Source organism: Vulpes lagopus, chromosome 14 (assembly GCF_018345385.1).
Source record: "Vulpes lagopus strain Blue_001 chromosome 14, ASM1834538v1, whole genome shotgun sequence".
Taxonomy (NCBI): Eukaryota; Metazoa; Chordata; class Mammalia; order Carnivora; family Canidae; genus Vulpes; species Vulpes lagopus.
In genome coordinates, this window is record NC_054837.1 from 16,476,370 (window position 1) to 16,596,975 (window position 120,606).

A 120,606-nucleotide genomic window follows, 5' to 3' on the forward strand; every position below is an offset into this window, starting at 1 on the left:
ATTTATTTATTTGAGAAAGAAAGAGAGAGAACACAAGCTGGGGAAGAGGCTGAGGGAGAGGGAGAAGCAGGCTCCCCGCTGAGCAGGGAGTCCAAAGCAGGGCTCCATCCCAGGACCCTGAGATCATGACCCGAGCCAAAGGCAGACGCTTAACCGACTGAGCCACCCAGGCACCTCTAAAAGATTTTAAAGTCATCTCTACATCCAATATGGGACTCAAATTCATAACCCTGAGGTCGAGTCGCATGCTCTACTGACGGAGCCTGCCAGGCACCCCTAAACAATTCTTTTTAAAGCACCTCAGTTTCCGTTTCTAACATGGTAGACTTTTTTACAATGATTCTTCTTTCCTGTTACTCCTCGCTGCGAGAGCTGGGCACAGTTTGTGATTTCATATCTATGTGCTCATGTGCTGCCTCCCCTGGCCTCCTGCGACCTCCACAAGGGTGGGGATGATGCCTGCCTGCCTCATGGCTGTACCCTGGGCACCCGGGATCGTGCTTGGCACTGAGTCAGGGCATCAAGAACATATTTTGGAATGAATGAAACAGGAAGCCAGTTGAGCCTTTCGAGTAGGCGGTGCCCACCCTGACTCAGGAACAACCATTTACTGAAGGGTAAGAGTATAAAAGGGTCCCGAGAGCAGAATGTTTGAGAACTGAAGTGGTAGTGTGAGTACGGACGGAGTAGTCAGGGGGAGATTCCTCGGGGGGGGGGGCGGTGACATTCTGCTGAGACCCGAGGGCCACAGAGAAGTCGACCTATGAAAAGCAGACAGACATATGTGCCAGGTGAAGGGAACAGTCAATGCAGAGTGTCCTCGGGAGAACACAGTAGGTTGCTAGAGGGACAGATAGGCTGGTGGCCTGGCTTCGCAGAATCTAGGACAGTGCCCAGTATGTAGGGAGGACCCAGTGGATGGTTCCTGGAGGGAAGAGAGGAGGAAGAAGAAAAGAGAAAGAGCTGGGAAGACACCAGTGAGTGGCTGGAAGCTTCCAAAAGGGGTAGGAGGAAGTTGTCTTCTGGTTAGACATCTTCTAATCCTTGGAGGACAGCAGGGCCTGATAGGTCCCCTCAGTGGATTTGTTTCTTTATAGAAGACACTGAAGCCCAGAGAGAGAAAGCAACTCCTCAAGATCACCCAGACAGGACAGCCGTGGAACTAAAACTGGAAGCCAGGACTAGAGGCACAGGGACCGTGTCCTTTTGGGTCATATGAGGGGCTGGAGGTGTTGAGAACTCTGTGTAGGGGGTGTGGGGTCGGCGGGTGTGTGTGTGTGTGTGTGCAAGTTCAGCCCCCGAGTGCTGTCCTGGCCACTGAACCCCTTCGGCCTCCCCCTCATTTCAGGCTCCCCCCACCCCCAGCCCCGTGTCCAGAGCCTCTGCAAGACCACTGAGCTCTACCCCTCCTCCATCCCTCACAGAACAGGAGCGGCTCGCCTCTCCTGGGTCTCCGGTTCTGCCAACCCTGGGAGTCCCGGATTCCTCTTAACACACCGTGAGCATTACCGTGCAGGCCAGCCTTTACCTCGCGGCTCAGGCTGTAACCTCTTCTGGGCCTCCCACTCCGCCCTGCCCACCATCCATATCCCCGTCTCCGCTAGAACTGGTCTGTTGAATCTCGGAGGAGCCATTCTGAAATACTCTGCACTGCCATGGCTAGTTTATCCCAACTGATTGATTTTCCCCATCCTTCAGGGCTTCCCTCATGTGTCACCTTTTCCAGGAAGCCTCCCCCTACTGCCCATCCTTATCTCACCTCCCCGACCTCTTCTGTGACAGTTCCCCTGGTGTCTGTCCCAGCACCTGGTGCTAACTTAGATGTCAGGGGAACACTTATGAAGCACTGGGCTCCGTCTCAGGTCTGTGAGAACACTCCCTTCGGGCGTCCTATTAGGGGAGAGTACTGTCCCCTATTCTAAAGCGCAGGTGGAGGCTCAGAGAAGGTGAGTCACCTCCAAGGTCTCACAGCAGGTATACACAACGCTGGGATTCAGAAGGTTTGTCGTGAATCCCAATCCCAGGACCAACTCCTAGGATTAAAGATACCCCGATGGACTGGACCGACCTGCCTAGAAGACTGTTTCGATACAGATCCTGAAGGTGTGGCCAGATTCCCAAAGAGAGATAGGTGATCAACTACCAATGTCTGCCACGGTAGCTGCAGTGGAGAACAATATGTGTGCCACATATTTGCCAACCCTTTACCCGTACGCTAAACTCCTTCTTCCTTTTTCTGTCTCCAAGGAACTCTTTGCCTTCCCAATGAAATATAAGCACCTCAGCAATAAGAACTCAGATTTTCTAGGAAGCACTGTCCTGGGCAAAAATTAAGGCTATGCTTTAAAATATGGTCAGTGGTGATGGTAGCACAACAATGTGAATGTATTTAATGTCACTAAACTATAACACTCAAAAATGGTTACAATGAAAATTTTATGGTGTATTTTCCCACAATGGAAAACAAAGAGAAATGCCCCCACGTATGGACTTGTAAGGTCAGAGTCTTGAGAAAAGTTTGAGAACCCACTTTAGCCCCTCAGAAATGCAACTGGCTCCCCCTCCTCCCCAGAACTATATGGACATCCCTCCTGCCTCTTAAGCAACAGCCATCCTTCGGGTGTAAGTCAGTTTTTAATATCAAAATGGTATCTACAGGGAAGCTACATTCATCAGTAAAAGCAAAAGAGCCAAGTTCACGCTTCATGGCCGGATCCATGTAAAAATCTGTCTTTAACCTGTAGCCAAGTATCTATCCCACATTCAGCATCCCCACACAGGAAGCGTCTTCTCCGGTTAAAGTAAAACTATGGGTCCCTGGACAGACTCCCAAGAAGGGCCTTTGGGATCCTTTGTTGGGATGGGACAAGTCCCCCACCCCAGGCATCCCCTGAGCTCAGTATGCCACCAATCCCCCAGCTCATGAGGTCCTCCTCCTGATGAGCTTCATGTTCAGTAGACTTGGCACCAGAGTGAACGTCAAAAGCCTGGGTCGGGGGTGGGGGGTGGCGGGTGGCGGGCGGTAAACAGACTGCACCTACTTGGGATTGGCTTCCTTTGGTTTGAAGTCAAGGACACACATGCGTGCACACAAGCACTCACACGCACATTCGCATGCAGAACCCTGGACTCTCACCAGCGCCATCTCTCTAAGGGGGGCTAGTCCCTATCCTTCTGCCTCCAGAAGGGTTGTCACCCACCATGACCCCAGGATCAGCCTCTCAGAAGGTTACTTCACACACACATGTCCCCCTTGCAACCACACAGGACAAGTGGAATTCTCCTGCAGACTTTCAGCCCATGAGCACATCCCCTCAGAGCCTCTCCGGGAGCTGCATACCACCAGGGGCTGGGGTGACACATGTTCAGGGTTGCTCCTTCTCCAAGGCGTCCCTGTCACCCCAGCCTAGCACCTGCCTGACTTCCCAGTCACTGCAGCACTAGCTCTAGCTGGTCCAAAGGTTAAGGGACCCTGTTTATCTCACAGTGGATCTAAGGGTCCCCGAGCTAGAAGTTCTTATTATCTAAAATTGACCAGAACTCATTATAAGCTTTGAATTCCATCTGGGCTGAAATAGCCAAACTGTCCGTCTGAAACTCAAATCCAACGCCCCCCTCCTCAGGTTACATCTGTAGCTCCCCACTACCCTCAGACAAACCTCAAACTCCCTGGCAATGTGGCCTGGTGCTTGTCCATTTCCCATCTGTCTCCTGCTACATTCCCCGTGAACCTTCCAGAACCGCTTCAACCCTCTGATGCCCAGAGCCTGGTGTCTGCCGTTCCTACTACCCAGAACTCCTCCCTGCCACACCCGACCAGGGCTCATTGTAGGTGTCTCCCTCTTTAGAAAGCCTGCCCTGACTGCCCACACTCCACTCTACCCTGCACCCACCCGATACACCAGCCTGAAATACCCTGAAGAGTACTCCCCTGGCAGGGGAGCACCGCGCCTCGCGTGGACTCGGTGCGTAGCATCCTTGCCCACCTCCTGGGTGCTTCCACAGCCCTGCCCAGCCCTGGCACAGCATCCATCTCACTGCGTTACACGCCAACTTCTCCACCTCCCCCACTGAGCTAAACGAGCACCTGATGGAAGGGCCTGGAGGTGGGTCCCAGCACCCGGAGCAGGTCCTCAGCAACACCAGATCTTTGTAGTGAATAAAGAGAATTTCCAGAAATGCCAAGTGCCTGAGCTTCCCATTTCGAGTGAAATGGGTGAAGCGGCCACTAGAGAGCGGCAGGGAGCTCCCTCACCCCTCAACTGAGCTCCAACCACCTGTACCCTGGGTCACACCCAGGCGGCTCCCCTACCAGCCCCACTAGATTTGCTCCACGCCCATGGCTGCCAGAGAAGCTCTTGGCCCCAGACCAGCGCTCACCCACTCACCCAAGCAACCTGCCTGCCAGTCTCCAGGCCAGCCCTGACCCTGTCCCTGAGCGGATCCAATCCTCCAAGCCCTGCCACCAACCACCCTCTCCCACAGGACTACCAGACTGGGCCAGCAAAACGGTCCCTCTTGCCATCCCCGCCTCGACCTGACGGTACCTTTTATGCCCACCCAGGATCCCCTGGCCCCATGGCTCCCCTTGTCTGCTCCCAGAGGAGCCCCCCACCCCACCCAGGCCTGAAGCAATCCAAACTCCCTTCCGGCCACACTTGCATCTCGGTGCAGCTGCACTGCGTGATAGAAGGACGAGGAAGCTGAGCTAATTTGCACTACGATGTAAACGGGTGATGGCATCTGAGCCCTTGTGAACGTTCAGATCCAAAGCTCTCCGTCCTGGGGCTTCCCCAAATCAAGGACTCTAGGCCCTGGGCTGGTGACCAAGGACGCCATGCAGGAATGGCGTATCCACAAGGGGTGCATCCACCCGTCCGCTGGGTCTAGGTCGGAGCAGGAGGTTAAGAGAACCAAAGCCCAAATGCAGACTGCTGGAGGCTGACGGGCTGAGGCCAGGGGTCTCTGCTTCGACACCCCCCCCCCCCTGCCGCGGGAACCTCTCTGCCGGGCGCGCGGCCGCAGCCCAGCCCCCGCCCCGGCCCCAGCCCCCGCCCCGGCCCCGGCCCCGGCCCCGCCCCGCCCCGCGAGCCCTTGCACCCTTCCCGCCTAGACAGCTCTGCGGGAGCGGACGCCCAGGCAGCAGCACCGCGGCGCCCCTGCGCCTCCGCTGGGTCAGCCCCGGCCCAGCCATGCCGACATCCAAGCTGCTAACGTGACGGTAACGAGGAGCGTTAGACCTGGTGTTAGTAGAGAGAAACCCACAAGCCGTTAGTGTCCGCTGCGAGGAACAGACCGGGAGGGCAGGGGTTAGTCGAGGCGAAGCTGGACGGAGCCGGGCCGGGAGCCCGGAGCCCGGAGCCCGCGGCCCCCAGGCGGGCAGCCCCCCGAGGCAGCCGCGGGAGAGCAAGTTAGTGCAGAGGGGCCGGAGGGAGCCCACACACAGGCCCAGGTGCCTCCTGGAGGTGAGGCGTGACGTCACCCCCAGGTGTGGCCCCGGCTGGCTCAGCGACTGGCGGGCTCTGGGGAAGGCAAGCTGGGGCCGGCCTCCGTCCCTGCCCTGCCCGGCTGCCGGGGGCGGACCTGGGGCGCGAGGAGCGGCCCGCGTCCGCCGCGGCGGGGGAGCGCGGCTCTCGGGGAAGGGGCGCCCTGCGAACTCCCCCGCGGCCCGTCCCTCCGCCCGCCCCCTGACTTCCGGGACAAGAAACGCCCCTCTGGCCGACTTCCGGTGCTGCGCGCCCCACTCGGCGAATCCCCGGGCGGGAGATCCCCTTCCTACGCAGGAGGCCCCGCCCACCGACTTCCGGCGGGGGCCACGCCTCCTCGGCTGGCTTCCGGGGGCGTGTCCCTGCGGGGCCGTGCTTGCTGCACCTGCCGCTTTCAGGTGCAGGGAATTGCACCCTCGTCTCCCTCCAAATTAGGGCACCCAGGCGCCTTCTCTCTCTGCCCCGTGGCTGGGAGCCCAGGGCTCCCCGCCCTAGCCCCGCCGGCCTCCACACTCACCCCCCCACCCCCCACCCCCAGGGGCCACCGGACTTGCGCCAGAGGAGATGCTCGTGCTCCTGGGGGGGGGGGGCGGCCTCCTCCTCTGGGCCCCTGGTGTGGTCAGTAGGGCCGTCCCCCGCCTCAGACCCAGCCCTGGGCTCAACCCACAGCCAATCGGGGCAGCGAAGTGGGGGGAGGGGGGAGGGCCCCTGTGTGCAGGACCAGCCCCAGGAACTCTGCTTGCCAGGAGGGATGCCCAGAGCTCGGCAGGGCTGGGGTTAGTAGGAAGAGAAAACGAGGTTAGTAGGGGCGGGGTTAGTAAGTGAGAGCACAGCACCAGCGGACGGGGGCACCTCAGCGGACACACACAGAAGTCACTAGGAGAAAAGGAAGAACACACGCAGGTCCGTTAGTTGGTTAAGGGAGGGTCGGGGTGCGGCGGAGGCAGCCCCGGGTTAGACAGGTTAGTAATCGAACAAAAGAGCCGCCTACGGAAAAGAAAGCTGGGGACGAGGAAGAATGTGGGGGAGACACAGGGTTCAAAGCGAGTGTCTGGCCCCAGGCAGAAGGGTCTGTGTGCAGAACACCCCGAGGGACCAGGGCCCAGGCAGGGGCACGACCAATGGGTTTCCTGGGCTCCCCACCCCCGCTCCCACCCAGATATCTATAGGTTCTTTTTAAGGATCTGTCCTGTGTCAAGAACTGTACATTCAGGGGAAGCCTCGCTGCAGCCTGTGAGGTGAAGGTCACAGTCGCGTCCTGCGGCTCAGGAAACGGGTTCAGAGAGGTTGGGTGACCTGCTCAGAATCACTCAGCAGGAAGCGGCAGGGCTGGCGACAGTCCTAGTTGCGTGCCCTGTCCTGGAACGTGGGTCTGCACAGAGATCCCAGGCCACGGGCAGGGCCTTCTGGAGCGTTGTCGTCTGCCCCCACGTCCCAGCCCCTTGAAAGGCCCATGAGCTGCAAGGTTAGTAGGGTCTGGCTGCAAGGGGTTAGTAGGGCATGCTCGGGCCTGGTTAGTGGGTTAGTTGGTTGGCAGAAGGCCAGGCACCTCGTCACACGCCACAGCGTCCCGGCCGAGCCCTGGGTTAGTAGGTTAATCACACCATGCAACACTGCCCCGGGCCCCTCAGCTCAGCCCCAGAGGCCTCCCGCCCCGCCAGCCAGGGAGCCGGGCCTGACCAGGGCAGGGGCTCCGCCTCCACGCTTCTCAGCGCCCCCCCCTCCCCAATCGAGCCTGAGTCCCGAGGACCTCGCCCCAGGCCATTTTGTTTCCCAATTTCTCGGCTCTGGGCCTGAGGGGCCCTCCCGCCGGAACAGTTTGGTTAACCTGAAAATAGATCCTGCTGGTCCTGGCCGGAAACCCCTGCCTGGTTCTGGTCAGCCCCCTCCCAGAAGGCTGGATCCTGTCACACTCAGGCACGCGTGCGTGTACACGCACACACAACACACACACACAGCAGCGTCTTCCCAAAAAAGGTGTGATGCCCCAAGGGCATCAAGTCCAGAGGTACCATGTCCAGCGGACATCTCCTCCACCAGGTGCCAGGCTTCTGGCTACTCCAACCGCAGGCCTGCTCTCCTACCCTCCCCCCCCAAAAAAACTGCATAGAGCTCACCTGACTCCTAGAACCAAGTTCCAACACCCAGCCCCTCCTGGTCTGCTGCCTTTCCAGTCGGTGCTACAAAGCCCCTGAGAGTGCCCGGCTGGGTCATCTCCTATCCATGCTGTGTAGTTTCCCCACAGAAGCCCCACCCGATTGCCCCCTCAGTTCTAAATGATGCTCCATAAGAAAAGGGCTCTGTTGCCATAAAAGGGGAGAACACTGAATCCTGGCTGTCCTTGAGTACTCACAATTCCCCTTGGCACTTTAAAGGCTCTGATAAGTCCTGCATTTCAGGAACTGGTTGAATTTGAACTCCACCAATACCACCTCCCCAATGACATCTCCTAGGACTTACTTTGGGAAAATCTTCCAGGGCCCTGGAGGCTATCAGCTAAGCCACATCCTTCTTGTCCTTCAAGGCCCTGGCTGGTTCAGGCTTGCTGGAAGCCTACCCAGGTCATTCTGGAATCTAACTCCCACCCCACTAAGCACTCAGAACCTGTGCCTCAGTGGACTGTTCTCTGCCGCATTCTCCAATTCTCCAGTTCCAATTGCTCAGCTGTGCAATCCTGAAGGTTTCAATCACGGCCAGAGCTTCACCTATAGCCCCACTGCAAGTGACCGGCACAGGAAAGAGCCACAGTAGGTGCTCACTCCTCATGAGAGGGTGGCCCAGGAGGCCTTTGGAGCTACTCAGGAGGCAATAAAGTACGGCCACCTCCCCAAGCTGATGCGAGATGGATATTAAGAAAACAGGCAGGGGAAGGGCTAGTCGGAAATGCCTCTGGATCAGAAGATGCCAAGTTGGCAGTTCCAGAGCACAGAAAATAGATAAGCCCTAAATCTAAACTTCCGGTGGGATGGGAGTGTTAAGTGAGCAACCTGCTAGGGGCCCAGCACTGTGCAGGCATGTGCCCTCACTGACTCCTCCCCATGCCCCACCCCGGAAGGGAGCACATGGCTCCTGTTCCAAAGTTGACATCAGACTCACAGAGAAGATGTGACCTGCCCAAGGCTGCACAGCGGGGGACACACCCCCGGGCTCCAAGGCCCAGGCTCTTCCCAGGACATCCTTCTCCTGGGGCTCCTCCTCACTGCCCTGGTCCAGCCAGCTCCCTGAATCCATCCCTGAGGCTCTAGGACAAGACCATCCTAGCACAGTGCCTCCCACACTCTACCCTACTTCCCACACCTCTGCTCTGCCCTCCCCATGGCTGTGGGGCTGCTGAGGGGGAAGATGGCTCCAGCTTTCCATGCTTGTGGTGACCATCTGTATGGACTGGGTTGTGTGCCCCCACACACACACACAGATTCACAAGTTGCCACCATCACCCACGGGACATTTACGGAGGAAATTAAGGTTCAAAGAGGCCATAAGAGTGGGACCCTAATCCAACAGGACTGGCATCCTTAGAAAAAGAGGAAGAGACACCAGATCTGCCCCTCCTCCTCACCAACCACCCCCCCAAGCCCCGCACATGAGCACAGAGAAAAAGCTGTGTGAGGACACAGCCAAGAAGGTGGCCATCTGCAAGCTGAGGAGAGAGGCCTCGGGAGAAACCAGCCCCCACTCACACCTTGATCTTGGTCTCCCAGCCACCAGAACTATGAGAAAACACATTTCTGCTGTTTAAGCACACCACCACCACCACCACCCACCCGGGGCTGTAGTATGCTGTTAGGGCAGCTCGAACCAATGCAGGCTCTCTTTCCACCCCCAGGAAAGGAAAGCCCAGTTTTTAAACTTGCCTATGTTAGACCCTCATGGGCTGCTCTTGGACAAGCGCTGGACCACCCCCACCCCGCGCCCCGGAGAGGCTGGACTGGGTAGAGAATGGAGCCGTGCGCAGGGAAGTGAACCTGCAGCCGTGTAAGGAGGAGGCTGCCTATGCCTGGGGCCCGCCCTGGCTGCCTTGCCCCCCAAGGACAGAATCTAGGATCAGTGCAACACGGAGCAGGGGTCTGTGATCTGGCTGGGTGACCGACCCCTCGAGCCTGGGGAGGACAAGGCTGGATCTGTCTCCCTCTTGTGAGCTCCCCCAGCCTGGGCCACCTGGTCTGTGGCAAACCCTGCCCTTTCAGGATAGCGTACCTTCTGCCCCTCCAGGTGGGCCCCAGAACTCGACCACACTTGGGGAAGGGTCCTCCCGGACCCCAACTGCCTCTTCCCTCTGACCTTCAGGCACAGGAGGCACAGAGGCACAGGAAAGCCTCATCCAAAAAGCACCCACAAAAATGAGAATCACTCAAGAGCAGACGACGCAAGGCAGACTCTGAGCCGACGGAGGCCACGAAGCTGTGTCTCCCTCCTTCCCACTGGTAGCTCCCCCCTGACTCCCATCCCTGAGTTCCTGCCCCGTCCTGTAGGGTCCTTAGGGACCCCACCTTCGTAAGGGTAGGGCTGGCAGGGCCGTGGCCCAGGTGGACACGGACTGGCCACGAGCAGGGCTGTGGAGAGGGACCAAGTCGGCACAGGTCAAGAAGTGGCCTCCAGGTGCAGACGGTAAGGTCCAACAGGTGGGGTCCAGGTGGACACGGAGGGGCAGGGGGCTCCCAGCCTCCCTCACACCCCGCCCCCAAGCTCTCCTCCAGAGCCAGGGCATGTCCTCAGCTGAGCGCCAACCGGGAGGGTCCTTTATCCACGGGAGGCTCCGTCTTAGCAGTTGGGAAAGATGAGGTCTTCCCAGGGTTCCAGGAAACCACCAAAGGCTGCTCCCTTTGTCACCGTGGCCAGAGTCCCGAGTCACCCGGGCTCCAAAGAGATGATCAGGCCAGGCTGAGCCTCCTGGGGGGAGGTGCAGCGAGTTAGGACGAGGACACAGCCTCCATCCCCCAACCTAACCCCACCTCTGAGGGGGGAGACACCTTCAGAGACCCTCAGGCTCTCTAGACAGGGTGTGGGTAAGGGCTCTAGACACTAATGATTTTTAAAAGAAACTCAGGAACAGTTTCCCACCCTGGCAGGACTACAAGAGCAATAATAGGAGCCTGGTGCATGGGCAGACAAGGGGCAAGGGTTCAGGTGGGCAAAAAGAGGCTCCAGAGGCCCCAGGAGGCTTGGATTGCCTTTACAACATCCCTACCAAGGGAACTTCGGCACCACCTTCCCCCAGTACACACATATACACACACGCACACATGCACACCTCCCAGGACGGGGAGCTCATTCCCTCACTGAGACGGTGATAAATCATGTTCTCGTGTGAAGATCTGCAAGGGTGGGACGGTGTCTCTGGTGTTCACCTCTGGATCCCCAGGATCTAGCTCAGAGAAGGTGCTTGGTCCACGTTCATCCTGAGGAAAGGAACATACTGAAAGGTTTGCCATAACCCACCCACAGTGGTCTTGATTCGGTCCCCACACACCCCCCATAAGACTGCACAGAGCAAGCCTTCCAGCCACCTGGCTGGGCCTTCCTGCTGGGGGAACGATCATGCCCCCATAAAACTAAGCCCAGTGCAACTTCCTTCCCCACGCTTCCCCAGGCTTACCTGGCAGCTCCCGGCCAACACGTGGGCAGCCCCGGCCCAGCTCCCGGCCACTTTCCCAGGTAGATCCCATCCTAGAAGACAAAAGAGCCAACCACGCCGCAGGAGAAAACTGCACCTAGGCCCCCTCCCCAGGTGGGGGGCATGGCCAGAAGTCTCTGGTAACAAGAAGAAGGCCCCCCTGGAGCCAGAGAGGCTGGGCCCAGGCACACTGCCCACCACCTCCCTTCCTCCCACTCCCGAATGTCCTTGGGTTGAGGGGGGGTGCCCTCACCCACCTCTCTGTTCCCCAATAACAGCAGAAGGGGGCCCAGGACAAAGTAAAACAAATTCAGCTTGGCAATAGCTGAGTGGAAGCAGTGAACGGAGTCAGGAATCCAGAGTTCTGATCCAGCTCAGCCATCATCCTGTGTGGCCCTGGGAAGTCTGTCCCTCTCTCTCTTTCTCTCTCTGCGCCCTGGGATCCTTCCCGCCCTGCATTCACCCAGAGTGCACAGTACTAACCCACAGTTCGAGGCAGCGGAGAGGAGGAAATAGGGGGGGCCTTCGGCTCAGCCTCAGATACTCTTCTGCCCCCATTACACACCTGCTAATCCTGACCCAGAATCATCTCTCGGTTTTGCCTGTGGTGACAGCTAAGCTATCTTCATCAACCGGCAGACCTGTGCCAGGAGAGTCAGGGGGCCCCTTGGTGGGTGTTCAGAGTTTGCGATGGGCACCTGAGCCTCAAGGCACGGGTCCAGACCTGGAGGAAAGAATGTGGCCCTAGAGTCACAGTGCCAGTGTCCCCGCTCAACCGCCAGGTAAAGAGGAGCCCTGGCCAAGTTTCACGAATATGACGACAGAGGGTCAGAACTGAGAAGCGCTGCCAGGAGTCACCAGTCCCCTCCTGCCTCCTTCTGACACCACATCTACAGGTTCTTGAGGTGAGGTCACTTGACTCACGTCCACAGAAGTTCCCGATGGTGGGAGTTTACAAAATTCTAGCCTCCATGCCAAAAACAGGGGTGGGAAGATGACCCTCTCTGGGGCCCCATGAAACAGGGACAAGGTCTTTGTTTGTGACACAGAGGGGTAGAAAAGCTGATCCCCACCCCCCACCTCCACCTCCACCCCCACGTGGGATTCTGAGGTTCTACACTTTCCTGCACAGACCAAAAGAGGGCAGGCAGGTAGGCTGCGGGCAGGTAAGTTGGAATACTTATCTGCAAGGCTGCTTCCCCAGGGTGGTCACGAATGTTCAGGAAGATTCGGAAATCCCCTCCTCTCTCCTCTGTCCCAGGACCTTGCTGTACTCTGTAAATAGATCCTGGGCTGCTCAGAGGAGCCTTGCTTGACACAAAGGCCCTTCCCCCGACCCTGCGGACCCCAAAATCAATAAGGCAATGAAGGTTTCGAGGGAAACGCCAACCCCTGGGTGAAGCAGTGTACCCCTGTCTAGGAGGGTAGCAAGGAAGGCATGGGCGTTAAGGGCAGGTGAACAGATGAGAGTATTGCCTCCTTGAGACCACATATCCGACGTGCAACTCAATGTCCATTATTCTTCAAGGGTTACCTAGTGCCTGGCACACGGTGAGCATTCCCAAAATTGTTTTCACCGGCTGAGAAAATCTTTGTGCTATACTTGGTGATGTCCCAGAAAGTAGGATATGCCTCCTGGAGTGGGAGATGTATTTACCCCCAGTAACACAGATCAAATTAAAACCCTATGCTCATGGATGGATACACAAACGGTCGTACGTTTATATAATGAAAGCTACTCCTCAGTAAAAAGGAACGGTAGGGGCGGCTGGGTGGCTCTGTGGTTGAGGGTCTGCCTTTGGCTCAGGGTGTGATCCCCGGGGTTCCGGGGTCAAGTCCTGCATCGGCTCCCTGCGGGGAGCCTGATCCTCCCTCTGCCTGTGTCTCTGCCTTTCTGTGTGTGTGTGTGTGTGTGTGTGTGTGTCTCATGAATAAATAAATAAAATCTTCAAAAAAACAAAAAAAAGACAAGTGACCGTTCCATGCTACGACTTGGACAAACCTCGAAGAAGAAAGAAGCCAGGCACAAGAGACTGCGTGCTGTTTGACTCCACATATGTGAAAGGTCCAGAAAAGACAAACCTGCAGAGACGGAAAGTAGACTAGTGGTCATCTGGAATCAAGGGTGGGATGGTGGAGATTAGCAGTGAGTAGGTATGGGGGCGCATTTACCGAGGCAGTGGAAATATCCTAAAATGGATTTATGGCAACGGGTGCTGTACCTTAGTACATTTGCTACAAGTCATCAAACTGTGCACTTGAAATGGATGTTATAACATTTACACCATGCCTTCCATAAGGTTAGACCCAAAAAAGGACAGAATCACTGATCCATGCCGTAACAAGTATGAACCTCAAGACATTATCCTGAGCAAAAGAAGCCCAACACAAAAGATTCCATATTAATAGAATTTTAGAAAACACAAGTCTAGTTTCTAGGCAGAGGAAGCAGATCAGTGGTTCCCTGGGGCTGGAGCTGGGGCCGGGAGGGGACTGGCAGCGAAGGAACACAGGGGGATATTTTAGGGAGCTGAAAATGTTCTAGATGTGGATTGTGGTGATGGTTATGCAGGTGTCCACATTTAGCAAAACACAAAACATTTGATTAAAATGTATGCTTTGAATGGGTGCACTTTATTATAGGTAAATCATAACTTGTTATTTTTCAAAACTCCTTTAGACGTAGAGGATAAGAATGGAGAAGAGCTCGATCAAAGGCCAGGCAGAAACTTCCCTGTGGCCCCAGGGCCCTGGCATCTCAGCCCCCACCATCCCACACAGACCACCCCCCCCTGCAAGCCAAGGTCAGAGGCCCCAGCAGGCAGGCTCTGCTTGAGGGATCCAGAAGATTCTAGAGATCCCTCCTACCTCTGAGAGTCAGGAGGTTTCCACACCAATGGATTTCATAGCATGGGGCTGGTCTCTGTTATCCCAAGGGTGCACAGAAGGGTCACCTTGGTTACTCCTTCGATGCTGGTAGGATTGTGATGGTCATGTAGACATGTCTGGAATCCCATGGGTGGGCTAGGAGATGCATCCAGCTGCTACGGAGAGAAATAGAAATAAAGAAGAGGAGGGGAATAAACATGTACCCACGAGTACACTAGAGAGTAGATGCCAGGGTCAGGCCAAAACTGATTCCTTCAGATGCAGATCAGAAGAAAAAAACAGGAGGGGCAACTGGCTCAGGTCACGATCTCAGGGTCCTGGGATCCAGCCAGGTGTTCCTATAAATAAAATATTTTAAAAATACAAAAGAGGGATCCCTGGGTGGTGCAGCGGTTTAGCGCCTGCCTTTGGCCCAGGGCGCGATCCTGGAGACCCGGGATCAAATCCCACGTCGGGCTCCTGGTGCCTGGAGCCTGCTTCTCCCTCTGCCTATGTCTCTGCCCCTCTCTCTCTCTCTCTCTCTCTCTCTCTCTGTGTGTGTGACTATCATAAAAAAAATAAAATAAAATAAAAATAAAAATACAAAAGAAGGGACACCTGGGTGGCTCAGTGGTTGAGCGCCTGCTGTCGGCTCAGGGTGTGATCTCTGGGTCCCAGGATCGAGTCCCGCATCAGGCTCCCTGCATGGAGTCTGCTTCTCCCTCTCCCAGTGTCTCTGCCTCTCCCTCTGTGTCTCTCATGAATAAATAAATAAAAATTTTTTTAAAATAAAAATTTTAAAAAAAATACAAAAGAAGAAGGAAACCAGGAAAGCGATCTTGCTGGGGCTGGTGCCAGCCAAAACATCCCCCAGCATTGGACAGGACACAGACGGGCCTGACAGCACGGGGTCCATCCTACTGGGCCATGCTGTACAATCCCACTACTGCTCTGAGCCTGTCCCCTTATCCAGGAAATGGGATTATAATGGCACCCACGTCCCAAAGCTGCTCTGAGGATCACATGGGATAATAAATACTACCTATTAGCTCATATTCTATTATTTTCTTACACTGTTAATACTACCATCACACCCACGGCTCATTAACACCATTGTGGGATATTCATCCCCCCCCCCCCACAAACTCTGTGCCGTTCCTGGTAACGGAGGAACAGCTGCCAGGGAAATATGCATTCAGTTGCATTTTAGGGTCCCTCTGGGTTCTTGGTTTTTTTCCCTGACTCTGGAATAAAATAGCTACTCAGAGAGCTGGCATACGGGAGATGTTGGCCTAAATTGCTTTGGATGAGTGAGTGCTGAGAAATAAGGGGAGCCTCCTGGGAATAAGAGGCGCAGGAGCCCAGCTGAGGGAAACAGACCCATCTGCAGAGCTGCGGAAAACCCTGTTTCCGGACAAATTCAAACACGGCAGGCACAAAAGAGGAGCTTCGAAATGCAAGTCGCCCTCAAACAAGGGAAGGGAGTCCCTGAGCTGCAGGGGGAGGGAAGAGACTAAAAGGAGAATGAAGGGAAACCAACATGTATTGAGGACAGGTACTACCTGAGGGCACTTTCAACTACCTGACAAAAGAATAAACTGGGTTTTCTTGTCCCCATTTTACAGATGAACAAACAAGTTCAAAGTGTCTCACTACATCATCCATCGAGAAAGGGGTGCGACTGGATTCTAAGGCTTATTGAACCCCAAAAGGGTGGAAGACTTGTGTTCAAATTGGGGTTGAAGTTAAATGGGAGAAGCCTCCAGGAAGGGATGTGTACACTGAAAACAGAGTGGCCAGGAGCCTTAGTACCACCACCATTGGGGAAACTGGCCCACGATTGCTAAACCATATCGGGTCATTTGATTCCAGTTGCTTCCACAGTCTCGAGGCAATGGATCAAATTGACATTTAGGAGAGGAGGTGGTGTGGTGCTGTAGTCACAAACACACGTCTCAGGGCCAGACGAGACCCAGGGTGAAGTCCTGACTCTCCTTGCAACTGGCTGTGTGATCCTGAGCTAAGCACTCCACCTCTCTGAGCCTCAGTGTCTCAGTTGTAATGCCCAATTCCCAGCCTCTTCACGGGGTCTCCACGAGGCAGCACCCAGCAAGAAGCCTGGCAAACGGTCACTAAGCTGTAGAGGCGTTGTGTTTTACTCCATACCCTTGAGTACACAATTGGTTCAGTCTCTCCCTCCCTTCCATGGCTCATCCAGCTTCCACAGGGGCCCACCCAGACCACAAGGTGGGGAGGGGACCCCCGCCTCATCTGATCCGATCAGCCTGGTGAGGGACACAGAGACAGATGTCACTCTCAGCCAGCCTTTGCCTCTGCCCCAGTGTATCTCTGGCTATTGTTCCACATAGAGCTCCAGCTGACAGATGAGCCAAGCCTCAGAGACTAGAGGAAGGACCCCCTTGGAACAAAGGATAGCTTATAAGTTATTCACCAGCCCACTGAACTTGCACAATGGACCCAGTGCCCCAGAAACACCCCCCTGCTCAAACAGCCCAAGGGTCACCCAGAAGAGGAACCAACAGCCCCAATGCAAATAAAAGCAAATAACTCGAGATCATAAAGGACTTAGGGGCCATGTAAGTGGACTCAGCCAGTACACAGTGGGCACACTCAGCAGTTATATCTTTATCAGGCACCTACTGGCTGCAGGCACTTCATACGTACTGCTTCTTAGCCTCATGACAGCCTTCTAAGGCAGGGAGTATGATTCCCATTCTACAGATGAGGTGACTGAGGCTCAGAGGAGGGAAATTACCTCCTTACTGAAGCTGAGCTTAAGAGGTGACCTAGGTGGAAACACGGATCAGATCCAGAGAAGGGAGTTAGAAATGAAAATATTTTTAAAAAGAAGAAAGAAAGAGAAAGAAAGAAAGAAAGAAAGAAAGAAAGAAAGAAAGAAAGAAAGAAAGAAAGAAAGAAGAAAGAAAGAAAGAAAGGGAAAGAAAGAAGAATGAAAACAACTGGCAGGTCCAACCAAAGGGCATATGAGTATAGAGTACATCTGTCCTCTCCAACCTTTTATAATTATCCTCCATTGTATTAAACTGATAAGTTCATTCTTAAAAATCACCCCAAATGATAAAATTCTCATTTTTAATGCAAGCGTAGAGAATGGGTCTCCTAAAGCTGGCACAAGGGGTTTGATTCCTTATGGGGGGGGGGGGCGGCTCTGAAGACCAGCTCTCTCCTCCGTGAAGAGTTGGAGAGACAGAAAAAGCAGTAAGAGAGATGCAGGGTAGATCTAGAGCCCTTCTCAAATGGCAAGGGTCACCAAATAATCAAATGCAGGCGTGGAGGGGCGCCGGCGCTGCTACCCATAAATTCTTTCAACGTGAATTTAATCAGAGCCAGTGTGGGAGGGATTCAGTGCCACCCAAAGCCAGGCACTGGCCAAAGGGTCCCAGGGGATACCATTTTGCGCGGACTGCGACACGGTTCTGCGCTGGGGCGGGGGAGAGGCTGGGGTACCCTTCCCTCGACCAGCGGAAGGTCTGACCACCTGCTTGATGACGGGGAGGAGGGGGCTGAGTAAACACCCAGATGCCCAGCCCCACCCAGTCCTGCTGACTCATCCCCTGGCCACGTGGCACGGACATCTGCATATTTGAAGCAACGCCCCTAAAGTCTGAGAACCGCTGTCCTCAGGTCTCCCTGTCAAGTGGAATTACTCATCCCCGCCTCCCCCCCGCCCCCCACAGCCCCCACCAAACCCAGGCGATCGCTTAGCTCCCAGGTGCTCCCAGAAGGGGATGCGCTCTGGGAAAGTAAAGCACTGCGCCCAGAACCAGCGTTCTGCTCGGGGTGGGCGCTCGGTCTGGGGTCGGCACCGGCAAAAACAAAGCCTCTTCCCGCACATTCCGTCGCCTTTCTCTCGCGACCCCTCTCCCCGCACCAGTCTCCCTCCCCTCCCCCCTCCCCGCTTCCCCCAGCAGCAGGTGGGGGCGGACCTCCCCGCGGCGGCACTGCAGTGGGGTGTGCGCGCCAGCAATCCCCGCCGGTCTGGAGCCTGGGGTGGACAGGAGGGATTCCGGGTCCCCCAGGCCTCCCCCTGCAGAGTCCCAGAAGCAATTTCTCTGGCCCGGGACCCTCCGCTGGGGGCACAGGAGATCTGATAACCCCCTCTTCATTTCCAGCCTCTCTAGAGAGCGTCCTGGGGAGGAGGAGAGGTGGCAAGGGCTCTGAGGGCTCCCCAGACCTGTTTGGGGATATACACCGGGCTTTAGAATTGTACATATCTGGACACAGAATCTCTGGCATTGTGACCTTGGACACGTACCTAACCGTCTCCGGATCTCAGCGTCCTCATCTCTAAAATGGGGTTCTTAGCTCCTCGTGGGACTGGCGGTGATGCGTGCAAAGCACTAAACACGTTGCTGGCGTAAAGTAAGCTCTCTGTAAACTGACGGGTTATTTTTATCATCATCATTGCCATCATTCTTCTCAAGGAAGGTGGTTTTCCTGCCCTCCCCATCCGCGGGACCCACCCAGCGCGCCGCACGTCTAGAATCTGAGTCCCCCCGACCGAGCCCGAGCAGGCCCTGGGCGGTGGGCTCGGTAGGAGAGAAGCGGGGCTCAAGCACCCACCCCCACCCCAGTTCCCAGGCCACCGGGCTCCGTCCCGGGCTGGGCCACTTAGCGGCCGACCTGCTGGGCCGGCGAGGTCCAGGGTCCCCTCCTCCGGTCCGGCAGCGGGGGGTGGGGAAGGTCTTTGTTCGCCCTCGGATCCCGACTGAGGACAACTCGCCCCCCCGCCCCGCGCCCCCCGCACCCCGCACCCCGCACCCCGCACCGGGCTCCCAGCGCAGCCTCCCCCGCGGCCCCCAAGCCCCACCCAGGCCCCAGGCTTGGCCGCGCTGGACGAGTGCCGGCGGCAGGAGCTCTCCGTCCTGCAAATGAGGGCCACTCCGGGCAGCCCTTGCCATCCCCTGAACGCTGCCGGGGACCCCGGGACCCACCCTCGACCCCACCTCGGGGAGCGAGGCTGTCGGCCGCGCGCGGGGCGCCGGGCGCTCGGGGTGGGGGGGCCGCCAGCGCCCGGCGGCGCTCACCTCGGGTCCGCGGTCCTGCGGCGCCAGTGCAGAGGGCTCTTTGTGCCCGGGCTCACGGCGCAGAACTGGGGGAGCCCCTGCAAGCGCCTCCCTCCGCAAACTCCTCCCCGCACTCGTCCGCAGCCTCCCTCCCTCCGGCCCCCCGAGCGCAGCCGGCGTCGTCTTTGTAAGCTGCTGCAGCGCCCATGAAATTTTAATGCGGGAGCGGCTGGCGGGCGGAGGCGCCCCACCCCCGGCCGCGCCTCGGCGCCCCTCGGGCCGGCCCCCCCCCGCGAGCCCGCGGCCTCCCCTCGGCCCCCGCCCCCGCCCCCGGGGTCCAGGCCGCCAGCCGCGGCGGGCGGGGAGGATGGGGGGAGCGCGCCGCCGCCCCCGCGGCACAAAGGGGCGAGCCGGGCCTCCAGCATCCCCGCCCGCGGCGCTGCCATGGCAACGCTGGCCGGGCTGGACTCGGCCGGGAGCCCAAGCCGGGAGCTCTAGCCCGGAGCCCAAGCCCGGAGCCCAAGCCCGGAGCCCTAGCCCGGAGCCCTAGCCGGGAGCCCAAGCCGGGAGCCCAAGCCCGGAGCCCAAGCCCAAGCCCAAGCAGGGAGCCCAAGCCCGGAGCCCAAGCCCGGAGCCCTAGCCCGGAGCCCTAGCCCGGAGCCCTAGCCGGGAGCCCAAGCCCGGAGCCCAAGCCCGGAGCCCTGGCCCGGAGCCCAAGCAGGGAGCCCAAGCCCGGAGCCCAAGCCCAAGCCCAAGCCGGGAGCCCAAGCCCGGAGCCCAAGCCCAAGCCCAAGCAGGGAGCCCAAGCCCGGAGCCCAAGCCCGGAGCCCTAGCCCGGAGCCCTAGCCCGGAGCCCTAGCCGGGAGCCCAAGCCCGGAGCCCAAGCCCAGAGCCCAAGCCGGGAGCCCTAGCCGGGAGCCCAAGCCTGGAGCCTAAGCCCGGAGCCCTAGCCGGGAGCCCTAGCCGGGAGCCCTAGCCCAGAGCCCTAGCCCGGAGCCCTAGCCCGGAGCCCTAGCCGGGAGCCCTAGCCCGGAGCCCTAGCCCGGAGCCCAAGCCGGGAGCCCTAGCCCGGAGCCCTAGCCCGGAGCCCTAGCCAGGAGCCCTAGCCGGGAGCCCTAGCCCAGAGCCCTAGCCCGGAGCCCTAGCCCGGAGCCCAAGGGGAGTCCTAGCCCGGAGCCCAAGCTGGGAGCCCTAGCCCGGAGCCCAAGCCCGGAGCCCTAGCCCGGAGCCCAAGCCCGGAGCCCTAGCCGGGAGCCCTAGCCCAGAGCCCTAGCCCAGAGCCCTAGCCCGGAGCCCTAGCCAAGAGCCCAAGCCCGGAGCCCAAGCCGGGAGCCCTGGCCCGGAGCCCAAGCCGGGAGCCCTAGCCCGGAGCCCAAGCCGGGAGCCCTGGCCCGGAGCCCCAGCCCTGAGCCCCGCACAATCAGCGGACCCGGGACCCGGGCCCCGGAGCACCAGGCGCCTCACCTGCGGGGGGCTCTCGGTGTGCTTCTCGATGAATCCTGCCAGGTGGACACGCGCTTACGGTGGAGGGAAGATTCGAACCCCTGCCCGCGCCTTCAGCCCGCGTGCGTGCCACGACACCCCTCGGCCTGACCACTTTTATAGGTTTGGTCCTTTGTTTTTTGAACAGCCCTCTGCTTAGTACCCACCCTTCGGTAGAGCAGTAATGCCAGAAAGTGGTCCTAGACCAGGAGCATCAGCATCACTTGGGAACTTGCTAGAAATGCCCATTTCAGGTCTCAACGCCAGCACTACCGGGTGGAAAACTCTGGGGTGGGGCCCAGAGATCTGCATTTTAACAAGCCCTCCAGGGGATTCTGATGCACATTCAAGCTTGGGCACCAATGCTAGACGGTTCCGGTGGCCTCTATAACCAGCCTGTCCTGGGTTTTATTTAATTTCAGCTTTGTCCACGTCCCTTAGCCGATGACCTTGGACACACCATTCCTGAGACTCGGTTTCCTAGTCCATAAAGTAAAGATAATGATGGAATCCGCCTCATAGGGTTATGTGGGTTAAATGTGGAAATGCACGGCAGAGGGCAGCTTAGCACAGTGCCTGGCACATAAAGGCTCAAAACATAATTTTTATTATTATAATGCTATGACATCCATTTAGTTTTTACACTTCTCTGTCACTTATCATTTTCATTGCTCAGATAAGGACATTAAGACTCAGAGAGGCTGTGAGAGCTGCCCACAGCCACAGTAGGGGACCCAGGCAGGATTTGAACTGACCACTTCAGGTTCCACGTTTGCAGGCTGTCTTCCACATTGTCCATCTCCTCCTCGGATGCCACCCTCCACCCCTGCTTTGGTCTCCAGGAAATCCAAATCCCGCTCAACAGACCTATAGCATTTTGCCAATGTACCCAGCCCAAGGACATTGCGGGAACCCTGAAGATCCCAGAGGAGGTCCCAGATACTGCCCCTGCCCTGGCAGAGCTAGCAATCCTTGCAGAGAAGACTCATGTGGAACAGCTAGAGAAAAGGCAAGATGGGGTGTGGTCACAGCATTGCCCAGAGGACGCAGCCAAAATATTGCAGTTATCAGGTCTACTACTTTCCCCTGGATCCCCAGACCACAAACAAAAGGAAGACTTTTTTTTTTTTTTAAGGAAGATTTTTTTTAAAGTATTCCCAAGTCACTCGTTTTGTAATCTGTTCTCAAATTCTCCTGAGTATCAGCCTATCATTTCCAATATCCATTTGGATTAAAAAAAAAAAAAAATCAAGTCACTTGTCTGTTTCCAGATCTTCAACACTTCTCTTTTTCCCTGGGGCTTCTTAAAGATGAACAATAGGGGGATCCCTGGGTGGCGCAGCGGTTTGGCGCCTGCCTTTGGCCCAGGGCGCGATCCTGGAGACCCGGGATCGAATCCCACGTCGGGCTCCCGGTGCATGGAGCCTGCTTCTCCCTCTGCCTATGTCTCTGCCTCTCTCTCTCTCTCTCTGTATCATAAATAAATAATAAAAAAAAAATTTTTTTTTTTAAATAAATAAAGATGAACAATAATGTGGGATGCCTGGGTGGCTCAGCGGTTGAGCCTCTGCCTTCAGCTCAGGGCATGATCCTGGAGTCCCGGGATCGAGTCCCACATCGGGCTCCCTGCATTGGAGCCTGCTTCTCCCTCTGCCTGTGTCTCTCATAAATAAATAAAATCTTTAAAAAAAAAAAAAAAAAAGATGAACAACAATGAGCCTGTGGTCCTATTTCCAAGTACGTTTCTTTTTTTTTTTAATTCTTTTTTTGAATTTTATTTATTTATGATAGTCACACAGAGAGAGAAAGAGGCAGAGGGAGAAGCAGGCTCCATGCACCAGGAGCCTGACGTGAGACTCGACCCCGGGTCTCCAGGATCGCGCCCTGGGCCAAAGGCAGGTGCCAAACCGCTGTGCCACCCAGGGATCCCTCCAAGTATGTTTCATTCTAGGGATATCTTTTCAAGGAGAGCATTGAGAGAAGGGGTGCGGGTAGGGAGGGTGGCAGGCAAAAGAAATGATCATGAGAAGCTACTGGGGGCTCACTGTGAGGGGATCGTCTAACTCAGGTGGACTCAGGGTGAGCCATGAACTGAATAACACAAGGAGGGGTCAGAACCCATGTCCAGCAGACACCAAAGACAGCCTGAACCCGCCTGGCTGTCCTCTGCCCCAGTCCTATAACACAGCACATTTCCTTATCATGGGGAGCCCAAACTAGCTGTCCTGGGGGCTCCGCTGATCCTATGCCCTCTTTCTGTCTACCTGTTGAGTGCCTTTATGGTGAGCAAAAATCCTCCCTTTTCCTGGGGTGGGTTGGAAACCCACAGAGCCTTCTTCATCCTCCAGTCTCAGGGCACTGGTACCACCTCCTTTGGGATTCACATCCAGTTTGATAGCTAGAGCTGGCACCCTTCTTGCCTCCCCATCAATGTAACTCTGACTCTCACCTTATCCTGTGGGGAGGCCCGGGACCTTGCCGAGCACACCCCAAGATGGTAAATGTCATCCTCACCCCGTCTTGCCAGGAACTCCAGTCTTCCAGGTGACATTTACAGAGCTAACTCGGGCCCCAAGAACCCACAAGCCGATAAGAACACCAGATGGAACCCCAAAGAGAAGTGTCAATGTTCTCTCTTCTGCCTCTCTTGAAAATGGCCTGAGACTCATATGATGGAGTGTTGGTTGCCATGGCAATGGGAGGAGGTGCCATCATACATCTCAGAGGATCCACTTGAGAATCAACTTTGCTCCTTTAAACTGGACCAGGTAGTTCACCCATTCCCACAAGGATGCACAAGCAAGATTCTTTGGCTCATGACAGTGCCACTCAGCCCAAGCATTCCAGGGAATTCTGATAATGGTAACATGTCCAGAAGCGGGGGTAGAGACAGGGTTCTCTTTATCCCTAAAGCAGCTCCTGGAGAAACCAGGTGCCCCAGAGGCCAGGGTCCCAGCGTGAGTCCCATCTATACGCTGGGTACCGCTGAGCACTCATGTCCCTCCCCACACCTGTTGGGGACTTTTTAGTTGAAGTTCACATAGTATAAAACTAACCACTTTGTTTTCTTGTCTTGTAAATATTTTTTTTTTTACTCCTTTTTAAAGGAGTAACTTCTTTTTTTTTTAAGATTTTATTTATTCATGAGAGACACACAGAGAGAGAGGTAGAGACACAGAGTGAGAAATGCAGGGAGCCCGATGTGGGACTAGATTCCGGGTCTCCAGGGTCACACCCTGGGCCAAAGGCAGGCGCTAAACCGCTGAGCCACCCAGGGATCCCAATATTTTTTTTTCATCGTGATAAGTGTATGCTTTAATCCCATCCCCTATTTCCCCCATCCCCTCACCACCCCTCTCTGGTAACCAGCAGTTGTCTTCTGTAGTTAAGAATCTGTTTCTTGGCTTCTCTCTCTTTTTCCTTTGCTTGTTTTGTTTCTTAAATTCCACATATCAGTGAGATCATATGGTATTTGTCTTTCTCTGACTTATTTCACTCAGCCTAATACACTCTAGCTCTCTCCCTGTTGTTGCAAATAGCAGGATCTCATTCTTTTGATGGCCGAGTAATATTCCTCTGTGTTTATGTACCACATCTTCTTCATCCGTTCGTCAGTCAGTGGACAAGGGCTGTTTCCATAGTTGTGCTATTGTAAATAATGCCGGTATTAACACAGGAGTACATGTATCCCTTTGAATTTGAGTTTTTCTGTTTGGGGGGGTTAAATACCCAGGAATGCAATTCCTGGATCACAGGGTAGCTAGTCCTATTTTTAACTTTTTGAGGAGTCTCCATGTTGTTTTCCACAGTGGCTGTACCAGTTTGCATCCCCGCCGACAGTGCACGAGGATCCTCCTTTCCTCCACATCCCCGCCAACATCTGCTGTGTCCTGTGTTTCTGGTTTTAGCCATTCTGACAGGTGTGAGGTGATACCTCATTATGCTTTTGATTTGCACTTCCCTGGTGATGAGGGAATGGTGTGGAGCACCGTTTCATGTGTCTGTCGGCCACCTGGGTGTCTTCTTTGGAGAAATGTCTGTTCATGCCTTTTGCCCATTTTAATTGGATTACCTGTTTTTTGGGTATTGAGCTGCATCAGTTCTTTATGCATTTTGAAGACTAATCTGTTATTGGATATGTCATTTGTAAGTATCTTCACCCATTCATCAAGTTGCCTTTTAGTTGTGTTAATTGCTTCCTTCAGGGCACAGAAGCTGAGAATATTCACAGTGTGTGCCCACCACCTCTGTCTAGTTCCCAGACACAATCGTCACCCTAATATACCCCACACTCATTGACCAGTTACTCCCCATCGTCCCCTCCCCACAGCTGCTGGCAACCACTAATCTGCCTTCTTTCTATGGATTTACCTCTTTTTTAAAAATGTTGTTTATTTATTCATGACAGACAGAGAGAGAGAGAGAGAGAGAGGCAGAGACACAGGCAGAGGGAGAAGCAGGGTCCATGCAGGGAGCCAGACATGGAACTCGATCCAGGGTCCCCAAGATCACACCCCAGGCTGAAGGTGGTGCTAACCCGCTGGGCCACCGGGGCTGCCCTGGATTTACCTCTTTTGCTTACTTCCTATAAATGGGATCATACAACATTTGTCATTTGGGTTCCAGCTTCTTCCACTCAGTAGAATGCTTTTGCGGTTTATCCACGCTGTAGTAGGTGCCACTCAGTATTCCATTCCTTTCTACCCCTGAATACCATTCCAGCATATGAATATAGCACACTTTGCTTACCCATTCGTCCAGATTTGCGTGGTTTCCATCTTTTGATGGTTGTGAGTCATGCCACCATGAACATGAGTGAACAAGGATTTGTTAGAGTCTCTCTTTCCAATTTTTTGGGAAATATGACTCTCTGTGCCTCATTCCTTTTTATACTGTCCCAATGCATGCAGTCAGGGGGTTCTAGAGTTAGTGACAAGGTGAGTTTCTTTACCTTGTTACCTAAACTAATCACACAGACCCCAGCAGCAGCAGCAGCAGCAGCAGCAGCACTATCACCACCTTTCTGCTTGGCCACACCTGCTGTGCCCCCTGAGGAAGGGCTGCAGGGAAAATATTTAGTCTGCCCTCAAGCTATGTTATTGACCAAGACTGTGTGCATCCATCACAGCCTCAGGGGAGCTCTTCTCTGACAGCTGTTCCCTGAGCAAGCAGCTCTCTGTCCCACCCAGATAAAAAATTTTGTTCTGAGTCCTCAAAGCAGCCATCCTCATCCAGGATGAGGGTGGGGCTCCCTGAATGCAGGGGGAAGCACCTTATCGCAGAGGAGAGCTGCTGCGTTTGGCATGTCCTAGAAAGAATGTGCCTTTCAACAATTCCCCACAGCCATGGCATTCTCCTGCCCCCTGGAATCACCTTTAAATGCAATGAACTTGACCCCTTGTCCACTTTCTTGACACAGTTCCAAGTGCTTTATCTACATTCCAGCCTAACACCCTCTGAGGGAGTGTGGATATCATCTGATAAGGAAAGTGAGGCTCAGAGAGAGGAAGTGATCTACCCAAGGTCAGCCAGCTAGAAAGTGGCAGAGCTAAGACTCACACCCAGTCACTGTCTGATTCTAGAACCCTCACTCAGAATCTCGAAAAATCCATCTGCATTTATGCTCATCCCATCTTCTCCCTGGGAAGGACGTGCCTTCCCCACAGTCAGCTGAAGAACAATGACAACCCCCCCTCCCCCCGCCCCAGTCACCTTGCAGAGGTCCCTCTGGGGTCCGTTCACCTGCCCTGGCATGCACAGCAGCAGTTAATCCCTGCCTTAGTCGCAGAGGGACGTCGCTGGTTCAGGATCAGTTCCACAGAAGACTAGAGTTCAGTGTTCCTCAGGATCTTACCTCTGTCCTGCCTCCAGTGGCTCCCCTCATGTGTCCCCACTGGATAAGGCGTGGACAGGTGTATTAGTCTGGACTTTCCCAGACCCTGACACAGGGGTTCAAGTGCAAGTGGTTAATTTGGGAGATGATCCAAGGAAGCATTAGTTAGAGATAGTGAAGAGAAGAAAGCCAGAAGAGGTGCGTTAAGGCATGTCTTAGTCTGTTGTGGCTGCCATAACAAAATACCACAGACTAGGTGGTTTACAAACCAGATTTCATGATCTCACCATTTTGAAGGCTGAAAGTCCACGGTCAAGGTGCCTTCGGGATTGCTTTCTCCTGAGGCCTCTTTCCATGGTTGTCTTCCTGCTACATCCTCATATGGTCTTTCCTCTATGCATGGGAATCCCATTTCTTCTTCTTATAAGGACCTCAGTCCTGTTGGATTAAGACCCCACTCCTATGACCACATTCAATCGTAATGACCCCTATAAATGCTCCATCTCCAAATAGAGTCACCTTGGGGATTAGGGCTTCAACATATGAATTTGGGGTGGGGGCCACAATTCAGTCCATAGCAATTTGCTGGGTGTTGTGGGCAGCTAGGACCCCATCCTACCGAGGTCCTCTGGGAGCCTGGGTCCAAGTGGGACACACCTGAGTCATCCCACTTGAGGTCAAGGACGCCAGGGTAGTTAACCACCAGCTCTTCTTACCTGTCGTGATTAAAGGATGCTCCTTGTGCATCAACCCCTCACCACCTCCAGGCTGCCATCAGCAGGGAGTCTCAGGGACCACCAGGTGTCAGTCAAGGGGACATCTGTCACAGGGACAGTGGATCATTCGTTGCCCCATCACCCACTCACTGCACAATCTCACCCAGCAGAGCCCATGCCAAGCCTAACAAACCTCCCTGGTTTGAGAAGGTTCCACCCACTACGTGCCAACCGGGCCTAGCCTGGGACAGAGACAAGCTACTTTGCAAGTAGAAGTCACTATGACCAACGCTGTAAGGGAGGAAGACTGAGCAGCTAATGGGAGTAAATATGAGTGACCCAACTAGCCTTGGAGATCAAGAAAAGGCTGAGCAAATGCCAGATGCTGTACCTGGTATTGAGAGCTGAAAAATCACAAGAAAAGGAACATCACAAGAATAACTCTATCATCAGTATTCTTTTCAGGATCTTTTCAGTTTCAAGTAGCAGAAACGAGTCCAGAGCTACACTGGTTTCAGGCACAGCTGTATCTAGGTGTCCGAACAACACCAGCAAGCATCCCTACTTCCCCAGCTGTCTGCAGAAGCATGAAAGAGCCCACTAGGGACTGTCAGACCCCGCGCCGACTCACTCTTTGTCTTGCTGCCTTTCTCTGCCTTCCTGTCAGCAAAGACAAGGACATCCAACGGGCAGACCTGAGTTTGAATCTCGCTTCTACCTCTTACTCTCCACGTGACTCTGGGCAAGGGACTTTGCCCCTCTGGGCCTCGGTACATTCTGTAAAATGGAATAACCTCTTTGGAAGGCTTTTAGGAGACTTCAGTGACCAGAGTGTGGAAAACACATAGGCCACTCATGGCTTCAGTAAATTCTGGCTCTCTCTGTCTCTCTCTGTTGGACGGGCCACTAGAGATTCACAAAGGCCTGGAGCTTCATACTCTGGGGAAGTCATTGGAAGGGGCCTTAGGAACTCCACAGACCCCACTACTCTCTTCCCCATGTACGAAGATGCTGTTGAATTGACTAAACACAGGCCAGTGTCAACCCCGCCCCACGTTCATGGTCCCTTCCTTTATCATCCTCACGACCTGAAAGTGTACCCTTGAATTTGTGGAGTCCATGACCTGTTTTCCTTTAAGAAAGAGTCTGATGGGACTGGCAAAGTTGGGGCCCCCTGGTCTCCCCCAGCCTCCTCATACACAGGGCCCAGAGCAAGGCCCAGAAACAAGGAGGCCTTGCCCAAGGTCAAGGGAGACTTCCCTGCTTCTGCACCCCTTGTTCTGCGTGGGCCTGCCTCTGCCTCTGCCCGGGGGCCTCTCCTTTGTCTCCAGCATGTGTCTGCTCTATGGGCCTGCCTGTGTGCACTGTGTCCTGCGTCCCCAATGCTCCTTTGTCTTGGCTTTTGTGTCCAGACAACAGAGAAGGGGGGCAGAGTGTGTGTTGCTGTCATCCATCCCATCTCGTTATCCATCTGCAAACAGACCCCCTCCAGACGCCCCGCACCTGCTTCCCAGCCCTCCCAGACGCCCCAGCAGGTGCTGCAGCCGGCCAGCCGCTCACTGCTGCTGCCAGAAAAAGGCACAGACCTCATCCAGCCGCCAGCACCGCCGCCTCCCTATCCTCCCCGCCCTCCCCGCCCTCCCACCTCCTCTCTTCCCCTTTATGGGCAGATGCTGGCAGCCAGAGGAGCCCCGCGGAAGACTTTACAAGGACCCTCAACACTGGAGGGGAGCCATGCCCCCTCACCCCCAGATCCAAGGCACCCTCAGTCCTGTCAGCATATCCTCATGAACAATCCACCAAGTCATCCTCACTGCACCCCATGTCACTGCGGTCTCTGCCTCCACCATCCCCTTCTGGCATGTCCAGCTTCCGTTGCAGCCCACCCCCCCCCTCCAATCTGACCCCCTCACCCCAGCCAGAAGACTCTGGAACTGCAAAGCTGACTTCAAGGCACCCCCACACAGCCGGTGATGTCCCACAGGTCTCAGGAGGCAAAGCAAGATCCCCACCTTGGCCTGGCCCCTGTCGACTCTCTGCATTTGTCCCTCACCAGGCTCCTGCTCAGGCCTCACACCTCCCAGCCCAGCCCTGCCCTGCAGCCTCATCATCTCTGGGAAGCCTCCTCTGACCGCCAGGTGGAAGTCGAGCCCATTACTTACACACACTCCCTGGCTCACCCATGTCCCTCTCCTTTAGGGCTGATTTCAGTTTGGGATTGCACAGATCTGTTTGCTTGTCGGTGGGACCCATGCACATTCCCCAGCCAATCTATGAGATGCCCCGTGGGAAAAAACTGCTCTGTTTTGCCACTGCGGCATCACCGGGGCTTGGCAGAGGGTCCAACACATAGGAGGCCCGCAGTGTATGTTTGTCCAAAGAATAACTAAACTGCAGCTTAAAACACTGCAGTTCTGGATAACCATCTCATAGATGGGAAAACAGAGACGGGGCAAGAAAAGTGACTTACCCAAGGGCTCTATTCCAGGGTGGCCAAGCTGATGGTGTAATCATGGTGTCCCCATGGTCCCCAGCTCCTTCTGTCTTCCAAAGTTTACCTTCTCCTTCATAAACCAATCAGACACTTCAAGCTGACATGCTCGCAGAAACGCACCCCCCTTTCAGGCACTTGGTAACCTCCTGTGAGCGATGATTGTGTCTGTGCCTTCTTGCTCACCTGCACCTGCACCTGTTGCCCTGAGCACCTCCCCCTGTTTCCTTTGCATCCCTGTGGTCCTCATCCCACCCCACTCATTGCCCGTAGCAGAAGCCACACAAAAGTCTTGGGGAAGACACTAAGGAAGCTCGGAGCAAATAACACTGAACATTTGCCATGTTCTTGGTTCTGGCCTAACACTATAAAAGCAATAGTTATGGGGAGCCTGGGTGGCTCAGTCGGTTAAGTGTCTGCTGGTTTCGGCTCAGGTCATGAGATTGAGCCCTGCGTCTGGCTCCTCACTCAGTGGGGAGTCTGCTCGAGATTCTCCCTCTCTCCCTCTCCCCTTGCTCCTCCCCCTACTCTCTCTTATATAAATACATAGGTAGAAACTCTAAGAAAAAAAATTAAAAATAAAATAAAAGCAATAGTGATAATAGCCCGATGGTGCCACGGATTGATGTCATTGCCATTTTACAGACAAGGAAGACTGAGGCTAAAGAAACACAGCTAGAGGGTGTCTGAACCAAGATGCAGTCCCAACAATCCATGTCAGATCCTGGCCTCACGTAAAGCCGCCTCCCCACCCTGCTCCCAATATACCTCCCCGGGTTCTCATGGTCGCCCTGCCCTGACCAGCAGCCCCCATACGACCCTCCCTGTCTCCCATGGCTCCTGTCTATTCCAGACTTTCCCACCCCCACGTGCCCATGCCGCAGCCAGTCTGCAGAACAGTACATTCTTTATTTATGAGATGCATCTGGGTTCTCTGCAAATCAGCTGGGAATGCCACGGCGCCTGCAGGCAGGAGGTGGGAGATTCTGGAGGCCAAACGTCCTCCAGCAGGCAGCCAGGGGCTGAACCCCAGACACCAGGCTCCGGCTGGGGCACCCAGTTGGCCTGCTGATCACAGAGTGGGACTGGGGACAAAGTGATCTCTACTTGGGATCCCTTATGCATCCTGGCTTGCCGTAGGCAAGAGCAGAGGGCCCTGTGGGGTGGAGGGGTGGAAATAGGGTAGGCACTTATAGTAACTGAGTGAGCGTCTCCTCAAACCAAGCAAAACCCTTCAAGGCAGGGATACTTGGGCCCACTTTACAGGGGAAGGAACTGAGGCTTGCAAAAAGTAAGCAAGTTCTTTCTGAATGTATAACTTTGCTTTGTCCCCTTCCCCTCCCAAAAAAGAGGGAGTTAAAGTGGTTTATAATAAAGCTCAGCATAACCAGAAAACTAAATGTGAAATAAGATAGAAAAATGAGTCTCGGAGAAAGGAACATGGAACCAGGAATTGAGTTCCTCTTCCAAATGCCTGTCACACGGTTCTATCTAGTTGCTAATAATCCGGAGGACTGTACATTGGTTCTGAGCACCCTGGCCGCCTAGGCAAAAAGAGAATGTGATTCGTTTTGTGGGTGTCCAAGGTCTACAAGGAGAAAAATAACGTGGCAGAGAGACATGGCGGTGGCTGATACTGAAAGCAGAGAAGGAATATCAGGACCCCTAATCTAATATTGGCTCCATTTCGCAGAAAGCCCCCCCCCCCCCCCCCCCCCCCGCGCGCCCCTGTGTGTAACCAACCCACTGCCCCCCGCAGAGCAGCCTCCTTCGGACGGCGACTGGGAGGGTGTGCTTCTCGCCAGCCACCACCAGGTGGCAGTGCGGCGCAGGTCTCAGGAGGAGGGTCCCGGGATGGGAGACCCAGGTGTGCTCCCCAGCAGCCTGGGGGCGGAGGGGCCTGAGACCCCAGCCCCATGGGGCCGAGCTTTTTGGTTGAATCTCAGCGAAGAAATCAGTGTCATGCTTCTCCACAGGGGGAGAGAAGGAAGGACCCTGGACATTGAGTCAGGCGTCCCGGGTTGGAATTCCAGCCCTGCTTGCAGTTCCCTGCTCAAACTTGTGCATGTCAACGTGCCTCTCCCGGCCTCAGTCTTCTCATCTGAGCAAAGGGGTGAATCATGCCTGCTGTGGGGGGAGCGGGGCCTGAGACAGGGATCAAGACAGATGGTGGTCACCGAAGCCTTACAATAGCCGGTGGGTGAGGGGCCAGGAGCTTCTGAGCTACAGGGGAGGGGGGGGGAAAAGGAACCACCTTCCCGGAAAGAAAACCCAAGGCCCTAGCTGGCACTGAGCAGGGGATGTGGTGAGGTCCTCTTCCTTTCCGCCCCTGGGTTTGGAGAAGTAAAAGGGGGAGGAGGGGGGCTTTTCAAGTGTAAATGACAGAAACCCATCCTAGAATAACTTGGGCCAAAAAGAAAAAGAAAAGGCAGGGAGAGAGTGTTATTAGGTCCCTGTGATAAAAGGCACAGGGGACATCTGAGTCATAGGCCAGTGAGACTCACTCTGGCCATTTCTGACACCTGCTTTCCCCTCCATTGCTTCTGTTCTAAGACTGGCTTTGGTGGCAAGTTCCAACTTCGCATCTCAGATCTTAGCAAGCCCAGCACCAAGGGAACTTCTCCTTCCAGACGGTTCCAACCAAAATTCTAGAGCTGACTCTCCTGGCTCAAATTGGGTCATGTGCCCATCCTTGGCCCATCACGGTGACCATTTTTGACCAGGCGAGGGTCATGTTCTGGCCTCTGGGATCCGAGCCCCATTCAGTGCAGAAAGGAGAGGGAATGATTTTTCTCTCTCTTTTTTAGAGAGTTTATTTATTTATTCATGAGAGATACAGGGAGAGGCAGAGACATAGGCAGAGGGAGAAGCAGGCTCCCTAAGAGGGAGCCCGATGCAGGACTTGATCCCAGGACCGCAGGACCACAACCTGAGCTGAAGGCAGACTCTTAACCACTGAGCCACCCAGGCTCCCAGGGAATGATTTTTCTAAACTAGAAGCTCCTCCCAGAAACTGTTGAAGGTCCCCGGAGGGTAGAAAGAGCAGACTGCAGCCTCTGGGAGGCCACTGTGGGGACCCAAGGGCCTGCCACCTCTAGCTTTGCCCTCAGAAGATTCAGGAGCTTGCAATAGGGAAAGGAAGGGCCCCCCACCTGGTTGATATTTCCCCTCCTCTAATCCTGTAATGAAGGCCCCAGTAAACAGAGGCCCCAGGAAGTAGGAACAGGCAGGCGGTGCAAGGCTCCTCCCTGGGCCAGGTGGGGGAGGCGGGGCTGGCAGTCAGGGCCACCCCAGCGGATGGAGCTCTGCCCGGATGGATGTGTGAGGGCCTGGCTCTGTGCCCAGCAAGCTCGGTAGATGCTTTTCTTTCTCCTCTCCACAAAGACCGTGGCAGGGGCTGGGTCACTGTCATGGCACTGCTTTCGTCCTTGTTGGGGATGAATAGGTGTGCAGGGGAAAGCATGTCCCTCTGACCCCTCCCCTCCCTGCTTCCCTCCTTCAGGGCCTCCTCCCTCAAATACACCCAACAGGAGTGAGATCTTCCACTTCTCACCTTCTTCCATTCTAGGTGGCTTCTTTCCTTTCTGGTTGACAGTTTCCAGCGATGTGTTGTCACCTCATCACTCCCAGGGGAGTGGCTCAGTGAGACAGTAGAGAAAGGGGAGTGTGGACAAGAGAAGGAACTGGACAGAGAGGGCACTGAGTGAAGGATCAAAGAGCCTCACCTGCCAAGAGCCCTCCCCCAACCACCCCGAAGGTCACCTTGGCTGATAAACTTGGGATCCAAGACTCAGACCCAGGTGTGCATGACTCCAAATGTGTTGTCCCCCGCTGTGCCATGCCAGCTCCGGGAGTGGTAACGTGGAAAGTGCTTGCTGTGTGGTCTTGGACCAGTGTCCCCCACTCTCTGGGCCCAGAGGACGTGGGTTTGGGATCCACAGTTCTGGACACTGTGGTCAGTCCTGCTGGCTGGGTGCAGTGTTCTTGATGATGAGCGTTCTGTGCCTACCATCGCTGCTGGCCAAATCGCATCAATAATTCAAGTTCCCTTGCCTTTATTACCTAGGAGAATTGGTCTCCTGGCAAGATAGAGAAAATAATTTCATGCTCTTTCCTCCGCTCCCAAGATCACCCCTGACAAATTATCTCATTTATTGCCTGTCACTCCAGCTGCCATCTCACATCTGGGGTACCATTTTTTGTGGTTACCAGTCTCACTCTTGGCTTTGACTCCGGCTGGTTCTTAACAGGGACCGCCATCAAATTTTAATGAGCCTCCCCCATTCATTCATTCATTCATTCGCTCAGCAAATATTGCCTGCTTTGTCCCCCAGGAATTCAAGACTCTTCTCTGATAGACCAGAGGCTCCCCGGTTATTCACACTAAAGTGTGAGGGACTACTTCTGAAGTAGTAAGAGAGGACAGGAACCTAGCAACTTGCCATTTATAAATGCTTTTTGTGCCCAGGATCTCTTTAATTCTCCCTCCAAACCTTACACCATCCACAGTGAGCTCAATCCTCTTACAGGCTGGATGGCTTCAGGCAAGTTGCTTAACCTCCCTGAGCCTAGGGCCCTCAAGATTCTGATGGGTTTTATTTTATTTTTTTTAAAGATTTTATTTCTTTATTTATTCATGAGAGACAGAGAAAGAGAAGCAGAGACACAGGCAGAGGGAGAAGCAGGCTCCATGCAGGGAGCCCGACATGGGACTCGATCCCGGGTCTCCAGGATCCCACCCTGGGCCAAAGGTGGTGCTAAACCACTGAGCCACCTGGGCTGCCCATGGCAGACCCATCTTGCATAAGGAAGGAGTGACCTGAGAACACAAGAGGAAAATGTTAAGTTAGCCATGATAGCCAATTACAACCTAGTATGAATTAGTTTGCATGTTTGTGTCCTGCCGTTCACCGGGGCTTTAGGAAACAGACTATGGAAGAAGTGGGTGCTGCTGCGGGTGTAGGAGCCTGTCCAGGAAGTGCTCTCATGGTCAGTCCTAGGGAACAGGCATTAAGAAGATATAGAAGTGAGGAAATTTTACGGAGAGGACAATGAAATCAATCTCTGTGGATTCTGAGGTTTTGTTAGTACCAGGAACAAGCTCTCAGGAATGGTTGGTGGAAATTGTTGGCATTATTCTATGCCTCTGTCCTTGTGCTTTGGTACCCCCCATCTCTGCCCCCAGCCCCCTTACCTGGGGTAGTATGCCTTCCTCATGATAATGATGATAATGATCATATTAATGGTGCGTGTGATGTTGGTTCCTTCCTCATGTCATATAATTTAAACTTCATAGTAATTTCTTGACATCATTATTGTTCCTTTAAAACCCATCCGTTATACATTCCCCCTGGAAGCAAAAGTGCCCCCAGGAGGTAAAAATTGGTTCTTGGGGAGGGAAAAAAAAACTTAATTTTTTTTTTTTTAACTTAATTATTTTTATGTATAAAGCACAGATTCAGGCAGCCCCAGTGGCTCAGTGGTTTAGCGCTGCCTTTGGCTCAGGGGGTGATATCCTGGAGACGCAGGATGGAGTCCCAGGTCGGGCGGGCTTCCTGCATGGAGTCTGCTTCTCTCTCTGCCTGTGTCTCTGCCTCTCTCTCTCTGGTCGCTCATGCATAAATAAATAAAATCTTTTTTTTAATATTTTATTTATTTATTCATAGAGACACAGACTCTGGGTAGGACTGGGTGCTTACAAGCAAAGGAAGGGCCCCCAGGGGTGCACACACAGAGGAGTAGGTCGCATGGAGACAGAGAGGAGGAAGCCACCTGCAAGCCAAGGAGAGAAACCTCACCAGAAATGAAGTCTGATGGCACCTGGAACTTGGACTTTAGTCCCCAGGACTGTAACAAATCTGTATCTGTCGCTTAAGCTTCCCTAGTCTGTGTGGTGTTTTGTTTTGGCAAAGAGCAAGCCAATGCACTCGGCATGTTCGGTGAAGACTCCCCAGAGGGACATGAGGTTCAGGGAGGCCACGGGAGAGGCAGGTGATGGCCAGTCTCTCAGAGAGAACTACTAAAGTGTTGCTGTGTTCCGATCTGTTTTGTTTTGTTCTTAGGAGTGGGGTGGGAAGTGTGGGAGGGTTTGAGCAAGGGGGTGACAAGATCCGCCTTCCATTTTCAACAGGACTAACCACCTGGCTGCCAGGGCAGAGAACAGGTAGCTTGTGGGCAAAGGTGGGAGCAGTGGCACCACGAGGAGGAGAGGACAGAGTGGCTTGGACCAGTGGGGGTGGTAATTAGCGATTGGATTCTGGTACCTCCTGAAAGTCCAGCCTGTAGGATTTGCCGGTGGATGGGATTACAGAGTGAGAGAGAAAGAGAAATGTTATGGATTATTCCTCAGGTTTGGCCTGAACAGCTGGAAAAGTGTAGCTTCCGTGTTGATGGGTTCTGTTTGAGATGTGCATTAGACAGACATCCACAGGGAGGTGTAAGGGAGACAGTTGGACACTCAGGGATCAAGTTCAGAGAAGACGTGGTCATAGAGATAAGCACCAAGGACCGTCTGCCTCCCCCATCCCTCTCTTCTCATCTGCCCCCACCCCAGCCACACAGTCCTGGATGTTTCCCCCAGTATCACAGGATATTGGGACCCACCATAGACTTGCCCTACTTCCCCATCCAGCCTGGTGAGAGAAAGGACTTAAAGTGTCTTGTTTACTACTTCCCAGGGCCCGGTGCACAGGGGGTCCCAGGAAAGATCGTCTGAATGCATGGGATGCTAACCAATGAGAGGTTAAGGATTACTCAAGAGCAAACGTTCCAGATACATCCCTCCCCTTCCTGAGCCAGATAATGTTATCTTTTCCAGCAGCCAGCTCAGACCCCACCCTGTCCGGTCTCTGTCCCACTTACTTACAGCAGAGGAAGACAGTCTGGAAAAAGGGCCAGAAGCCTTATGAAGTTAAGGCAATCTACATAATAAAGAACCCTGGGGGTGGGGAGAGCGCGTGAGCTAGGCCGGATCTCCCCATTCCGGCTGCAAGTGGATTGGGAATTTGTTTATTTGTTTTAAAGACCTCCTTTAGAGGGTAGAAGATGTTAAATGAGACTCCACGGTAGTGTGTGAACCAAGCGGGTAAAGACAAAAGGAATGTGAGAAATTTTGCTAGGGGAGAGAACTGCTTCCTTTTGCACATGGCTTTTAAAAACACAAATTAGGAACAATTTTGCAGGAAGACAGCAATCAGCAATAGAAGTGCACCTAGGAGTGCCTGGCTGGCTCAGTCGGTAGAGGTAGAGCATGTGACTCTTGATCTCAGGGTCATGAGTTCAAGCCCATGTTGGGTGTAAGTGCACCTAATAATAGAGTATCAACATTCTGGAAGAAAGAAAAAAAATCAGGAAGCAAAAATGCTTAAAACTAAAAGGAGAAACAGATAAACCCAGGTTATATAGTAGGAGATACTAAGAACCCTCTCTCAGTGATTGGTTAAAAATTTAAGTTTAGGAGCACCTGGGTGGCTCAGTCGGTTAAGCATCTGCCTTCGGCTCAGGTCATGATCCAGGGGTTCTGGGATCAAGCTCTGCTCCTCCCTCTCCTTCCTGCTATCCCTCACTATCTCTGTGTGTGTGTGTGTGTCTTAAATAAATAATAAAATATTTTTTTTTTAAATTGAGGTTCAAAAAAAATCAGCAGAGCACCTGGGTGGCTCAGTGGTTGAGTGTCTACCTTCGGCTCAGGTCATGATCCTTGGGTCTGGGATTGAGTCCTGCATCGGGCTTCTCACGGGGAGCCTGCTTCTCCCTCTACCTATGTCTCTGCCTCTCTCTATGTGTCTCTCATGAATAAATAAATAAAATCTTTTTTTTTAAGTCAGCAAAAATGTAGAAAAATCTTACCCACACTTGCCAAAACCACTAACCAACCTCAACTTGGCCTAAGTGACATTGACAGAACACCACAACCGACAACTTCAAAATTTAAACACTTCTCAAGTGGGCAACCAAGTCTATCAAAAATAGCCCATCTGCTGAGCTATAAATTAAGTCTGGACTCCAGAGTATTAAAATCTTATATTGTTCCAATTTTAGTATAGGTGCTGCCGAAAGCGAGCGTGAGTATTGAAATCGGACAGAATGTGTTCTCTGTCCACAACGGACTAAGAACAAATCAATGACAATAAAATATCTCAAAAATCCCAAAAGATAACATACCATTAAAGAACCCATGGGCCAAAGAAGAATTCACAGGAGAAAACTGGGAAATATCAGACTGAACAATTCAAATGTGGGGGAAGCAGCTAAAGCTGTGCTCACAGGGAAATTAATAGCTCTACAATGACTCTACAGTCATTTAGAAGTGCAGCATCTAAAATGAATGACCCAAGGGTCTACCCTCCCAAACTAGAAAAATTAAGAATAAAGGAAACCCAGAGTACACAGAAGCAAGGAAATGGTGATGGTATGAGTACAATGGAGTGAACTGGACACAGACAAATGAGCGAGTAAAAATCAATAAAGTGGAAAAACCAAGGTTGCTTGAGCGGATGAATAAAATTGAAAAAACACAAACTAGCGCTAGATCTTCTTTTTTTTATTACTTTTTTTTTGTTTCGTGCTGACTGTGCATGAACTGGCTCACATGGGTGCTGGGCTCACAGGGGCCGCAGGGAGAGGCAGAGGAGGGTGCACAGAAGAACCGCCACAGGTCCTCCGTCCAGACAAGCACACGTCTGCTCCTCTTTGCCGCCGCCGCAGCCGGGCCGCCTGCTCACTGCTGGATCCTGCGGACGCTCTGCACCTGGAAGGTCTGGGCGTGAGAGCCCCACTCTCGGAAATGCTTGTAGTCGCCTGAGTGGTGATCACACTCCAGCACGTACTGAAAGCCTCGGTAGCCAGGGAACTGGGAGCAAACCCAGCTGGGGAACAGAAGAAGCAGACCATTACCCTAAAGAGGCATCAGCAAGGGGACCAAATGAGGGGGGCAAAGGCTCCCATGCTGCATACACATTCCAGCCATCCCAGGCTTCCTTCACTGCCTAGAATGTGCCCTGCTCTCCCCACCACTGGGCCTTTGATCATGCTGTTCCCTCTGCCAAGAACACCATTCCAGCCATTCTTAGCCTGGCGCCTAGCCAAGTTATAATTATCAGTCAGGTTTCAGCTTGTTTTGAGGGCTGGTTCTCCAATTCAGGCCACTGTCCCTTACTGGTCCTCTGTAGTTCTCATATAATTAGACAAGTATCAGATTACTTGTAAAATGTCCGTCTCCTCCGCCAGCAGGTAAGCTCCTGGTGTAGGGCTGTGTGTGTCTGGCTCATTGGGATCTCTTGTGCATAGTGCAATGCCCGGCACAGAAGAGGGGCTAATAATAGTTAAAGAAGGAAGGGACGAGGGAAAGAAGGATGGGAGGGAGGAAGGATGGAAGGAGGGAGTGTGGAATCTTATTCCTTCCCCTCTTCTCTTAGCCAGAAGCCCTTCCAAGGCAAAGGCTATTGTTCTTTCCACTCATTGACCCCCTACATTGCTCAGGATTGGACAAGAATTGATGTCTCACTTTCTGAGCTTCCATTACCCCTTCTATAAGGGGGAAGTGGATTCAGGAATCATAAGAGGCCCATCCTACTTTGGAACAACTAGATTTTCTGATGGTTAAAAAAAGGAAAATTGTTAAACAAAAAAAACCCCTGCCACCTTCACCTTCACCCCTGCCAGGAGCCTAAGGGTACTCCAAGAAGGTGGTTGTAATGTCCTCCCTAAGTGAAGACCTCACGCATCTTGGCCTTCACCTGCCAGCCCCTGGGGAAAGAGTGAGAAGGGTCAGTCATTCCAGGGTTTGAAGCTGGATTCAGTCACCTAGCAGCTGGTGGACTTGGAGCAGGATGTTTGAGCCACACCTATTTCTTAAGGGCTGGACATCCATTCTCCCCACTTCTGGGGAGAGACCCCCTGCCACCCCTCCAAGTCCTGGCAATGAGCATGTGACCAACCCTAGCCAATCAGACCACCCCCTTCTTGCTCATGACGATTGGTTCAGAGTTGAGTACATGACCCAAGTCGGGCCAGTGAGAGCCTTTCCTGGAACCTTTGGTGGAATCAGTGAGAAAAAGGCGCTCTCTTTCCCTGGGGCTGGGGTAAGAATGAAGCTGCCGTGTGGCCTTTGCTTGGGAAGAGCTTGCCTGAGAATTTAGCCACAATGAGGCAAGACAGCAAGAGGGGGGAAAAGACAGAACCCTGCCGTAGCACCTGGATCCAGCTGTGCCTGAAGCTAATGCAAGGGTCAATCAGTATCCTTTGGGCATAATATCAGTTTGGTATGGAAGTCTGCCACTTGAGATCCCACATATTCTTACCTTATACCTCTCTGTGCCTCAGTGTCCTCCTCTGGAATGTGGGCACCAGAGCCCCAAAGTCCCCAGCACACAGTTTTCACGGGACATATCCCCCCCACACACCTCACCCCCAACAGCCTCTCCTTCTCTTCCAGGCAGAGCCTCGGATTCACTTACGCCCCCGAGTGGACGTGGAAGGAGCCCACTTCATTGCCATCCCAGCCCATGGCCTGGAGGGAGGGGTAGTCGTCACTCAGCTCGCCTTTCCTGCCCAGAAAGTTCTCTTGCTCGAAGATGGTCAGCCTCGAGTCACGGTGGTTCTATAGGAAGAGGAAACGGTTGGACCACCAGAGGCCCAGCCGAGAACCCAGGAGCCTCTGCTGACACCCCTGCCCTTGTCCCCCCAGATCAGCCTTCCTTACAAAATATTTTGGAAGGGTAACGAGGTTACAGAAACCTTACAAAAGGTATATACCATTTGCCCATCCAGAAATGTATACAAAGAAAATAACCATGGGGACCCCTGGGTGGCTCAGCCATGGAGCGTCTGTCTCTGGCTCAGGGCGGGTCCCAGAGTCCTGGGATCGAGTCCCACATCGGGCTCCCTGCAGGGAGCCTGCTTCTCCCTCTGCCTGTGTCCCTGCCTCTCTCTCTCTCTCTCATGATAAATAAATAAAATCTTAAAAAAAAAAAAAAACAATTGGTATAGATTGAATCTGTTGATAACAAACAAGACCAAAGGAAGTCTCCGGCACTGTTAAGACTGGGCTTCTGTCTCAGACATGTGAGTATGACTTCTTCCTCTGACATATCAGGTTTCTTTCTGAACTTTGGATGATAAATATATGTGCCTTGTGTGATTTGTAAAGTAATGAAAGTTGTGAGCAGCCCGGGTGGCTCAGCGGTTTAGTGCCGCCTTCAGTCCAGGGCCTGATCCCAGATTGAGTCCCACATCGGGCTCCCTGCATGGAGCCTACTTCTCCCTCTGCCTGTGTCTCTGCCTCTCTCTCTGTGTGTCTCTATGAATGAATAAATAAAATGTTTAAAAAACAAAAAAATAAATAATAAAATAATGAGAGTTGTTTTTGAAGAGAAAAACCCACATCTTTTCAAGCCTCAGCTCTTCCATCTGTTAGATGGAGATAATAATGCCCACCTCCACCCATACTCCATAGACAGTAGCTGGAGTATAAAATCAGGAACACTGATAATGAATCAGGGAGAAGAAATAGAACCTTCCTCCCCACCTTGTCCTGCCACCCCTGGCACCCAGCTTCTCTAGGATCCCCAAGTCATGAAAAGAAGGATGTGAAACACACAGGGGCTCATATCATAACCGAAGCCATGAAGGTCACAATGTGTGCAGTGATCTCGTCCAGAGCCTTCCCCATGACATGGCCCCATTTCAAGATGAAGAGACCAAGGCTCAGAGAGGGGAGGGAGGGATGGCACGTCACATGGCTTGAAGAAGTGACATGAGGATTTGAACTCTGGGATGATCGGTTCCCAAATCCCACTGGAGCGGCTCAGGCCTTCCTGGGACAAGGTGGTGGCAAGGACTCACAGCACAAGCCACCGGTCGGAAGGAGGTGAGCCTGTCGGCGGGGTAGGCTGTGTTTCCACTCCAGGCGTCCCAGGACGGGTACTCGCCCCGCTCCAGCACGTACTGCTGCCCTTGGAAGCCAGCATGCTCAAAGCCTACCCACCTGCGGACAGGGGGTAGAGAGTGCAAGGGGTAAGAGACCCACGTTCCGAGTCCCAGATCAATGGTTATCACTTAGGAGTTACCACTGGGGAGGCATTTAACCAATGTCTAGGGGCATTTTTAGTTGTCACACTGGAAGGAGGGAGGAGAGGTTGTTTGCAACTGACACTTAGCAAGTAGAGGCTACAGATGCTGCTGAACATCCTGAAAGCGCAGGATAGGCCCCCATCACAGAATCATCCAGCACCAAACCCACCGTGCCGAGCTGGAGAAACCCAGCCCAGACCCTGTGTAGTTCACCGCCTTGCTGTAGGCCCCGTAGGTAGGGGAACTGCTCCGGGCAGGTGCCTGGCCATCTTGCATGAGGTCCTCTAGGTCACACAGACAAGGCTTGATGGCAGGCTGACCTAAGCCTCAGCGGGATTCCTCGTGATCCTCCAGGAATGTGGGAGGACAGGCAGTCTGGTGAGGAGCAGCCACAGGACCCTCTCACCTACCTCCCTTCCTTGAGGGAGGCTGCCATGAGACAGTAACTCATCCCCTCCCTGATTCCCTGGAGATATGGGACCTCCCCCACCCCACACCCTGGGGGAGGGCGTCCAGCAGGAGCCACAGCTGAAGCACGGAGAGCTCCTCAACAGCAGGGGGCTCACCACTCCTGCTGTCAGCTGGCCCCTCTTGGTGTCCTCCTGTGGGACAAGCGACTCTGTGGGACAAGCGACACTACCACCATGATGGCCTTGCCTTTGCTACGTAGCAGACTGTCCTATATGAGTAATAAAGCTGAGCATATTTTCTCCTTCCAGGAAGGATCTGTCAATTTGCTGGACATATCCCTGGACAGGTCACTGCTCCCCTCTGATCCCCAGTTCCCCGCCCACACAAAACAGATTCTCCCCGGGGTGTGAGGTGCATAAATACCACCCAAGATGACCTTAGTGGCACTCACGGGCACAGTATAAAGTGACTCCAGATCACGTGGAAAGAACATTGTTCTTCTTTCAAGCTACTTCCCAAACTTCTAGAAATTTCTATCCCGTGCAGTAGCCACTGGCCACCTGTAGCTAATTAAATTTAAACTCACATAAAATAAAACTAAAGTAAAAATTCAGTTCTTTAGATGCACCGGCTACATTTCTAGTCCTCAAAGGCCACATGTGACCAGGGATCCAAATCAGATAGTGCAGAGGAACAACATTTTCACCATTGCAGAAAGTTCTACAGAGAGGTGCTGATCTAGAAGTCTCTGTGTGATGTTAGTGTGTCATTACAGTTTCACATTTCATTAATCTCTCTCTCTCTTTCTTTTTTTCTTTTAACTCAGCTTATCTTATCCCAGAGCCTCCAGCAACAACGTTCAACTGAAGATAAATAGCATTATTTTTTACTATATCTATTTTTTTATCTTCTATTTTTGCTTTCAACTTATGTCTAAGAGGGGCCTTTCAGACCCAACAATAGATTTTAAAGGTCTGCCCCTACAAGCCCACCTCATCCAGCAGGCAGGATCTGTGTGAATGATGCTTTCTACGTTTGGGCAGTGCACAACCTGCTTAACCTTACACTACTGTCTTGCACACTCCCTAGCACTTCAGACCCAAGGAAGGTCACACTGGTACAGTTAGAGCCTGAAAAGTTAGCGCCTAGAACACCTCTTTCTAGATCCCTCCCTGTCCCCCAGCCCCACCCCAACTCAAATTCTCCCTCCCCACACAGTCCCCCAGACTCACGCTCCACTCAGCACTTTCAAAGATCGCACAGTCTCAAAGCCAAGCTCCAGCACACTGGGGCACTCTGCAGTAAACTCATGCCTCCGGCCCTGGAAACCCTCCTCATCCCAAACCACAATCTGTGACAGAAACAAAAGGTGGAGACCAGCATTAGAGTCCTGTAGGGGATGAGGGATTAGGACCTCACCCCAGGACTAAGGGTGGGGCAGGGCAGGTACAGTAAGGACTGCAAACTCGGATGCCCCCAGGGGCCAGGTAGGTAAGGATGGGGGAGGGCTGGAAATGAAATGCAAAGCCCAGACTCCACAAATGGGTGATTTCTGCTCAGCGCCACCTATTTTTGCCACCTGGGAATGCCAGCCAGATTTTCCGATTTCTCAAGACAATTGCTATATATGGACGTTTCTGTGGACCCTCCAGGTTTTTAAAAGCTGATGATAAATTCAGGGAAACAAATTATTTTTAACACAGAGGGGGCCAAAGAAACCACACCCATACACTGTGTGCAATCAGCAGTTTGCCATCTCTGCCAGAGTGTAGATGGTTAAATCCAGGGACCAGGAGACCCAAGTTCAAATCGATACCTTGGGCAAGTCCCTTCCTCTTTCTGAGCCTTGAATGCATCCTCGGCAAAGCGGGCCCTCATCACATGCCCCCCAGAGTGAGGTGGGGCTTCAATGGAGGAGGATTGAGGAGGTCCCCTGGACGTGGGTTGGACCTCTACACCCGCCCCCTCACTCCTCAGACACCACCCCATGCCTCTTCCTACCTTCCAGTGTCCTGCGGACTTGGTGCACTGCAGGGTCATGTTGCCAGCTCCCTACATGAGAGAAGAACGTGATAGCCTTCCACCCTGATCGTCTGCTCTCCTTCTGGATGATAAAGCCTAGTTTGGATAATGTCGGGATCCAGATGGGATCCAGATAGGACCAGGCTAGGAGAAAGTGTAGCTTTGGTCCGTTCTTCTTCTCCATCTGTGACCTTTGCTCAGTGACTAATGTCATCTCCCTTACTCTCAGCCTATACACCATCTCAAAACTTACCCATTCTGGGTCCCACTGCCTCTGAGTCCCACTCTGTCTTAATTCATCTGCTCACTATGGGAAAAGTTCTGTGACTGCCAGTGGGCTGGATCACCCTAGCAGGTGCCAGGGTGCTAAGTTTAAGAGAGTCTCCCCAAGACAGCACCAGACACAACAAAGTGACTCTAATGGTTGCAATTGAGGCAACAGGACTATAGGAATAATCTTGTTCTTAAATGGGGGTGACAGGTATTCGTCTTGACGTTGGGGACCTGACCTTGGTAAGGGTGAAGATGACATTCAGGATGGCACAGTGACATCCTCAGGACTGGAGACCTGGTCTCCCCACCTCCCACAATGCTCGCTCAGAGCGTGGAACCCACCCCTTCTCCAAGCCTGGGACTTACCAAGACGGACCCAGAGAATATGCCAGAACATGCTGGGACCAGCCGAGGTCAGGCTCTTATAGGCAGGGAGGGGAGAGGGCCCCCGGGAGACAAAGCTCCGACTCAGCATACAAGCAGCTGAAACAAAAGCCAGTCCTGGCTGAAGTCCCAATGGAGAGGTGTCAGCAGCGTTGGCTTCAGCGGGAAGGGAAAGGGTCAGGTGGCCTCACTCAGGGATCAGCCATGAAGAAGAAAAGAAGGGGAATTTCTACCTTAATCAGCTCTGGGGTACTTCCAATTGGAGCAGGAGAATGAGCACTGGACAAGGAATCCAAAAACTTCACCCTTCCTAGCTGTGTGACCTGGAGCAGGTGTTTTCTCCCCAATTTTTGCCTATAAAACAGGACAAGAATAAACTACATCATGGAGTTGTTGTGAGGTTATGTAACATGCCTGGCACAGAGAAAACATTCCACAAATGCCTATACATTTCCTCCTTCCACAGGCCTTCCTCTTCTAGCAGGGACAATCAAGGTAGGCTTCATATTGGAGGCCTCCAAAGGGCAAGGAGGAGTTGTACAGAGTGAGATACAAGGGATGCTTTTCTTAAGCAAAATTGCAGAGGTGGGAACTTTTGGGGCATATGTATGAGAAACAGCTGGTAGGCCAATGGGGCTGGAGTTTGGGGACCCTGAAAGAGGAAGCCAGGCAAGAAAGGTGGGCTGAGCCAGGGTCTCCAGGACCCACAGAGTTCAAAAAGGAGTCCAGATGGCTCTGTCGGCAGAATAAAGGAGCTGGTGGGTGTGAACAAGCTGTGCAAACAGTCACACATCTGTCAGATATCCAGGGTTTGTACAACTCACTTTGAGTAGCCTCTCCCTATGCTCCTCCCCCCGGGTTGACCCAAGAGGGGCCTCTCACGACATAGCAAAGAGTCTGGCTGGAAACAAGACCACTCTGGGTGGAAGCCAGCCTTGCCTCTTGACATCTGGGTGACCTGGAAGATGGCTGATCTCAGCTCCTGGCCTGTAACATCACAACACGGTCTCCCTCCTGGGCTGGTTACATGCACGACTGTGATGAAGGGCTACCATGAAAATAAAAGGCTGGGAGTGCAACCTCTGGGGCCAGGCGGCCTGGGTCTGCATCCCACTTTGCTGGCTGGGAACCTCGAGCGTGTTACTTAATCTCTCTGAGCCTCAGTTTCCTCGTGTACAAAATGGTTATAAAATAAATAAATAAATAAATAGGGCTTAGCCAAAGAGATTAGGGTATTGTGAGGGTAAACGTGAATTACACACGAAAAGCACTTTCTGTTCCGAACGGCTCCTGAAACGCAGAAAGCATTATGTGCCTCCTCATTGTCATCATCATTGCTAATAATAAAAATGATTACCCTTAGGATATCTGTGACTCCATGGTTCTTGCAGTGTTATTCACAATAGCCAAAATATGGGGGAGGGATCCCTGGGTGGCGCAGCGGTTTAGCGCCTGCCTTTGGCCCAGGGTGCGATCCTGGAGACCCGGGATCGAATCCCACGTCGGGCTCCCAGGGCATGGAGCCTGCTTCTCCCTCTGCCTGTGTCTCTGCCTCTCTCTTTCTCTGTGATGACTCTCTGTGATGACTATCATAAATAAATAAAAATTAATAAAAAAAAATATGGGGGAAACCTCATGTCCATAATGAATGGAGGCATAAATATATGTGTATATATATATATATATATATATTAGCCACGAGAAAAAAGAAAATTCCTCCATTTGCAGTAACACAGGTGGACCTCGGGAGCAATTATGCTAAGTTAACCATGTCATACAGAGAAAGACAAGTACCCTATATGGCTGATATATGAGATCTACGAAAGACGAACTCAGAAACAGAGAGTAAAATGAGGTTCCAGGGGCTGGGGGGTGGGGGAAATGGGGAGATGTTGCTCACAGGGGATAAACTCCCAGTTATCAGATTAGGAAGTTTGGGGATCTAGCACACAGCATGGCCATTATACCTAATAACACTGCATCATGTATTTGAATGTTGCTAAGACAGTAGATCTTCAGTGTTCTCAACCACAAAAAAGAAACAGCAATTGTGTGACCCAATGGAGGTGGAAGCTAATAGGACGGGAGTAATTGTTTTGCAATTTATGCATGTATCAAATCAATGCCTTGTATACCTTATACTTACACAACAGTATGTGCCCATAAAGCTGAAAAAAATACTATTAAATAATTCTTCATATGAAAGCAGAAGTGCGTTGTTTTCAAGAGCTTGGGTTCAGGAGTTAAAAAGATGTGACTCCCGATTCCATTTTGGGGATGAGGCACAAGGCTGAGAGCAGAGAAAGGGACTAGTCTTGGTTTCCTCATCTGCAAGTGGGACTCATCCCAGAGATACCCCCTCATAGTGAGGATTACAGGACCCAAGTCAGTAAAAGGCTCAGGGTGTAGCCACCCAGCATGGGGGGCCAGCCCCCACCTCTGCCCCCACCCCTTGGCAAGTGGCCAATCGCCATGGGGGACATGGAACTGCCCCAGACAGCCTGGCCTTGAAGCCCAGACCTGTGGGTGCCCCCCCACCTAGCCACAGGCATCTTGGCCCAGATTCCAGTGGCTGCCCCATCCTGTGGTTCCCGCCCCCCTTCCCGGGCCTTGGCCCAGGATGAAAGGCTGAGGGGGAGGCTGGGAAGCGAGGGGAGGCTGGCTAGGGGTGGAGAAGCAGACAGACAGCAGAGCTGGCCCCAGGCCATGGTGATCTCAAGGTGGGAGCTGGGCTCTGTGGGGGGCCGGGTCCCTGGAACCCCTGCAGAAGAGGCAGGAACCGGTGCTGCCACCACCACTTGGGGGCCAGGGAGCCAGACTGCAGACCTGGCCCCGCAGGCCCCCCCAGCTCACTGTGAGCTCACACTATGTGACCGTGTAGGAGTCACTTATTCCCACCGGGCCTCAGTTTCTCCCACTTGTGAAAGGAGGGAATTGGATGGTAAGCCTCCTGGTGTCTGTTCCACTGCTCTGAGTTTTGATTGCTCTATTTGACTTCTATCTCTGTCTTTTCCTCTTCACTGCCCGTCTCCTCCATGGCTCCTCTGCATTTCTGTCTTCCTCTCTTTCTCTGTGATTCTCCACTTTTCCCAGCCAGTCACCCTACTTCTCTTCCCCCATCCTGCTTCCCCTACCACCCCCTGCACCCCAGGTTCCATTGTGAGCCACTGGCATAACCATTTAGTCCCCCTCAAACTGAATGAAGGTTCACTCTGTGCCAGACCTTGTGCTAGGTGTTGGGGTCAAACAGCACAAACACACACGCACACACAAAATAAATAAATAATAAAAAATAAATTAAAAAAAATAAAAAGCAGAGCACAAGAAGTGGTAGGGCTCTGGGCTTCCCCCAAGGAAGTCACGTTCCTGGCCACCAGCTCTGTCCCCAGGGTCAGATTATGGAGAGGAGGTTCTACAGGCAGGTCAGGGAAGGGAAGGAGATGAATCTGAGTCCAGTGTGGGTAGAGGAAGAAGACTCAAGCTTGGAACATTCAACTCACCTGAGCACAGCGCCCTCCCCTCACTCCCACTTACTATCCTGATTTCTATTCTGGAGGCAGAAAGTCAGGCCAGAGCCAAGGTCAGAGAGCCTGAGAATGAAGCAGACAGGCCCCCCAGCCAGCCTGTTGGGGGGCAGTACCTGGCTCTGACCTCTCTGTCAGAGAGTTTGCTTGACAGTTGAGTGTGTGCCTTTGGCTTAGGTCGTGATCCCGGGGGGTCCTGGCATTGAGCCCCACATCGGGCTCCCCGCAGGGAGCCTGCTTCTCCCTCTGCCTGTGTCTCTGCCTCTCTGTGTGTGTCTCATGAATAAATAGATAAAATCTTAAAAAAAAAAAAAAAAGTACCAAATAAGGTGGATTATCCTGGGGCTTGACCAAGACCGCGTGGGGAGTGCATCTGGCGCTGTGGTAGGTACACAGCAAACAGCAGGTAGGGCTGTTGACATCATACCCACATCTGCCTTTACAAAGCCTTTCCCCATCTGCTGTGCTCCTTATCACCCAAGTATCCCACCCACCCTCCCTGGGGTTCTCCTTTCCTCTGTCCCAGGACCTGTGGCCAGCAGGGACCCCGTGGGCCCGGCACAGCTGGGGTTCTAGAGAAAGGCCTCCGGCTAGGGGCCAGGCCTGGGATGAGGTGAAGTGGCAACTGGCCAGGCTTTCTGCTGCGCGAGCTGGGCTCACAATGGAAAGTGCTGTCCTCCACAGTAACCGGGGCAAGATCAGGGCCCCGGGGGCCGCCCCCTGCCCAGAGCCTGCTGAGCCAGCTCCTGCTTTGTGCCACAGACCATGGGCCCTGGTGTCTGCCAGACTATAAAATGGGGGGTCGGCCCCCAGTCACCCACTGCACCGGCCCACCTGCCCGCCTGACCGCCTGCCTGTCCTTCAGCAGGAAGTAGCAGGTCCCCAGGTAAGAGGGGACTCGCAGCTGCTGAGAGCCCCAGGGAAGGCAGGGGCGGGGGGAGCCAGAGAGAGCCATAACCAAAGAGAGAGAAAGGCAGAGGGAAAAGAGGAGATAAAAATAAACAGAGAGGGAGGAGAAACAGACAGACAGACAGAGAGACAGAGAGAGAAGAGCAACATCCCCAGGAAGGAAGAAGCCCAACTGCCAGCTCAGGGGAATGTTGCTTCACAGAGTGACATGGGGGTTGGTGGGGGGGGCTTGGTAAGCAAGAGCCTGCAAGTCCCAGATGTGGCCCAGATGTCTGGCCTGCCCGGAGAGGGCAGTCCTTGGGGGGCGGAGGGAGGGAGCTGCTTGCCCTGACTGGCTCCTTTTTTACAGAAAGTGTTCAGGAATCAGCTGGACCAGAGGGTTTTAATCTGTACTGTCAGGTGGTCCTCAAATCCCCGGAAATTGCCTCCAAAATGAAAGGGAGCCCGGGACAGGGCGTTCCCCAAACACTCAAAGGCACCTGTGCCCCTGAAGCAATGAGGAACCGGAGGCATTGACCGAACCCGATCCGGCCAGTGCCCGTGCAGTCCCTATTTCAGAGCCCCCCACACGCACGGAATCCATCCTCTCAGCTCCCCTTCATGCCCCAGTCCCAGGCCTGTGTCTGCACCCACACGCCTGTTCCCAGACAACGCCCCAGGCTGCAGCTCAACTGGGGAAGGAGTCAGGAACCAGAATTCAAACATTGGCTGAACAGGTGTCAGTGGAGAATCTCCTACGGGAGATGCTGCTGGGCCAAGCGCTGGGGACCACGAGTCAGCAGAGGGATGATAACCCTGTGGCTGGATCCTTTGCCTAAATTGAAACTGAGTCCTAACTCTTAGCAGTGGCGGTGTGCTCCTGGGCCGGTCACCTCCCCTCTCTGAGCTCCGAGGGGATACGATGGCACCCACTGCATATCAGCGTTCATTCATGGGCGTAACAGGCCTGGGGTACCCTGAGTCCCAAATGGGACAGGGTGCTGTTAATGCGGCGGGGCCAATTGCTATCACACCGGCGGAGAAGCCCGGAGAGCAGAGAGCGGTGTGCAGAGCTTCTGGTTGCAGAGGAAGGACACAGCAGGGGAATAGGAGGTGGAAGGGAGGGCATGACAGGAGGAAGGACATCAGAGATGCATGATCTTCAGAATTTCCAAAGAGAAAGAGAGAGCGAGAGAGCAATGAGTTCAAGGAAGGCTGGCGAGATGTGAGACTCGGGGACAGCTTGCAGGTGCCATCCCTGAGTGACCTAGGCCAAAGGTTTCTTTCCAGAGGTTTGCAGGTGGGGACCATGTCTCAGGCTGTGAAGGCCTCAGCTACGGCTGCAGTGAACCCGGGGCCTGATGGGAAGGGAAAGGGCGCCCCGGCCGCAGGACCTGCCCCCGGCCCCGGCCCTGCCCTGGCCCCAGCCTCGGTGCCAACGACCAAAGCCGGGGACCTGCCTCCCGGCAGCTACAAGGTAAGCACCCTGGGGCGCGGGGGCTGGGCTCCACCCCTGCACATCCTCTCAGCTCCTCCCCTCTCTCCTCCCTTGCCCTTCCCCTCCTCCTCCTCCCTTTACCAGAAATCACCAGCCCCCAGGAGGTACTCTAGGAGCAGCAGGTGGCCTCAGACCTTTTTGAAAATTCTTCAAAGCAGTGAGGACTGAAAGAGCTTCCTCAGCCCCCTTGGCTTGGGGTTGGTTTGGTCTCAAACTGGTACGCGGAACTGGGGTCATTTCACATTGCCAGGTTCACGACATGCGCTCACAGGCTCCTCCTCGCTTGGCCGGCTTTTGTCATGCAGTTGCTTCATTAATCGTTCCTTTTTATTTAGCTTTTAATAATGCAGCAATGCCTGCAAACTCTGCCCCACCTCAATTAAGAACCAGAACCCAGTAAAATCCTCTCCCTCTAAAGTATCCCTCATGAGCCCATCAACATTCTCCCCTACTCAAGGCACCTGACATTGTCACCCCTGCCCACCATCGGCCTGCATGCATTTTTACCCCTTATTCCTTTAAAAGAAATTCCTTTCTTTATGTTTTATGTGTTTTTAACTCGTTGGAAAACGCCCTGGGCAATTATTCTGGGTTTATATCTTTTCTTGTCACCCACTCTGAGATCCCTAAGAGTCATCAGCACTGCTGTGTGTTGCTGTGGGTCCCTCATTTTGGCAGCTGTCTGATATTTCAGAGTGGGGACCGTCACTCCTGAGGACCATCAGGGCAGCTGCTAGCTTTGCTCTGGTGCACACTGTGGCCAGGATGGGCCTTCTCTGCATCTCTTGGGGCCCACATACCAGAGTTTCTCTTGGGAGGACAAGCATAAGAGTGAAAGGGCTGGGTCAAGAGTATGGGAACCTCCTCCTTGTATAGCTGGGGAAACAGGCCTGGAGAAGGAAGACATTTGCAAATGAAAAACCAAAATGCTGGAGGCTCAGTGAGGTTAGGGATTAGCCCAAGTCCAATGCAGAGGCTCCTACGTGGAGGCAGGTGGATGGGCAAGCATTTTCTGAGCATCAGCTCTGTGGCAGGTACTGAGGCTGAGGTACAGAATTAGATCAACCCCACACCCCACCCTGGGGAAACCCTTGGTCCTTGGAGACTGAATCAAGGGAGAGAAGGGTGCATAGAGAGAGACTTGAAAGCAAAGCAGCAGTGACTGTATTGCTTGTGCCAATAATGGGCTAAGAACAGTGCAGGAGCACTCGACCAAGCCCACATGGGGCAGAACATCAGGGAAGACTTCCTGGAGGAGGTGACGTCTGAGCCTAGAGCAGGACAGGGGACATGAACTCCAGGATGGGATTGTATGGTGGGGAAAGCATTCCAGGCAGAAGGAACAGCACAGAGGAAAAAAAGAAATCCATCAGAGCCTAATGATTGTGCAGATACTAAATTCGGAAGTAGAAGGAAGGGGGGACAGGATTGTTCCACAGAATTTGGCTCATGGCCCACTCTCATATGATCTGTGCAGGCCTGCTTTTATTTATATAGGTATTTAATGAGGTTTTGGCCTGGAGCATCTTCAGATGGGAGGTATACCGCCTCCCTCATTCTGCACCCCTTTCCCCCTGGGACGGGGGTTCTCTCCTGCAGCTGGTGGTCTTCGAGCAGGAGAACTTCCAGGGCCGTCGTGTGGAATTCTCTGGGGAGTGCTTGAACCTGGGAGACCGTGGCTTTGACCGAGTGCGCAGCCTCATTGTCACCTCGGGACCGTGAGTGTGGGACGGGGGGGGGGGGGGGGGGGGGGACATTCCTAGCACTGTGATAAAATAATAATAAGGAAACATAATAGCTGCCATTTACGGGGCACCTGCTCTATGCCTGCCACCATGCTAGCAGAGACACACATATTTCTAGTCCTTATTTCAAACTTGGGAGGAAGGTATTATTCCCCTTCCCATTTTGCAGATAAAGAAACTGAGGTTCAGAGAGGTGATTTGATCAGCATAAGGTCACACTCACAGTAGGTCATAATTCTGGGGGGAGAAATGCTTTTTCTCTTGACCAGAGGGCCGAGTGTCCACTAGCTACCCCCTCTCCTGGGTATCAAGCAACCCTATAAGACATTCATAGTGGCCATACCAGCTCCAACCCCTGTGGGCTGAGGTCAGGGCACAGGACAAGACCCATAAGGCCCCTTTGCCTTTTGTCTCACCAGCCCCAAATCCCCCAAGGCGTATGGTCAGCTTGTACGCCCAGCATCATGAGGCTCACTTTCCCCACCTCTGAAATGGGGAGAGTCATGATCCCCACTCCCCTTCACTGGACTATGCTGAGGCCTGAAGGAGATGATGCGGCGTGGGTCTGGCACTGTGTGAGTGCCCCAACATAGCAGGTGACAGTGACCATTGCTTACCCTCTCCACTGCCCCATGAATTCAGCCAAGTCACCCTGATCCTGGGTAGGTGGTGGGAAGGAGTGCACTTCTACCTCCTGCTCCCACCCCCACCCCTGGTGTGGTCAACACAGCCTCAGCCCCACCCTCAGCCCCAAAGCCCAGCTGGGAACAGAAGCTGCGGATGTGGCCAATTTGGGTTTTCAGGCTTTTTTTGGTGACAGTGACTCAAACCCAGAGTATTTCTCCTCCAGCAAAGATGCAGCTGGTCTTTGGTGTGTGCTCTGGGGCTGCGCCCAATGGGGAGAGAAAGGGGCTGTGGTCCAGGGCCCTGGGTCTGTGTCAGGCCCCATAGGGCTATAGGAGAGACCGTGGTGGAAAAAGGATGGAGAGGATGAAGTGGGCAGGGGAAAGAGAGGAGCAGGGTGCCCTTGGTACAGGGGTGGGGAGAGAGGCAGAGCATGCCTACCTGAAACTTAGGAACCTTCACCCTGAAACCTGATACCTGACACCATCCCAGGACCATAGCTGGTGACTTAAGCCCTCTGAGCCTCAGTTTCCATATCTGTAACTTAATATCCCTGCCCTCCTTCTCTCCTTGCACATAAGGCTTCAGTGAGGAGATGAGAAAAGATATTGAAATAAATACTTACAGTTCCTCAGCCTTATAATAGGTCCTCACTGGGTGTTATAATTCCCAGAGCTATGACAGGGGAAGTTTGGGGGAAGATAGGCAGGGTGGCCAAACCACTTCAGTATCTGTCCTTCCATAAGCTCAGACCCCCAGCAGCTTTCCTCCCTTCCCAACCATAAAAGATAGTATTCATTGCACTTTCTCTGTGCTAGACTTGCTCTGCACATTCCTTTTTAGACCCTCATAATCTCCTGATTAGGAGATGCAAGGTAGATGCAATCTTTCCTCTCTTCTCCTGAGGCTTAACGAGCTTGAGTGGCTTGTCTGAAGTCATGCAGCAAATAAATGATGAACTGAGATTAGAATTTAGGTCTATTTACAGAGTCGATGCTCTTAACTCCTACATGCACCATCTTCCAAGGCTCCCTTCCCATCCATCCATCCATCATCCATCCACCCATCCAGCCATCCAGCCATCCAGCCCTCCAGCCATTCATTTCCATTTATTCCTCGATATTCTGACCCCTCTCCCTTCCTCCCTACCTCATCATCCATCCATCCATCCATCCATCCATCCACCAAGTCATCTGCCCTTTTATCCATATACCTACCTATCCACCCACCTATCCATCCATTCATCTCCCCATCCACTCATCCAACTATCCATCCATCCATCCATCCATCCATCCATCCATCCATCCATCCTTATCTACTCCAGATCAATCAGGGCTGAAGTAGATTCCCCTCTATTCTAGGAGCACAACTATCACTCCAGAGTGGGTTGGCTCATTCCTCAAACAAAGACCTGAGGCTCCTGGGACTCATTGTGCCTCCATCCATGGTGGTAGCTCATCCTCCACCTACCACACACACCACCACCCCCATCTCCTTCTAGGTTGAGAAAGATCCCAGAGAGACAATACTAATGTCAATGTCCCTCTTGTTTCCTGAGAACTCCTGAACACATATAGAGCAAAGGCTAAGGGGTCCCTTACTCTTAAACTTCTCATCAATCTCCCCCAGAAGCAGGGGTCTCTTTAACACAAGTTCACTTCCCATCCTTAACCAGGCTGCCCTGGGAAAGCCAGGAAAAGCCCCACTGGACTTCAAACTTGCAATCAGTTCTCCTGGAGGACTGAACGGCTTCAAATGCAGTCACATTTCATTCTCAGAGGTATCTGAGAGGTAGGTGTTACTACCAGTCCCCTCCCACTGCCTCCAAAGCAATTACCGAGTGAGTTCCATATTCCAGGCCAGTCCTTATCAAGCCTGATTCAAGCACCTGTATCAACTGTCCCCTTAGTACATCTAGGACTATTATTTATTTAACATATTTCATTTTAAATGACCCTTTCGAACACAGATAGATATATTTTCAAGAACCTTTACATCACTGGCACAAAGAGAAAGCCAACATCACTTCCTGTAAGTAATAAGTATAAGTAAGATCGCCGTGCTGCCTCCTGAGCAGAGGCAGAGTATCCTAATCTTAAAGCAACAAATACAGAAATCCACTGGAGCACCTTGAAAGGTTTTCAAAAATACCTGGCAACAAATCGGGACACTAATTCCATAACTTTGTTGAAACATTGCAAAAAGATGACTTCTGCATCCTAACCCTTGAATGACCCAAACTGGTGCCAGGTGGAGGATTCACATCACTTCTCAGAACAAAATCAGTTCATTCTATTGTCTTAGTTTGTATATTTTCTGTGACTTGAAATAAACTTTGAACACACACACACAAATGGTATCCATAAAAAAAATGAACACAACGAACACAAAACAGCGCTATCCCACAGTTGCCTGCTCCAGGCTCTGGGCGGGCAGCTGTTATTGCCTTGTTACAGAAAAGAGAGACTAGTGAGTGTTAAAGGTCCATTAGCATCCAACGGAGACATTGTCCTAGCTGTCCTCAGGTCTAAAATAAAATGTCTTTTTATGTCTATTTTACTGCAGGTTCTTGCAGTACTTAGACCATGTGCATCCCACAACTGGGGAAACATTTCGCTCACATAATGATACACACTGTCTCATACAATCCTCCACCACCTGCCAGAAAACAGGCATTTTTAGATGAAGAAACCAAACCTCAGAGAGGTAAAGCCACTTGCCCCTGGTCACACAGCCAGTAAGTTAACATAGCCTAGGATCAAACTCACTGGCCTCAGGGCTACCTTGCAAGGGTGTGTGTTGGGGGGCTTCTGCTAACGGTTTCTCTCCTTCTGGCCTTTGCTTCTCCCGGTCGTCCCTTGTCATTCCACCCATCGCTGTCACATCCAGCTGGGTCGCCTTTGAGCAGTCCAACTTCCGCGGGGAGATGTTCGTCCTGGAGAAAGGCGAGTACCCGCGCTGGGACACGTGGTCGAGCAGCTACCGCAGTGACAGGCTCATGTCCTTCCGGCCTATCAAGATGGTGAGTGGCTCCTGAGCTGGTGCTGGGGGACTGATGGGGAGGGCAGGAGCAAGTGTCAGGTGTGATGGCAGGCAAGGGAATGCGGGGGTGGGGGTGGCAAGCAAGGAGGAGGAATGGCAGGCAGGGAGGCGTGACGACCAAGGGCACTGGGCGCTGGTGCTCATTGATTCGTGAGATGTCCCTGGGACCCAGCCCCTGCTAGGAGCCCTGGACAGATGAGAGACGTGAGCCTGGTTTCTGCCTCCCCTGCTGCTTTAGAGACTCATTATTCCAGTTGTCAGAGCTAGACACTTCGGTGTCTTCCTTGCTTCTGTTTGTGGATCATTTCTAATTCCTGACTGCAGGTTAGACCCTCCTGAGAGGTTTTGCAAATCCCAGTGCTCATCCCAAACATCAAACAGGCAGGTTCAAGCGTGTGTGGTAGCTGAGAAGAGGCATGTTGTAGAAAGGAACCTTGTGAGGATAAGACGATATATGTTGCTCAACCATCTTGAACCTTCTGAGCCTCTGCATCTTGGGCCATAAGAATAATAGTCACAAATTAATGTTTTGGTGGCACTTGTCATATGCCAGGTGTTGTGCTAATGTATGGACAACATCATAAAATCAAGGCTGTTATCCCCCTTTCACAGGCTGGACAGTGGCAATCCCGGGTAATTCCCATGGTGGCCTGAGCACCCCCAGCTCTCTCTCTCTCTCCGCAGCCAGGGGCCCCCCTCTCAGTTACTTCTCTTTGCCCGTTCATACTTCACATGCCAGAGCCAGTCTCTCCCTCCCCAGGACTCCCAGGAGCACAAGATCTGCCTGTTTGAGGGTGCCAACTTCAAGGGCAACACCATGGAGATCCAGGAGGACGATGTGCCCAGTCTTTGGGTCTACGGCTTCTGTGACCGTGTTGGCAGCGTGAGGGTCTCCAGCGGAACGTAAGTCACCCCTCCAGCCCGGCCCTGGGCTTCTGCTTCTGCTTCAAGCACAGACAGACTCAAAGGCTGTCCTCCCTATAGGATATAGCATCGGGTGCAGGGGGAAAGGCCGCAGAGTCCCTCCTGAATTCTCCTATGGCTGGTCCCTGGGACTCCACCAACAGAGCTTTCTTCCTCTGGAGAGGGGATTCGTACTTTGATGAATATACATGTTGATATAAACAAACTTGGCAATTGGTTCTAAAAAGATGGAAGATGGAGAGAGTAAACACTTCTAGACCTAGTTTGGGATTGGAGAAATAAGTGAGAGAGGCAGAGCTGATGCAGGTAAATGAGTCTAGATGTGTCTAAGAAAAGAGCATGTTCGGGGACATCCTCGGGGACATCCAGAGCCTCCAGGGGAAATGAGCAGAATGACTTCAGAGAGGCGAGCCTGGGTAGTGCAGGGGCCTTGACCTGTCACTGAGGTGCTGTGAAAGCCGGGTGAGCCCCGAGCCCATCTGCACATCTCAGCATTCCCATCTACACAATGGGCACTCCAGGTTCCCTGATCTAAAAGGGCCCCTTATCCGAACTCTTCAGATTTGAAGCTTTTGAAACAGAGCCCTGGGACCTCATTTCTGTGAGACCATAGAGGACTGGATGCCCCGAGGAGATCACTGTATCCATGTATCCATCCCACTGCCTCTGAACTACCGTGCCAGACACTCCTGGTCTCCTCTAGGCAAATATAGAGCTTCTGTCTCTCAACTGGACTCTTTCTGACTTCCTACAACAGCATCAGGGCTCTGGATTTTTGCTTGGCTCTTCCTCTTCCCTGAAACCTGCATCCCTGCAAGCTACCTGAAATTTCTAAGCATCGCCTGTGAGCCGGCACTGTGCTAGAACCCTGGGGTCCCCCCATCATTGCCAGCATGTGACTTCCTTAGTCTTGTCTTTTTTTTTTTTAAGATTTTATTTATTTATTCATGAGAGACACAGACTGAGAGAGAGGCAGAGGTGCAGGCAGAGGGAGAAGCAGGCTCCATACAGGACTCGATCCCAGGACTCCAGGATCATGCCCCGGGCCGAAGGCAGGTGCTAAACTGCTGAGCCACCCAGGGATACCTTGTCTTTTTTTTTTTTTAAGGAGGCAGGGATGAATAAGGCTCAGTTCTTGCCTTCAGGGGGGCTCACTTAGCCCAGCAGCAAGGCCCATGTATACCCATGAGATGATGTCCAACATCACAGGAGGTCAGAGGAGGAAAGGAGGTTTCTGGGACCTGGCTGTGCATGCGGGAGCGGAGGGCAGGTCAGAGGTTTAATCTGAGGAGTCTAGAACTTAAAGCAGACTCTGCAAGATGGGCAGGAGGTGTGGGAGAGGCCTGGACAGACCGTCCCAGCAAGGGGAAAATGGCAGAAGTCAGAAATGATTCATTGATGATAACCATGTACCAAGCACTGTGCTAATTCATTCTCAGTGAATAGCTTAGGGGATCTTTGAAACAAACCGATGAGGTAGGTGCATTAGCATCATTGCCAAGACAACAAGCTGAAGTCCTGGTAAGTCATCAACTTGGATTCTCATAGCCAGTAAGCGGCAGAGCTACGATCTGAACCCAGGTGTTGCTGGCACCAGAATGTGTGTTCCCAACCACCACACGTAAATTCACTTACATACAAAGGGAACCATTATTTGAAAAGAGGCTCCTCCTTCTTTCTGCCTCATTGTTGACCAGTCCCCACAGCTTGTCTTCATCCCTTAGACCTTGTTCTGTGAGCCCCAAGCCACCACCGTCAGTGGGATGTGCTTCGGTTTCACTACCAGGCACATACATCTTATACTCAGTAAGCGCTTCTGGAACATTTTCCCATTTGGCCCGGACCAAACCAGTCGTAGTGACCACTCACACTTTCTAGGAGAAACCAAGGTTTTCTAGAGAGACAGAGTCACTGGCTAAAGCTGGTAGGAAGCCCCAGGAAGGGACAAAGCCAGGGCAGAGGAGCTGCACCTGCTTCCTGTGATCCAAGCCCATGAGGGATAAAGAGCAGATGGCAGGGATGGGTGGAGAACTGGCTGGTCCGGGCTGGGGTCCGGGTGCCAGGCAGTGAGGCTGGCTGTCTCCACCCTGACCTTCTTGCTTCCTTCCCAGCTGGGTCGGCTATCAATATCCCGGCTACCGTGGGTACCAGTATCTCCTGGAGCCAGGTGACTTCCGGCATTGGAACGAGTGGGGGGCCTTCCAGCCACAGATGCAGGCAGTGCGTCGCCTGCGTGACAGGCAGTGGCACCGTGAGGGCTGCTTCCCGGTCCTGGCTGCTGAGCCTCCCAAGTGAATCCATACCCTGCTCTTCTTCTCCCTCACTACACCCCTCCCTCAGACTCAGTTTCCCTGTCTTTCCTGTGCAAATAAAAGTTCCTAAAGCCAAAATGTCTCCTGGATCTGTGCATAGATGTGAGCTTTGGGGTCCCCCATCATTGCCACCATGTGACTTCCTCAGTCCTGTCTTTTTTTTTTTTTTTAAGATTCATTTATTTATTTGAGAGAGAGAGAGAGAGAGAGTGTGTGAGTGTGCGTGTCCACAAAAACATGTGAGCAGGGGGAGGGGTAGAAGGAGAAGGTGGGAATCCCAAGCAGACTCCCCACTGAGTGTGGAGCCAGACACAGCACTCAACCCCAGGACCCTGGGATCATGACCTGAGCTTAAATCAAGAATCAGAAGCTCCACCCACTGAGCCTCCCAGGCACCTCATCCTCAGTCTTAATAATTATGTATACTAGTAACAAAAACAGCAAGCACTGCAAAGTTCTTTACACACACTCACTTAGTGTATCTTTTGGACTACTTTAGGAAGCTGGTATTATAATCATTCCCATTTAACAGGTGAGGAAATGGAGGCTAGGAGAGGGGAGAAGTGACTTGCCCAAGGTCACACAGCCCATCACAATTTGAACCCAGGCATGCAGGCTGGCTGCTGAGGCTGCATGCACTCTTAAACAAATCTTTGTTTTCAAACTCTACTCCTTTGTGCTCGCTCATGATTTTTTACCTTCTTGGCTTAACACCTGTTTTGTTATTTACTTAATATATATTTTTAAATAGGCCTTCTATTTTGTGCTCGGAGGCATTCGTTTGTAAGTAAAGCTTCATAACACTACGGGAAGTGGAAAACCAGCGTCATATGCCATAGATAGAAACCAATTGTGTAAATACAATTTTAGGAAGGCCAAGTATCGAATAGACACCACCACCACCTGCCGAAGACTCTAAGGCTATAACCTGTGTGCTCTTTGATAAAATGGGTGATTAGCAAGTGTTGGAGAGAGATATGAAAGACATGCTTGCTCCAAACAGATTTTTCTCCCTGATATAATCAAAGAAGATTGAAAAGAGCATTATTCTCTTGTATCTGATGCAGTGTTATTTAATCCTGGGTCCAGGTTCCACTAAGAATCATCTCTCCTACTACAAGTGGTACATGCCCTGCTCTTCGGAAACCTGCACCGGGTGATATCGACTCCCATATCTACAGTTATTATTGATTGATGTTATTAACCTTTAATCTGCGTAGGAAGGCTTGGAGAGGTATTGTCATGGAGGAAGGGAGGCGTTGAGGGATGGGATAGGAGGTTGCTTGGTGGGGAAAATAGGAAAGTTAACATTCTAGACAGAAGAAACAGCAGGGACGTTACTACCCCACATGGCACCTTTGTACAAAGGATCAAAAGATGCTTCGTCCTCAAGACAGTTGACTACCATTTGCCAGAATTTATTGGTATAAATCTGTGATGTCTGCAGTTTGAATGTGATACCCTTGTGCTATGCCCAACTTTCACAGCTGTACCTGGCAGGCCTGGAGCACCACGGGAAAGGCACAGAGGTTGAGAGAACCGTGGTGGAGCCAAGCAAAGCTCATTGACATGAGAGCATTAGCTTGGTGGTTGTGTGGGCAGAAGCAGGGGGTGGGAAGAAGTTGCAGAACGTGGCAGGAGATGAAGCTGGAAAGAAAGGTGGGGCCTCATGACACCCCACTCTGTGGTTTTGCTGAGTGTAAAAGTTGAGGCACCACCTGACTCAGAGGGTCTTGCACTCTGGGGCATGCAGTCTCCCTCTCCCTCTTGTTCTACACACCTCCACCCTTCAAAACAACCAGTGTCTTGCGTTCGAAGACAGGTTGTCCTGTCTTGGACTAGAAGACAGGATTCCCAGGCAGGAATCTGTGGTTGTGGGTGTTTGCCCTGCCTTACTGTTAGAAGCTGCGAAGTGTTGGGCAAATTGCTTCAGTTCCCTGGGACTTCTTCCTCCTGTCTCCACAGGGGCAGCTTGAATGTCCAACCAGCCCCAAGATTCTATCTGACCTTGGGATTCCATGGTTCCCTACTTCCAAGATGCTCCAAGATTCTGCAAGTCATCTCTGAGCTTCCATGATTCTTTGACTCCCAAGTCAAGCTACATAGACTCCCATCCTCAGTTCCCAAGGTTGGTGGGTGCAGCTCTAAAATTCTACTACAGTGGAGTCAAGCTTTCCAGTCACATGGGCGATACAAAGTCAACTCTGAGGCTTCAGTGACCAAAAGACACATGATTTGATGAGAAAGAGAAAGGAAAAGAGAAACATTCTCTATTCAGATATAGCACAACTGCTCTCTGATCACCTAGAATTTGTATTTCGTACTTCTTGAAAGAACTATTTTGGTCATAGCAGGTGTTTTGTTTTGTTTTCAGTGTATCCATCTTATGAGTCCTATAAAAGGCACACTTAACAGAAATCCATTGGTTCAATTTGTGGTAAAACTTGTGTGCATTCATGATCTAGATTTTCCAAATTGCTTTAACTCAAAGAAAGGTGTCATTGCCCTCATTTTCTCATGTTTTTTTTTTTCTTTCTTTTTTTAAAAAATTTTTATTTATTTATGATAGTCACACACAGAGAGAGAGAGAGAGGAGAGAGGCAGAGACATAGGCAGAGGGAGAAGCAGGCTCCATGCACCGGGAGCCCAACGTGGGATTCAATCCCGGGTCTCCAGGATCGCGCCCTGGGCCAAAGGCAGGTGCCAAACCGCTGCGCCACTCAGGGACCCCTTTTTTTTTCTTTCTTGAAAACAATGTGAATGTTAGTGCTAAAACATGAGATAGACATTTGGCAAAACCAACCAATAAAGACTAGGAAGGAAATAACAAAGTGATTATTTTATATTTGATTTATCATTGTCTCCTTACATTCATTTACCTTTAAAAAAAAAGATTTTATTTATTTATTTGAGAAAGAGAGCAAGCATGAACAAAGGCGGTAAAGAGGAAGATAGGGGCTGAGGGAGAGGAAGAAGCAGACTCCTCGCTGTGTGGGGAGCCCGATGGGGGAGGGGCTCAATCCCAGCACCCTGGGATCATGACCTGAGCCTAAGGCAGGCACTTAACCGACTGAACCACCCAGGCGCCCTATTTAGCTTTTGTTAACAAATTTATGAATAAACACAACATGTATTAAAAACCAGAGCAAATACAAAGTACAAGCAAGTCAAAGACCACTACATGTAAAAAGGTTGGGAGGGAGTGTGACATTAGAGTTAGGGACCTGTTTCCTCTGCTGTGGGTCCTACTTCCAACAAGATGTGAGCTTCTCACCACCAGGAACAGAATTTCAGAGCTTAAAGATAAGCCCTATTTTTTGCCTTGAGACTGAAACTTAGAGTTTTACTTTCTCAGGTTGCTCAACAGCAGAAATGTTGATGGGCACAGTGCTGGAGGCGACCAGTGGAGCCGGACTTGGCCATGTGGGTATCGTGTCCACAGCTTTATTGGAGTTTCTCAGGGCTCGTTTTGACTCTGCAGGAGCTTTGCCCTAAATGCTGGCTTCCAAACGCAGTGCCAGCTGGGATGTCATCATGTTTCAACATTAGATCCCAGCTCATGAATCTCTGAGTCACAGGCCTTTGGGAAGACAAAGCACCTCGGTTATGGAGTGTTCTCTCCCATCCAGGGCAACAGGAGGTAAACTACCATCTTTCGAGCAACAGGGCATGGATACAAAGTCAGCAATGTGGGCAGTCCCGGTGGCCCAGAGGTTTAGCGCCACCTTCAGCCCAGGGTGTGATCCTGGAGACCCGAGATCGAGTCCCACGTCAGGCTCCCTGCATGGAGCCTACTTCTCCCTCTGCCTGTGTCTCTGCCTCCCTCTCTCTCTCTGTGTCTGTCGTGAATAAATACATAAAATCTTAAAAAAAAAAAAAGTCAGCAATGTGTGCGGTGTGGGGGAGGGTAGGGAGTGAGTAGAAGGACTACCCAGAGGTGTGATCCCTTGTAGTCAGCACCAGATGCTGACAGACACATAGCAACCAATTTTTGGCAAAGGGACATTGTGTCAGGGTGTCCCGAGGAGCTTCTGCAGAAGTGAGCATCTCTTTAGAGCCTCGTTACCATGACAGCCAGGCACCTGGATCAGATACCTAATATCAGAGTGCTTTGTGAAGCTTGGGTACCAGGGCAGGAGTGGTATACATCCTTCCAGTGGAAGAAAAGTACCTGTCCTCTATCCTAGGTTCCTCCCTGCCCACTGCAGGGGCTTCCTTCCTGTCCACTCCTTCTACCACCATGCTGAGTCTACATCTCAGCTCTGACATTTACAAGCTGTTGCCTGTGGTCAAGACAAATTACCCGATGGAGCCTCTGTTTCCTCATCTGTAAAATGGAAGTGATGAGGTTGTTGGGAGGAGTAAAGGATCAATTTGTCTGTTACACATATAAGGAGCCTAAAGCGCAGTCAGTCCCTGAATCATCATGAGCATCATCGTCTCCAACGTCAGAGCTGGAAAGAGTTTTAGAATCGACGTGTCTTGTGCCACATTTATTCTTCCTGCTTCTGACAAGTATTGGCTGAGGGCCTCCTGAGTGCTGGGGAAACAGGTTGGGGGAGAAGACAGAAGAGGCCCCTACCCGGTTGTTCAGAAACTGGTGGGGCAGACAGGCCGGGATCTTTCATTTGCTTGCAAAAGTCACATCAAATTCCTGGGTGGTGTGGTCTGGTGTCCATCTCATCAGGATCTCCTGGGGGCAGGTAGGCTTCCTCAAGGAGGGGACAGCCAGCTCGAGACCTGGAGGGGTTTGCTGAGTTAGAGGGCTGATAGGGGAAGGTCCAACCTAGAAACCAGATCTTCTGGCCCCCTTTAGCCCTGCAACTGAGATCTGCTAATTGTGTCTTCCAGACATCTCTGGAACGTGAACACTCCCTCCATGCCACTGGCCCTGCCTGGGGTTGGCTGCCTCCTCCAGAGGACTTCAACCGCCTCCAAATCATCTTTCCTGCCTGTCCTGCTCCACAGAGTAGCCAGTGGGTCTTTGCAGAAAGCAAAACTAACCACGTCCTTCCCCAGCGGAACACCTTCCATGTCTCTCCATGCTGTAAGATGAAGTCCTGCCTCCTTTGCACAGTTGTTGAAGCCCTGTAGCATCCAGACCCTGCAGACCCCTCTGACCTCCTATCTCTCCCTTGCCCCGCATCCCGTCCACTGCACTGCACACCAGTCTGCATCTGAAAAGTGCCTCCTGCTGGACCTCTCACCTGCTGATCCCTGTGATTCACACAGGCTTCCACGCTTCAGGCCTTAGTGTAAACACTCCTGGCCCTCCCTCCCTGGTCCCAGTTAATCCCCTGTTTTCTCTTCCCCGATAAGAGGTGCCTGCTTTATCGTGCATGCTTGTTGAAGGGTCTGGTTGGATGCAGGGGGCTTGTCCTCCTGTCACCTGCTGAATCCCGGTGCTTGGCACAAGGCGTTCAGGAGATGCTGTTGCTAGCTAGAATGCAACAAAACAAATGATCCCCATTCAGATCTCTTCTCTTGATCTCCATCTCTCCACCCACAAAGGGGCCTTAGAAGACACCCAGCAGAGTTACTATGCAGTTAGTCATACAAAACCTCTAATATGTGTTTTTCAGTAATAGCCGGCTTCATGGAGTCAGGGGATTTCACAGTGTCAGATGCAACACGTTCTACATGGGGAGGCATTCTTTACTGGATCCATGAATGAATTAGTGAAGAGCTATGAATGAATGCGTGGCTAGCCATGGGCAAATTACTAAATATCTGTACACCTTGGTTTTCTTATCTGTGAGATGGGGATGACAATAGACCTATCACACAGGCTATTAGTAGTTTAAATTCGTAAATATAGAAATGTCTAGATAAATGTTTCCTACTTAGTGCGTGTGTCTGCTGTTATGGTTGCAACTATTACGGAAATGTATTAAAACAAACAAACATAGAAGCCTGGGTGGCTCAGTGGTTGAGCGTCTGCCTTTGGCTGAGGTCGTGATCCCGGGGTCCTGGGATCGAGTCCCACGTCGGGCTCCCCGCAGGGAGCCTGCTTCTCCCTCTGCCTGTGTCTCTGCCTCTCTCTGTGTCTCTCATGAATAAATACATAAAATCTTAAAAAAAATAAAAACAAAGAACAAAGGTTCACAATGAAAAGTAAGCCGCATCCTTTCATCCCCTTCCTTCAATGCATACGCACATAATAGATGTATTATACACCCATTTCGCAGACAGAGAAGCGGAGGCACAGAGAGGTTCAATACCCTGAGGCCTGTCAGCCTGGAGTTTTGTTTTACTCGTGTATGTGGAGGTTTCTCAACCTCAGCACAACCGACCTTTCAGGCCGGGCGAGGGCGAGGGCGAGGGCGAGGGCGAGGGCGAGGGCGAGGGCGTGGGGAGGGGCTGGGGTACGGCACGACGCCCAGGAGCCGCCCAGGAGCCCTGGGGCTACCCTGCCCGTACCCTCCCCTCCAGCCCGTACCCTGCGTCGGTCGGACAACCTCGGGCCCCGGATGTGCCTCCAGGTGTTGTACAACGTGCTCGGGGCGGCGCTGGGGCTGGGGCCAAAGCGCCCCGTTCCCTCCCCCGTCCCCCGCGGGGCACACGCGGCAGCGCGAGGCCCTCGGCTCGGCGTCTCGCCTCTGACAGCGCGTCCCGGCGGCCACGGCGCTTCGCGGCCCCCGCACAGAGCGGTGCCGGCAGGAGGAGGGCGGGGCCGCGGAGGGGACTTCCGGGGCGGGGCCGGCTCGGGGCCGCCCCGCCCCCGCCCCCGCGCAGGCCCGGGGCGGGAGCGGCCGGGGGCGGGGCCGCGCCGGACACGCCCCGTGACGTCACGGCGCCGCGGCCCCGCCCCCGCGCGCGGGCCCTCCCCCTCCCCGGCCGGGGCGGCTGGCCAGCCCGGAGTCGCGGGGCGCGCGGGGGCTCGTGGCCGGCGGCCGCACGGTAGGTGGCCGTGGGGGGCGCGGGGCGCGGGGCGCGGCGCCGGCGGGGCGCCCGTGGAGGGCCGGCGGGCGCCGAGGAGCCCCCAGCCCGGGCCCGCGGCGGCTGGAGGCGGCGGGCAGGCGGCGCGCGCGGCCGGTCCGCGGGGTGCGGCAGAGCCCCGGCGCCCCGACCGCGCTCCCCGCCCGGGGGCCCGCGCCCGGCGGCGCTCGGCGTCCGTGGGGGCGGGGCGGGGCGGGGCGGGGCGGCGTGTCCCGGGTCGGGGTCCCCCCCCGGCCTGCGGGGACCCCGGGCGGGCGCCGGGACGCGCGGGGGGCGCGCGCAACTTAACTTGCGGAGCTGCAGTTGCGAGGCGCGTCCGGAGCGGAGGCGTGGGGGGCGCGCACCGCCGGGGCCCGGGTCGGAGCAGCGCGGCGGGCTTGGGGTCAGCGGCGACGAGGGGTTCGTCCGGCGGCCCCGCCGCCCCGCAGCCCCCGCCGCCCCGCCGCCCCCGCCGCCCCGCCGCCCCCGCCGCTGGTTGGCGAAGCCGGGAAGGGGCCCGGGTCGCCGGGGCGGCGTGGCGGGACCGTGTGGGGCAGAGGGCAGAGCGCAGCTCAGGCTCCCCCCCCAACGCCGTCCTGCCCTGGGAGGGAGGGTGGGCACCGTCCAGGGGACTGCGGTTGTTCCGAGGCCCTGTGCCCATCACTTGCTCACTTCCCCTTCTGCAGATGGGGAAACTGAGGCTAAGAAAGGTCATGCGCCCACGGCCCTGGGAGGCCCACAGGTGGATGTGGCCGAGCTGAGACCCTCCCTCCCAGGCCTCCTGACTGCATGTGCGGGTGTTGGTGAGGCGAGTTGGCAAACTCCTACTCATCCTTCAGAAGCCTCAGGCAGCGCCCCGTCCTGGAAGCCTCCTCTGGTCCCCTGCAGGCATTGTTGGGCGCTTCCTGTTTTGAAACCCACAGGGGCAGCTGGCGCGTTCCCTCACTTACCAGCCTCCCTGCAGGTCTGTCTCCGGTCCTGGGCTGTGGACCCTTCTCCTTGTACCCCATCGCCTATCCTTGTACCCTTCTCCTTGTACCCCATCGCCTGTCCTTTCATTCAGCTGGGTGGCCTGATGACAAGGCCAGGCCTCTGGCGTTGGGCAAATCTCCGGGTGACTCACTCTGGTTTAGTAGTGATGTAGTCTGTGCCAGTCGTTCCTCCTTATCCAGCCTCAGTTTCCATGACTGTGAAATTGGGTGTGTTGAGTCATTCGTGGACCAGTTTACCCTACTGAATCCCTGTTGTAGTATTCTATTATTTACCCAATGGATGTGTTTTTATCACCTCATTTTTTAGAACTTCATGTAATCCCTTTATAGCAGCCTCACTGAGATAGAATTCATATATCCTGCAATTGACCCTTAAAAAAAAAAAAGCATTCAATTCAGTGTTGTTGTTGTTGTTGTTGTTTTTTTTTTTGATTTTTTTTTAGGATATGCAGAGATGTTGCAACCACCATAACTAACCTAATTCTAAAACATTTCATCACCCAAAAAGAAACCCTGGGCCCATCAGCAATCACTCCTCAATCCCTCCATCTCCAACCCCTGGCAAGCACTAATCTACTTTCCATCTCTATGGATTTGCCCGTGCTGGACGTTTCCTGTAAATGGAGTCGGCACAATGTGGCCTTTTGCAACTGGTGCTGTTCACTTAGAACAATTCAGAGGCCGATCCATGTGGTGGTTTATAGCAGTTCTTCATTAAACCTTTTTTTTTTTTTTTTTAAGTATTTCATTACTTTTTTTTAACAGTTTTTTTTCTTAAGATTTATTTATTTATTGGAGAAAGAGAGAGTGAGAGCATGAGGGGAGGAGGGGGGACAGAGGGAGGAGGAGTGGGGAAGCAGACTCCCTGCTGAGTATAGAGCCTGAGCCTCAGGGCTGGATCTCATGACCCTGAGATCTGGACCTGAGCCGAAACCAAGAGTCAGACGCTTAACCCACTGAAGCACCCAGGTGCCGCAGTATTTCGTTACTTTTTTTTTTTTAAGTTTTTTTATGTTAATTCCAGTATAGTTAACATACGATGTCATATTAGTTTTGTTTGTTGTATTTCATTACCTTTTAATGGTTGAATAATATTCCCTTGCAGGGATATAACTCTATTCATCCACTTCTCAGCTGGTGGACATTATTTCTACTTTTTTGGCTGTTGTAACACTGCTGTGAACATTCGTGTACAAGTCTGCGTGTGCGCATATGTTTTCAGTTCTCCCGGGTATATCCCTGGGAGTGGAGTTGCTGGATCGGATGGTAATTCTATGTTTAACCTTTTGAAGAAGTGCCAGTTTTCCCAAGCAGCTGCCCCGTTTCACAATCCCACCAACCACGGATAAGGGTACCGATCATTTTAAGTAAATATAGTCTCCGGAGCAGTCATAATCTTTGAAATCACTGGCTTCAATGTGCTTGTTAAAAATTATTTTTCCAATATGCATTGGATTAAATGCCTCATTAGCAGAATAAGGAGTGTCCTTCAGGTCACCCAGGAACATCTCTGGGACCATCAAGAAATCAGAAATCAAGCCCATGGAGCGCTTCGCCCAGGTGTGTGTGTGCTTCCGTCGTTTCTGTAACAGGGACATCCTTGCTGAGGGCCTTCAACCAGACCCTGTGCAGGACAGGGGGCAGTGAGGAGCCCAGGGGCTTGCAGTGCCCACCCCAGGACCTGGTGGTGCTGATTAGGAACCTGTGCAGAGGGGATAGGAAGAGTGAGAACCGCCCAGACCTTCCCACCCCACACCAGCTGGGTGGCCCTTCACAGTGAGGACCTGCGGAAGCCAGTCTCTCAGCTTCGAAAGGGAGTCTGGTCCTGCCCACCATCCCCCCACCCTCACCCCCCGGCCACCCATGCTCACCCTGAAGGTGACCTCTCCTCCCCTGGTGGCCAAATCTCCGGGTGACTCACTCTGGTTTAGTAGTGATGTAGTCTGTGCCAGTCATTCCTCCTTATCTGGCCTCAGTTTCCATGACTGTGAAATTGGGTTTCACAGGTGGGCCACCTGCGCAACCTCAGTGAGTCACTGCTTCTTCAACAAATGCCACCCCCTCCTCATCCCTGCCCCCAGACTAGAGACCTGCAGTCTGGAGTTATAGGTGCCTCATTGGTGCCCCTCAGGATGACACACAGACATCCCCTCCCTCCTCTTGGCATCGCCCCCAAGTCTGGGACCCCTCACCTCTTTGCCTCTGTGAGGTGGAGCCACCCAGAAAGCACCCAGGTCAGAGCATGGCATTTTCATGAAAGAACCAGGTTTCTTAAAAGTCACCAGTTCTTCCAGATGTTCTTAACCCTGTCATCTGCTAGTTCTGGAACGCAAGGCAGCATTTCCCTGTGCGTTCTGGGTTTGCACTGAGCAGCCTCGTCCTACCTGGGCGGCTGCTATTCAGAAGGGCCATTGAGACAGGCTCTGGCATTTGTAGCCAGCCCCTCCTGCTTTTGTTCATCTGTAACCACTTTCCTTTCCTGGTCCTTTTAAAATCAAGCATTCCTGTGTAGCCTGGGGAAATGGCAACAGGGTTCAAGAGGCTCAGCCTGGGTCTCTGGGCCTCGGTGTGTCCTGCTGGGGAGTGGGCGTGGACTGAGTCAGAACTTGGATGCGGTGCCACCTTGGGATTGGGAGGGCTGTCAAAAATATGTTATCGGCATGACTTTGTGAATTGTTTCGTAGTAAGAGAGGCAGAGCAGAAGTGGCTGGTGTTAGTGATTTGAAAGTCCAGCTATATACCTGCTTGGCTGGCTCTGATTTGCCTTGTGGCACTGCAGAAACTTGTCTGTAACAGCCGCTCCCGGCCTCCCCACCTGCCACCTGTTCCTGCCATCTGCAGTCCCCCTTCTCTGCTCTCGGCAGCCACACATTCACCCTGTCTGGAGCTACTCGAGAGAAGGTTCCAAGATGCCTGCCCTTCCCATGGCCCTTCTCTGGTCTCCTCCACTCTGGGTTGCGGCACGAGGTGGATTCATGGGAATGTTTCATTGAGACCAGCTCATTAGGTGGGCCAGACCCCAGGAATTGCAGGGCAGGGCTGCTGAGGACAGTGCCCACATGCCCTGGGGAGCCTCTGTGCCTGCCACCGGGGGAGGAACTTTGTGTTATCCTGCGTGCTCAGATGGTGGAGGCAAACGCAGGCCAGCCAGCTTGTCTGCCAAGTGCATTCTTGCACCAACCAGACTTTTGACCAGTCTGCTGTGGCCAGAAAGCCAGCTGGTGGCCAGAAAGTGGGCCTGGTGGTAGCATGCATACTCCAGGGCTTAGGCCTGCCTTAGAATCTAGTTGTTCCCCTCAGTGGCTGTGTGGTTGTATTCTTTGGCTGCTTTCCCAATGCATCCGTTTTCTAGTCTGCAGAATAGAGGTACAGATAGGACCTACCTCCTGGATTGGACCAGAGGGGATGGGGACGGGGGTGGGGATGGGGGTAAAGTGCTCACCTTGATACAAGGCAAAATGTGACAGCTCAGGGTCAGACAGGCTGTTGGGATCTTGAGCATGTCCCTTTGGGAGCCTCGGCGTCCCCATCTGTCAAAAGGCCATAATTACAACTGATATCAACAGAGCTCACCAGGTATGGGGCAGTGTTCTAGGCACTTTATTTACCTTAACTCATTTGATCTGCTCAGTGGCCATATGAATTGGACAAGCTAAGGCACAGAGAGGTGAAGTAATTTAGCACAAGGTCACCCCGCCAGGAAGTAGGAGAGGCAGGATTTGAATCCAGAGTCTACACTCTTAATTACCATCTTATCCCTTCTTCATACCCTGCCTTTTTTTTTTTTCTTTTTTTGATTTTATTTATTTTTTGAGTGAGAAGAGAGCACATGCAGGGGGGAGAGGGAGAAGCAGACTCCCAGGCTAGCAGGGAGCCCAAGGTGGGACTCGATCCAGGACCCTGGGATCATGACCTGAGCCAAAGGCAGACACTTAACCCACTGAGCCACTCAGGTGTCTCTTGATACCCTATCTTAATGCCCAGCACATAAGAAACACTCAGAAGGTGTCAGTTATTATTACTATATTACAGTGTTATATATTATTACAAATTATCATGTATTATTAATGCATGTTTATCCCATTCCCTGTCCATTTGTCCACACTCCATCCTGGATGACAGAACAAGTAGGGCTCTTGGCTTCTTACCCCACAACCCTGATCCCTCTACTCCCTCCCATTCCCCCACACTCCTGAGCAGATGGGGCTGGGTAGGAGCTTGGAGGCAGCTGAGTCCTATTTGGGCTTCTGAATCACGATGTGACACTGGGCAAGGTGCTTTCCCTCTCCAAGACTCAGTTTCCTCACACTGTGAAATGGACAGGTTGGACTTGTAACAAGCTGCCAATTGATGCCTTTGACCCAGACGATGGTTTTTGTTCAGTTTCCATTGGGTTTTATTTTATTTTTTAAATATTTTATTTATTTATTCATGAGAGACACACACACACAGAGGCAGAGACATAGGCAGAGGGAGAAGCAGGCTCCTCGCAGGGAGCCTGATGTGGGACTCGATCCCAGGACCTGGGATCCTGCCCTGAACTGAAGGCAGATGCTTTAACCACTGAGCCACCCAGGCGTCCCTGGGTTTTATTTTAAATGGAACTGACGTTCAGTTGTTTTTTAGAGAATCATCCAATTTCCCACTTCTTTTGGGAACTCAGGAGCTAGGGCCAAACTGGAGTGGCCTGAAGCTCCCCCTCGAATGCCCTGGGCTCTCCTGGTCATCACAGTCTTCACCATTCCCCACCATCGCATGCGTGACCTGTCTGCCCCAAGGGCTTGCTGGCCCAGTACAGGTCTTCACTGCTCTGAGGCCACCACGGGCCTGCCTGGGTGTACTTGAACAAGCAGTTCCATTGCTTTAAAAATAAAATTTTTTAACCACTGGTTTCCATGTTCTTCAAGAGTCCTTCCAGCTCTGCTTTTCTAGGACATCGGAGGTTGTCTGAGGCCTCCTGATACCTCTTCTGCCACTAGGAGCCTCAAGGCTTTTAACACATCAGGAGCTTGCCCCCATTTCACACTCCCTGCATGGAAGGCTCTGTCTCTGGACCCCAGGGTCCCACCTTATTTGGTTCCAGTCCCCACACAACCCACAGTGAGATATTCAGGGCGAGCTGAGACCCTTCTGCTGTGAGTACTGACAAGTATGTCTGTGTCCCAGCACATCTACATCACCTGCATGGCTCTGGGGACGCTTACTCTGTCCTCACAAGGGATCAGGGGAGGCATTGGTTATTGACCACTACATTTCCTGGAAACTGAGGCTCAGAGACTGTCGAGTCACTTCCCCTGAAGTCACACAGGCCTGATGTGACAGCATTGGAATTTGAACCCAGATCTGCCCAACTCCAGAGGCTGCCTGTGGGGTCATCCCTCCATCCCATCACGGCACAGATACCTGCTGAGTGACGCCCTCCGCTAGCCTCTATAGGTACCACTGTGTCCATGGCACCTGGCCCCGGACCTAGGTTAGTGGAGACACTTGGTAAAGGCTTGTGGGATAGAGATATGTGGCAGTTTTCAGCTAGATGCTGGGGTGCGGGATTTAAGAAGCCACCAGGTCCCCATTTTTCCTGGAGTGTTTACCCTCTGGTGGAGGAATCAGACAAGAAAAAAGTCAACCACATCCCTGACCCAAGATGTCTACCTAGAATGTTGGCAAACGACAGCCCCCAGGGCCCAGTCCAGCCCACTGCTTGTTTTTATAAATAAAGTTTTTTTTTGGAATACAGCCACACATTTATTTCCATTTTGTCGGTGGCTGCTTCTGAACCAGGAGGGCAGAGTTCAGAGACAGAGACCGTGTGGTCCACAAAATTGAAAGTATTTACCGCCAGGCCCTTTACAGAAAATCTGGCAACCCCTGATCTAATCATCTCTTGGGTCCCTTTAAGTTATACTATTTTGTAAGGTGATAGTAAAATAATGATTGCCTTTCATATTTGAGTGCCTGCTGGATACTTAGCTCTTTACGTGTGTTTTTTCTGAGCTCAACTGTTATCATGAGTGACACTCCTTTGTCTTCCTGTTATAGGTGAGAACGTGGAGGCTCTTAGAGTCTGTGGGTCAGGGCGTAGGTGAGGCCCATTGGAGCGAGGGTGTCGCCTTCTTACAGGGTCTTTTGCCGGAAACTTTCCCACACAGCTCAGAGAAGGTTTTGATTTCGACTGTCCGTGAGCATTAGGCTGCCTTCACTTCTTGATTGTCTGTTTCTGCATTCACTTCACAAATAGGGGGCCATGGGTAGCCTGGGTGGCTCAGAGGTTGTGCACCTGCCTTCAGCCCAGGACGTGATCCTGGAGACCTGGGATCGAGTCCTATGTCGGGCTCCCTGCATGGAGCCTGCTTCTCCTCCCTCTGCCTGTGTCTCTGCCTCTCTCTTTGTGTCTCTCATGAATAAATAAATAAAATCTTTAAAAAAACCCACAAAAACCAAATAGGGGGCCTTGCTAGGTCCTGTGAAGATAGGGGGAAAGGTCCAACTCTGCATTCCAGTGGAGGAGACAGCAAACCAGAGAGGCCACACAGGGTGTTGCGTGTTTTGGGGAATGCTGGTACATGGAAGGGAGGCAGTCAGGGAAGGCTGCCTGGAGGGGGTGGAGACTGGTACAAACTGTGCCAGTAGGAATTAGCTGGGTAGAAGAGGACAGGAAGGGTGTCCAAGGGGGAGGGAGCCACAGATGCAAAAGTTTGGAGGTGTGTGACTAGGCCTGGTAGGTCTGCTAGTGTTCATGGCCCAGACTTCCAGATGTTGGTACGTGCAGGGGTGGAGTGAGGTGTTAAGATTAGAGGTCAGCAGAAGTTGAGTCACAGCACAGTGTCCAGTGCTATCCTGGAGGGACTGGATTTCCCCCTGCAGAATGAGAGGCTTCCTCCCCAAGTCCCCGTCTACCCTTTGCTGACTCCCAGGAGAGTCACTGCTTGGTGCTAACTGAGCACTTCTCTCTGGGCTCCTGTTGTTTAACACAGAGCGCACTCCTGCTGGCTCCTCCTCCCCACCCCACCCCACCCCACCCCACCCCGGGCTCCCTGGTCCACCCCTACCCCCACCCCCAGCCAGGAGGTGGAAAGATCCCTGCATTTATTTTTGTAGTTTCTTTTTGATGAGGGCATGTTTTTCATCTCAGCCGGTGGGTTCTAGTTTCCTTTGAAAATGTTCTAACAATGTTCATTGAACAAATATATGAAACAGGTGAGAGTAATCAGGAAGGTGGTCCTCAGTAGGCGGGAATTTGGGCAGCCCCATGACGGGGTGGGGGGCTCAGAGGGGGCCAGGCTAGCAGGTGACCTTGCCCTTAAGGTCAGCTCCCTGAACAGGGGTGGGAAAGGACTCCTTTAGTTACAGGGTAGGAGGCAGGTCGCAGGAGCCGAGGTCCCAGTTCCAGGCTGTTCTGCTCCCCCATCTCGCTCCTGCTCCCCACATCTGGCAGGGTCTCTATTTTTGTCTCTCCCTGTCTCCTTCCCATCTCTATCTCCCTCTGTTCAGGTCTCCCCCTGACTCTGACTCTGTCTTCCCCCATCTCTATGCCTCTCCATCTCAGGCCAGCTGGCTCCCTCCATTTGTTCCTCTGTCTGCCCCCTCCCCCCAGGGGCACTACTTCCCCTCCACTCCCCGCCCCCAGCCCTTCCTTTATCTCATTAGAAACGCTCTGTCCCACTTCCTTTGACTGTGAGTGACATCCTGCCCCCCAGAACCTTCAGAACCGAACCTTCACAGAGCCCAGGGACCCCGCGACCACCCTCCCGAAGGCCTGGGAGATGGTGGTGGGCGCCTTCTGGCCTGGCCCAGGGAGGTTGGGAGCCCAGCGGAGGCAACACAGCACTGCAGGGGTTCTGAGTCCGCCCCCATGGGCAGCTCCGCCCCGGGGCCCCTGGTGCAGAGGTGGGCGGGGCTGGGGTGTGGGGGCCTGGAGGGCAGGCCCCAGGGGCGGGGGAGGCAGAGGAACAGGAAGCCTGGGTTGGCAGCGAGGGAGTGGAGTGCAGCTTTGGGTCTAACTTGGTTTGGGAGCTCACCTGGGCAGAGGTGCTGGTTACCCTGCCTCTGGGGATCCCCCAGAATCCGCACAGGGCAGGTGCAGGGCCCTGTGGGGTCGTTCGTCTCTCCTTCTGTCTCAGTGGGGCTGAGCTCCCTGGGGAGGCCCCAGCCTGTTCACAGCTCCGCAGTGCACACAGTAGGCCAGCCGCGCACATTTGCTGGCAAATTTGGGGGAGAATAGTGATACTAGAAAATGAGTCCAGCCTTTTCCTCTCACAGAGGGGACACTGAGGCCCCAGAGGTGATTTGCTCAGGTCATGAAAACAGGCTTGGAGTACAGCACAGATCTGGGTTCCCCAGGGTGAATGCAGTGCAGGGAGAGCCTTTAGCTGGTAGGTTCTCTGGTGGCCCTCTGTGGGTGTCAGGCGAGAACCCCCTCCTGGGAGGTAGGGCACTGGGGTTTAAAGCTGGCTTACCCTCCCCCCACCTGCTGGGGGAGTCCTGGCAAGTTCCTCCCCCCATCCTTGGCAGGGGGCAGGGTCTCTCCTTACCCTCCCAGTGATGAAACACAAGGCTTCTGAGAATAGCAGAGGGGGTCAATGGGATCAGAGGTCACTGACCTCACTGTGCTTCCTCTCAGGCAGGGGCTATGGCTGCCTTGGCCTTGGGCGCCTTGGGCCTCTGGTTAGATGTTGCTTGGATCATGAGGATCTCATTCTTTCACAAGGTCTTCTGCAACTTAGCTGGGAAAACCCAAAAGGAGAAGACATGGCTCCCCTTCTCAAAAGCATTCACTAGCTTCCTATTGCCTATAAAGGAGTGGGGGAGCCCCTTCTTATGGCACTCAAGGCCCCAAGGTCTGCCCCCCCCCCCCCCCCCCCGCCCTCCTCTCCTTCCTCCCTCTCCTCTTAAGCAGGTGTGTAGCAGGGCAGCACCTTTAGGCAAGCAGCATCCCCTGGAAAAGGAGCCTGAGAATTTGCATTTCTAATGGGTTCCCAGGCACTGCCCGCGCTGCTAGTCTGGGAACCCATTTTGGGAACTCCTGTAGTGGGGGTTAAGCGTGCTCTAAAGACCAGACCATGTCAGAGCGACACCCTGCCCTGCCACGTGCCTTCTGTGAGCTCTCCGGCAAGAACTTGAACTGCTCTGTGCCTCAGTTTCCTCGTCTATAAAATGGGATAATAATAGCACCGTTGTCATAGATGAGTTGTGAGGATCAATTGAACTAGTACATGTAGCTGCCCAGGAAAGCATCTGGGCACGAAGTAAGCAGCACGTGCGTGTTTGCTATTATTACTATTCCTGCTATTGTTGTTTTTATGACCATTAACCTTGAGCCGCACCGTGACTCTGACACTGTTGTGGTTACAGTGAGTCCTTTTGCTCTTCGTGATTCTCAGCCCGCTTGTCCACCTCGGGCCTCTCTGCTCATAAGCTCCGCCCTCCCCCGGGACACCTCACCGCCCTCTGCACCTGCTCCTGCGCTGCGCATCCTTCTCAGATTCCTCTCTGACCCTCCCCACCCCCTGCCCCTGCCAGCCAGAACCCACAGCCTTTCCTTGGACCTCCTTGGTCACGTGACTTATTTATTTCCCTGATCGGGCTCTCCTTTCGTTCTGCTCATTATCCAGTTGCTCCAGTATCGGTTTCCTGTGCTGGTGCAGGAGCTCCTTCGGATCTGACTTCTTGGGGCAGGTTCTGCTCATTATCCAGTTGCTCCAGCATCGGTTTCCTGTGCTGGTGCAGGAGCTCCTTCGGATCTGACTTCTTGGTGGCAGGTTCCTAGTGGAGCTGGGGTCGTGGCAGGGAGTGATGGGCACAGCCAAATGCGTGGTCGGGAGCCCACCTTCCGGAGGACGAGGATGCCCAGGCATGTGCTCCTTCGTTGAAAGGTGATTACTGACTTTATTGTCTCTTTGTCCAGCTCTGCTCTTTGGGGACCTTCTCCACTTGGGACAGGGGACTGAGGGCCCAGGTGAAGGGAGTAGTGAGGATTCCAGGGTGCTGTGTCTACCTCCAGCCATTCGGTTCCCAGATCCCTAAATATCTAGAACTTGCCAGTTCCTGACAAACAGGTGCACAAATATGTATCTTTCGTGTGTGGTGTCACTGGAACCTCAGAGTGATGCGAGGCACCTTTGAGAGGAGCCCTGATATGGTGGGAAGATGGGGTCATTTGAGCCGGACACATGGGAGTTAGAATGCCAGCCGGCTGGTGCCAGAGCTGTGGAACCTCAGGCCAGCCACCTCCCCTCTCTGGGCTTCAAGTTCCTCATCTGTAAAGTGGACATCATAGTAGTGACCATCTCTTGGGTTGCCAGGAAGATGGCAGAGAAGGTTTTCTGGTGCCTGATGCATAGAAGGTCTCAGTAATTCATAGCAGGAAGGATTATGTTGTTCACCCATTTCACAGATGAGGAAACAGGCTCAGAGATGTTCAGGGACTCTCCCCACACCTGGCCCTGTTCCTGGTGATGTCTAGGCAAGTCTGCAGATGGAAATACTTTCTAGCAAGGTCCTTGGCTTCCTCGGGGGCCCAAACCATTGTTCTGTAGGAAGAGGCTGCTCACTTACTCACTCTGGAGCAGCGCCCCCAGACGTCAGTGAGCCGTGTGAGGAGATGCCCCTTCTTTCTCAGGGCTTTTGAAAGCATTTTTTAAAAATTTTTTATTTATTTATGATAGTCACACAGAGAGAGAGAGAGAGGCAGAGACATAGGCAGAGGGAGAAGCAGGCTCCATGCACCGGGAGCCCGACGTGGGATTTGATCCCGGGTCTCCAGGATCAAGCCCTGAGCCAAAGGCAGGCGCCAAACCGCTGCGCCACCCAGGAATCCCTTCTCAGGGCTTTTGATATTCGGAGTGTTCTGAACAGCTCTTGAGGACTTTGAAACCCCTTGCTCTTATGCCTGCTTCATGAACAGGTGAGGGAGGAAACTGTCGAATCCCAGGCTTTGTTTGTCTGAGATGGAGACGATGGGGTGAGGAGGGGTAGAGGGGTGGCAGGTGCCTCTGTTAATGAGATGCCCAGGTAGGTGCGGCCCTGGAATCAAGCCTGCGAATTGTGCTCTTAACCCCCTGCCCATAATCCCACGTCTGTCCAGACCCACATGCCCACAGTATCACTGGGGGATGAAAGCCAAGTGCCGTAGGGATGAACCATAAAAAAAGGTGTAGGCCTTCTTATCTGGGGACATTACCTCCGGCAAATATTTATTGCTTGCTTGCTTTGTTCTTGGGCAGGCATTTCCACTGTTTGGCCATCGGCCATTGCAAAACCACCACAACAAAGAAGTGGAAGGTAATGCAATAAAAAAGCCATAAACTGCAACTGGGGGCAGGGCAAGGGGGAAGTTAGCCAAAGGCTTTCTAAGTGAAATATATGGGAACAACCTGACTGTTTTGTAAGCAAAATACATGGGAACAACCTGACTTTTATAAGAGCTGGCTTCCCACGTGGAAAACTCATTTCTACACCCGTGGGGCAGAAGTGTGAGTGGTTAGCTGGCTCCAGCCATCACCCTGAGTCCTGTCAGCACATTAAAAGAAGAAAAATCTTCTAGGGCCTGGGAGAAGACCCCTGAGTGGTAAGCATGCAGAGGTCAAAAGAGCCTATTGTGTGTCTATATTTTGGGGTCAGGTAAATGGAAAATCTGGAGGTGCATCGCCTTCTGGTACAGCTGGATCCAGGTACCCTGATGTATCAGGACATGTCTCTTAGATGGGCTTTCTTCTGTGGTAGCCTCCTTCTCAGGTACGCTCTCCCCAGTAGTAGCACTTTCCCTTAACGTTAGCAGTCTTGGCTACAAGAGAGCCATTTCTCTAGTGGTTCTTGCAAATGCTGGGATTGACTCCTCTTCGCCTACCCGGGGTCTGCTGCCTATCTGTGAATGTCTGTACCCTCTTACTGGCCAGGCCTCCATTGCTGATCCTGGGCATGGGATCAGTCCCACACTGCTCACAAGGACTGATTCCAGAAGATCAGAGAATGCGTGCTTGGCAGGCAGTTTGACAGATATCCACACCAGTGGTGGAGCAGAAATAAAAGGGAGCAGCAGGATTTCCGTCTTGGAGAAAGAAGTGGAGACAGGCACTGCCATTCATTGAGCATTTACTCTGCTCTGGTATGATATTGAGGCCTTTATGTGTACTTAGTTGCTGTTCACCTTTTACAAGTAAGAAAATGAGGCTCAGAGAGGCTAAGTGACTTACCTAAGGTCACAAAGCTAATAGGGGAAAATTCAGACTGAGGTCCATCTTCCTGCAAAACCTGTTTTTTCACTGCTCCCTGATACCTGAGGACACTTAGCTGTCAACAGTGTGAGCTCTAAAAATAAAATATGAATGCCTGTGGGCATCCCAGTCTCTGTATTAAGGGTGGGAATACAAAAGAGAAAAAAATTTAAAAGACTGCTGGGCCCCTCAGCCCATGAGCTCTCCACAATCAGGTAGGTGTGAGAGGTGAATGGGCAAATAGCAATTACTATAGAGGATGGTGAAGGGTAGGCATACGGCATACGGTTCTCTGAGACATAGGGGTGTTTAATCTAATCTGGGTGCTCATGGGGGGTTTCCTGGAAAAGGAGCTGCTTGAGCTGAGGTGATAACAAACAAGCCAAGATAAAATTGGGGAAAGGGCATATAGGTACCTACTAGATAGGACTCTTGATTGACAAGCACAGAAATCCAGCTCCCGTGGAATTAAGCAAAAAAGTACATTTATTGGCTCACATAACTAAAAAGTTGAGGGGTAGGGATGGCTTCAGGCATGGCTGGATCCAGGAGCCCAACTAGTATCAGGGAGTCATGTCTCCCATCTTCTTAGGTTGGTTGGGTTCCCATGTCTCCCATAGCCCCATCTTCTTGGGTTGGCTTCTTAGGCAGGCTCCACTGGTGGTGACCAGAGATGTCCCTGTACCTCCAACCACATACCCTTCTCCTTAGTTTCCCTAGAAGTGCTGCTAAAGTCTCTAACTAATTTTCAATAATCTAGATGAAGTTATGTATCCTTCCTCGAACGAACACTGTAATTGTTTGGGCCTGGGGCACGTGTCCACTCCTAGGGTCTGAGGTAGACTGGGAAAGTGGTTAGGAAAATCAAGGGTATGTGGCATCTGTCAGGTTGATAGATACTCCATTGGTCTGGAGCATCGGGGGCTGATCACGAGGTCCCCACAAGCCATGTGAAGAGTTGCATCCTGGGGCACCTGGGTGGCTTAGTTGGTTAAGACTTCAACTCTTTTTTTTTTCTTTTTTTTTAAGATTTTATTTATTCATGAGAGACACAGAGAGAGAGAGGCAGAGACACAGGCAGAGGCAGAGACACAGGCACAGGCTCCTCCTTGCAGGGAGCCCAATGTGGGACTCGATCCCAGATCCTGGGATCATGCCCTGGGCCAAAGGGAGACACTTCAACTGCTGAGCCACCCAGGCGTCCCAAGACTCTAACTCTAATTTTGACTCAGGTCATGAGATTGAGCCCTGCGTCTGGCTCCGTGATGGGTGTGGAGCCTGCTTAAGATTATCTCTCTCTCTCTCCTTCTCCCTCTGCCCCTCCCCCTGCTTAAAGAAAATTGGATCTTAAGAATAGTGGGGAGCCTTGACTTGCCCACTGTTGGAGAGCTGCAGGGTAGAGGCAGGAGGAGCAGGTGGGAGGGGAGGTATTCACATTGTCCTTGAGGGGTGCCAAGTGCTTTCTCATTGCAGTTTTGATTTGTGTTTTCCTGATGGTCAGCAATGTTGAACGTCTTTCCATGTGCTTGTGGGCCATCTGTAGATCTCTGCAGACGTGTCAAGGTTCTTTGCCCATTTTTGAATCAGGTGGTTTGGTGGTTTGTCATTAAGTTTTAGAAAGTCCTTAACACATGCTGGTTAGTAATCCTTTGTGAGATAGGGGATTTGTAAATATTTTCTCCTGTTCTGTGGGTTGTCTTTTTTACTGTGTGGATAGTGTCTTTTGATGCACAAAATATTTTTAATTTTCCCGACGTTAATTTGTCTATTTTTTTTGAAATATTTTATTCGTTTATTCATGAGAGAGAGAAAGAGGCAGGGACACAGGCAGAGGGAGAAGCAGGCTCCATGCAGGGAGCCCGACATGGGACTCAATCCTGGGTCTCCAGGATCACGCCCTGGGCTGAAGGCAGGCGCCAAACCACTGAGCCACCCAGGGATCCCCCTGTCTATTTCTTTTGTTACCTGTGCCTTTGGTGTCCCAGCCAAGAAATGGTTGCGTGGCTGTGCCTTGAAGGTGAAGTTGGCAGGATCTGCTGCTGGATTGGATTGGGGTGGGGGAGAGAGAGGGGAGTCTTGCTTTTGGCTGCCTTCAAGCCTTTCCGCCTGAGCGTAGTACACTGCCACCAAGTAAGGGTGGGAGGTATTTGAGGGGGGAAAACGAGATCAGCTTTGGTTGCGTTAATTTTGAGGTACCAGCTTAACGCCCAAGTGGAGGTGGTGAGGAGACAGCTCTTGCCCCAGTCTGGTGTTGAGGGAATTTGGGGCTGGAGGTGTTCATCCAGGGGAAACAGAGGAGGCATGGTGGCAGAGACGAGGAGCAGAGGAGTCACCTGTGCCAGAATGTTCAAGTGTGGCCCAGTGTCGGGAAGGAAAAAGCCTGAAGCATGCTCTGGGGAGGGATGGAGAGAGAGGAAGACAAGCAGACATCACCTCCTTGGCCCCTCATCAAAAGCTACTCCAGCCTGGCTGCTCCCTTATTGAGTGTGGGTTTGGGGGTAGTTGTGCCAGGACCTGGGCTGTGGGTGGCACAACTGGAGGCCTCAGCTCTGTTGACCTGCTCCTGACGCCCAGGCCTGGCCCTGGGAGAGTGCCTGCCAGCGGGTGTTGATGAGGGGAATGAATGGAGTCCTGTGTGTTCTCCAAAGCTGACAGGAAGGTGCGTGGGTGGGAGGGGGGCCCAGCCAGCACCACTACTCAGCATCGGACCACTCGGTGAATTTTCCAAAGGTGAATTTTCCAAAGGTGTGACGGCACCAGCTCAAGAAAAAAAAAAGCACATTCCTGCACCCCCTCCAACAAGGTGCCTGGTACTCCTTGCATTCAGGCCTTCCCAACCACCATCCTTAAATCTCCTAATAGAGATTAATTTTGCCCATCTTTGTGCTTTATAGATGGATGAAGTACTTTATGTACGTAAAAACGCAGATGCTCTCTTTCGGATTGGCTTTTTTTTTTTCTTTCTTTCTTTTTTCCTCAGCATAAATCTGTGAGATTCATCCAGATTGTTGTGTGAAGTTCTGGCTTGTTCTTTTGCCTGGCTGTTAGGTGTGTATGTATTTATTTACCTGTATTTACATATTCGTTAATGGGCCTTTGAGTAGTTTCTAGTGGGGGGGGGTTGCAAATAGTGCTGCTGGGAACATTTCATTTGGCATGTGAACTTTGGTGAACTTTGTTAGCTACATTTCTTTATTTCTTTCCCCTTTCTTTTCTTTTTCTTTCTTTCTTTCTTTTTTCTTTTTTTTTTTTTTTTTGAGATTTATTTATTTGAGGGAGAAAGTGTGAGGGAGGGGCAGCAGGAGAGGGAGAGAGAGAACCCCAAGCAGGAATGAGTGCTGAGCCCGATGCATGGCCTGAGATCATGATCTGAACTGAAATCAAGAGTCGGACGCTTACCTGTGGAGCCACCCAGGTGCCCCAGTTAGATGCATTTCTGCTGCATGTCTACTTACAGTAGAATTGTTCAGTTATAGAAAAGGTGCGTGTTCAGCTTTTGTCTCTATTACGCCAATTTCCCAAAGGGAATTGCCAGGTTCCCCTGTCACCTGAATGTGAAAGTTCTGGTTGTATCACATCCTTGCTAACACCTGGTATTATCTTTTCTTTTTTTTTTTAAAGCTATTCACACATATAGTGGTCTTATATTAGATTTTTAATTTGCATTTTTTTCCCTGGTGGATGGTAGTGAGTGCTCTTTCATATGCTTATTGACCATTTAGATGATCTCTCCTATGAAGTGTATCTCTTAAGATTTGCCCGTTTTGTTATTGGGTTGCCTGTCCTATTCTTATTAATTTCAGAGAGCTCTTTATATATTGTTTACACATACCTTATGTTATTTACGTATTGCAAATGTCTTCTTCCATTTGTAAATTCTTTTGATCAGTAAGAGGAAGAACCAGGCATTTCGAGCCTCAAAGTCATTGATTGGAAGCCAGGGCAAGCCCTTTACCTGTGTAAGCCTCAGTTTCCCTCTCTAAACCCTGCAGAGTTTTTACATTTAGTCCAGTGCTTGCTGCGTAAATGGAGCTGTACCTTTTTTTAACACCTTTGCTGGGATGAAAGAACTCTGAACTAAAATAGGCAAAACTCACCCTGTGGGGGTTTCTCAGCCTAAGTCATCCATGTTTCTCAGGTCAGTTCTGCAAATATCTATTAAGCAACCACTACATATCATCTGCCAGGTTAGGCATTGAAAGTACAGCAATGAACAAGACCCAGTTTCTACCCTTGGAGGATATTGCTTGGGGGGGTGGGTCGAGTGCAGAGGACTTTGGGAGCCCAGAGGAAGCACTGACTGCGCTAAAGCATCATGGAAGGCTTCCTGGAGGAGGCAAGCCTCATGGGGTTGAGCACAGTTGACTGCACCTCCTGTGTTTAGGCACATGCTTGGGTGCCTTCTGTGTGCCAGGCCCTGGTTCTCAACCAGAAGGGATTGTGCCCCCAGGGAACACTGGGGATGCCTGGAGATATTTTTGGTTGTTGCAGCTTGCTAGGTGAGGGCATGCTACTGTCAGCTAGTGAGTAGAGGCCGTGGATGCTGCCCAAATGTCAGTAGCACTGAGGTGGTGAAGCCTTGAGATGGACAGTTGTAATACCATTTGATGTTACAGTAGGAGGGATGAGCAGAGGGACTGGGAATGTCACCCCACCCAGAGGATGTCAGAGAAGCTGTCATAGGAGGGAAGAACCTGGAGCTGACTTTTGAAGGGCTGAGTAAAAACTGGCAGGAAGCAGGGGGTGTTAAGGGAGGGCACTGGTGAATTGTGGAGATGGAGATGGGAACTCAGAGTGCTTGGGGGTTTTACCCCCAAGGGCAGGCCTGGAAATGAGATGGGAGAGGGCCGTGAGGACCAGTCACTGTGTGTCATGGGTGGCCCCCTTTCCTCCCAAGGAGTTGAAAGCCACATGTGGCCCTTGCTAAGTGGCTAGTGCAGCCGAGGAGCTGAATTTTTTATTTCAATGTAATTTAAACGTAGATCTCAAAACAGACACTTGATTCCGTTCTTGGGAGACTTTTATGCATGTGTGGAACTATTTTGGGATGCGAATGTATTTTTTCAACAGTAAATTTTATGAACTCTAAATACAGATCTGATGCGCCTACTGAGAAGTCAGATATACTCCCCAGATTTCAGAGACCTAGCCCTAAGGGGGAAAGGAGGGGGCAGTGTCTCATAAATCTTAATTTTTGTATTGATTTTGAATGTTACTTGTATTTTATGTTGACTTTACTTGAAATTTTTTATTGATTAACAGTAATATTTTGGATAGGTGGGGCTAACTGAAATCTAGAAAGAGATTTCATTTCACCCTTTTCTTTTTCATGTGGCTTTTTTTTTTTTTTTTTTTTAGCTGTGGCTTCTGGAAAATTGAATTCCACTTGTGGCTCCCCCTGGACATCATCTGGATGTCACTGTTATGAAGCCTGGGGAAGAGCTAGAACGTTAGGCTGAGGCTGAGGACTCCTAGAAGGGCTTAGGGAGGGGAGCGACATGGTAAGGTTTCCATGGTAGATACACCCTCTGGCCGCAGTGCTGAGAGAATATTCCAGAGGATGGGATGTGTCTGGCCACAGGGCAACTTGAACTGCAGCCACAGAGAGAAGCCCTGGTAGACAGGTAGTCCTTGTGCAGGTGACCAGACGGCCCAGAGGGAAGAGGAGCCTTTGAGAAGGGGGCGGGCACATCCCTGGACTGACAGGTCCTTCAAAGAGGCCTCCCAGGTCAGAGACTGCAGGTGTGATGTTGGCCACCTCACATGGGCCTGCTTCTGCTGGTCTCTACTCCAGGCACCTGCTAAACCGACCTGCCACCTTGACTGTACCCTGCGTCCCACTCAGGTTTGACATCCCACCTCCTGCTTCCCTGCCCTCTCCACTGCTCAGCGGCTGTGTGACCTTGAGTAGTGGCTCTCCTCTGGAGGCTGCCAGCTTTGCATGGCCTCACCCATGTCGCACCTAGGGCGTAGGAGAGATCTGTGATGCCCACGGATGATAGGTCTTCGTGGGCTGGGTCTTTTGAGGGAGAACAGTGTGGATCCCTAGGGGAGGGTGGGCATGGCCCTTGCCCGTTGGCTGGGTGGCTTCCCATTTCCCATCTCTGGATTATGTCCCCACTGCACGGCTTTGGAAACTGAGGCTCAGAGAGATGATGGGGCTTCCCTAAGGGCACACAGCTCAACAGAGGCAGAATCCAGATGGCGAATGCAGACCTTATCAGTGCAAGGCCTCTGCTCCCCTGACCATGTCTCAGTGTGCCATCAAGGGGCAGGGCGCTGAGCTCCGTTTCCTCATCTGCCAGGTGGGGTGGAGAGCAGTGCTGACCATGGCTGGTGGCCGTGATGAGGGAGTCATTGAGTGAAGCAGCATGGTGCCAGCTCCAGAGGGGAGACAGGCCTCCAGATAGCGCCACTGTTTGTTGGCTGATGCGAATGTTCCGCTCGTTGCAGCAGCTCTGCAGTGAGTGGGGTGAGCCCACTTTCAGGGAAGAAACCTGGGGCCAAAGCTGGGGCCCCAGCCAGCACCATGGCTCCGGGGCCCTGTCCCTCCCCCATCCTCCGGGTCACCGCACTACCCTGGCATTGCCTCTCGTGCTTGATAAGGGTGCCCTGTCCCCCAGCCTGGTCCTCTGTCCCGGATGACTGGACATGAATGGGCACAGGGCAGCCTTCCTGGTGGCGCTCACAGGTGTCCAGCCCACGGAGCTTGTTCCTTCCCTTGGGAGTTTTCCTTCCTTTGCTAGGTGAGCTGTCTGCCTTCCTGCCTTGAGCCACGTTCTGATGGCCAGAGTGGGTGGGCAGGAAGCTGGCCTAGAACATGCTCCGGGCATGGCCAGATTCTAAAAGCCAGGCCATTGACCCTGGGTTCTGGTTGTCTGGACACCTTGTTCAGCCTCATATCTGGAAAAGGGGAGCAGCTGTCACCCCTTATGTCAGCGGCGCCTGACATACAAAGTTGGTACAGAGAGGAACTTATAGACCATCAGCTGGGGGGATGTTCCGGGGGTGCTTTGGCAGTTTCTGCTGAGAGCTAAAGATGCCCGTCCCTCCAGCCAGCCCACCCCTTTTACACAGCTCTCTAGATCTGTGCTTCTCAAGTTTTAATGTGCATGGGGATCCCTGGGGTCTGTTAAAATGCAGATTGGATGGGGAACCTCCAGGAGGGACCAGCAGCTTCCAGGGAACCCCGCTGGCAGTTAGCAGGGCCCCAGCGGCCTCTCACACGGGAGCACAAGGAGGCCTGTGTCTTTGTGATGGGGCGGGTGGCGGCAAAGATGAAAACAGCCTAAATGTCGCTCAGGGAGGCTTTGGCCCTGAACCGTGAGCCATCCCAGCAGGGGGCATGCTCTGGTGCAATTCAGAGGAGGGAGGACAGGAGCATCCCATGTACATCCCATCCATACAGGGGTCCTGTCTTCTGTGAGGATGAGCACGCTCTGAGTGCAGGGGGCAAAGGGAGGGGCGTCTTTGCCTGAGTCATTAGCTGATGTGACCCATGCTAGACTGCCTCTGGCTGGGCTACAGGCCACACAGCAGGTGCTCAGGCAGTGTTTACTGGGTGGCAGAATGAATGTGCTGGCATGAACATACCTCCCTGACTTGGTGTGGGGTGGACCACCCAAGTTTCAGAAGGATACCTGGGATCCAGGGCTTCTTAGGCTCAGCATCACTGACACTTGGGGCCAGGTGATTGTTTGCAGCGAGGGCTGACCTCCTGGACTCTGTAGGATCCTTGGCAACACCCCCCCCCCCCCCGCCTCTTCGTGAGACTACCCCTACTCTTGACAACGAAAACTGCCTCCAGAGATTGCTCCCCTCGGGGACAGAATTGGTCCCTGGTGGGATATGATAGCATGTGGATGGGAGGATGGGTGTTCACGAGGTGGGGAGAGAGGCCCAGTGTGATATCCATTCAGATACGCGTTCCACTGGGATTTCATAGAAAGAAGGGCAGGTGGCCCATCCCCAGACTGATCAGCAATGGTTACCTCCTAGAAAAAAGGGGACAAGGAGAGCATTGGAGATTTTGCTCCAAAGAGACTTAAGCTTTCTCTGTTTTTTTTTTTGTTTTGTTTTGTTTTTCAAATATGGAGATTATACCTGTGACTTGACTGCTTAAGTAAATTTTAGAACTAAGAAAGATACAGGGACTTCTTCTGGAGTGGTGAGGGTTTAATGAATGTTTGCACCTGAAGCCCGGCACAGGGTGTGGCACACAGTGGAAGGAAACCACCATTGCTTTATGTCATTGCATGCATCCCCTTCCCAAGCATATGGAAACAGTAAGACCTTGTCTGCATGTGGGCAGATTATCTCAGGGACCGGGAGGGACTTTCTCAAGGTCACGTAGGAAAGTAGAAGGGAACCAGTCTTCATGGTTCTGAAGTAGGGGCTGTTTCTCCTCTGTTGCCCTGGGGCCCCTGCCAGGTGTTTGGACCTCCTGGTCATCGCACCTGTGGACTGAGGCCACCTGGGCTGCTTCAAGTCCCCCAGCTTGTTGATCACCTGATGGTCACCAGCCCAGCTGGAGCCCAGGAAGCAAGCAGAGCTGGAAGTGGCAGGGGTGTGGCTGGTGGGGGTTGTGCTGTTTTTGCCCAGCAGCCTTAGGAGGATGGCCTAGGACTTGGAGCCTGTGACAGAGGACCTTGACAGAGAAGGCTCCTGTAGATGAGCACTGGCTGCCAGCCCCCGTATAGCTTCAGAGTCATAGGCACCTCTCTTGCTCAAATACTTGCCATGGCTCCCTACTACCCAAGACTGAATTTCCTTCCCGTGCCTGCTGGGTTAGCATTGCACACCCTTCGAAGGATTCTCCATGACATAACTAGATCCCAGATACTAATAATAATGATAACTATAATAATGGGACCCAGAGCACCGACGGTTTCCAGGAACAGTACAAAGTGCTTTCCGTGCCTTGTATTTAATCCATACAGAAACCATCTGGCACTGCTGCAAGTCTGATTCTCATTTTACATATGAGGAAACTGATGCCCACAGTAGTTGAGTGTGTTGCCCAAGGTCATGTAACTCCTGGCCTTGCTGGGATCTTCAGCCTGACTTCAGAGCCAGACTTTTAATCAGGAGGCCAGCCTACCTAATCTTGCTAGGAGAATGAGCCAGCACGATGCCAGTAGAGAGGAGGCCAGATCTGGGTGCATGGAAAGCTGGGCCCAGGCCTGGCCTGCTCCATGACCTTGAGCAGACTCTCTTCTCTGGGCTTGCCCTGGTCTTTCTCAAAGGCTGGCTCTGTATTCCAGGCCTGAAGGTCTCAAAGTTATGCAGCAAGCCTAGAAATCACCCCGATTTCATTTTTCCCGTTTCTTTTCTATCATGCCATTGATACATATCCACTGTTGGAGAGTTAAAAAATTCAGGGGGAGGAAAAGGGGAAATAAGTGAAGTTCTAGTTAGCATTTTAGGGTGTACCTTTCTGGAGTATTTTCCCAGCATAAATATTTACCAGCATGGGATCAGCTAGCCTGTCACCTAACTTATCTCGGATGTCTTGCAGAGTAAGATTTAATTTATTTGAGAGAGAGAGAGAAGGGGGGGAAGAGCAGAGGGAGAGGGACAAGCAGACTCTGAGCACAGAGCCCGATGCAGGGCTTGATCCCATGACCCTGACTGAGATCATGACCCCAGCTGAAATCAACTGACTAATACTCAACTGACTGAGTCCCTGTAGGCGCCTCCAGGGTAATGAATTTTTATAAGGTCACATCCAGGTCTGTTGTGGTTGTACTGTAGAATGTTTAATGAGAATATCTAACTAAGATGGTAATTTAACTGCGGGCATTTACTGGAATCCTCCTCCTGCTGGGTCCTGCCCTAAGCATTTGCCTCAGTAGTCATCCCGGCAACTCTCCAAGGCAGGCAGCTCAGCCCATTTTACAGATGAAGACACTGAGGCTGTTGACGTTAACTGGCCCCCACGTCTCACGGCCCATCCTTGGCAGAGCCAAACGTGGACTCGGACCTTCTCGGGCTGTCTACCCATGCCCTTAACCACTGTTGGGCCACCCTGCCCCTCACCTCATCTCCCGTGTTCTCTTTGAGGCAGACAAGTGAGCTGGGTGCTGGCCAAGGAAGGAAAGAAGACCAATTAGGAGAAGCCACGGTGGTCTGCGGTGGCCCGATCTGCAGCCCTGGCCAGAGAAAGGGTGAGTGTTCCTGCTCAGCACAGCCCTTCCTCCTGGGCCAGACTGGCACTTGCCTGTGGAAATTCGCCAGAGCCACATGGGGTGAAACCCAGACCAGCTCAGCCAGATAGATTTCCCAGGACTTGAGAGTGTGGGTGGCTGGAGCCTCTCCCTGGGGTCTGTGGCTTCCAGTCCTTAAAGAGTGTCTGGGATGCCTGGTGCCCGGCTGCCTGGCGTGGCCATCCTGAGCAGTGGGGCCCTCGAAGGAACCTGGAAAGCTGTTTCATCTCAAGGTTCAGGGAGGTTAAGAGCCTCGCCCAAGGCTGCCTTCACAGCTCTGGTCCTCGAGAGCCTGGAGCATGGGGGCATCCAGGACTGCGTGCACTCAGGGCCTGGCGTGAGTCCGGGGATTTTTAAAACACTTTGGATGTGTTATCTTATTCCCTCTCTGCAGCCCCAGGACTTCGGTGCTGCCTGTTCTCATTCTGTAGATAAGGAAGACTGACCTCTTGTTTTTTTTCCTTTTTTTTTTTAAAGATTTTATTTATTTCAGAGAGAGAGCACTGGAGCAGGAGCAGTGGGGAGGGGGAGCAGAATCAGAGGGAGAAGCAGACTCCACACCGCCAAGCAGGGAGCCCAGCCCAGCGCGCAGTCTCCCAGGACTCTGAGATCATGACCTGAGCCAAAGGTGTCCTTTTTAAAATGCTAAACCTGAACTCCTTTTTCAAGTGAAATCTTACAGGGAGCACCACCTGAAATGTTGAACAAAGCAGGTCCTAGCCATTGAAATTGGATCAAGGAAGGGAGACTCAGAGGTCAGCCACCGCCGTCTCTCTCCGGAGGTCATTGGTGGGGAAACTGAGTCCGGGAGAGGGAAAAGGCATGTCCTGGTTGCATGGCGCTTTGGCAGAGTGTGTAGGACTGGAAGCTCCTTCCTTGTCCTGGGGTCAGGGAATGTCGCTCTCTGCTCTGCCTTCCAGGCTGGCAGACCCTGAAGGCCACAGACTTGGTGTCTAAACTTTACATGTGGCCATGGGGTTTGGATAAAGTCAGGCCTAGGGTGTGCCCACCACCTCTCAGGACAGCCAGGGGGCAGGCTGGGGGTTCCTGAGGTGAGTTTTTGTACCGCAGGGAGCTGCTCTTTTGTGTTGCTTTTTTGTGTCTTCCTCTCTTAAACCCAGAGTGACCCAGAGTGGGGTCTTTGAATGAAGGAGCCTGACATATAAAAAGGCAGATGAAGCCAGCTCTATTTCAAAGACCCAGTGTTTGGGAGTCAGACCTCAATGTAAATCCTGGCCAACGCCTGCCAGCCTCGTGGTGGTGGACAAGGTACTTAACTCCCCTGAGACTTTGATTCCTTGTCTGTAAAATGGGATGTTGTACCGCCTCGCAGGTTGAGTGGGAGCATCAAATGGTTCCATGCTCACAAGGCCCTCAGGTCCATGCCACCTGAGTGAGCGTGCATTTGCTGCTTTCATCAAGTGACAGTTCACCAAGGATTTGTCTCCTCTCTGCAGCCCTGTGAGGAAGTCTTGCACACCCCATTCAACAGATAAGGACGCTGAGGTTCAGAGACGGTGAATGTCTTGTCCAGAGCTTCACAGCCAGAGAGCAGCAGAGATGACCCCAACTCCTGTCCCCTGTCTGTCCCCTGGGCATGCTGTCTGCCTTGACAGGTGTGCCAGAACTAAGTAAAACTGAGCTCAGTGTGTTGGGAGGTGACACATGGTCACCTGGAGCTCAATAAATGCTTACCTCAAAGCTGCAGTTGCAATAGAATATCTCAAGGCAAGTCAAGCAGAGTGGTACCAGAAGGAGCAGGGCTTTGTGGGGAACCTCTTCCTAGTGCTCTGCATAGATTTCTTGGAGACCCTCCCAGCAGCCCCTGCCATCTGGGCCAATTTCTGGGGGCCCCATGCTCCCTGGCTCTTGGGTACAGGTGTGAACAGAGCCATGCAGTGATTTATGGTTCATAGAAACAAACCCAGGGGCCACCTCGATGGCTCAGTCAGTTGAGTGTCTGAATCTCGATTTCAGCTCAGGTCATGATCCCGGCATCGGGCTCCCTGCTTTGTCTCTCTCTGGCAAATAAATAAAATCCTTAAAAGATAATGCTGTGATGTAAATTGAAAACAAATCAAAACTAATGGGTGAGCCTTGAAAACATGGCAAATGAAAGAAGCTAGTCTCTTCACAGTTGACCTTGAACAACACAGGTTTGAACTGCATAGGTCCACTTTATACATAGATTTTTTTTTTAATATAATGTAAATACAGGACGGTACTGCAAATGTATTTTTTCTTCTTTATGATTTTCTTAATGGCATTTTCTTTTCTCTAGGTTTTTTTTTTTTTTTGGTAAGAATACAGCATATAAGTGCCCCTGTGCTCTTGATGTTATCAGTAAGGCTTGTGGTCAACAGTAGGCTTTCAGTTAAGTTTTGAAGGAGTCAAAGGTTGCCCGCAGATTTTCAACTGCATGGTAGGCCGGCATCCCTAACCCCTGTCAATGGTTGACAGTATATGAAATGTTCAGAAGAGGTCAATCCATAGAGTCAGAAAGTAGATTAGTGGTTGCCAGGGAAGGGGAGATAAGGGATCAGGGTGACAGCTAAAGGTTGGGGTTTCTCTTCAGGGTGATGAAAACATTCTCAGATTGATTGTGGTGATGGTTGCATAACTCTGGGCATTTACTAAAAACCATTGTATTGTACACTTGAAAATAGATGAGTTATAGGGACGCCTGGGTGGCTCAGTCAGTTAAGCGTCTGGTTTCGGCTCAGGTCATGATCTTGGGGTCCTGGGATCGAGCCCTGCATCAGGCTCCCTGCTCAGTGGGGAGTCTGCTTCTCCCTCTGCCTCTGCTCCTCCCTGTCCTCATGCATGCTCACATGCGCGCTCTCTTTCTCTCTCTCAAATAAATAAATCTCTTAAAAAGAATAGATGAATTAAATCTCAAGAAGGCGGTTACGCTCCCAAATCTAAATCAAAGCAAAACTTTCCATGCTGAACAGTGTGTCAGAATTTTAAATAAAGACAAGATCAGTGTTACTGACATTTCCCTTCTGCCCCAGGCTGCAGTATGGCTTGACACAGCACCACTATTTGCCCAGGCTATTAAAACATTTTTTTGTGTGTCCTAGTTTGCTCACCTTGTGAGCACAGCATTGTGTCAAAGTGAATGCTCAGCATTCATCTTAAAACATTGCATTGAACTTGTTGATCTTGAGTTCTGGGGAGGGGCACCCGCTTGAGGTTTATACTCAAGGGTAGTGCCTCAAATGCCCCTCATCTGCCCCCTGCCCGATCCCAGCCCTACCAGGTAAACCTCTTGCTCTCTTCTGGCAGCATCCGCCCATTTGACAGATAATGCCAGCAAGGCCCACCCTAAGAAAGGCTGGGAGTTGTTTGTTCAGCCTGAGGAGTGGGGGTCTCTGTCCATGTCGCTTTCTGCTGTGGCCCAGTACATTTGGGCTCCTTGGCCACCTTCTATCCTCTGTGCCCTGTCCTGTCTCCTCTCCCTTGGGGCGGCTCCAAGGATTCCCCAGTGGCTCTTACCAGCCACCTCCCCTAGTCCTCTGCTCCTCGCTTTCTCACAGCAAAGCCTCCACCTCCATGAATCCTCATGGCAACCTTGCTCTTAAGAATTGTTGGACTCATTTTACAGATTAGGAAGCTGAGGCGCAGAGGCAGGTGCACACCCAGGCTAGCTGCCTGACCCCTGGAGCTCTGCATCGTTGGTGACTGATCCACACAACTTGTTCTGCTTCCCCACAGGGCCGCATGTTTGGTGCTGGGGAACAAGGTCACAACGACTCCGGCCTCACTGTCCTCCACTTGCTTCAAACTTGAGTTCATATCCAAGGTCAAGTGCTGGCGTGTGTGGCCAGCATGGGTATAGGTCTCTTTTCTTACTGAGAGTCCTGTGGCCTCCTACTTTTATTTTTTATGTAAAATCAAAACACCTAGGCCACACCCTGGACCATACCCTCAGGCTTTTCCTCATACAGAACCCTGTTGCTCTTACGTCTGATGGTGGAGGTGGCAAGAGGAAACAGGGAGGAATGGACCCAGGCCCCTCCCCAGTAGGAGTGTCGCCCTCTGGCTCCTGAAGGCACAGTCTTTGGATGGCCTCCAAGGGGCCAGGGAGTTCCGATGAGAATTTAACTCTAATGTAGCATCTTTTTTTTTAAGATTTAAAAAAAATTTTTTTAAGATTTATTTATTTATTTATGATAGTCACACACAGAGAGAGAGAGAGAGAGAGAGAGAGAGAGAGAGGCAGAGATACAGGCAGAGGGGGAAGCGGGCTCCATGCACCGGGAGCCCGACGTGGGACTCGATCCCGGGTCTCCAGGATTGCGCCCTGGGCCAAAGGCAGGCGCTAAACCGCTGAGCCACCCAGGGATCCCCAGATTTTTATTTATTTGACAGAGAAAGAGTACAAGCAGGAGGAGGGGAGAGGGAGAGGCAGGCTCCCTGCCAGACAGGGAGCCCTATGTGGGGGCTCGATTCCAGGACCCTGGGATCATGACCTGAGCCAAAGGCAGACATTTCACCGACTGATCCACCTAGGTGCCTCTAATTTAACATCTTGGTTGACTGTAATTTAACATTTCTTCCAGGTGACTATGTAGGTGATAGATCCAGGCAGCAGGGCCTTGGTCGCCAATAGAAACCACATATATTTTTATATTGCTTGCCAGTAGCTACTGGCTTCTCATTACTGCATGCACATTATATTTGTTATAGGGCCTGCCTCTAGATCTTATTTATTGTTTTAATAAACGAGCACAAAGTTTACTTTATCAGAGCATTTTTTGGTAATTCTGCCCTTAGCCAGATTTCACTATAATTGGTGTCCTTTTGATCCTCTGTATTTTATTCTATTTAAAAATACCCTTGGGGTGCCTGAGGGGCTCAGTTGGTTAAGTGTCCAGCTCTTGATTTCGGCCCAGGTCATGATCTCAGGGTCGTGAGATCGAGCCCCACGTCGGGATCCGTGCTGGGCATGGAGCCTACTTAAGATTCTCTCTCTCCCTCTGCCCCTCCCCTACTCCCCCTAGCTGCTCGTGCACGCTCTCTTTCTCTCAATAAGACAAAACAAAAACACTTCTCAGAAGGGGTCTGTGGCACAGAAGGTTCATAGGACCCGCTAGATGTGGGTCTGTGTCCTGAGGTCACCCTGCACCACTGTGTGGGCACCTCAAACACTGAATTCAGTGCTCTAAGCAGCATTTCCTCGAGTGGTGGGGCAGGGGCAGTGGCAGTAGCATCTGGTAAACGCAGATCCCTGGGCCTCCACAATCACATAACTTTGGAATCAGAATGTTTGGGTGGGGTGCCCTGGGGCCTGCTGCGCGGGGTTTTGCAAAACAAGTTAAAGGGGAGAAATCACAGTGGTAGAGGCATAGAGCCTGCCCCGAGTGCTGTCGGGTCATTTGTTTAATCTCCACAGCAGCATCCCCATTTCACAGATGAGAAAACCGAGGCATAGAGAAGTTAGAAACTGTGTCTTGCCACCCCTCCAGCCCCTACAGGGACTGCATTGCTAATAATCAGCAGAACCTAGGACTCGTACTCCAGTGCTCATTTCCCTACCTCTAGCAGCTTCTTGGCAGAGGAATGGAGACAGGGTCCCCTGTGGGCCTGCATGCATGTGTACGTGTGTGTGCAGGAAGCCCCAGCCCCACAAGGTCACCCTGGCCCTCTCCTGTTTGCATTGTTTTCCAGGCAGGGGCCCCGTGTGTTCCCAAGCAGGAAGCCTGGAGCAGGGGCCATGCCAGGAGCTGGGGGCGGGGGACAGGGGCTGCGAGGGGGTGGTGAGGCCGGGAGCCAGAGGTCAGGCGTCCCTGTTGGTTGCTGCCTTGAGTGGCCACATGACAGATAGCTTCCCCATCTGTGTACTGGGTGGGGTAGGGTTTCGGGGAAGTGATTCAGAGCTTGGGTTCTGATGTCCGACGGACCTGGGTTCCAGTTCAGGCTCAGTTACCATCTGTGTGACCTTGAGCCAGGCACCTTGTCTCTCTGAGCCTCCTCTACCTGCTCCGTACAATGAGGCTAATAATAGTGTCTACCCCCAGGGTGGTTGTCAGAGGCATGATGTCCGTAAAAGACCAGGCACACGTGAATTTCTCTCCCTAAGTCTTTACTTGGCGACAGACCAGATGCTAGATGATTCTGTGTGCGTGCTTGTGCTCCTGCTGCCTTTTTTTTAATGAGCCATTTGTTTTCCTGAGTTGAACATTTTTCTCTCACCCACCAAAGGCTGGCCACCTGAGGCCTCCCACTGGCCCTTCTGGGATGGAGCCCAGAACCAAAACAGATACCAGCTCCCACTGGGTCTAAGTGCATTTGCATTTCCTGGGCTTGTGCAAGTCCCGCTGGGGGCATGTGCTGCCCATACTGTGTTTTCAGCACAGGGACCCGGGGGTTGGCAAACCATAGCCTGCGGGACAAACCTAGCTCGCCGCCTGATTTTATAGAATGAAATCCAGCCACGCAGCTTCGTTGGTGTGTTGTGTAGAGCAGCTTTCATGGAGCTGCCGTGTCAGAGACTGTGTGACCCACATTGGCCAAGATTGCTGGCTTTCTGGCCCTGGACAGGAGATTTGGTGATCCCACCTTGCTAGGCCACTTGTTTCTTCGTGTATACACATGCTGTGAGGACAGTGCTCACAAGATTAAATGCTAACATTTTTTCATGTTGACTTTGTGCCAGGCTTTGGTAAGAAGTCACATAGTTCCTCAGGACTCTGGGTGTTTATTTATTTTTTTTTTAATTTTTTTAATTTATTTATATTTATGATAGTAACAGACAGAGAGAGAGAGGCAGAGACACAGGCAGAGGGAGAAGCAGGCTCCATGCACTGGGAGCCCGATGTGGGATTCGATCCCGGGTCTCCAGGATCGCGCCCTGGGCCAAAGGCAGGCGCCAAACCGTTGCGCCACCCAGGGATCCCAGGACTCTGGGTGTTATTCCCATTTGTCAGGTGGGAGCACTGAGGCCCAGGGAGCCACACCAGAGCGTCCTGCTCAGCCTCTTAGCGGGGGACCTGGGATGTGACCCCGGGCCTCATTACTCCCTAAACCTGACGTGCCCAGCAGGGGGCTGAACTGGGCCTTTTGGCGGGGGGCAGACAGCATGTAGGGGCTCTGCTTTGATCATTTTTTGGTGCAAAATGCGAAGATTTGGGTCTTCTTCCTGGTTCCCGTGCTTCTCAGCTGTGTGGCCTTGGGCAGGTGATCCCACCTTTCTGAGCCCCAGTAAATAGTGAAAGAGGTCATGGGGGTGGGGGGTGGTCACGAGGACAGAATTTAGTGATCTATGTAAAACCCTTAGCTTTATACCTGGTATACACTAAGTGCTCAATAAGTAAGAGCTCGGGGCACCGGGTGGCTCAGTCCGTGACGCATCTACCTTCAGCTCAGGTCATGGTCCCAGGGTCCTGGGGATTGAGCCCCGCACTGGGCTCCCTGCTCAGCGGAGCATCTGCAGCTTCCTCTCCCTCTGCCCGTCCCCACTGCTCATGCTCCCGTGTGCTCTCTCTCTCTCTCTGTCTCAAGTAATTAAAATCTTTAAAAAATAAGTAAGAGCGGGATCCCTGGGTGGCGCAGCGGTTTAGTGCCTGCCTTTGGCCCAGGGCGCAATCCTGGAGACCCGGGATTGAGTCCCACGTTGGGCTCCCGGTGCATGGAGCCTGCTTCTCCCTCTGCCTGTGTCTCTGACTCTCTCTCTCTCTCTCACTGTGTGCCTATCATAAATAAATAAAAATTAAAAAAAAACAAAAAACCCTGCATTAAAAAAAAAAAAATAAGTAAGAGCTAATACTTTTAAAGCAGTGTGCCAGCCCACCTTCTCTTCTTCCCCTTTCAAACACCAAGAATGCTTTTATGCTCAAGAATTACTCTTTTACCTCTTCCTCTTGCCTTGGGTTCCCTCCAGAGTGGGTAGGAGGTCTCAGCTCCTCAAGAGCCCGTCCCTCCTGAGCACCTGTCTCCTGTCTCCCCAGCTCTGTGTGGGAGGGTTAGAGGTTGGGGTGGGTGGTAGCCATGACGATGGAATGTTTGGGAGCTGGCTCCCAGGGGGAGAGTTTGCAGGGCTGATGGCTGAGTCTGGGCACAGGGGCACCAGGCACCCCTCCAAGGCCACTCTGTAAGTGCAGCCACTTGCCTCCTTAGCTGGCATCATGTGCTCAAGCCCATACTCCCCAGCCCAGGGAACCCCTGAGCTTAGAGAAATCATGCTGAGTTAAAAAGCTCACATGAGTTTGAACCCAAATCGGTGTGGTCTCTGTAAATGTCACCTCCTTCTGTGACACCTTATGGCATGTCTCCCCGTCCCACTGTGGGCATTTCCTTCCAAGCATTTATCCCAGGCATCATTATCCCACACACTGTTTTCCTTGCTTCCCGCCAGGGTGCCAGCTCTGTGAGGGCAGGGCTGTCTTCGGCCCTTGATGTGTCCCAGCGTCCTGATCAGTGCCTGGCACACACTAGGTGTAAACATGCGTGAATGAATGTGGGTCTAAAGGGATCTCGAGTACTGAACAGCCATGCCCCCCCTTTCCTGGCCCTCCCTTCCAGTGGTCATGCAGGGAAACCCATGGGTCAGTGCACAGAGAGAGCAGAGCCTCTCCTGGCCTCCCTTGCCACCCCCATTTTATGAACCACATGACATGATGCCCAGGAGGGCATCTTGGGGACACAGCCAGCTTTGGAAACTGACTTTTCTTCTTGCCTAGATGGGTGGCTTCTGCAAACCACCTCAACTCTCCCTGTTTCAGTCTCCTCGCCCATCAATGGGGATGAAAGGCCCCACCTTAAGAAGTTCTGCCCAGCATGAAATGAGAAAAGGAAATCGCCGTTTGACAGGCGCTGGTCCAGCATTTTCTAACTTACCAACACCTCCCAGCACCCTTAGGAGGCGAGTTCCTTGTTGGCCCTGACCACACGACAAGGGCCCTGTCAGGTACTGCTGGCATCCTTATTTTACAGATGCAGGAACTGGGGTTCACAGAGGCTAAGGGACTTGCCTGAGGTCACACAGCCAGAAGCTGGTGGAGCCGGATCAGAGGCCCAGCGTCTGGCTGCCCCCCCCCCCCCCCCCCCCCCCCCCGCCACTCTGCATGGAAGAGAATTGAAAGAATGCTAGTCTCTCTGTTGTTTTATTATAGAGAAAGACAAGATAACAACCCTCTGAAAGTGTCTTGAGGGGAAAAAATGTCACACTAAACACCACTCCTGCTGGCCTTTCGAGTCAACGTATTTCCTTCTTGTCTTTTTTTCTTTTTGTGGTTTGTGTTTGCTGTTTGGCTCAGCTGGTGTGGCCGTTTTGCTTTGGGGCCTAATTATGCACACCCTGCTCCCACAAGGGCCTCTGAGATCCATAAACTGGAGAAAGAGTAGAGGTGAGGAGGGCCCTCCCCACCCCACCCTGCCTCGGGGCTCTTGTGAGGATGAAATAAGTTGGAGCATGGAATGCCCTGCTCTGGTGCGAGTGTCGAGTACACAGTGATGATTAATCAGTGCTGCCATTCCTCCTACAGAAGAAGGGGGGGTGCTCAGTGACCCCCACACCCATGCATCTCATTTGTCTTCCAAGTCAGCGCTGTCCAGTAGAACTTGCGGCCAGTGACGGGGAACGTTCTAGAGCAGGGCTTGTTCTAGAAAGGTCCAAATAGTAACTATTTCAGGTTTGGCAGGATGGCAGGTTTTTGTTGCTGCTTCTCACCTTTCTCCTGGCGCCTTCTGCGCATCCTCTCACTCTTCTCTTTCCCTTAAAAAAAGGTAAAAGCTCGAGGACTGAAGACTGGATTTGGCCAGAGGGCCGCAGTTCGCTGACCGCTATCCCAGGGTCCATGCTGCGCTGTCCAGCACAGTAGCCACTGGCCGCCATCTGGCGACCAGGCACTTGAACTATGGCCTGTGCCCACAAGGAGCTGAATTTAAAATGTTCTTTCATGTTACTTATTTTAAATGTAAATGCTTGACAAGTGGTTAGTGCCCGCCCTGGGCACTGGCTGTGCAGCTCTAGACGGTGAGAAGCTGTGTGCTGGCCCCCACCCCGTGGGCCTGTTGCTGGCAGGCCTCTCGGAGCACCATGGCATTTCAAGGGCCGCCCCAGGGGAGCTGGGCCCCCAGCCATCTCGCCTCCGGAAGAGCTTCGAGTGTCCCTAAGTGTATTTGTTCCAAGAGGCAGACCTCTGGCGTTGGCTGTTCAGGCCCTAGGAGTGCCAGGCCTTCATACTCCGAGGCCTGGAGGCGGGCAGTGGGGGGGGGGGGTGCTGCTTGTTGCTATGGTTACACCTGGGACCCCCCCCATCTCTGTGTAAGAGCACTCAGAAGACTGCTTCCCCACTTTTTCAAGGATAGGCACAAACTATAGAGGTGAGGAGTGAGCGAAGAGGAAGGAAGAGAGAACAAAAATGCAGTGAAGGCCTACACCCATTTAATCTCCAACATAGCACAAATAAAATAACTGGAGATTTCTGAAATGCTCGCTGTGAACGGGCCATTGTAAGCTTTCAACAAACAAACAACAACCCATTTTACAGAAGAGGAAGACTAAGGCCCAGAGGAACAATGATTTATTGTTGGACTCAGGGAGTCGTCCAACTGCAGAGCTGAGTTCTTAACCACCCCCACCTCTGGGAAGGGACTGAGAGCCCCAGACTCAGCACGTGAGTGTGTGACCTGATGTCCCTCATGGGCCTCCGTCATCCCATCTGTAACATGGGGGAAGGTGAGAACCAGACTAGAACTCTTCTCCACCCTGAACAGTAAGGACACAGCAGTTTGATGTACACCAGGAGCCCCCTTGGTTCCACGTTAGTCCTGGCTTCCTGCCGGACCCCATTGTACTCATGGCCCTGTTCCTTTATTTTTTATTTTTTATTTTTTTTATGATAGTCACACACACAGAGAGAGAGAGGCAGAGACACAGGCAGAGGGAGAAGCAGGCTCCATGCACCGGGAGCCCGACGTGGGATTCGATCCTGGGTCTCCAGGATCACGCCCTGGGCCAAAGGCAGGCGCCAAACCGCTGCGCCACCCAGGGATCCCGGCCCTGTTCCTTTAGTGCAAAGGTTAAGAGCTGGGTATCTGGGGCGCCTGGGTGACTCAGTCGGCTGAGTGTCTGCCTTTGGCTCAGGTCATGATTCTGGGGTCCTGGGATGGAGCCCTGTGTCAGGTTCCCTGCTCAGTGAGGAGCTTCTCCCGCTATCCCTCCCTGTGCTCATGCTCTCTGTTTTGAGATAAATAAAATTAAAAAAAAAAAAAAAAAAAAAAAAGAAGAAGAAGAAGAAAGAGCTGGGCATCTGAGTCTCACAGATCTGGATGCAGATCCTGGTTCTTACAGTTCCCTGGGTCGATTGCTCTTCCTCTTGAGGTCTTTTTCTCTTCTCTAAAATTGAGATCATTACACTCTCATAGGGGGGACTAGATGATACCAAATCCTCACAGAGTGGGCATTTGGTCAGTATTAGGTGGCAGCTGCAGGACATTGTCCCACTCTGTAGGCGCCTTATTTATCCTAGGTATGTGGTATGCTTTTGAAGTTGGGCAGTGCGCAGCCTGTTCACCCGTATCCAGCAGTTCCAGATAGTGATTAGTGATATAGTGGTGGTGGTGGTGGTTACTTATCTTTCAAGACTTTTCTTGAAGTCTAAGGTCCTTGGGCCGAGAAGGGAGAACCCTGGTTGGTAGAGACCCAGGGGCTCCCTAAGGCGGCAGTGCCTTAGCTCAGATTCTCAGCTCACACCTCTCTTCCTGAGCAGTGAGCCAGTTCATTCCCTGTAGGGCCAGGTGAGCTCAGCCCCCAGCCATTGCATCTTGGGCCCAGAGGCCCTCCTGTTGCACTCCAACTCGTCCCCCAGAATACTTCCCTCCCAAATCATTGCCAAATGCCCCTGCGGAGCTTGACAGCCTCCTCTGCTCCTCTGAGGCAGCTCAGCCCTCCCATAGCCCCCACCTCTCACGCAGCATCTCCTTTGCCTCTGCAGGGGTCACCCAGTGCACAGTCTTGGCGAGCAGCCGCAAGGGCTGGAACCCAGAGATGAGAGTGCCCAGGGGAGGTAAGTGCATCCAGAAGGCCCCCCAGAGTCCGGGCTCCTCCACAGGCTGCCCTAGAAAGAGCCGCTGTGCTCCCTCGGCCTCTGTTACTGGGCAGCCGGACTCACCTGGCTGTTAGAAATGCATCCGGGCAAAGCTGGATCCCAGCAGTGTGCAGGGGCAGGCCTCTGCTGCTGCCTGTCTCTTAGATGATTATCCTGGTGGTAGAAGACCGAATCCCGCAGTGGGCTAGTGCCCAGCTTCACTGAGCGGATTCAACGAGTGGCCAGAATCCAGACCCTCTGCGTCCCGTCTGACCAATGCTAGGGTTTCGGTGTGCTTGCTCAGCACGTCCCACAAAATTTCCCCGAACCACATAATAGCTCCCTGAGAAAGAGTTATTATTATGCTCCCTCCCCTTTTTTGAGGGGAAAAGAGAGGCTTGTGGGGGGTGAAGTCCCTTGTCCGAGTCCCCAGCTGCCAATGGAGGCAAGATTTGAACCCAGGGCTGTAAGATGCCGAGTCTGAGACTCTCACACACCATCCTCACTGCCAGGACACTGGGACAGCTCCCTTGACAGAGTCAAGCAGGGTAGTGGGGGTAGAAGCCCAGCCCGAGTCCCCAGGCTGGGCACTCTGGCCCCTTCAGAGTGGGGTCCCTGGCTGTGGATGGCCAGGACGCTGCCTTTGGCTTTGTGGACCCCCAGCTATTTCTCTTTGCCAGGTTACCCTACTTTTTCTTCTCAAGGTGTTCCCCAGGTCTTTGCTGTCTTTTGCTCAGGGCTGACCTGTCTGCTTTGAGCTGTTTTCTTCTGGTGGCAGAAACGGACGGGCCTTTTGCCGCACGTCCTGTCTGAAGACAGTGAACAATTCGGCCTCAGCCTGGTCATATCCAGGCCTGTCACTCGGGCTGTGTGACCCTGAGCCAGTGGCTTCTTCTCTCTGAGCTGCTGGGAGTGATGCTTCTCTACCCCATGGGTGGTAGAGATGGTCCCATTATATGATGCATAGTAAAAGTTTAAGCCAAGCAAGTGCTTCATGAATGTAAAAAACACAAAAATCGGGTGCTTTGTTTTAAAATGTATTCTAGCCACGGGTGCCTGGGTGGCTCAGTCAGTTCAGGGTGTGACTTGATCTCAGCTCAGGTCTTGATCTCAGGATCGTGAGTTCAAGCTCTGTGATGGAGGGCAGTCCCAGTGGCGCATTGGAGCCTACTTTAATAATAATAATAATAATAATAATAGGAATAGTAATAATAGTTGGAACCTACTTAAAATAATAACAGTAACAACAACAACAACAATAATAATAAAGTGTTGCAGCCAAATGAATGGTCAGTATTAAGCACAGTTGGTATGTGGATAACATTTTCCTTATTCTGCTTATCCATTCTTGGGGGCTTCCCCCCCCTGAGATTTAGCATCCAAGTCACTTCCAACCCCAAACACAAGCTAGAGGGCACACACACATGCACTCGCACACACAGTGGCGGGCTCACTATTCCTGTCCTTTCTGAAACTCCTTTCCCAAATTACCCCTCTTCTTCCGTTTCTGCACCCCACCATTGGCTTCTCTTCCCCCAAAGCTCCATCCTCTCACTCCTCGCTAAGTGTCAGGAAGAAAGGGTAGTTGCTCTGATTCAAACAGTAGTGATTGTCCCCCAGGAGCACCAACACTGAAATGATAAACAGAATTCTAGTCCCGAGTCTAAGAGGAGGATTTCAGTGAGCACTTGAACAAGTTGACAGGCCCCTGGAGGGATTTCTGGGTGGCTTTATGTCCCATCCAGTCTGCCTTGGCCCTTGGAGCTGCCCTGGATTTAGATTTACACATCCCAGAGCCTGAATTCAGGGCACCAGTGAGCCCCCACCATGGTCAGCAGCATAGGATAGATGCGGTTTTCTGGGGAGAGGGTCCCCAGCTATTTTCTAGTGCTCACAGAGAATAGGGACCCCAGGCTGAGATTGATCTTTGCTGTGTCAGCTGCTTCTAGAACCCTCAGAGCAGAGTTTGAGGTCCGTGTACCCCACCCCTCTTTGCAGCCAGGAAGCTGTGGTTTACATGGCGGAAGTGACTGTCCCAGAGCCACACGGCCAGGAAATGCTGGGGCCTCTCAGCCGTTTGGATGACAGGGCTGAGATTGTGCTTTGCCTTGGCTCTCCTGTCGATCTGCCACTTGCTACAGCCCGAGGGGCCCCGGGCAGCCCGGGCCCGTGTGGGTGGATTGGTCCAGCTGCAAACCTGGTCCTTTGGTGCTTTCAGCTGAACCTCACGCCCGTAGAGAAACACTCGGTTCCTGCTTCCTTCCTGCAAACCCTGCCCCACGCACCCTGCCGCCTGCAGCTTCCCAGCCATGTTGCCTTCTTCCTTGGCTGTGCCTTCTCACTGGCTGTTCCCTTTGCCAGGAACACCCCTCTCTTTTCCCCACCTGGCTGTTTGAAAACCACCTGTCCCCGCTCCCTACTATTCAGACTCAGCAGGAGGCCGCCTCCTGCAGGAAGCCTTCCCTCACCTGTCACCCCCTCCCAGGTGTGGGTCCAGTCCACAGTGTGAGTAGACTTGGGGGTGGAGGCTCTGTCTCTGGGCTCCATAGCCCAACTCCCAGCATGCAGGAGGCACCCACTGAATGTGGAAATCAATGAATAACCCATGGTCATAGTAGAGACCACTGATAATATCCTTGCAAATGCTCCCTGCATGCCTGATGCGATCCTGAGTTCTCAGGGGAGTTGTGGAATGCTCATGCCAGCCCTATGAGGCTGCTACTCTTAGACCTGTTTTACAGATGGGGCTCAGAGAGGTAAAGTGTGTTGGCCAAGCTCGCACAGCCACAAAGGAAGGGGCAGAACCAGGATTTGAACCCAGGCCTGCGTGACTGCTCAAATGCCACAGACCTCAAGACCTCACTCTGATTCTGGAAAGATGTGGAAAGGCAAAGGAGGCTCAGAAGTGCAGTGGCGGGGAGGCAGGGAAGGGCTGCGGTGGGCAGTAGGGGTTGGCTCGTGTGTCCGTCTGGCATCTGAGTCTGCACCTCCTGTATTGGCTTCTCATTGCTAAATGGAGAGGCCTTGAGGATAAGCCAGGGAGGAGGGCAGGCCTGTCACTCGTGGTGGCTGGAGAAGGGGGCCGCTGGGCTGGGAGGGCCCTGCTTTCTGAAACAAGCCCCTGCTTGAAGAATTGCCACTGAGGTCTGATCATTGTCCCTGGGAGGCGTGAGGAGCGTAGGCTCAGGCTCATGGTTTCTGTGCTCGGTCACCCCGTGTCCCTGTTCCCACATCACCCTCACAGTTCCGGTGTCCCTGAGTTTCCCGAGGACCGGGATACCAGCCAGAGCCTCCTCCTTGGCCTCCCTGCCTCCATTCTCCCCCCCTGTGGGCCCTCTCTCCCCAGCGGCTGCCCTGAGAGCAGGTCCAGCTCTCTCCCCTGGCCCCCGAGGCCCCCCAGTCTTTCCCTTTCCCTCCCTTCTGCCTCCACTGCCTCCTGAGGTTCTCGAACACCCCACACCCTCTCCCATCTGGGGATCTTGGCATTCTCTGTTTCCTCTGCCTGGCACACCCCTCCCACACAGCTTCACACCGCCGGCTCCTTCTCATCGGGGACTCTGGCTTGGATGCCACCTCCCCTGAGAGGCCCTCCGAGACCTCCCTCCTCCTTCCCCTACCTGATGCCTCTCCCAGTGTAAGCCGTTCCTACGCTGTGGCTAGAGCTTGTGTACTGTCGCTTCCCCCGCTAGGGGAGAGGCATCAGGTAGGGCCCTGCTGTCTAATCCGCTCTCCTGCCCCCAGCACTGAGCACGGTGCCCCGTACCCTGTTACACTTAATGCCCATTTACTGAATGAAGACCGAGTGAGTGGGTAGTGATTCCAGAAGCAGCCCGGGACAGGACGGGACGCTCCACGCTGTCTCCGTGTGACAGCGTGGTCCTTCAGAGCAGGCGCCAGGGCTGGCTGGCCTGGGCGGGAATCTCAGACTCCGGCTCAGCTGCTCCCCAGCTGGGCAGCCCTTTGCTCCCCTTGCTACTGCCCTCACGTCCTAGCGGCTCTGGCCTCGCCCTGCCCCGTCAACCAAGGCACGGCCCCCAGATACTTACGGTGCCCCTGCTAGGTGCCAGGCTCTGTGCCAGGCTCTGGAGGGACAGCCATAGGGAACACACAAAAACCGTGCCCCCGTGCAGGGAGGTGCTGCGGGATTCGGACGCTGCCGTGCGCGTTCTTGAACGTGGAAACGTTGTGGTAGTCGATGCCAGAGCGCTGCCGCCTTGGCTCCGGCACAGGAAGCGTGCGGGGGAGGGCCCCAGCCCCCGCCTGCCTGACCCCCGGCCCCTCTCTCTCCCCAGATGCGAGCCCCGCCGGGCCCCCGCTGACCGGTCGCTGAGGCAGGCCCGCCACCCCGGGCCCAGCATGCGCCTGTCGGCGCGGAGGGCGCTGCTGGCGGCCGGCTGCGCCCTGGCCCTGCTGCTGGCCGTCCAGGTGGGCCAGCAGGTGCTGGAGTGCCGCGCGGCGCTGGGGGGCCCGCGCACCCCCCGGCGGGCCATGCGGCCGGAGCAGGAGGACCTGGTGGTGGTGGGCGCCGACCGCGTGGAGTACCGCTACGGCAAGGCCATGCCGCTCATCTTCGTGGGCGGCGTGCCCCGCAGCGGCACCACGCTCATGCGCGCCATGCTGGACGCCCACCCCGAGGTGCGCTGCGGCGAGGAGACGCGGATCATCCCCCGCGTGCTGGCCATGCGCCAGGCCTGGTCCAAGTCCGGCCGCGAGAAGCTGCGGCTGGACGAGGCGGGCGTGACGGACGAGGTGCTGGACGCCGCCATGCAGGCCTTCATCCTGGAGGTGATCGCCAAGCACGGCGAGCCGGCGCGCGTGCTGTGCAACAAGGACCCCTTCACGCTCAAGTCCTCCGTCTACCTGTCGCGCCTGTTCCCCAACTCCAAGTTCCTGCTGATGGTGCGGGACGGCCGGGCGTCCGTGCACTCCATGATCACCCGCAAGGTCACCATCGCCGGCTTCGACCTCAGCAGCTACCGCGACTGCCTCACCAAGTGGAACAAGGCCATCGAGGTGATGTACGCCCAGTGCATGGAGGTGGGCAAGGACAAGTGCCTGCCCGTGTACTACGAGCAGCTGGTGCTGCACCCCAGGCGCTCCCTCAAGCTCATCCTGGACTTCCTGGGCATCTCCTGGAGCGACGCCGTCCTGCATCACGAGGACCTCATCGGCAAGCCCGGGGGCGTGTCCCTGTCCAAGTGAGTGGAGCCCCCTCCCTGCGCCCGGCCCCCTGGCCCCGCTCCGAGCTGTAGGTGGGAAGAGTACCGCTGTCTCCGAGCTGTGTGGCCTCTCTGAGCCTCAGCCTCCTTTGTGGTCATGGAGGAGTTCAGGGAAGACAGTGGTTAAGAGCAGAGCCTTGGACTGTGCCTCCCTCCTCGTAGTTCTCTGGCACTGACCACGTCACTGTACTTCTTTGAGCCTCAGCGTCATTATCCACAAAAGTGGAGCCATCGACTCTTCCATTTTCTGAGAGAATCAGCAGACTTTGAAGGTGCTTTGTCGTAAGCCGTAGTGGGTAAGGGTTAGCTTAAGGATGCTGATCTGAAACCAGGTCACCTGGGTTCCCATCCCAGCTCCGCCACTTCCCGGCTGTGTGGCCTTGAGCAAGTGACTCAACCTCTGTGTGCCCCATTTCCTTACCTGTAACACAGGGATATAGTCTATCAGGCTTCTAGCTACCTGTGAGCATCAAATAGGTTAGTACGTGTTCGGTGCTATTCTTATTATCGTGTTAGCATTAACATTGATTTTATTGGCACACACGTTATCCTCACCCTCATTACCATGTAGGGAGTGCCTGAGGTGTGGTAAGCGCTCAAGCCCCCAACACACATTAGTCCTTTAATCCCCACAGCAGTCTCAGGGCCAAAAGAACTGCTCTTACCCCATTTTACAGATGAAGAAACTGAATCTCAGAGAGAAGTTGCCTGAGGCCACACAGCTGGCCATGTGTGGTGCCTGGATTTGAACTGAGGTCCGCTGGGGACTCCGGAGCATGTGCTCTCAAGCTCTCCACATCCGGAACCCCCTCTCTTCCCCTCCTTCACTCTCTTACTCTCCACCTTCCTCCTCTGGGGAGGCCGAACCTCTCCTGAGATCCAGGGTGTGTGGTCAGGATCAGGATGTGCTGTCTCTCTGCCTCATTCCTGAGCAGGCCCTAGCAGGCCTTCCTGGGACCACACCTCCTCCTCCTTGCCTTCTTGGCTGTGCCCCGGCAGGCCCTTTCAAGCCCCAAACAGAGCAGGAGACATAGAGGTACCTCTATGCTCCCTCTGGGCAACGAGGTACTCATGTGCCAAGTACCCCAGGCAGCTAGTGCTGGAGCTGGGATTTTGTGAATTAACATGACAAAAAAAAAAATCAGGAAGTGGGGATGATGTCCCTGTGAAAGGAAAAACCTGCTACAATCCCACTGTTTAGACTTTGGCATCGGACCTGCTGGTCCTTTGTCAGGGGCTGTTGAGAAAGCCAGAGTCCTACTGAACATGAACATGTTTCCCTGTAGCCTTTGTGCACTTTGTGTCTGGGACCACTCGCCCGCGGCCCCCTGCCTGCCACCGCGATGTCATTTTGGACAGCTGTGTAATATTCCCCTTCATAGGGCACAGCATTCTATTTGACATACCCTGTTAGTATTTCCACCTTTATTTACTTCCATCAGGCATTCCTCCCGTTCATGTCCTGGGGAACCTCTGTATCATTACTGCCTTGCGGTGTCCTGGAGATCCGAGAGCGTGGTAAAGGCCACGCGCGTATTTGAGATCTTTGACACAGTGGACCGAATTGGTCTGCAGACTCCAAACCATCCCACCTTCTTCATTCCCGTTCCCTCCCTCCTGGTCCTGTCCTCTTTTTGCTATGTCTTTCTTGTTTCTGTTCTTCTACCCAATTTATCTCTTAGTTGGGCTGGAAGCAGCTAGAAATAGGCCCTGGATCCCGGGAGTTCCCTGCCCTCCATCCGACAAGGCCCCTGACCTGTGATCAGTAGGGTCCTCGGGATTCAGATGGCTGGATGAGCCTGCCACAGAGGAGAAGAGGAGAGTGGAGGAGCATATCCAACACGATGGTGGTTATATTGTTGCAGCCGAGGGCAAAAGCAACCTAAATGGCCATCTTTAGGGGGATAGGAAAGATAAGCCGTGGAGGACCGCTGTGCAGCTGGAGAACAGAATGAGGCATCGGGTGCAAAACAAAGTCATAAACCAAAACATGCAGCGTATGATTTCTGTTTTAAAAACTGCAAACGAAAGCATAGGTTTTCTGTGTGCATGAGAGAGAGAGAGGAGAGAGAGAGAAAGGTAACACTTACTGAAACCTCACAGTAAACTATATACTCTTCTTGGATGAACTCATTTACTCCCCAGAACGACCCTGTGAGGTGGGTTCTATCATTATTCCCATTTGTAGATAAGGAATGATAGGGGAGGCTCATAGAGGTGAAGGATCTTTCCCAAGGCCACACAGCTGGTGTCAGTCCAGCTGGCGTTTGAAGCCAAGAGCTCTGACTCCTGAGTCTGCCCTTAGTCACTCTCCTGTATGAAGCACAGAAAGAGCTTGAGAGAGAGGGTGGGCCCCCAGATACAAAGACAAGGTCCCCATAGGGAGCTGATGGACCGGGAGTGGTGGCTGCTTTTAGCCTTACCATTAGTGTTTCATATTTTTTCTCAAGAACAAAATACCCATCTTAGCCACAAAAATAAAATGTTATTTTTAAAAAGTCATGACGTCATGGAAGCAGAATTTTAACCGTGCACTGCCTAATACTGTCTTCCAGTTTTTTGGCACCCACTCTTAAGACCCCCCTTCCATTGTATGGAAGACGTATGAGGAGGCCAGGCGACTTGCCTACAGCCTCACAGTTGGGGTGGGGGGATCACAGCTGCCCCAGGGACAGGTACCCCCAGCCTGTCCAGCTGCCCGGGTGCTATCTGGGTCTCCCTGTGCCCTGCACAGCCTGTTCTTTCTCCCCAGGATCGAGCGATCCACTGACCAGGTCATCAAGCCTGTGAACCTGGAAGCACTCTCCAAGTGGACCGGCCACATTCCTGGGGACGTGGTACGGGACATGGCCCAGATCGCCCCCATGCTGGCTCGGCTCGGCTATGACCCCTATGCAAACCCGCCCAACTACGGCAACCCTGACCCCATCGTCATCAACAACACACATCGGGTGAGTGCATGTGCATCCGCAGAGATGTGTGCTCAGCCTGCAGTGGGGTTGTTTGGCCTGTGTTAGGACATGGGGAATTGTAGCATCGCCTATATTTTCATTTTCACTTGGGCCACAGGGAAGCTCAAATCTACCTGGTAGTCTGTCTCTCATACTAGAGCATCTAATAGCAGCTCCATTTGTGTACTGATTGCATCCTATTTCTCTGTTTTCTTTTTTTTTTTTAAGATTTTATTTATTCATGAGAGACACAGAAAGGGAGCAGAGACATAGGTAGAGGGAGAAGCAGGCTGAGCCCTATGCAGGACTCGATCCCAGGACCCTGGGATCACGACCTGAGCCAAGAGCAGACGCTCAACCCCTGAGCCACCCAGCTGTCCCGCCCCCATAAATTTTAATGTTGATTTCTCAGACCAGTGTAAGCTGGGACAGTTTAAATAACTTCTTAGCTCTCCTTAGTTCAGGCAGTCAAGGAAAATGACTTTGATGAGATGGGTTTCTTTTGGTTTTTTGGGTTTTTTTTTTTGGTGTTTTTGAAGCGTTAAAAGTCAGCTACTCCTGTGTAAAGGAACAGTAAGCAGGTTCATGGGCTTATTTACATGTTGCTGTCACAGCATCTAGTCTCCTTTGGTTGCGGTGTTCTGACTTCCTTAGAGGCACTAAGTGAGCAAAAGTGTGAGAGCTTGGGGCCCTGGCCTGAGACGAGCCCCGCCAGCCCTTATACCACTAAGACCCAAAGTCTTGGAATCCCTGGGTGGCTCAGCAGTTTAGTGCCTGCCTTCGGCCCAGGGTGTGATCTCGGAGTCCCGGGATCGAGTCCCACATCGGGCTCCCTGCATGGAGCCTGCTTCTGTCTCTGCCTGTGTCTCTGCCTCTCTCTCTCTCTGTGTCTCTTATGCATAAATAAATAAAATCTTTTTTTAAAAAAAAGACCCAAAGTCTTGTTTGCAGCTACTCTCAGCATTTCCAAACACATGCTGATTTTAGAAAGTAAACCCTTCTTTTTTTTTTTTTCCTTTAAAGATTGTATTTATTTGAAAGAGAGAGAGAAAGAGAGATAGACAGACAGACAGCATGAACACGGGGCCTGACATGGGCCTTGATCCCAGGACTTTGAGATCGTGACCTGAGCTGAGGACAGACACTGACCCAACTGAGCCTCCCAGGCGCTCCAGAAAGTAAACAGTGTTTGTGTTGAAGAGCCAAGGAAGGAAGTCATAACTTCTGTCACTTCCCCTTTAATTCTTCAGTGACTCAAGGAGAAAGACCCAATTTGGTGCTCACAAGGCTTTAATAAGCGTCTCGCACATGGGCAGGCTTCCTTAACCCTGAGCTCTGAGGGCTCTGCCCTTGTGTTTGAAGCGGGTCTCGGAGCTTCTCCTCCCCCTTGACATCTGTGGATTTTGCAAACACTATTTGTGGAAATCCTCAGATCCACTGTAGATGCATAGAGTTGACAGTGTGAATGTTCGCAACCTTGATGTGGTCTCTTTTTTTATTTTTTTATTTTTTTTTTTATTTTTATTTTTTTTTTTTATTTTTTTTTTTTTAATTTTATTTATTTATGATAGGCACACAGTGAGAGAGAGAGAGAAGCAAAGACATAGGCAGAGGGAGAAGCAGGCTCCATGCACCGGGAGCCCGACGTGGGACTCGATCCTGGGTCTCCAGGATCGCGCCCCGGGCCAAAGGCAGGCGCCAAACCGCTGCGCCACCCAGGGATCCCTGGTCTCTTTTTTTATTATTCAGTTGTTTTAAGTCTTTATTATTTATTATGCTTATTTTTTTAAAGATTTTATTTATTTATTCATGAGAGACACAGAAAGAGAGGGTGAGACACAGGCAGAGGGAGAAGCAGGCTCCCTGCGGGGAGCCCAATGCAGGACTCAATCCCCGGATCCCGGGATCACTCCCTGAGTCAAAGGCAGATGCTCAACCGCTGAGCCACCCAGGTGCCCTTATTGTGTTTCTTTTTTAATAGAGTATTCTTTAGGTTGTACTTATGTGTTTCATACACTTTTCTCTACATATACTCTTTCATATAATATTTTTATATATATTAAATATATGTTCATATAATAAAAAAATCAATTAACTGGATTAAGAAGAAGAAACAGCAGCTGGGAGTGATCTTGACTCCGGCCTCCAGGAACTTCTCACAGACAGTGGCTGGGCCAGGGTGAGGACTGCAGTGACAACGGGCTCTCTTTACCCTGTGTTCTTAGCCAAGGGCCCAGTGGCAATTACTCTGAAGTCTCTTTAAAAGGCTGAAGCCCAGGGCACCTGCGTGGCTCAGTCAGTTCAATGTCCGACTCCTGATTTCAGCTCAGATCATGATCTCAGAGTGGTGAGATCAAGCCCCATGTCAGGCTCCGTGCTCAGCGGGGAGGCTGCTTGACGGTTCTCTCTCTCTCTGTCTGTCTCTGTCTCTCTCTCCCACTGGCTCTCACACACACTCACTCTCTCTAAAAAAAAAATAAATAAATAGCAAGAAAATAAATAAATACAAATAAATAAATAAAAGGCAGAGGCCCCTGGCTTATCCCAGGATGTGGGTCAGAAGCTCCCAGAGTAAGATCTGACCTTGTGTATTGCATACAAATTAAAAAATTTTGGTGAGCGAGATCACTGCTCTAAACCTCTGGTTTTCATTTGTTTAAAATGGAAGATGTCCCTGTTTTTTTCCCAGGGGGTGCCAGACTTTATTGTAGTTTTGTTTAGCTTTTATGGTAGTTTTGCTGTTATCACAGTGATATGTTCGCTCATTGAAAGCCGTGTGTGTGTGTGTGTGTGTGTGTGTGTGTGTGTGTTTCTCTGTAGACACTGTATGTTCCTGTAACAGATCCTGGGGTGCAGGACACACGGGCACTGAAAGGACCCCAGAGCTAATGAACTTGTCTGTACCTGTGCTGTCCATTACAGCTACTAGCCACCAACCTCCCGTGGCCACTGGATGTGACTAGTGAAATCTGACTGGTCCAACTTGAGAGGCATTGTTAAGTGTAAAATATGCACCGGATTTTGAAGTTCTGATATCAAAAACAGTATGTCAAGTTTCTCATTACTCATTTTCATATTAATTATAGGTTGAAGTATGAATATATTAGATATATCAGATTAAATAAAAGTAACTGGAATTATTTCACTTGATGTACTTTATCCTTTTTCAAAAATGTGACTATTAGACAATTGAAAATTATATAGTTGGTTCACATTATATTCTGTTGGACGGTGCTGGTCTATATGGTGGCTTCTATGTGAAGAGATAGTGGAAAAGCCTGGGATTTTCTTTGCCCCAGCTGTGTCCTCTGCCTGGCATGCTTTTCCTTTAGAGCTCGGCTTAGCTGGTTTTCCTTGGCATTGAGGGGTCGCTGAGAGGTCCTTTGTGACCCCCCTGCTCAAAAGAAGCCCCTTAGTCACTCCTGATCACTTCCCTTTGTTTCACTTTCTATATAGTACTTGCCATGGTTTGATATATTCTTGTTTATTTGTGTTTATTACTTGTGGATCCTCTGGCTCCCCCTCTAGAAAGGATGCTCCAGGTGAAAAGGAATTTTAATAGTCTGATTAATATTGTACCTCCAGAGCTTAGATAATGCCTGAAATAAGATGAGCTTGATAAAAGTGTGTTGGATGGAGGGATCGGTGGATGGATGGGAGGATGGATGGATGAGTAGGTGGATGTGTGTATGGATGGATGGATGGATGGGTAGATGGGTGGATGGATAGGATAGTGGATGGATGGGTAGATGGGTAGGTGGTTGGGTGGATGGATGAGTAGATGGATGGGTGGGTGGATGGATGGAAAAATGGGTGGATGGATGCAGAGTGGATGGATGAGTATGTGGGTAGGTGGATGGGTGGATGGATGAGTGGGTGGATAGGTAGATGGGTGGGCAGGTGGGTGGATGGGAGGGAGGGTGAATGTATAGATGAGTGAATGGGTAGGCGGATTAATAGGTGAGTGGTAAATGGGTGGATGGGAAGGAAGGTGGAGGTGACAGGATGAATTTTATTTTTTGATCATTTCCATGAGAGTGATACTTCGTTCCTCTTTCCTAGGTCTTGAAAGGCGACTATAAAACACCAGCCAATCTGAAAGGATATTTTCAGGTTAGAAACCCCAAGGGGAATTCTGAAATCTGTTTATTGGGCTGTCCCATTACCTTGCAGATGCCCTTGGACACTTCACTTCTCTAATCTGGCTGGTCATTTCCTGGTCTGAAAATTGAGAGGAGGGGGGTGTCAGACCAGGGACCAAACAGCAGCCCTTCTGCCCAAGCCTCTTCCGTAATCATTGTCTCTCGGCTTGAGAGCAATTGGAGGGATTGGGGGGAGACTTTTTGTCAAGCTATCTGCCTTTAGCCTTAAATCCAGTTTTATTTAAAGTGGCAGTCCCCAAACACGACCCAGCCCAGAATTTTCTTTAGTCAGCCAAAAAATAAGAACCATAAGGGTCATGTGGTATGGATATCCCCATGGGTGTAGACCTACAAACACCCCTGCCTCCCCATACCCACCTCCCTGGCTGTGCCCCCCACCCCACATCCTGGATATATCCACAGGGTGCAGGGATCATGTCAAGGACTGCCCCCTTCCACTGACATGACCGCTCCCCTTTAAATGAGGTGTCCTTAGTTTGTGTATGTGTGTTTTCTTTAATTTGGGAGAGAAAGGGTGGATCACCCTATGCCAGTCTCCAGCACAATAATCAAATTCATGAGTGCTCATTGTCCGGGGTCCATGGCTTTTGCACACAACTTAGTTCTTTGGCGAGGGCTCCACGCTCTTTTTCTGGGAGTCAGGGACCCATCCCATCCTCTTGCCGCTGTGAAAAAAATGTCCTCAGGATTAGTCAGCACTAATTATTGCCTGCTTTAACCAAAAAGATGATGTAACAGGAGCAAGAAACAGAAGTGGAGGTAAGGGGAAATAGTTACTATCCGGAATGCCTTTCATTTTTGAACAGTTATCCTTTTTTTTGCCAGCCTGAATATGCACTTTGCATTCCTTGCAATTCTATCATATGAGCTGTTTGGTTTTACATTCTTAATGTTTTCCCATCTTTTGGGTTTCACTCTTGCCGTTTGGGATGGTGACATAGTATCCTCTGGAATGCATTATGTGCCACCAATGAACTGTTGCCCTAAGATCATGTCCAATTTTTGCAGTATCCCGAATGATGGCATGTACATGTCATCCTGTTTTTGCCTCTCTTCTGTGGGGTGGGGGTGGGAGGCTCTACTAACCATTCCCTTAGAATGCATTATTACAGTGGCATCAGTGGGCGGAAGGGTCCAGTTCTTTTTAAGAGTCTTGACCCCAGAAGGCTAACTTTATTTACAGAAGAGTTGGACCAGTTTATACTCTCTTGCAGTGTAGGACATATTTGAGTGGTCTGGCTGGCCTGGGACTATTTCTTGTTCTGTTAGGGGCAAAAATGCTAAGGAATGGCGTATGTACTGTCATTGCAAACACTGCCACGCTCAGGAGAGGTGCCCTGCAAACTGCCTCCGATTCCTGCTTTCTGCCCTCATCTCCCTCCCTGTCCTCCACGGGGCGCATGACTTCATCCAGAGTATTGCAAAAATACTGGAAAGTGGTCCTGTGGCCACAGTTACGTGCATGATGGCAAGTGCATTCCACAGGGCGCTCTGTAGCCATCTAGAGTGATCATCCTGAAACCTAAAAGATGGAAAAATATTAAGCGAGCAGAACACAGCAGCTCACACATTTGAATTGCAGCAAATGCAAAAAAAAAAAAAAAAAAAAAAAGAATACTCGTTTTCTAGACATCAAATCTCCTACCTACCCCATCTGCCTCGTTCCAGGTCTTTGCTATTCCCTCTACCAGGAATGCTTTTCCAGCCAGACCTTTGTGTGCCTTGCCTTATTTACATCTTTTAGAGCTTGGCTTATGGGGTGCTTTCCAACACCAACAACCAGTTTCTGAATCTCCAGACACCAACTGTGTTTCAGCTTGCACAGTGACGCCAGAATTAGTGTCAGACCCTGCAGGTTAAGGGCCCAGGTCCTAGGAGAACTCCCTGCCCCCCGTCCCCCATGTCAGATGCCAGTACCAGCGGGGTTCCCAGGCTACCCACATTTCTGCCCAGCCAACTAACATTTGGGGGTTCCCATGACCCCCTTCCTCATGATGTGCTAGATCAACTTACAGGACTCAGGATATTCCTATCTGAGTGGTGGTGTTTTTTTGTTGTTGTTAAAGATTTTGTTTATTTATTCATGAGAGACACACACTGAGAGGCAGAGACACAGGCAGAGGGAGAAGCAGGCTCCCTGTAGGAAGCCCAATGTGGAACTCCATCCCAGGACTCCAGGATCACGTCCTGAGCCAAAGGCAGACGCTCAGCTACTGAGCCACCCAGGTGCCCCTAGATGAGTGGTTTATTATAAAGGATATGACCCAGAAGTAGCCGTGGAAGAGGTACACGGGGCAAGGTATGGAGTAAGGGGCGTGGAGCTTTCAGGCCCTCTTCAGGCGTGCCACCCTCCTGCACTTCCATGTGCCACCAATCTAGAAGCTTCTTGAAGCCATCGTTTGGGGGTTTCCATGAAGCAGTCATGAAGTAGATACGACTGAATGACATTATCGGTTATTCACTTACTCTCCAGCTCCTCTCCCCTCTCCAGTCATGCCTTGATCTTTCTAGCCACCAGCGCCCATCCCGAAGCCAGACAGCTGTCCTCTCATTAGCATACTAGAGATGCTTGTTAGCGCTCCCGAAATTCTAGAGTTTTAGGAGCCGTGTGCCAGGAACCCAGGACAAAGCGCCTATGTTTGTTTTTCATTACACTACAGCTTAAATGTCATCCCCTTATAGTGGCCTCCTTTCCTGACCACCTTTTCCAAAGTAGCTCCAGAGTCCCTCCTGACAGCCCACTGTATTGCCCGGAGGTGGGACGGGATGTTATCTCGCATATGTGTTTGTAAAGGTTTTCCTCGCTGGCATAGACACCGCAGAATAGGACCAGGCAGGTGCGTGTTCACAGCATCCTCAGCACCTGGCGTGTAGCAGGTGTGCAGTAAATACCCCAGGAGCGAGTATGTGTTTGCTCCCAGGATGCTGAGGCTCAGCCTCAGGGCAGTGAGATCCTGGCACCCCAGCCTGGCCGTGACCCCTTCCTCTCTGTGTTGTCTTCCTCCAGGTGAACCAGAACAGCACCTCCTCCCACTTAGGAAGCTCATGATTTCCAGGTACGCCTGCACTCTCCGCTTCTCTCTCCCCACTGCTGCCTCCGCTCACTGCTTCTGAGCCCAGGAGCCACTCCCCTGAGCAAGCTTGCCCTCCCAGAGCCTCCTTGGGGAGGAGTGTCCACCAAGGTGGGCTGACCCAGCCCTAAGGGGTTTCCATGGCGACAAGCTGGGGGGGCTATTTATAGAATCACCAGTCTCCTAGCTCTGGATCAGGTGGGGGCAGGGATCATTGCAGAACCAAACAGAAAAAGGTTTGTCTGACTTTGAGGACCAATGTGATGGGGGGAGGGGTGGGATTCTAGAACATGTTTGCATAGAATGCTGTCTGTTTATCCTGCTTCTATAAACAGCATTGAGTTGGCTCAAAGCAATTAATGTTCTAAGAAAAGCTCCAAGCAGGTCTCTCTAAGAGTAACCCCCAGGGCTTTGGACCCAGTGCTTCTCCAGGGTTACTAGTGTAACCCTGGAATCCCTGGCAAGGCCACGGACTCGAGCAGGAAACTAGAACCCAGAGAGTGCTGTGATTTGCCCAAGACCACACAGCCACCAGATGGCCAAATTCTTCCTCCCAAGGCCATCTTCTTCCAGAGTTCACTCACGATTTGAAGTGCCTGCCTGTCTGTTCACTTTGCAGAGGGGGAATGGGGACACATTTTGACCTTGGACGTCAAAGATTTAGGAACCCACTTCAGACTGGTCCTCTCCCAGCCTCCATTTGTGATGTCTGGAGAATGGGGATTCGCCTGTGTCGGCCTGCAAAGGCCACTGGGGGATGAAGTGAGCTGGCCCAGGTGGGTGCGTGGGAATCCAGGAAGCCTCGTGCCCTTGCTGTGCCTGTGGGCCTTGGAGTGAAGGCTCCAGGAAGTTCACTTCCTGTCACTCCGGTAACCCACGGAGAGGCCACAGTCAGCCTGCCTGGGTGTTCTCCCTCTTGCTTCAGCCTGTGCAGAAGCCTCCCACCTGGACTGTATTTATAGTTTTAGTCTCCTGATATTATTTTTAAATAATCAGCGTATTTTCTGTTTCTTTCTTTTCTTTTTATTATCTACTTTGTCCCAGCCTCTAAGGCCGGAGGCACTCAGGCCCTGTCCTTATCAGGGATCCCATCCCAGGTAGTGCCGAGATCCCAGAGTTCTGGTGCATTCCAGAGGAGAGAAGCCTCCTATGGAAAGGCTCCTGGCTCCAGGGTTTCTCCCTGACACCTTCCCCTCATTCTCCTTCTGCAGATTCTTTAGTAGAATTTCAAAGTTTCCTGCTGACAAAAGCCAGATACAGTTCTCTCTGTACTGTTTAAATGAGATACCGTATACAGGGTGCTTTTGCTCATCCCTGGTAAACAGTTGGCCTTAAAGCAAGTGCTCATCCTCCCCTGGCCTCCAAAAATCCATTGGCATTTATGACGTAATCACCACCACTTTGTCTTCCTAAGTAAAAAGAATCTATCTTTGAGGTCAGGCGGATGCAGGTTGGAATTTGGGCGAGAACCCCAGGAACGCTTCTAAATTTAAACTCTCTCTGGCCATCTGGGGTGCGCTGACACCTCTCCTGCTTCTGTGAATCAGCATGAGGACCATAGGCTCCTGGATCACACAGACGAATATGAAAGGTCTGTCTGCCTCTGGCCCTAATGCACTTGTCTCCCTGTTCAGATCTCTGCAGATTGTTGCTGAGAGAAGACACTTTGCATTCGAGTGGAAATCGGACCTCTAATCCAAGCATATTGCTTGCTATTCACCGCCAAAACAGGACTGCTAATGAGGAATGTATTTGCATCTGTTTGCAAAAGCTGAGTCACTGACAGCTTACCTGGAGACTCCCTCCCTACCTTTGGGCACTCCTAGGGGTGGAGAACCAAGAGTGTGGCAGTAGTCCAGCTTTTGAAACTTAGGTATTTTTTAATCTTTCCCCTCAAGAACTTTTTTTTAAAGAAATGGATTTGCCATTTTTCTTAATTTGCAGGACTGCCTTGGTGGCTTTGTTTGCGGGGACAAGACCCACACCTGTGCCTCTCCTATTGACCCTTTTAAATTCAAAGGATCTATTTAAGAATTTAATATATGAGGTTTTCTTTGATTCTTCCTCGGTTCTACTCAGATTCAGAGGGAAAAAAAATTATTTGAATAAAGTGAACAGGGACTCATTTGTCTGTGCCTTGCTTTACAGAATGAACAGATTTTTTTTTTTCCCCTCCGTCCTGGATTTTGTCAGGTGGTTTGAGGACAAGCAAGCAAGGTTCCCATCTTGGGTGCTCAGCAGGGTACTCTGAGCTGTGTCGGGTCCCCTGAGGCTACCCTTGGGATTGGTGGTTTGCTAGAGGGACTCCCAGATAACCTGCTGGGCTCACCGTTGGTCGCATGGTTGGTCATGGTTGGTCACAGCGAAAAGATGCAGATTAAAATCTGCAAAGAAAAAAGGTGCAGAGGGCAGGGGCAGGGAAATCAGGAGTGAGTTTCCAGGCATTCTCACCTGGTGGAGGCTACGGGCACATTTAATTCTGACAAGGCATATCAAGTATTGCCACTGGGAAAGCTCGCCTGAGCCTTGGTGTGCAGTCTTTTTATTGGGCAACAGTCATAGGCATGGGGCACCCATATGACTAACCTTAATTACTGAGTCTCTGGTTTCTGCAGAGATCAAGCGATACAACATGATTCCAGGGCCCCCCTCCCTCATAAGTCACATTGTTAGCATAGACAATAGGCCTGGTGTGGTCCAGGGCCCCTGGTATGCAAAGACACTAGACAGGGTATCCCAAGGGCTTAGAGATCATCTCCTAAGAGCTGGTCGAGGGCCAGTGTTTTCTTTGGCACATACAGGATGTGAGCACTCCTGGCCTGCTAAGTTTGCTGCACAGGCCCCCAGATGCAGAGGGACCAGCTGGGCCCAGAGCAGTTTCACATCTTTAAGGGTTAAGGTGTTTTATACACACTCCTTGGCTCATGGGCTTTGGGAACGCAGGGACTCCCAGTGGTTTGGAGCATAGATTTTTTGGAGTCAGGCCAACTTACTGCCTGTGTGGCTTGGGCCTTCATTTCTTCATTTGTAAGATGGGGAAGTTAAAACTTCATGGGTGTATGGGAGGGGCCAATGGTTGATAGAGGCAGTGGGGCCTGGTGTGTGATGAGCCCACAGTGTGAGGCAGCTCTTGTCTCTCCTGATCTTGAAGTGAGATCCCCAGACACTGGAAGCTCATGATCACCACTTACCGGGGAGCAGAACACATCCAGCCTTATCCAGTGTTCCATTCATCTGTTGCTCTAAAACCAGCTGGCCCCACACTTGGTGACTTACAGCAGTGTACTATTAAATCTCTCTGTTGGGGAAGTCGGCTACAGTGAGCTGGTTGGTTCTCACAGTCAGATGGTGGTTGGGACTCCTGTTGCCCGAACTCTTCTTTATTCCCATGTCTGGTGCCTGGGTCCAGGTGGTTGGAGCGTCCAGAAGCTTCTATGGGCTTCTGTATCACATAGCCTGTCCACGTGGCTAGCCTGGGCTTCCTGACAACATGGCGGTCTTAGGGCGGCCGGACGTCTTATATGGTGACTGGCTTCCCCCAGAGCAAGTGTTACCAGAGGCCAGAAGGAGCAGAACAGCCAGT

The 120,606-nt window shown here is 52.4% G+C and overlaps 3 protein-coding genes and 2 long non-coding RNA genes across 13 annotated transcripts; 2 read left to right on the plus strand and 3 right to left on the minus strand.

Annotated features, from left to right (window-relative positions):
- Positions 1 to 2,418: 2,418 nt before the first annotated feature.
- On the minus strand, positions 2,419 to 19,194 carry LOC121475786. 3 transcript variants are annotated; one of them, XR_005983811.1, is made up of 8 exons: positions 19,038 to 19,194; positions 18,266 to 18,388; positions 13,969 to 14,144; positions 13,103 to 13,182; positions 11,666 to 12,375; positions 11,083 to 11,153; positions 10,738 to 10,885; positions 2,419 to 10,376 (listed from the first exon to the last, which is right to left on the minus strand). It is a non-coding gene; the product is annotated as an uncharacterized LOC121475786 (long non-coding RNA). The 3 variants fall into 3 exon arrangements; XR_005983812.1 differs by having other exon boundaries at positions 11,083 to 12,375; positions 18,266 to 18,381; XR_005983810.1 differs by having other exon boundaries at positions 11,083 to 12,375.
- Positions 19,195 to 21,938: 2,744 nt separating this feature from the next.
- On the minus strand, positions 21,939 to 27,226 carry LOC121475360. The gene is made up of 3 exons (XR_005983731.1): positions 27,048 to 27,226; positions 26,619 to 26,769; positions 21,939 to 21,967 (listed from the first exon to the last, which is right to left on the minus strand). It is a non-coding gene; the product is annotated as an uncharacterized LOC121475360 (long non-coding RNA).
- A 10,850-nt stretch (positions 27,227 to 38,076) lies between these two features.
- Positions 38,077 to 67,576, minus strand: CRYBA4 (crystallin beta A4). Of its 4 annotated transcripts, none has more exons than XM_041729032.1 (8): positions 67,126 to 67,576; positions 44,934 to 45,054; positions 44,683 to 44,799; positions 44,023 to 44,073; positions 43,254 to 43,372; positions 41,383 to 41,524; positions 39,996 to 40,138; positions 38,077 to 38,405 (listed from the first exon to the last, which is right to left on the minus strand). In XM_041729032.1, exons 4-8 carry the CDS (start codon positions 44,059 to 44,061, stop codon positions 38,258 to 38,260), a joined length of 591 nt encoding a protein of 196 aa, XP_041584966.1. In that variant the 5' UTR covers positions 44,062 to 44,073; positions 44,683 to 44,799; positions 44,934 to 45,054; positions 67,126 to 67,576; the 3' UTR covers positions 38,077 to 38,257. The 4 variants fall into 4 exon arrangements, with proteins under 4 accessions (XP_041584966.1, XP_041584969.1, XP_041584967.1 ...); XM_041729035.1 differs by lacking the exon at positions 67,126 to 67,576 and adding an exon at positions 50,745 to 50,788; XM_041729033.1 differs by lacking the exon at positions 44,683 to 44,799.
- On the plus strand, positions 50,402 to 59,314 carry CRYBB1 (crystallin beta B1). Its single transcript, XM_041729031.1, has 5 exons — positions 50,402 to 50,589; positions 52,210 to 52,328; positions 55,869 to 56,001; positions 56,782 to 56,924; positions 59,057 to 59,314. Exons 1-5 carry the CDS (start codon positions 50,422 to 50,424, stop codon positions 59,238 to 59,240), a joined length of 747 nt encoding a protein of 248 aa, XP_041584965.1. The 5' UTR covers positions 50,402 to 50,421; the 3' UTR covers positions 59,241 to 59,314.
- TPST2 (tyrosylprotein sulfotransferase 2) lies at positions 66,080 to 119,148 on the plus strand. Of its 4 annotated transcripts, none has more exons than XM_041729027.1 (8): positions 66,080 to 66,157; positions 89,446 to 89,545; positions 101,527 to 101,598; positions 105,912 to 106,817; positions 109,573 to 109,789; positions 113,852 to 113,902; positions 116,960 to 117,008; positions 118,658 to 119,148. In XM_041729027.1, exons 4-7 carry the CDS (start codon positions 105,976 to 105,978, stop codon positions 116,999 to 117,001), a joined length of 1,152 nt encoding a protein of 383 aa, XP_041584961.1. In that variant the 5' UTR covers positions 66,080 to 66,157; positions 89,446 to 89,545; positions 101,527 to 101,598; positions 105,912 to 105,975; the 3' UTR covers positions 117,002 to 117,008; positions 118,658 to 119,148. The 4 variants fall into 4 exon arrangements, with proteins under 4 accessions (XP_041584961.1, XP_041584964.1, XP_041584962.1 ...); XM_041729030.1 differs by having other exon boundaries at positions 109,591 to 109,789; XM_041729028.1 differs by lacking the exon at positions 89,446 to 89,545 and having other exon boundaries at positions 66,101 to 66,157.
- The last annotated feature ends 1,458 nt before the right edge of the window (positions 119,149 to 120,606 follow it).

Bases quoted from the DNA above. Each gene is read 5' to 3' on its own strand.
- CRYBA4 (XM_041729033.1), bottom strand. From the start codon at position 44,061: ATGACCCTGCAGTGCACCAAGTCCGCAGGACACTGGAAG. The intron at 43,373-44,022 runs GTAGGAAGAGGC...TTTCTGTCACAG, and splicing joins AGTCCGCAGGACACTGGAAG to ATTGTGGTTTGGGATGAGGA. The intron at 38,406-39,995 runs GTAAGTGAATCC...TCTGTTCCCCAG, and splicing joins TTCCACGTCCACTCGGGGGC to CTGGGTTTGCTCCCAGTTCC.
- CRYBB1 (XM_041729031.1), top strand. From the start codon at position 50,422: ATGTCTCAGGCTGTGAAGGCCTCAGCTACGGCTGCAGTGAACCCGGGG. The intron at 52,329-55,868 runs GTGAGTGTGGGA...TGTCACATCCAG, and splicing joins CTCATTGTCACCTCGGGACC to CTGGGTCGCCTTTGAGCAGT. The intron at 56,925-59,056 runs GTAAGTCACCCC...CTTCCTTCCCAG, and splicing joins GTGAGGGTCTCCAGCGGAAC to CTGGGTCGGCTATCAATATC.
- TPST2 (XM_041729027.1), top strand. From the start codon at position 105,976: ATGCGCCTGTCGGCGCGGAGGGCGCTGCTGGCGGCCGGCTGCGCCCTG. The intron at 109,790-113,851 runs GTGAGTGCATGT...CCTCTTTCCTAG, and splicing joins TCATCAACAACACACATCGG to GTCTTGAAAGGCGACTATAA. The intron at 113,903-116,959 runs GTTAGAAACCCC...GTCTTCCTCCAG, and splicing joins ATCTGAAAGGATATTTTCAG to GTGAACCAGAACAGCACCTC.